General features: G+C 43.4%; 3 protein-coding genes across 11 annotated transcripts; 2 read left to right on the plus strand and 1 right to left on the minus strand.

The window, feature by feature from the left end:
* Positions 1–27,046: 27,046 nt before the first annotated feature.
* LOC117775248 (signal-induced proliferation-associated 1-like protein 2) lies at positions 27,047–110,160 on the minus strand. Of its 8 annotated transcripts, none has more exons than XM_034608215.1 (22): positions 109,852–110,160; positions 78,430–80,229; positions 74,645–74,778; positions 73,202–73,390; positions 68,311–68,485; positions 67,972–68,075; positions 66,352–66,509; positions 65,097–65,673; positions 59,156–59,430; positions 52,249–52,503; positions 47,940–48,086; positions 46,371–46,474; positions 45,825–45,913; positions 44,225–44,598; positions 42,064–42,324; positions 40,911–40,964; positions 39,232–39,370; positions 34,930–35,149; positions 33,372–33,503; positions 30,903–31,018; positions 29,371–29,451; positions 27,047–28,924 (listed from the first exon to the last, which is right to left on the minus strand). In XM_034608215.1, the coding sequence occupies exons 2-22, from the start codon at positions 79,961–79,963 to the stop codon at positions 28,778–28,780; spliced, it is 5,265 nt and encodes a 1,754-aa protein (XP_034464106.1). In that variant the 5' UTR covers positions 79,964–80,229; positions 109,852–110,160; the 3' UTR covers positions 27,047–28,777. The 8 variants fall into 8 exon arrangements, with proteins under 8 accessions (XP_034464106.1, XP_034464109.1, XP_034464107.1 ...); XM_034608218.1 differs by having other exon boundaries at positions 29,371–29,446; positions 30,901–31,018; XM_034608216.1 differs by lacking the exon at positions 109,852–110,160 and adding an exon at positions 91,694–92,043.
* Positions 110,161–111,796: 1,636 nt separating this feature from the next.
* On the plus strand, positions 111,797–114,476 carry map10 (microtubule associated protein 10). Its single transcript, XM_034609391.1, has one exon. The coding sequence runs from the start codon at positions 111,877–111,879 to the stop codon at positions 114,382–114,384; it is 2,508 nt and encodes an 835-aa protein (XP_034465282.1). The 5' UTR covers positions 111,797–111,876; the 3' UTR covers positions 114,385–114,476.
* A 977-nt stretch (positions 114,477–115,453) lies between these two features.
* Positions 115,454–120,235, plus strand: ntpcr (nucleoside-triphosphatase, cancer-related). Of its 2 annotated transcripts, none has more exons than XM_034608319.1 (5): positions 115,454–115,554; positions 116,516–116,678; positions 116,770–116,872; positions 117,442–117,651; positions 119,300–120,235. In XM_034608319.1, exons 1-5 carry the CDS (start codon positions 115,521–115,523, stop codon positions 119,324–119,326), a joined length of 537 nt encoding a protein of 178 aa, XP_034464210.1. In that variant the 5' UTR covers positions 115,454–115,520; the 3' UTR covers positions 119,327–120,235. The 2 variants fall into 2 exon arrangements, with proteins under 2 accessions (XP_034464210.1, XP_034464209.1); XM_034608318.1 differs by lacking the exon at positions 119,300–120,235 and adding an exon at positions 118,171–118,913.
* The last annotated feature ends 3,812 nt before the right edge of the window (positions 120,236–124,047 follow it).

Here is a 124,047-nt window from a genome sequence, read left to right on the forward strand (position 1 = left end):
GCAGCCAGCGCTATCTCCAGTGCAGCCACTGTCTGAATGTGACTGATGCGCCCGTCACTGACCTTCACCTTTTCTCTCTGAAATGCAAACTGCAGATTTGCTTGCCATGGCAGAATAATTCATTGCGATATCACAATTCAGCACAAGACCCAGAGTCAATATATTTAGTATCACCCCCGTGCAGTAAGGCCCTTCATGAAGTAGATTTAGACACAGAAGTTGCATTTTTCGATGAGCGAATATCTTCATCTTCCATCTTCTTCTTGCATTTATTTGTTGCCTGGTCTGCTGGGCTGAGGCATTCAGAGTGACAGCAGATCCCCTCTGCTGTCACTGTCACAACACATCAACACAACAACTCTGTTGCTGATAGCGTTCCTGTCTGAAACTGCACAGAGTCGTCCATGACACTGCATCTTCTTTCAAATCCTCTCCCTTTTGTTTTCTTCAGGGAAATAGTTCAATATTTTGTGAAATATACTGTTGGTAGAAGAAATATAATGCCACAGCCAGAAGTCTGAGTTTATCTTAGTGTACAAAGTGAAAACAGTGCACCAGCTCTATCCAACAAAATCTGCCAATATTAGCATCTCTGAAGCTCACAAATTAACACGTTATATTTCATTGTTTAATCTGCACAAAAAAGTGTAAAAACAAGTTTTTGGCTTGACAAGTGGCCATGTCCGACACTGCTTCTTGGCCATATGCTGTCACTCCCTCGAGTCTCTGCGGGTTGCCTGGCAACTTCATGGTTACAGCAAGACTTCAGGAGAGCGAATGTGTTTCCCAAAATGTTGAGCTATATCTTTATATAACTGATTGTGTTTCGCATTTTGTTAAACTGCAGTTTGCTATGCAACTCACCTGAAATTGATGAGGGTGTAAAGAAAGCTGTCCAGGTTGGGTTTTTATGCTATATTTTATATTATATGTCCAATGCAGGGGACTGAACATTTAGTGTAGCTGAAACAGCTCTGTGTGTGTGTGACAGTGACACTTACAGGACTTTCATCATTTAAGCCTGTCCAGTGAGCAGATCCAGGTGTGTGTGTGTGTGTGTGTGTGTGTGTGTGTGTGTGTGTGTGTGTGTGTGTGTGTGTGTGTGTGTGTGTGTGTGTGTGTGTGTGTTCATATCATGGAAAACTATTATCCCCCCCAAAAAACCTTTGAGAAACATATGGTGCTCCAATTTAGCTACAGATACCTCCTGCTCTCATTGTGTATGGTGATCTGCCTCAGGGTTTAACAGTGGCAACACTATTGTCCTGTGAAAGTGCTGAAGGCATCCGATTTAGAGGTGATTAGCGGTGCCTTGGGGAGGGGGGGTGCATGGTGTTCTACCCTGTGGACATACATGTTTCATGGGGGACAATAGCCTCGAGGGAGGATTTGGAGCCACAATTCATCAGGATTGAGATAAAGGCAAATATGACCAAGACGGGACAATTTTGTACCCCTAAAGCATCCCGAGGAACGAAATCTAAACATAAAGGCGATTTGAGATGATTTATTGTCTTGAATCAAAAAGCTGACATATTTGTCTTAACTGTACTGTTGCTCCAGTGTGGACAGATGATTTCCCCGGGGGGCACAGAGGGCTCGTGAGCTCATACACCGATGCACAATGGACCATTTCACTAAAGGCCAAACCATAAAGAAGCACTCGGGTGTGGATGATGACAGACAGGGCGTTTTAGAGGAGAGGAGGGCACAGGAGGAACAAGGGAGCTGAAAGCTTCCCTTTGCGACCCACTTGTGGCCCTGGAGTCCTGCTGCTGCTGCTTTTTCAAACAAGGCAGCACTTTGACAAAAGTGCAACAAGAACAACTAGACACAGACTGACCCACATGCAAGAAGCATTATTATCTGAGTAAAGTCTGTCTCCTAAAGCACAGGAGTTCTGGTCTATAACACGCGGATTGAATTTAAGGGCTGTGAATGAAAGAAGTGAATGAAAGAATATTCACTAAAATAATATAGCCAACATGACCAAGTGACCCCCTCATGTGATACTGAGAGCTTATTGAAAAAACTTCCAACAGTGTGTCTATCCCATCTCTTATAGGGCCAAGGTGGGCTCAACCTGCAGGCCCCATTCTGTGTCCACTTAGTACCTTCACAAAGGATTTGTTTGCAACAGCTATTCTTTAATTACTTGCTTCCTTCCCGACGGCTCATTTATGTATTAAGTGATATGTCTGTTTCAGTAAGAGTCGGAGGCAGAGTACGGACAGACAGGCTCCGTCAATTTCTGTCCACATTTCTAACGTTGAGCATAAATTAGCTTTTAGTCTTTATCAATAACTAGCAGGTTATAAAATAAGCTATTTACTAAATTAGATTGTACAATTAAACCCTACATCATGTTTAGTGGTCTACAGGTAGTTAAGTCATGAAAACACGGCTGCTAGACAACTATTAACATTTATGTCAGCATCTAAAAGCCAACGAATCTGCAGTCGTAAAGCAGGTAAGAGAATGCAGTGATTTATAAGTATAATAACAAAAGGGCAAAAATGAGGCCATTGGAAATATCAACATTTTCCTCAGATGTATTATAAAATCACAAAGATGGACGATCACAAATGGACTCCTCTCTTGAGCATGGTGAACACGATCATATTAAATGATAAATAACTCTTTTCAAAGTAGTCATGCAGTTAGAGTTAGAAGGAATGAGAAATGTCGTGTTATGCTAATCTAACTGATACAGTTTTCATTCCTGCTGACATCATGGTGTAAGGTTTCGTTGAGGTATGTTGTTATTTATGTGATATTTGATCTTCAGAGTTAGTCTAACGGCATTTTATGAAGCTGCAAGTCAGATGCGACGGCTATATTCTGCTGCTGTCTTTTTGTGCTGCAGAAATCTTCACTTAGAAATAAGTTATTATAACTACAAGAAGCTATAGCAGCAAACAGCTCTTACATTTACTGGACTGTGTGTGTGCTGATGATGGAGTCAAGGGGGAGCAGCCAGGTGTGGTCTTTTTGGACAAACATGGCTCCCAAGTGGGTTTTTTCTTAGTTATTAGATTAAACAGGAGTTGCCACAGGCTAATGTGTTCTTTTCCTCCCAATCCCACCTCTTAACATTTGAGTAAAATGTTGGGCCTCATCTGGGTCGCCCAAATGTCAGTGGGTGGTGTCTGTCCACTGTTCGCCCCTCACCAACCATGCTGGGCACTATTAGCCGGGACAGAAATGTTCTCAATATGCTGCTGTAGCCCTGCTGGTATTTTATTTTACAATGTTATAGGTGGATTCTGCAGTTACCTAATTCTTTAGAGGTCTTGTAGCTGTGGCTCATGTAGGCCACCACCTGACAGAAGGCATCATCACAGAGGGAAGCTACTGGACTGAGACAGGCAGCTGATCTCCATGTGTCGGCAGCATCGAGGCAGAGTGTCCGAGGTGACTCTCACAGAGCTGTACTTGACATGGGCTAAAGGCTGCGGCTTATCTGAGGTACGCTCTTCCACAATAACACACCGTGTTATGAAAGTGAGATGAAAAGTGTTTGTCAAACTGAAGTGTCACTATTGTCCCCGGAGGATTAGCGCCACGCAGGGTCTCTCACATTTAATAAAATGGATTATGTCACATTCCCCATAGACACACATACAACACCCACATGTTCCTGCTGTTCTCTAGTAAAACTAGACAGGTCAGTCTTAATGAAACAGTCAAATGTGGTGAATCTGAACTGCATCCTGGGATGGATAATTCAGACAAGCTGACGACATGAACTACATTCAAAGTGCTATTTATTCTTTACGGAAATGGAACGGAAATGTTTCCAGGGGACCCAATAACTCGACTGTATTTGCATGTGTTGGGACTTTTTGCAGCGTATGGCGTCATCAAATTGATGAAGTTGTTTTCTTAATTTGCACATTTTTCCTATTTGCATGTGTTTTCTGAATTTGCAGTGCGTTGAGCTCTCTCTGCCACCGGAGAATTGAAACCTAAAAATACACAATAAACTGCAGCACAGAAATGATTTTTAGAAGAGCTGCAGAAGTTGTGGACTAAACTGTTACACAAACGGCGTTGATGGGTCTTGGTGTGGTGATGACAGAGGCTGTGGGACTGTTCACACTGCAGAAGAAACCAGTGAGTCAGACGGAGGAGGGGGATCAGTGGGACCACACAAACTGGAGCAGACTGTGCCGGGCATCAGACCAGAAGGGGTCACTCTGCCACCATCACTTACTGCATGTCTTTGTGTGGCCTGATATGAAAACCATCATACAAACACTGAAAATGCTTTAATCCAGACTGAGTCACAGGGACACAGAAGGGATGTGTTTTTATGTCCAGGATATAACATTTAAATGGTTTGTCTCCGTGTCAACATGTGAATATATGAGAATCGGCTTTAGTGGCTGAGTATGTGTGCACAAGGATTTTGACTGTGGTTTTATATTGCTCTCAGTTTACTTACATAGAAATAGACAAACAACTATAGAAAATGAACAAATAAGCTAAGGTATGGTACAAACATACTTAAATTATAATGGTAGATGGTCCAGACTGTACTGGATGTGAAAAAAAAAAAGTAGGAAAATATGCAGTATACTGGAAATACTAATGACCAGCATATGTACACAAGTCTATTAGCTCTGTATGTTGTAGACGGTACAACAAATACAAAGAAACAATACAGAAGTGCAATCAATAAGTAATAGATACTGTTTATAAATATGCAGACAAGGGAGAGATACGTACATTTTATGCGAAACATTTCTACATATATATACAGCCTTCAGGATTTATATTTTGATCAAAATTCAAACATCTTTCCAGCTGCTTAACCAAGACATTTTATATATGCCTCAGTATGTGTGTTTTCAAGACTATATGGTGATAGTTTTCCATTTCTTCCCCTCTCTCTCTCTCTCGCACACGCACACACATGCCGTTTCTAAAGCACAAAAGGACTCACTCACTGATATTCCAATCATTTCTCTTCCGATTGCTCCGCACTCGGCTACACCTGCTCCATCGTCCTCTCTCCGTTTTTCCTACCTGGGGGCAAGGTGAGCGTCGAGGCTCGGGACAGAGAAGAGGGCTATGATTTGTATTAATTTGCAACTGATCTCTAGGGGAGCGAGAGAGAGAGAGAGACCCACTGTTGTACCTCCCTATGCCCCCTCCCTCTTTCCATCATCACAACCACTGCAGCTCAACAGAAACAGGAACCATCCAATCAATCCAACTATCCCCAAAGGCTTGTCCAATCAGCCCAAGACCTGACACAGAAATTAATCACTCCACCATCTCAACAATTGATGGCACCAAGCTGCGCATGGAGCCTTTCAAAGGAAGTGCACTTGGAGAGGAGCACACACACGAGTCCAGAGCCTCTCAACCTCGCCCACACACTTTAAACACATCTGCAGAGTTGTGGACATTTGTGGACTTTTTATAGCCAATTATTAAAACATGGCTCATATTTGTTGCTTTGGTCACCAATAGGTCGCTACACTTAACTTGTGGAGCACAATGAGTGGAGTGTTGCTGTAGCTAATATATCAGTCAGACACACTTGCATCAGTAAATGTATAATTAAAACAGAAATGTATGATAGAAAATGCTTGAGTTACATTTGGCGAACAAGGCTCTGCTCTCATAGAAAGAATTCAAACAGCAAAAGGGCTCAGTTTCGAGTTCTACATCAGAGATACAGGGCAACGCTTCCCAAAATCACGCCATTTGCAAGCTCACAAAAGTGCATGTAAATCTCCCAAAAAATATACAAGTTTTGGGGATGTGTAATAAGCTACTAAACTAAAACCTAAACTAAATTTTGATAAAATATAAAACATTTTAAAATGTTAAACTGGAATTCGTCTTTATTTGACTGAAATCCTCCTGAAATCCTGATATACAAAGTCTCAAAGTGGACAACGCTTTTAAGAACCTGGCTTAGTGTATCAGCCTAGTGTTTCTGTGTGGCTCCATCCTGAGGGCAACTTGAATCTTGTGTTTCAGATTCCATAGCAAACCATTCATGTAGTTGTTGAGATATTTCAGTCTGGACCAAAGTGATGAACCAACTGATCAACACTTCCATCCCTGGAGCCGTGGTGCTGGCATGAATAAAAAAAGCACATGGTTTGTTACAACCTGTCCCAGGGTTTTGTTTGTTTTTGGCAGATTACTGTTATGAGATAACACACTGAGATGTCCAACCCCCCCACCAACCAAATCCACCACCCCACTAAGGTGGAGTGGCCATTTTAACTCCATAAATACAGACCTTCAAAGAGACTTTGATCACAGTGTGGCCTTTCCAACTGGGAGAAAGAATAAAGGGTAGTGTTACTAACTCAACACTACCCCCTCCCCACACGAGCCACCAATGACCATGCCATACATTATTGCAATACCATGTGTTGCTCTGCTAAGGAGCGGAGGTAATTGTGCTCGGGAACAGCTTAAAGGGTAATTGTGTGTGGTGAGCAGGGTGCCACAGACGGCACCAGAGGGGGTTTATGGGGTTTGAGGTGGGGATGACTGCTCAGAGCTTTGAAGCTGCTTCAGATCTCCTCCTCATCACCAGCACGCCCCGTTGGCATTTGACAGTCGCCGTTGACCTGCTCCAAATATTCCTGATGCTCTTTGGTAGCCTCCCGCAACATCTTGACTCATTCCCCAGACTGCCGTCTACCTCGTGTAACGACAGTGTCGTTTTCGTGTTGATGCCAAGCAGGTGTGAAGCTGTTTGCTCTTAACTCTTAACTCGGTTAGCGAGGGCAGCGGGCTCTATGACATCAGCTCTTGACTCAGATGAAAGCTTGATAGGACAAGGCGGCTAAATCCTGGCCCGAGAGAGGGATTAGTGTTCTGACAGAAGGACTCAGTTACACCTTCTCGGCATCAATATGGAGCTCAGTCTGGGTGGATGTGTCCGTAACCCAGCGGCATGTTTTCACCAGGGTTTCTTTTTTTTAAACCTACATGCATAGATAAATCCACGACCTACGTTTACTTTGACTGTGATAGGAGTTTGCCCTTGCTCCTGCAGACTGACAATCTGATTACACCTGCAATGTTTGCGTGGGTGGACAGCAGTCATTTTGATGTAGACGCATGATGTATAAATGTCTTTCCCTCTGCTTTCTGGTCCCTTCTACCTCAAGAGAAAAATCTTTAGGCGTTAGGAAATGTACTTTTTCCAAACCTCTTTGAAGTTTTTAGGTTAGGAGAGGATCCTTTTGAAGGAAGCTTTTTTAAATCTGTTTTTGTCTTGGGTTAGAAGAAATGGAGGTGAATCTTAAAGCAAGGAGACAAGAAACCCTCCATTTGTGAAGTCATACTAACGTGAGGGACAGAATTACAATGAGACATTATCTAAAATGGGGTTGTTGATTGATGCTCAATTGCTGAAACAGATCATATATTGTTCATGCCACTAATGATTTTCATCCTCCATCTCCGTGAAGTATCAGTTAATCTGCAAGAAAACGACAATGGATGACTCAAACAAAATTTTACTTTTGGTGTTTCTACCACTTGGTGACCAGTGTCCAGCAGAGGAAAGTGGACATTACAGAAAACAATGATGACAGATGTACAGAGGAATTCTGGGAAACCGTAGAAAATTGACATGAAACACATGAACAGTGCAGTTGCTATAAATTTCTGATGTCGTCATTTAACACTTCTCAAATGCATCTAATCAAAGAAAGAGAAAATACATTCGCAGGCCAAACAACCCTGCAAATGCATGTGTAGCTCTTATAAAAGAAAAATGAAATAAATAATGTAGCGTGCTGGGGGTGGATGATGGATGGGACCTCCCAGCATGCCCTGGGGCAATGCTATGATTTGTAAGTTAAGTTGCGTTTTGTGTCATAGACGCTCTTTACATGTTCTTGTTCCATTTGTTCTGTATAAGAGTTATTTTCTTTATTTATAGTAGATGTTGCTGTTTGAAATTGTGTAATCTGGAACCATTAGTGAAAGGTTCTGTGTTAACAAAACTTCAAATGATAACTATTCATGTCTTATACTTGATTCTCAGAGTTCACAGGTTAACTCATAGGTTCATTCAACGGGAAATTTCCAGTGTGATGCCAGAACAACAGGGGTAAATATGTCATGTTATAGCCTGCCCCAAATTTCTATGTATGTGATATATCGGATATTAACTTATATATCCATCGTTACGTTTCTCACACAAAAAAAATAAAGGCTGGTACACAGGGGGCGCTGTTGGCGAAACAAACAAAACACTGCAACAGAACTAAATTATTGGGTCCTTAAAGGTAACGGTGGGAATATAGTTCCTAACCGTCACCCACTAAAAAGCTATCAGATAGAACAGGAAAATTGAACCTAAACCAAAAGATAGTGGGAGTCACAGAGAATAAAACTGGGCACATGACTAATTCATGGGATAAGCAAAACCAACAACACAAACTCAGAGAGACAACTGAAGGTGTCGACCCTCTGACAGCAAACAAGGAAACCAAACAAGGAAACCAAACAACTGAACAAGGAAACCAAACCTCCTTATATACCCTCCCTCCCTCAGCTGATTCCCACCAGCTGAGGGAGGTCGCAGGTGCACCCCATTGCTCCTGATGAGCTGGAGAACCTGTGACCTGGATTCTGATCTTCATATGATCCCTAATATGATCCTCATATGATCCCTAATATGATCTTCATATGATCCCTAATATGATCCCTAATATGATCTCCATGTGATCTTAACATTATCTTTATATGATCTTTATATGATCTCTATGTGATCTTTATATGATCCTCATATGATCTTCATACAATCTCCATGTGATCTCCATGTGATCTCCATGGCCATAACATCCATACATTTGCAAATGTCAAAAAAACATTTTCAAAAGCATTTTCTCAAAACATCACAACATTTAAAGTGTGCTTTGTTAAAAAGTACAACAGTTAAATATGAAGCCGTGTAAAATATGGACATCTAAAATGGCAACAATGTATCATCTTGATCATGGTATAAATTCACTGAATCAACTCAGGTCTTTTCCTCTTTCCTGCGTGTTGTTTGAGGGGAGGATTGTGGTTTGATGGATGAGTTGTAAGAATATAAAGATCTGAGGAAAAGTTTGGATCAACTCTTTTTGTATCAAAGACTTTTCCAAGAAAAGTGCTAGTTATTTCCAGCTGTTTTTTCCCTTTTAGTTCTGTGTTAAATCATGTAACCAGACAATTAAAGAAGTGAATCCAGACACTGCCTGAAATATTCAATGTCTCCACGCACAAAACATCCTAAATGCTTTTGAGAAAACAATGTCCAGTCAATTGAAAGTGGTTCAGTTGAGGAAATAAAATGATGGTGATGTCCAGAAAATGAAACCTCCTCCACCTCTTCTTCCACAACAAGCTCAGTTACAATGTTCTTTGTTTTTCTCACATTTAACTGTGTGTGACTGGATGTTTGTGATCGTCTCTGAAGCAGCACATCTGGATTTCATCATAACAGTGAACACAGTTTAGCGAATTGGAATTTTGAAACGGCCTCTTTCATTATCGCCCAAAACACTGCCACATGCAATTGTTCGAGTGTGTTGTGTGATCTATTGTGCCCCATGTAATGTGCAGGACTGTAACATATTGATCATGGGTTTGGGTGCTAATTGTGAAGTGCGACCTTTGAATAAAAGCCAGACCTCCAGCACGGAGCGACGGATTACAGCTGACCCATCAATCCATGATCATTACGCTCCCTCTATCCCTCCACGTCTCTCTGAAAGCAGCACAATCGTCCCTCTCACTCATTCAGCCAAAAGGACACATGGGTAAAACATTTAATGAGTGATGATATTTTGTCTGGACCAAAGTATGGACCAACCACCTGACATTAGCAAAGCTGAAATGACATAATTCGACTGGTTTCCCATTCCTGTCACTCCGAAGTGTGATTCTCGTATAATTCTGAATCCATTTCACTGGAAATTACCCCGGAGCAGTGAAAACCTGCACAGACACAACTTAGCCCTAGTCTTTTAGAAAACCACAGACTCATTGATTATTCCCATAGAATTCCTGCTTTATTGAGTCATCGCCCACAATCCACACACTGTTGGTGGCATCTCATCGTTCTGGTGGGAAAGAAAACCATAGTTTGACAAATACAGGGAGACAATAGTTAAGAACGTCAATCTGTAAGGGACCACATGCAGAGCTGAGAGTGACCTGGTGTGTTACAGTGCAGATGTAGTAAAAACACAGATATAGTTAACATAAGTACCACTGCAGCTGATACATTGTAAACATTACCTATTTTATCTAGAGACACATTTAAGACACTGATTATTAGAATTTAAGTTGAATATTCAATATGAATGGTCCAAAATGTTTTAAAAACCAATTTCATCAATCGACTTCAGATATTCTTGATACATTTGTGAAATGTGTGAAATAAATGATTAAAGGGAATCTGTATCATATTAGTAATTCAAAAATAAGGGTACAGAGATGACACTGTGCAATGGTTTGACTTGGCCTTTGTTTTGTTGATCCAATCATACCTTGGAATTACATCCATTTTGGATGATTCCTCACCTCTCGATTTCAGTTCAGTCCATTGCCAAGTTAGGCAGGAAGACATGTGTCCTTTATAAACTGAGGAGAGGTCCAGCGTGTGCCGCAATCCGACAAAGATCTGCCTTTTTAATAACTGTAACCCAGATCTTTAGCTTACCGTAAAACCGAACATTACGTTTTCTGGAAAGATTTATTCATCCTTAGCATAGAAAAGGTTCAGGGGCCTCTTGTCGAGAACAAACCGGTTCTGTTGATAGCCATGGATAATGTGCTTATCAGCCATCAGGGAGCTCTGTACAGAGCCTTTGTATGAAGTGACTTCATATTTCTTGGTTGAAAGTCGTACAGCTCAGTCAAAACAACTAGAAAGAGATGAAAAACAGACAAAAACACATACAAAACCACCAAAATGAGATGCAAAACAAACAAAAACAGATGCAAAACAACCAAAATAAAAGTTGCTCAACAATCAAAAAAATATAAAGAGAGGAATTTAGATGCAAAACAAACCAAAAAAAAACGATTTTAAAGAACAACCAAAATGCCAAACCAACACAAACACCAGAAAATGCACAATGCGACAACAAATGAAGAATTCTGTGTGGCAGAGGTTGGGGCTTTTTACCTGCTGTGCACATGGGCCTGTTCCTTCCTGACCTTTGAGTCATGTGCATGAATAAAACAATACTCCTTCAAGATCTTTGCTTCCCTCTCTGTAGGTATAAACTCATGCACACCCGCCGCCAGATGAACGGAGAGATGTCCATTGCTTCATGGTCAGTGACCTGTTGCTACGTCTGAACCTTCCTGACCTAAATAGGAAGTGACATTAAGGTGAGTGCACCATACCTTTGGGCCTCCTCTGCCATTTGTGTCGTCAAACCGAAACACAACTTGCAAAGCAGAAAAAAAAACAAGAGACAAAAGTTTGCAGAACATTTGTGGTTGAAACACTGAAAGGAAAGTGACAGATTATTTATCTGCCAGAGATGTGATACCTGGATCTCCTGACCTCATTTATACTGGGGTGAATAATAATGAGCAGCAGGAGTCAGACTTCTATTCACCAGGGGCCTTTGACAAAATGGCTGCCATCCAGGGAAGATTTTATCAGTGACAGGGCTGGAATGCTAAATCAAGTGCTTTTTACAATTCTCCAAACAACTCGTCCTCTCTCCGCTCTCTCCATTCTTCTTCTTTCTTTGCTGTTTTGTCTTTTCTTTGCCGGTTCAAGAGCACACAGGACCCGGGGTCATTGTGTTTGTGCAGGCATCAGCTGATTTCGAGCTTCGCCTCAGGCGGAGTGAGGAGCTACGAGAGCGAGAGAGAGAGAGAGAGAAACACGAGCGAAAGAAAACACAGGCAGACAGAGAGGGAGCAAAGTCATCCACCTAAAATGTGAAAGTGGTGCCGGGTATGAATGCTCCCCTCTATCCGCCGTATACTTGAGTGAGTGGCCGCTCCCTCCCTCCTCTGTTCTGCCATCTCTGTCAGGCTCTTTGTGGGTTTTTAGCTGTAGAGGAGAAGTGCCTGTGATGCCTGATCACAACATGACACTGCAGAACATTGACTGCTCTTTCCAACTGTCTCCACGAGTTACCCTCTCTCTTCTGGCCTCATTCAACCTGCCTGGTGCTGCGAGACTGAGTCTGCAGGCTCCCCACAGTGACTGTACATTCACAACAGTGAGCGATGTCTGCTATTTCTGATCTCATTAGATCACGTTTACTATACCTTAAATGTTATGTAAACTCGCTGTGTGTTCAGAATGAGTGAGAATTACAGAAGTGTCTCAATGGATCTTTAATTAAAGTTCTTGTAAGTAATAGTTTAACATTTTGGGAAATTCACAAATTTACTTTCTTAAGAGTTAAGCCTATATGACTAGATCAACATCTCGTCCCATTTCTAAAGCATCCAAGAGGGGGGGGGGGTGTCCTTCTCAGGCCAACCTTGCCCAGGATTCATTGCGGTTCGTTGACAAATAGTTTTTCAAAGAGAAAAATGCCGATGGCAAACAACCTCTGTGGACCAGACTCTGTCATTTTGGTCTGGCCTTCACGGTCTACATGGAACATGAAGGCCGCCTCCTTCACGGGCCATGTAGACCGAATCCTCCATAAAATGGCCCCTTAATTGGGACACAGCTCATAATTATGATGCATCTTATTCAAGGACACTCGATAGGGGTGTTGAGGAGTTTGAGAGTAGAATTGTAGCATTTTTATAGTGATAGTGATTTGTTTTTAGGATATTCTTTGTATTTTTGGCATAGAATCGGATGCATATAGAATTTGATGTTGATGACGTTAGAGGCTATCATATGATCAGAGCCAAAGGTGTCAGATACAGGATCAAAATCAAGGTCGTTAATACACAAAAATCAGTCCAAGAGACAGAAGAGGTGTCGACATCGTCAGGCTCAAGGCAAAGATCACTACAGGGAGAAACTCAGAGACTAATAGAGCAGGTGCAGGTCATCAGGAGAGCAGGAAACGCAGAAGGATCAGGAAGTGAAGTGACCTGATATCAGACAAAATGTGAGTTTCAAAATGAAACAGGAAGCAAGGCAACATGCAGGATAAAAAGGTAACTTAACAAAAACAGACAGGCGACTTCTGATGAAGATTAAACCTGCAATCCATGTGAGAACTGACCATCGCCGATTATGGTGCTCTGCTGCTTTGACATACAGTAAACTGGTGTTTAAGTTTGCTTTTTGTTGTTGTGTAAAATGTTGTTGGCCCCCCAAAAAAATACAAATATAGGGCTGCTGCTCTGCATTTAATGTCATCATATAGACTTTCTCTCAGCAAGCCCTACTCTGACTGACCATCAGCGTCTCGTTAAATTCCACACACAATGTTATTAAGGACTAGCGCTAACTAGTAAAGAAGATACAGCCGACCAGGCTCAGGGGCCCCAGAGGTCAGAGTTCGCCCCTGAGCCACAGCCTCTGTATCAAGTGACTGTTATTCAGTATCATAGTCTTGTTTGAAAGTCAAAGAGCTCAGTTAAAAGCAAACAAAAGAGTTGCAAAATGAAAACCACTCTCATGACTGTAGCGAGTGGGTTCAATCTTCTCATTTAACCCCTTGGCAAGAAAAGGAACAAGTGTATTTCCAAAAATGTAGAACTCCCCCTTTGACCAAATTCAGTTTACTGGAGCAGGAGATTACTCAGCATCCCCTTCAGGATCGTGCCCTTGTTTCTGAGATAAAATGACCTCAGAGCTCTTATGTCTTTCATCAAACCAACCTAAAAGAATTCATCCCTCCCTGTAACTTTAATCTGCTTTATCTCATCACGGTGAAGTGCAGCGACCAGTACAATAAAGCAATGACCACGGCGCTCTCAGATTCCACCCTTCGCCTTGATCTAAGAGAAAGGGAGATACTCCCAGTTGAAATCAGATCAGTTACAGAGTAATGCAGGCTAATTCTCTTACCTTCACCATCTTTTAAATGTAACAAAGCCCCCATGAGAAACCTCTAGCAAATAGATAGCAGGATATGATGTTAATCAGTCAACCGAAATTAAATCAGGATTATCCTGGCAGAGATGTATGACTTACACAGTAATATTTTACTTAAGTATTTGGACACATGCCCAAATATGAGCAATCCCGTCTACACCCACTGCTCAGAAGTGACGTTAAGCCCACAGAAGAATTTGCTAATAGGTCTGTGTGGCAGCGCTCAGCAGCTGGCAAAGACCAAGAAGTCAAGACAACTCATGTAACCATGACCACATCTAATCAGCAGCAGGCTCTTATACAAAGACAATAAGCAGTTCATTAGACTCACTGCTGAGCTGGCAGTTTGAAAAGGAAAACAGTCACACACCCGGGAAACAGCGTCAACGACATGAGACTTCTGTTTGTTGGCTTGGTTTTACTGTTGGTTCAGTGGTACAAACAGGTTACACACCACACTGAATTCATGTTTTGTTGTAATGTAATGTAATTCTTTAGATGGATGGATGGATGGATGGATGAGCCGGTGGATAGATGGATGGGTGGGTGGATGGATGGATGGATGGATGGATGACTTGGTAGTTAGTTAGATGGATGGATGGATTGATGGATCAGTGGTAGGTAGGTAGCAAGATGGCTGGGTAGGTAGTTAGATGGATGGATGGATGGGTGGATGATGGATGTATATATATACATTACATTACATTACATGTCATTTAGCTGATGCTTTTACCATATATACTGTATATATATATATACAGTATATATTTATATATATAGATAGATAGATAGATAGATAGATAGATAGATAGATAGATAGATAGATGAACCTTCACCCTTCCATCTCTACTCTGTAGAAACTCTAACAGGCCTGAGGAAAACTGGAGACGGAGCTGCAGCTAATAGGAACTTACAACGTGCATGTGTGCACGAGGCTGTATTGATTTCCGCTGCGAGCCACACACACAATCGTGAATGGTCAGGAGACAAAGAAACCAGACAGTATGGCCACTCATACTGTACAGTCTGGCTACCGGGCACATTTCATGCCTCCGTCACCGTGGAAACCCAGCAACGGCTCAGCCTGGAGGGTGACAACAAACCCTGCATTGGAGGGGAGAGTTCATTTGTGCCCTGGCAGCAGGGTAGGTAGTCGAAAACAGACTTTTTTCTTTCTGCCTCTCATACAATCAAAACCACCACAGCAGTGATTGTGTAGCTGACAGCTCTCTCACACGAGATCAGCGTGGAAGTCTGAATTAAAACAAGCAAGAATGGTCAGGATCAGAAGATTATTTACCTCTCTGCGTGTTTGCTTTTAATCAGAGATGCCACTCACGCCTTTCAATTGCTATTCATTCCTGTTATCGCTCACATCTCCCCTGCACAATGTGCCGCCTTTGTGTGCTGAATTAGACCTATTGTATGTGCAAACCCACGGCCGCCTGTATCGCTCTACCTTCATGCACACAGAGAAATTAATTTCAGCTTTTTTTTATTATAACAGCACAAGCACAAATTGTCATTACCTGCCCTCCTTTATACAGCCAAATGGAATAAATGAGGATTTAATGGCACCATGAATATATTAACATAACGCCGACACGTAGACAGACTTGAGCTCTTGATTAGAAGCACTTGTGTTTTGTTGATAATCAGTGTTGTTTGTTAACAACACTGATTATTCTGCGTCCAGACAAATGATGTTAATTCTTACATTATAACAATATTGAATATATATCTCTTTTAGCTTGACATCATTTGAAGCCTAACCCTGAATCTCTGATCTGTACTTTTGTGATGGAGCCACAGTGCAGGGCTGGCCTGGTGCTCGATGCTGGTTCATCAGATCCTGTGTGTTGTGCTTTTGGTGAGAAGTGTTGTAGGAGCAGGGCTGTTCCCATCAACACCACATAATGCTTCTCTTCCTCAGAGTAAGCCAAGTGACAGCAGAGTGAAGCATTATGGGAGGAAATGTGTTTTCATACTGTCCGACAGTCCTTATTTTCTGGTCTTGTATTCATACAATGAGGTAAACGTATGTAACTGTACACCAGGTTTTATACGATGTCAGCTGGTCACAGATTTATTTCTATGGTCATCTGCTCCACGTTCCCAAAGCACTTGTTGTATTATATGGATGTAATGTGCTGCAGCATATGAATTACTGACAGTGTAGGTTTACTACACAGTCGTGTGGCAACAGCAGAATCACATTTTACTGGCAACATCAGCTTTTCTATTTCCCAACAGCCCATTTCCCACAAAAATAACTACTAACAAGAGCTTTTATATAACATCAGATTGTAAGTGAAAGACTAAATCCACACTTGAGTCAAACATTGAGCAGGTAAAGAACAATAATTACTCAACAGTTCATGCTGCCTCATATTTAAGATCTGATTCAGGCTTGAACATGGTATGGATGACTCTGAGAATTATCCTTTTGCAATCATTTATGTTCTGTCACTAAGTTTTAGTTGCTACTTACTTAAGTTTAGTTACTTGATTTTAACGCTCAGAGGATGAGGTGGTGCTAACAAGTGGCCCTTCGAAGGGCTTTGGCCAATCAGAAGAAAGTGGGCTGTTAAGGAGAGTTAATGTTTCCTGTTTCAGTCGGAGGCTCAACTGAGGTGCTGTTTGACAAGCTGCTTGAGAAAAATAATAACTTTTTGAACTGTGAACCAGAATAGAAGTATGAACGCCGGAAATAACAATTCCCCTTTAAAGATGAATTAGCTTTGTGTTTAAATCTCTAAATAAAAGGGAGCAGGGTACACAAGTTAAATCTGTTCTGTACTATTTTGTGTAGGACATTCTTCAGTTTTTTTATGTAATTGACCTGAACCTCAACAAGTACAAAGCTTAGAGACAGATTATATTTCATTGGTGTAAACTGCATCAACACTCTGTCATGTGCACATCACGCTTTATTTTGCTTTCGTCGATGAACCCACTTGACCTCAGTGAATTCCTTCATTTCCCAGAGTGCCTCTCAACATCCCTGAAACGTGTGACTGTTAGTTCTTTCATCAGTGGATCCCTCGAAGTGTGTTTGGAGCGACGAGTGATAACAACAGACCGTGTTATCAGGAGCAACAGAAGAGCAGTTTGCTGGACAGTGAGGAAACAGTGACGAAGGAGTGAGTCATGGTTTTAATCAAGAACACAAGTACTGTTGCTCAATTAAAATCTGTTCTGTCGAGGTTACATACATACACTATATATCAAACTCCAGTCCTTCTTGAGAAGAGCATCTCCTGCCACTCCCCTGGTAAAATGTCAGGAAAATGTTTGAGTGAGCCCACGTGAGATTACTTCAATAAAGAACATACAAGTGTGTGATCAGACGTCGGTGGAAACAATGGCTAATCGCCCTAAGATGGACACCACCATGAAAAACGCAAACAATCTGAGCTGAAAGAGATGGGTCTGACTTGGGGGGGCAACATGTAGCCCAGCACAGGCAGATCGTTGATGACCCTCTAGGGACGGAGAGTATTAAGATGAATAAGATGTGAGGATTCCGCAGGAAACTGTCGGGAAAACACATGCTTTTGGTCATAAGGTGCTGACGCCACAGCTGACTTTGTCATGTCCTGTCTCCTGCATGTTTTTCTCAGGCACCATCCCTCGCCTGAATGTTCCAGACATTTTCCTGTTGTCATGAACACGTCTGACCGGAACAATCTCCTGCTGTGCTCTTCATGTGTGAAAACTACAGAAAATGTCTGTATTTCTAAACATTTTCTGGAGTTTATGTCTGAAAACGATTTAGTTGGAGCCAGAAATGCAAAGATATAAACGTCACTTGTTGCATGACCTCAAAGATATAGAGACATCACTTAATGAAAGATGTTTCAGTCGATTTACAGAGTAAAAAAAGACATTTGATGTCTTTACTTTAACTGAGGTTAAAACATTTTCGGGTTTTCTAAAGTTGTTTTTAAGTATTGAATGAGTGAATATGGAAGGCAGGACTGACAAAGTGAGAAAGTTCTCTGGGAAAAACATTTAGAAGACAGATTATTCCTTGAAGTTGAATCATGGCTCCACCATCATGATCTCTAAGGAGCCATGGGACACGTTGCATATATAGAAATAAAAGATGAAAGTAATTGAAGCGGTGGAAAAGTTTTTTCTCATTTACTCTGCAAACGGAGTAAAACTATATTAAAATGACCTGCAAGGTGCATATCTGGGCTGTTTGTTTACTGCCTGTGTTTGCTGCAGCTGCACAATACACCGGAGGAGAGTGACAGGAAGACGGCTGGTGGCAAACCGAGTGATGAATTGCTCACACACACACACACACACACACACACACACACACACACACACACACACACACACACACACACACACACACACACACACACACACACACACACACACACACACACACACACACACACACACATACACACACACACCTTGGCTGTCAGTCCTGGTGAATCCTCTCATATATTCAGCAACATTTCAGCATTTCTAGCACTGGGACAATAATACAATATTTTTTAAATGTGTGTACATGAATACAACATAGTTAAGTCTCTGTGAATATGAACATAAACAAGAGTTATATTAGTAATTTAATTTCAGCCCGTTGCCCACCTGCCCTGTTATAGCCTGCTGCGTAGTGGGTGGTGTGATAGAAACCTGAGCTCGCTCCTTGAAGATGTTGTTGTGGTTTGAGCCCGTCCAGCTGCTCGCAGACACACAAGCTGCCACGAGGCGCACACTTGCACTTAGTGTCACTCTCGCTGTCTCTCTGCCCAGTTTACATTGTCACACTGTCACAGATCGAGGCTGCTGATTAGAGACTGTATGAGAAAGGCCACAATCACAGTATCTACGAGCCGGAGAAAAGCAGTCTCTGTTGTTTCCGCGTGTGTGTGTTTACCTTGGCTGGAGGGTGCATAATGTTCAGCTGCAGAACATCCAGACTAGATGTCTTTTCACGGAGGAATGCAGTAGAAGGGAGTCAGATTGGTACCTGGCTTTGTTGATAAGCCTGGGCATTAGGAGGAGAGAGAGAGAGAGAGAGAAAAAGAGAGAGAGAGAGAGAGAGAGAGAGAGAGAGAGAGAGAGAGAGAGAAATGTGGTCTCCATCATCAACCCCTCGTTCTCCCATTGTTCTCTGATCCTTGCACCATGTTATCTCGCTGCTTCAAATCTATATACAAAAGCTCGGTCTTACTACCACACTACATCAAAAGCTTTGTGTTCTGAGACTTTTTGTTTGTTTCTGTAATTTGTGGGAGAACATGACGGAGGGCTCACAGCCACGCAAGCAGCTAGTGAGGAGGCACGGTGGGGTTAGCCCAACATGCTTAACACTGCTAACCCGTGACAACATGCTGATCGCGTTAAGCAACCTGGTTCAGCAAGGAACCAGGAAGTTGTTTATTGGAACAAGATTTACAGAGAGAAATGACAGATTTAAGCAAATAGATAAAATAAAGTTATATAATATAAAGTAAGTGGCCTCACAGCTCCACTATTTGGAGTTAGCATGTTTTCCACTTGGGTTATCTCCAGGTACTCCTACTTCCTCCCACAGTCCAAAGACATGCAGATTGAGGTTAGGTTAAGTGGATGTTGCTGGCACAGTATCAGTATCTTGCCCAAGGACACTTCAGCACGCGGAATGGGGGGGATGAGGATCAAATCGCTGACCCTCCCAATGGCGGACAACCCTTTTCACCTCCTGAGCCACACCCGCACGTCTCTGTATGTTTGCCCTGCAAAATATGCTGGCTACCGATCCAGGGAGTAAACGGGACCCTCCAAGGATAAGAGATATAGATAATGGATGGTTAGATGTATAAAACAGATCAAATGACTGCCAATAAACACAAAGTATGGCTGAGGCTTATGGGAATGTCTTATTTTTTTAAAAATTTAATGGCACTCAGTAGAGCACATACCTCCACCAAGGCCCAACACAGTCCTCGAAACGTACTGGATTTTTTTTCATCAAGATCCATGAAATATTCTCTATAACAAAAACTCCAGAATTGGTCCTTTGGTCCACATCCACACCAAACTTTAATGGGCTCTCGCCCTTCTCCAAGTTTCATGGTAATCTGTTGAATTGTTCTTGTACAACCCTTCTTACTAACAGACAGTGAAACAAAAAAAATCAAGATGAAAACACAACCTCCTTGTTGAAGGTAAAAATGCACAATAGTTGATATGAATAGGGCAGAAACATTGTAAACATAAAGTAAAATGATCTACATTGGGGAAGAAAACTGTATTAAAAGAAAGAAAAGACCTTACAACAGGAGGAGGTGGGTGTCATGTGGAATGGAGGTACAGTAAAAGCTGACAGAGAAGTGAGTCTCTTGTGCCTCTGGGATCTGGCAGAGAAAGCTCGCTCGTCTTTGACGTACAGATCACCAGGGCTTTGCACTTGTGTTATTGCACATATAAATTACACCGGCAGCGCGGTGAGCACTTGTCAAAGTGTTATGTCGCATCGGGGAACAAAACCGAATAAGTCGTGAGTAAGTAAGTGAGTAAATAACACAACAGCACGTCAGAGGATTGGAAAGGTGTCAGTTTGTTTTCCTGACATTAAAGGTTGAGATGGCTGTTTTATGCAAATGCGTCCACCTTATTATGTTGTCTATTATTGATTGGACAAGCAATCAATATAAAGTAATGACCGGGGTCAGAGGTCAACTTTAACAGGTCCTCCTCAGGCATGTGTGTGGAGCTGGAGAAATTATCCCTCATATCTTTATCATTACATCAAACATGAAATCTGCAATTTTGCCTCATTTCATTCATACAGTAATTTATATATAATGATGTCATGTGTACGTTAGATGTCATAATGCATCTATAGCAGTTTAGTATAAACTGAGCATTAAATAGGTAATTGTAGTTTTGAAAAATGTATACAAATATACAAGCATACTTTAAATATCCCAGTTAAAGTCTATAGATCACATGTCATTTTAATGGTGAATTCATCTGAGTGATCCAGGTCAATCTGATCGTTCAGTACACTGGGCCGTGGCCCCGCAGCTTTGTTCCACCACATCATAAACTGAGCTGTCACCAAGGAAGAAGCCAACATTCATTTGTACTTATTGAACCGGTTAATAAGCTGTTCAGGAAAATACCAATATTCCATGTTTGCTTCATTGCTCCCAGTGAACATAACGTCCTGCTATTAAGCCGACTGATTAAAATCACAAATCAAGATCTTCCGCTTTGTGTGTTTTTCATAGATATATACGTACATGACTTCTGTTAACGTGCTGAGTGAACACAATGTCACCATCTGGCATGTGAAAAATCACTGCAGGGGTGTGTTAGGATACACACTCCTCAGGTGGGGGGTGCAAGACGAGAGGTTACAAATTTACTTTCAAGAACATTTTGGATCACGTGAGCACTGACGATGACCTGGGACAGAGGTCGTTTTAGCCACGTTAGCAGCGTGACTCTATGCATGCTAATGTTGTTTGGACAATTGACTCACCACTTTGGTCCAGACCAAGACCGTGTCTGTACTGCGAATATTTTGTGAGAGGATTTTTTTCCACACGACACGATCGGTTCAGACGATAACACAAACAAATGACAACAAATGCTCTAACAAATATGCCGGGACATTTGTCTACAATTGAAAGAGTGCAATACTACAAATATCTTGGCATCTGCACTGACGAGAAACTGACCTTTAAAGTGCACATTGATATGTCGAGGCTAAGAATAAAACTGGGATTACATTTTATTAACAAATCTTGTTTTCCTCTGTTTACATGATAAATAATTGTTGAAGCAGTTTTTGTCTCTGTTCTGGAGTCTGGTGACGTTATTTATGGTCGATTAACAAGCTCCACCCCCTCAAACCCATACAGTAGATGCGGTTTAAGATTTATTCCTGGAGCTAGTTATGGGTTTGTTTGTCTGTGGCCATTTCACCCGATCACCCATCAGGTGCCAAAGATCCACACAGAGACAGGAGATTCTGCTTTTTCTTACAATATCCACACACTTGGAATAGACTCCAACAGAACTTCAAGTTGACTTCATTGATACCACAGAGGCAATTCTGAGCATTAATTGACAATATCATTGATTTTAGCTTTTCATTTTACTATACTGGTTTTATTTTTATTTTATTTTATAAATTCATCGTTACTTTTAATTTATTTAACTGGTATATCCATGTATTATTTTATTGCTGTTACAATTTAAATGTATCGTATCGTATCGAAAATGAGGGTTCTACCTCAATGTGTCTCCCAAGGTTTTAAATAAATAAATGATAATACATTATATAATGACATTCAAGCAATCCCTTGATTTGTTTTGTTCTTTTTTGTTTTGATCTGTTCCGATAAACTGTGCAGAACATTTTCAAGTAGAAGGGCACTCATGCCTACGCTAAGGCTCGACACTCTCCTCATGAAACCGCTTCTAAATTAAATAGATCCAGATCTTTATATGCCCGATTTTTTCTATCAAGATACGAAAAATCATTCTCTGGGAGATCGACGAAAATGTTGAAAAAAAAATACAAAAATAAAATCCTCGACCCGCCACCTGAGGCGAATCCTCTACAAAATGTAAAGGCTTCTAACCTGACCCATACTCCATCCTTCCACCAAGTGTCCTGATAATCCGTCTGGTAGTTTTGTGTAATATTGCTTACAAGACCATCAAACAGATGGACAGGGGTGAAAGCAGAACCTCCCTGGCGGATGTAACCTGCAGGTGATGACAGGTCAGCATGCGTTCTCTTTCACAGTGTGACGTGCGTGTGACCGGGTGAAGGTGGACGCACCCTGGTGTCCCTCATTCCTGAGCTCTTTGTGTTTGACCTTCCAGTGTCTCCGTGTCTCCCCCTCTCACACACGGCATCGATTTCTTCTCCAGTTAAGCTTTTATTGCTGATGATGGGTCAGTGGGGGTTGTTCGTTATTCGGTACTGTGCGCCCCCCACTCCCACACATACCCTTCGCCATCCGGACATCAATATTCCCATGACCCTTTAAAAAAAATCAACCTCGCTACTCAGCCACAGAGGCCCGGCCAGACTAATGCGACTTTGCATAATCAATTTCTTAGATTTTCCCTTTTTCTTCTTTTAGAGGAAAAAGTCAGTGTAGTGATCTGGGTCTGAGCTCCTCCTCACCACCACCCACCGCCCACTCGCCCACCTGCCCCACGCCTTGAATGCCTCCTCTCAGCTGGGGCCGTCTGCACCAGAGGAAGCCGATTGAGAATCAATAGCGGCGCTCGCTGCTGCTCGGCGGCTGAAAAGGACAACAGACAAGGACATCTCGACAAATGAAGATAATTCAGCAGCCCTGTCTTATCTGTTTGTTCCTGTCTCTTTATCTAATTTGGCGGTGGAAGAACACACACACAGAGAACACAATAGAGCACTTTCATCGGCACACGGCGACAGCACAAGAGGCCGGTCAAGCGGTTTTTTGTCTCTGCCGGCCGTGTGAGATTTCAAGCTTTTCTGCCAGCAATGACCTTTCTGGAAAATTATTTTCTTTTCTTTTTTTTTTAATACCCTTTTTGATTTCTATTGAGGCCAGGCAGGCAGGCAGGCGAGCGGCTTATGAGATGTCGCCCTTCACTAGGTTCAGCTGAGAGGTTTGGTCACCTGTGACTTGACTGACAGATAGTGACAGACCGTGGGGACCCAGGAGGCAGACGAGGGAGGGAGAGAGAGAGAGAGAGAGACAGAGAGAGAGAGAGAGAGAGAGAGAGAGAGAGAGAGAGAGAGAGATGCCTGTCTGCTGCTTTGGAGGATCTTTCTTCTCTTTTTTTCCCCTCTCCTATTTCTGTTCTTTTGTGCTTTGTGCGTGTGTGTGTGTGTGTGTGTGTGTGTGTGTGTGTGTGTGTGTGTGTGACGCACCGCCCCAATGAGTGGGAGGGAGTTTCAAAGCACCTGCAGAGGAGAGATGAGCTGCACAGATAAGCAGTGCAGGTGAGAGAGCTAATCCTGCCGTTACGCCTGGCAGGCACACAACACGATTGAGATTTCATAACTGTCTGGCAACACCGAAGGCATGCTTATTGAATTTTTCTTTCCTCGGTGCTTAATATCTGAGCCGTGGTCAATACTGTGCACAACCGACTTTCTGGTAAAAGCCGTATGAAGATATTGAACCGAGGAATACACACAACAGCTGCTCTGAATAATGCATCCACAGATTCTCCTGATATTTATGAATAATTCCCCGAAATCCAAGCGATGGATGTTGTCAGTAACTGCGACACAAAATCAAACCCATTGTCTCAGATGAAGCTGATACTGACACTTGATATTTTGCAGGCAATAACTACAGGCTGACCTCCACACACTGACCCCCCCCTCCCTCTGTGCTGTGCCAGCTGTGCTTTGGGCACACTGAACCCTATTCTGGGTAACGTGATCCCGACTGGGGTGGCAATCACAGCGGAGGAGCATCTGCTGTGGGACTGTGGACGCAGGACAACTGCGTCCCAGTCACATGTTATTATGTGTGATGAGCAACAAATCTGTGGAGCAGTGGACGGCCGTGTCTCCTGGACCGCCAGCCTTTACTCCTTCAACTGCTGACACAGTCGAATATTAGAAATCAATACGGTTTGCGTGGGTGTAAGCTCTTCCATCTGGTTAGTGCAGATTCTCAACCTAATGGATTGGGTCTAACTTTTACTGCTTGTCAGCATATTTTGCTGGGCTAATAAAACTCCAGTATGTCATTGTAGTCTTGGAATGGTCCCATGCATCTTTTTTTCACTGCAGCTTGTTTTTCATCTTCACCCTCTGCCTCCTTCCCCCGGATATTTCTCCAGATTCCTCTCGTGCCAGAGCCATTTGGCTCCTCTCCTCTCCTTGGTCGCTGGTCGAACTCCTGATCTTACCCCTCGCAACACTCCCTGGAATCCGCCTCCGTCTATAACAGACACACACACTTTCGTCCTGTGCCAGTGCGGGCTCCCATCTGCTGTCCTGGCATCGCACACACACACGTAGATTAACTATCTCGTCTCACTGCCCGTTGCTGTTGGCCAAACCCGGAGCTCGTCCATGAACACATGCGACCATGCAGGCGTTTTGTGGGCAGCTCTGGTTTGGGCAGGCCTGATGGAGAGAGGTCAGACAGAGATCAGGAGCCTCTCAGGAGGCCAGTCAAGCTGCCAGGTGATGTCATAACCTCCAGGTCCATCATGAAGTGATGAAGCTACTTCTTTTATACTCACACACTCTCACACACTGTTTGCTGACACAGAGGTGGTGCAGAAATAAAAACATGTGAAACATCTTTACATGTCCCTCACAGGTAAGACAAAAGATCCAAAAAGGACTTTGCCAGCACAACTCTACCCACAATCCATTGCAGCTGCTCACCCACCAGCCCCGGGAGGACGTGATAGATTGGACCACACTTCAGCAGCTGGGCTGGAGGTTTACGCAGGAAGTAGCAAACAAATTTAATTGTTTTCTTTTTTTTCTCCGCACCCAAAAAGGCTTATGATTAATTATTCAGCCTTTGCCGTCCCCGAGGTGAAAAGCAGCATCTGTCATTTATTTTAAAGCAGACCAACACGCGGGGAATCAAGTCACAAACACATTAGGATCTCGTGTTTCCATTCCATAGTCTTAGAACACCTGCTGTTGACAAAATAAGAGGATGAAAAAGTCTCGAGGAAAATCTTTCGTCGTCTCCAGCGGGAGCTCCGCAAATGCATGCCTCAAAATTAGCTCTTTGTTTCTCGTCGGCACCTGGAGAGCAGGTATCAGTTCACTGATGAGGACACACACACAGTCACTAACACTTGTCTCTCTGTAGTTGTGAGGACACTCATTGACATAATACGTCCACTAGCCCCTTACCCTAACTTAACCATCACAACTAAATGCCTAACATAAACCTAATTCTAACCCTAACCCTAAAACCAAGTCTTAACACTCAACCAGTCCTTTGAATTCTTGAGGACCAGTCAAAATGTCCTCACAATGATGGTACTGAACCAAAAATTGCCCTCATAACTATAGATAGACACACGCACACACACACCTCAAATCATTTGCTAGTAGTGCTTTGAATTTTCGTTTTTTTGTCAGATTCTGCAGCACAGTTTTCAAAGTTCACATAAAAGGCAGATGTAAGAATTTGTTGAAATGTGTGAGGATAGATTCACAAATCGTCTTTTTTTAGTTGCTTGGTTGTGGTGGTGGACGGATGCTAATAAATGGGGTTTCACACTCAACAGGCTGCAGCTTTGTAAGAACCCACACTTCGTTTGACTGATCAGAGGAATTCATTTTTACACAGATCAAAGATGGTGGATCTGTGTCATTACAAATGCATTAGGAAGGGATAACTTCACACAAGGAGAAGAGACTCTCAGTGTAGACACCGGCATATAAGAGAAATGTGTTCATTGATTGGCACAGTAAATATAAAGCTAGTGCAAACTATTAGCTTAGTGAAACATGGTTAGCTCAGCTGTGCAAACTACCTGTTTGAGACAGTTTAAAAATGTGAGCTCTTCCTTTAACAGCATTGGGTTCTACATTATTAAAATTTATTTTTTTTGAGTTTCCATAAATGACATCTTGTCCAAAACGCAGCAGCTTATAACTCAGATTTCAGCTTCTCTCCATTGGCTTTTGGTCAATTTTAGAATTGATTCCAAGATTATATTTTGGACTTTTTAATCCGTTCAGGACATGCACCTAAGTACATTTCACCTACGCCTGGTCATAATCTCAGGTCCTCGGTATAGGCCCTGTTCACCATTCCACATTTCCTGTTACCACGCTTTGGAACAATTGCACTGTTTTCTTACCTGTAACATTTCTATTCTTGTTTACAATTGATTCCTATTGTTTATCTTCAATTCTTCATTTCTATCGTGTGTGGCACCTTGTAACTGTTCTGAAAGTGTGCGATGTAAAGAAAGGTCTGCTTCTTTTTCAAATTATTATGGCTATGGCTATATAATGGGTGTCTGGAAAACTATAATTTGTAATAAAGACCAAAAAATTACTTATTTGTACAACTACATTTATTTAAAAAAACAAAAACAACAAAGCAAAAATTTGAACCAAAAAAAAAAAAAAAAAAAGCCACCAGTGTCCCACCAGGGATGAGACAGTTTATGGAGAGAGACATTTTTAAAAGCATACAAACCAGCAAACTGTAATCTAGCAGCATCCAAATGTTGGAACCTCCAAAAAAATTCATCATTTATATATTTAAATATATATATTTTTTTGCCCTGGCAAGCTACACACTTTACAACATACACAGAGCTTTATCTCTCCTTAGTGCAGAAAAAAAAAAACCTTAAAACAAATACCTTTAATAAAATAAACAACTTTAGGTTAAATAGGCTTAAATAATAGTGTTAAATACAAGACACTTCTGTGGCAGATATGTACAGAAATAAACACATTTGGCATTGTAAGTGTGGTTCACTGGCGCCTGCTCTAATGCTCTAGAAACCACTGCATAAGAACACATTTTGCTGTGAAACTACCCCCCCCCCCCCAACACACACACACACACACACGCAAACAAACACACACACACACCATCATCATCCACACACATGATTTTATATCAGTGAGCCACAGACAAGGCTTGTGATTAGAAAAGACGACTAAAAGCAAAGAGAAACAATCCATTTACAACCGAGAATTTTAGGCACAGTTTTATAAATACATGTCAAATACAACTGCTTCTCAACAGGAACTCTTCACGTTTGTGCTAACTTCTTCTTCTTTTATTTTATTTTTTTAAAAACACAGTTTTGAAACTACCACTTTTGTTATTGCTAGGACATTGTGACAGTGAATGGAAAAAAACTACTGACAGATGCGTGTGTGTATGTGTGTGTGTAGGGAAAAGCACCTTGAAACATCAAAATTACTGCCGTGTGACCCTACGATACGACACTGAGGACAAAGAAAAAGTGGTATTAATTCAACGAAAAACCAAAACATCAAACCTTGAAACTTTTTTGTGACTTCCAGAGAAAATAAAAGGGTCTCATTTGAGCTACATTCATGTTTCCCCCCCCCCACAACCACGGTACGTTTCAAGACCCGACTCATGTGGATTCCTCTTGGTGCAAGCAGACAGTAAGTACCACTTCATTATGTCCAGTACATTCCTCCCCCACCTCCCCCTCCCTACTTTTCCTGTGTCCATGAAGGCCGGCACAGAAACAGCTGTGTGACAGTGTGCGCAGTATGATACAGTACAGCTGAGTATACAGTACAGTAGACTGACGTGACATACGTAGGTAGATTATATGTTGACTACAGTAAATGAGCTTTACATTCCACTACTGTAAGAAGATCTCAGGGACACGGGTTGGGGGCCCCTTGGGGTTTGCCATTCTCTATTCCTCCTTCCAGCACCGGATATGAGGACGCTTCCCGAGAGTCCTATTTGCCAGCACAGAAAACCGTTAACGCAAGAAACAGCCCCGCACTGCAGACAAGAGGACAATCCCAAAGCTAAAAGGTCCAGATCAGGGTTTCAAGTCACTCCACACACGGCTGCACGACAGTCTCCTAAAGCCATAGGGCTTTTTTTTTTTTTAAAGAGTCTTAATTTCTCTAGGGGCCTGTAAAGGTTTGTTTTAAAGTTTGTTTGCCTGTGGATCATCTGGGAGTCTTAAGTAGGAGTTGAGTGGGTGCCCAGGAGGAGTGAAGGCCATCTCGCTCTCTCTTCCCCTCTTTCTGCAGGTCTCTCTCTCTCTCCGTCCCTCTCAGGGCTTCTTGTCGATGGAATGAAAGAACCACTCTGTGAACTTCCTGAGCTGAGCCGATGCCGACAAGCTCTCCTCCTGCAGCCGCATGTTATCCTGTCTCAGGTGTTGCACCTCCTCCTGCAACATCGCCTTGTCCTCTTTCTCCTGAACACAGCAACACAAACACACAATCAACACCGGGACATGAAGCAAAAATAAATACGTTACAGAAGGGAGTTGACAAAAGCCCCTGCTATTACGAGAACATCCATCTTTCGTCGGTGCCGTGTAAATGGGAGGCATTAACATGGCAAAGCGGCCTTTTCTCTGTCCTGATAAAAGTGCATTTCCTCTCTCCATTTCAAGCACATTAGTGTAGGTGGGGAAATGTTGGGCTGGGACACAATAAGGAAAGGAAGCAGGATATTGAATTAAGTGGATGAGTTTATATTACACAGACCTCAGGGCACCCATTACTCAGTGTCTTACGCTCCTGAGCTGTGCGACACAGTCATGCACAGAGTGCTGATGTGAAAAGGAGAGCAAAGGAAAGAGAAAAAAAACTGCTGGTGGACACATAATCAAGAAAGTAGTTTGATATACACACGTACCTTTCTGAGGTCATGCTGCAGCTGCCTGAGGATCACCTCCAACTGGTTGACTTTGCCGGTTAGCGTGGAGGGGGAGCCGCTGGAGAGGAGAAGAGCGCAGCTTGTAGTTAAGAGTCAAGACTCAAGACAGAAAAATCACAGAAATAAAACTGAAGAGTTTCTACCAGGATACAGGAGCTAATAATGGACACCTTGTTAAGTCCTACATTTAGCTGCTGTTGCCAGTCAACATTTCTCTTCTCACGCAGTAAGTGTGCAGTTTACAGTTAATATGGAGGCAGATTTACTGGTGAATTCTATCTAATCCATCTTCTGCCTAAGAATTCCAGAAATCTCTGCCTGTATCTCATCTCTATCTGTCTGTGGCTCGTGCATCTCCGGAACTGTTCATCTGATCGGCTTCACACTTGTCTATCGTTAAGGGAACGAGGAAGTGCAGTGTCAAATCTTTAGCAATGTGGACCCCAGGTATGTTAAATATGAATAATCTGTGAATAAACAGGTGACCAGAGCTCTGTGGCATTGGTGGTTGGACTCATTAACGTAAGTGATGCTGTCAATCATGACAACAGCGTGTTTCATGACAACGTGTGCATTCACGACAACTGATTCCTCTTTTACCTGCAAATCAGCAGGTATACGCATTTTTTTTAAAAATGCAGATAAACCTGCTAAAATAATGTGATTGACTCAACCGCTCGTGGCTATTTATGCACCCACACCCGGGAGTGAATGTTGATTGTATCCACTCCCATTGAAGACAAAAGCCAGATGTTAGCAGATGTTCTGCTTCGTTGAACTTTGAATAAGCAGGTGAACAGCTCTTTGTGCAGCAGCGGTGGCTTCAGCGTTCTGCAGGCCAGCAGTCGCTCTTTACTGGACACGGCTCAATTACTGCAGGTCACTTGCAACCAGCATCAACACAGACCATGAAAACAACCCATTCCAAACAGTCATGTTGCACTAGTTTGTATTGATGTTACAAGAGTAGGTTTAAACAAGCAAGCTTTTCATTTCTAGCAGACATACAACATTCACTTTCACCCATATTTGAAGATGAGACACAACAATGCATTTGCCAAAGGTTTCACAATCTAAAACCGGTTTGACTGACGTTTTTGGAGCTTTTCCAAACTGCATAAAGAGCAAGACAGAGCTGCTATTGTTTCACTAAACTCTAATACACCAACACTGTGGCTCCCACTGTGGATATTCTCCTCCTACAAAAGGTGTTTTTAAAAAAGCCAGACAGTTTGATTCACACTGTACACCTTTGTTCTTCAGTAGTTTTTAGGGTGACACCACCATCCTTACTATTGAAATACAGAGTGTTGCTCTTGTTAGAGTTTCATGCACACTGCTTCATCATGTGGAGAAATCTTCCTGACAGGCCTGCTGTGCTAAGGGTACGGCCGGCAAGCTACGATTGGATGATCACCATTTGGGTGCAGGGTTGAACAAAGAGTCAATTATTCACTTGCTCCTGAATCATTGGTGCTTGTGTGTTTGTGTCTGTCTGTAAGGCCGTACTCTGCATCCAGCGCCGCTCCCTCCGCCTCCACCACACGTCTGGTCAGCTCTCTCGAGATCTGCAAAGCCTCGGCGCGCTGCATGTCCGTCATGGTGCAGAAGGAAGCCACCCGTTGATCTGGAGAGAGAGCAGGTGACGTAACAGGTCATTATCTGCCCTTAACATCAAAAAACTGGAAATTGGTTCAGAAATTTCCCGGTGTCCACATGCAGCTAAAATAGAGCAGAATGACACACACGCAAGCACTTGACAGGATGGGGGCGATTCATTCATTCATGCTTTATATGAATGAACTCGTCAATAAGGAACAAGGTGGTAAACAGCCTTTTTTGACTATCCCAGATCAAGTACGTCCCTTGGGGGTCGCTCCGGGTGCCCTCACCCCTCTGAGGCTCCTCTGACAGCTGTTTGGCTCATAATGGGCTGAATCCCAGAGCTGTAACGCACCAGTCATGCTTGTTTTACCATATCAGGCCCTTAAGCTCCCTCAAAGCCCCATGGAAAGCCCAAACTTGGCATGTTACGCTCAGGGACTGCTCAGTTTGGAGGCATAATGCTCTTTTCTTTAGAATCCACTCTCACTCAAGCCCTTGGTCTGAGACTAAAGATAGTAGGATCTGCATATTCATAGAAAAGATTAAGGAAACCCTCCCATTAATTTAGCCCCCAAATGAAAGCTAATCCACTCCAAGACAAAAGCTGATGCAGCCCGGAGTCGGCTGCTCAGACGAGGCAGGAAAAGGGAGGCCATGCTTTCATTTACATATGAATGAACATTTTCATCATACTCAATGGCTGCATCAGAAAGATTAAAGACTTCGAGGAAAACGGCGTCAGGCGCGGGCAAGCAGCTTGTCTTTTTTTTTTTGCGTGACCCCGTGTTTCCACAGATTTAGCGAACAAGCGGCTAAAAATCAAACAAACACAGATTAGGCGAAAGAGAAATCATGACAATCTACGTGAGTGAACATGCTGTGCTTGATTTATTTCTGAGTTAATGTTAAAACATATCCCAGTTGTTTACAACGAGAGCTTTCGGTTATTCCACAAAAAGCCTTTTGTTGCTGGGATGGACACCCATTTTTAATTCCATCAGCCTCTACTCTCCAAAGTGAGGACAGCCCAGTGCTTTTTTTCTCTGGTTGCTGGAAGCCAATCCAAAGTGTCTGTGTGCATCATGAATATGAATCGTCTCTCAGGAAACACAGGACCATCGTAGTGAAAACTACAAATGCTTTACATCTCTGCCAACCTCTTTCTCTCCGTGCTGTAAACAGAGTTGGTTAAACATACATGATGGCACAATGGCAGCCTGGAGCCACTTTCTGCTCGGCAACAAGCCTCAGGTTAACACAGCGCTTTTTTTCTGGGCCAGCCGGGTCTGACGTGACAACTGCCTTCTTGCTGCCAGTCAGACTCTGCATCATCTCCACTGATTCCACTCTTGTTACATTATATGCTGCAGGCGATGCAGCAGGAAGTGTATCAAAGGAGAAACTCCCTAGAGGATTCATTAATTATGACAAATGAACGGTCACATGCTACATTGCTCGCTGGTCGCGGGGTCGAGGCGAGTTCAAGCGCGAGGAAACTCGTGGCATGTTATAAGATTTCGTGACAGATGGAGGAGAGACTGGCATGAGAGTGGTCGAAAACTAGAAAAAATAAAAGTAATAAAAGGTAATGATGTCGATCATGAGGTGATAAGATGTGTTAAAGTTAGAGACTGAGTGAAAAGGCAGCTTTCATTTTCGATAAACCCTCGTACATTTATGTGAGTGCTTGATTCCTAAATCCCTCATCCCAGAATCAGGTGCCACCACGAAACACAAATACTCTAAAGCAGCTGTTCAGACATTTAATAAGAAACAACGGTCCATCTTTAAAAAGTGAAGATTTCTATTCGTAAGGGGAGAATCTGCCACTTTGGGCTGTCTACGTGTGTCTGTCTTCATTTTCAAGAATAAAATAAAACCCCCACCATCCTCCAGTGGACCGTATTCAAATTTAATGGACAAAAGGCCAAGAGAGGACCTGAAATTACCCCCAAACTATCAACCCAAGAGCTTAATAGTACAAGTCACCGCTTTGAGAGCCCTCCCTGAGTGGTGACTTGCTGACTTTATGGTGTGAAAATTGTCTCTGTGTCCGTGCAGAGAAATGATGGCTCATTCTTCCAAGTTACACTGCTCGATGGGAATTGCAATGGGGCTTAGAGTGGAGGCGCAAAAAGCAGAGGGATTCCCAAAAGTCACCTCCTACAGCACTTAGGAAACACAAACACGCAGCGCACACAAACCTACACATGCAAGCCAGCGAGCACTTGCAGTTTGCCGACACACACATACACACACACACACACACACACACTCGTGCTAAGCAACTAGGACGTCTAGGGGGGGGGGAGAAGGTGATGGTGTAGGGGGGAGGAGTTGCACAATGTGCCCGCAGCTTCAGCCAGGCTGGTTACCTTCGAAGGCTCGTGCTGCATCAACCAGGTGGGACCAGTCCAGGCCCGAGGCGGTGTCTGGGAGGGGCATGAGGCCCGGGTCGCTGAACTTGGACCTGTCCGCCAAGGAGCCGTCAGAGAACCAAAACTCATCTGCAGAGACAGGCAGGCACTCCGATCAGTGTCTTAGCCTGGCCTGGGTTTTAAGGACTAATCTGAGTCACCCATCAGTTTGCATCAGACAGGAGGGGTGAGGACAATGGAGAGGCTTAGAGGGGGGGAGGCAGGGTTTTTTATTTGAACTAGTCATCACTGCTAAAAGAGATTATCTTTGCCTAACTCCAGCCCTGCACATCAGGACACCTCGCTCGCCTGTGCTCACTAGTCGCTCGGATCCAATCATACCATCAACTCAGTCCACCTCTGATCTAAATGCACTTAAACGAGAAATCCTCCTTACGCTTGTAAACAATTTAACTTTGGAAGGAATACTTTTCTATCAGTGTGACAGAATGACAGACTAGCGACTGCTATCTCTGCATAGCGCACGCAAAGGCACTGTCTGAGAGGCAATAAATGACTTGTCTAAGTGAATGTCTTCATGTTTCAATCAATATCTCCTTTCCATCCCTTCCGTCTCCCTCTACCCTCCCTCACTCTCAGCCCTGAAAGACAGGGAACCAAATAAACAAGCGCCCATTCTGCAGAGAGGGGTGTTCAGGGAAAAAAAATCGTGAGTGGAGAAGCAGAGAACAGACAGAGAGAGCTTGAGGTGATGCTGACACTCTCCTTTCAATTTATCCAGCATCTCGGAGCTGGAGTGATTCTCTGTTTACCAAACTGGGCTGTTTCAGCGAGCCTGTGTGCTCAGCTACCCTTCAAAACAATCAGGAATCCATCAGGTTGACAGCCAGAAGAGGCTAAAGAGAGAGAAGCATCTTTCCAAAAGCCATTTTCTATCTCGGGACGTTAGCCGGAGACGGGCGAGGAGCGGTATGGTAATGAGACAGGAGGGACGGAGAGGGGAGGCAGGCAGGGACTGATGAGTGAATGAAACATTATGTATGACAGACATTGTGACACTCCTGATGGAAAAATAGGCATGTTCATGTCAGAGATCTTAACGACCTGCAGCGGCGCAGGAAGGACACATCACACCTCTCATTGCTGATACATATTCAGTGAACAGTGGAGAGGGGACCGCTCGCCAGCAGTGACAGGTGTCTGCTTAATGCAGACGGCGCGGCGGGCCCCTCGCAAGTTGCACACTACTTCACCCGGTTCGAATTAGTTGGCTATATTGAGGAGTGTTGCTGGAGTGTTCACCAGTTGTGCTAATGAGATTTATGACACAAGTGGCTCTTCAAACAAGTATCTTCATCCTGACACTCGCCTGGTGCCACAGAAGAAGGTTCATCATCCAAGAACCACATGCAGAGAAAGACGACATTAGTCCTCCTCTCTCTCCGACATATTAGCAACTTTGCTATATTCTTGGATAAATCAAATACTTTGCATGTTTTTAGATGTTTCTTTAGCACCACGTGGCCCCATGTGAATTTCATCACTGTGCACTTACTTCTGAGGTTGGATGCTCCCTGGTTGTGGATAATGCGAGGGGGCAGTGTACTGTGGTAAGGTGGGGTGGTGCTGAAGAGGATGTCATTGGGCATGGCTTGGTCCAGCATGGAGCTGTGCGAGCTGGCATATGACGAACCCTTGCGGTTGCTGCACACACTTTCGTCCGACAGCGTCCGGTACAGGGAGCGTCTTGGTGATAAACTGCCGATCGCCGACCCCTGCGAGATGGAGAAGCAGAACAGTTTGTTAAGAGATGGTCGCAGCAATGCAAAGAACAGATTGATCTGCAAACCCCCAGCGATGGCCTCCTGTCTGCACCTTCCCTGCACAGCGCGTTTACACGAGCAGGCAGCTGGGATCAGTAAGGAGGGAAGGGAACATCAGGGAGCAGTCTCAGGAATCAATTACAGACTGTGCGCTCAGGAAAATGCAGATGGATTGAGCACAGCTGGCGAGTGTCTGTCAGAGTGGGAAACATAACGGACGGGGCTTGTGGAGGTGGTGACAAGAGGTCACTGCACTGAGGCAACCGATAGTCCCGAGCTTATAATAAGGATAATAAGCACCTTTCATATAAGAAATGCATCTCAAAGTGCTTTATGTTTATAAAAATAAAAACAATTTAAAATGTAATTCATGTGAGAAATTCAAGTTAAATGAATACAAGAAAGCCACTGTCTGTATTTCCAGGAGAATACTGTAATAATTAACAATAATTCACAACTTTTTCAGTTTGCTAAACGATTGTCTACGAGTATGACTGAAACACAGGAAGTAGCCCTGTGCTTTGGGATCTACATCCAGGTCAATTTACTTATAAATCCACGCTCATTTGTTTACGTGTGAGTATAACTTATATTAACACTGTCTTCTAAGCAAACATATTACGAGGATGATCGCGACTGTATCAAACTGGAGGAATCAGATATAAAAATATCTTGATATAAATTAATGTAATGTTGGATCAAAACTACTATCAAAATATGTCCTGTGGAGTACTTGTAATTCTCCTTTTATAAATTCCTAGAGCTGCCAATAAAACAAGAAACTAGAATGGCACTCAGAAAACCACATACCTCCGTCAAGGCCCAACAGTCCCCTTATGAAAACACATTTAAATTCACCAGATCTGGGGTTTAATTTGGATCAGCAGCAAATTACACTAAGATTCATGAATTATTCCCTGAGAAACCCATGAAAATGTTAAAAACTCCCAATCGCACGATGTAAAAGAAAGAAAACAATTTAATGGCCTCTTATTTATATCCCACCTCTCAACAAAATTTCCTGGAAATCGGTTGTGTAGTTTTTGCATAATCCTGCAACTTTCAAACAAATGCATTCCTTCCTAACAACAAAACATAGCTTTGAAGGTTGTTTCAGGCCGCTACTTTCTGTGTTTGCTGTCAGATGGACTCAGAGACAAGCATTTGAAATGACTCTGTGTAAAAGTTTATTTAGAAAGCTGACGGAGCCACGAGGAGCTTTTCACACGATACCCCCCCCCCCCAAAAAAAGCACACAAGTTAGCGCAATCCGTTGAATCACAATGGCGACATTTAAAACGACATGTTGAAAAATACCGGAATTGTCCTTTAACTAAATGCTGAGCTGTCGTGTCAAGGGAGGCTCAAAACGCCTGGATTTGCTGATTTAACGCAGTGATCATCGTATTTGTTCATAAAGTCGGTACACATTTTCTTTTGGTTCCTTATTTACAAACCAGAAAACCGATGAGCACAGTTAAGTGAAGCCTAGGGGCGTTATGTAAAGTGAATACATTTTATTTGCAAATTGTGCACGCTCTCTAAAATAAGAGGGAACAAATCTCAACGACGTATGGAAGCCTATGGCAGACAACATTGTGGTCAAAGGAAACTGCAAGAGTACAGTTAAACAAGATGAGAGGGCTTGAACAGCCGACTCCTGAGGGATGTCTTCTGTGAACAGAGGAGCGTTACGCAGCATACCACTGCAGAGATACTAGAGTTACATGACCGTGGCTGCAGTTTTGACAGAGGATCTCTTGTTTAAACACACAAAACCACAAACACCCATCCCATCTATCATTGTCCCGTTTAGCTTACATAAATATTGCTGGAGTGACATCAAAAGTAGCCACAAATGATATGCGGGGCAGTCGGCCAGATGGGTAAATGTCTGCCTTTGGCTTCCCAGCTGTAACCAACATTAGACTGGTATCCCCACAAGCCAACACCCAGCCATCTCCATTTCAAAGAGGCACAAATCTCATGGTGAGAATTTAACAAACATCTCGTACGTCTTTAAAGCGGAGATATATATACTGGAATGCAAAGCTCCGCACACAAACACACGCACAACCTCTGAAAGAACATCTCAGAGGCTTTAACTCAACATGGGTGTCTCTTATTGCACAGATTCCCACCCAACTTTACAAGATTAGACCTCATAAGGTTCTCGCTCATCAAAACAACTGTAAACAGGGTTTGCTGCTCTCCTATATAAAAACAAATACCACAGACGCAGGAACTCCAGTAAATGGAGTCACGGCAAATGAAACCATTTGCAATCGGGCTTAATGGTTTTTCAGAGGCAACAATTTATTTCATGGACAGTTTAAAATAAGGCTCCGTGAACACAACTTGGCACTGGTTGGCTCAACCTGCTGTGCACATTACACAGAATATTGTATTTATCAAATCTGCAATTATACACGATTTGAGTGTAAATGCACCTCGGCCTGATTTGATACTTTTGTACAACAACCACACTCTTATCAGTCGAGGCAGCGGTGACACATCCACCGGAGTTTTGTTTTTGTCCTCGCTGCCCACACCGAACAAAGACGACAACAAGCAGCTCTGGAAGCCTTTGACGTGCCACTTGGGAGGATGTGTTGGACAACCACCTTTTCAAATCCTTTTTTTTCTCCTTCTCTTTCCCACAGGAGGTTCAAAAGTGGAATGCTGTGGGAGAATAAGCGGTGAGCGGCCTTTCCTTTACGTCAGCCACACAATAGTCTGCCTGTCTGTGGAAGGGGCGTCCCAGCGGACACGGCGGCTGGCGAGGAAAAGCTCTCTGCACCTGCTCACCCAGACAAAGAATGGCGTCGGGTGACTACCTCAGTGACACACGCATTATCCTTTACCATAGACTCTCTTTAATTACTTAGGAGATTAAGCAAGTCAGATTGTAAGAAATCAACAATAAATCAGCGATGTTTCCAACGCTGTCATTGCTGTAATTTGATTCCTTTAACGTGCCAGCTGATGATTGAAAACATGCGGCCCCAGAGAAGCTGCTCCCAGAAAAGAACAGTATGTGTTCATTGGGATCAGATGTGTATATGGTCAGAGTGTCTGGCATCGTGCCCTCCCTCATGCATCTCTTTCCCAGATCGCTTTTCCACACACTGCTTTATTGCACAGGATCCGACTGGAGAGTGAGATTACAACGAAGACCATACTCCTCTTTGAATCCAATAGGCAGCAGTGTGCACCTTTTTACTGGTTACTGTGCTTTTCTTCTCTGTGCGAAACAAAACAGATCCAACTGAAGGAAAATCACAGCAAAGGCCTGATACACCTGCTTTCATTTTAGCCTGTTCTCTCACAGGGGCCACGTTTTATATACAGTGAGCACGATGCATGACAGCGAGACAAACTAATCAGTGCACTGAGCTTCTTCATGTGAGAGACAAGGCCTGCCTGTGCCAGAGGACATGTTTGTCTTCTCAGGGGATGAAATGCATTTGTATTCGAATTGAGCGGCATCCAAGAATAGCTTATTTGTACGTATCCTGGGTCCCTTCCTTGGAGATAATGGATGGGGGATGGGGGACGGCGGGCGGCACCGGGAACTCAAGATGCAATTAATAGAGTCGGCAGGACCCAGGATCATCAAACATCGATGCACTCTCTGCAGCTTCCTGCCTTTAATCCATGACATCCCGACTGATCAAACTCAGGTCCATTATAAATTAAATTAGCCAAACACTGTGTGCCAGTCAGTGGGGGCTGAAAGGGTCTTGTGTTGGGAGAGTTGAGGTGCTCGGCAGCAGGGGCTAGCTGAGAGGCAGCAGATGTTTTTCCTGCTTTTTCTTGCTTCCCAGCACGAGGTTATCTGCTCTGGTTCTGGCCTCATATGTACCACGTCTGTTAGTCAGCGTGAGAAAGTAGCCTTAAGGGTTGCAGTACACTGTCATGTAGTTATGCAATCAATCATAGCATCATAGTTTCAACAGGTTTAATTTGTCCATGTGTTAAAACGTCTGAATTATCATGTCATTCACAGATTCAGTCGGCCACAAAGATCTCACCTTCCGACTCCTGTCGTCTCCCGGGGGGCTGTCGGGCAGCATCATTTTAAGGTATTCTTCTTTTGAGAGTCTCTGCAGCGATTTCCCATCCCGCTCTGCGTCCTGGAGCCGGCAGGCAGCCTCCTGTGCGTACAGCTGCCTGTGGACAATACAGAGGGCATAGAAGAGCAGGGCTCATCAGAAAGGGTCACACGATCCACAAACCTGCCAGGGAGAAACTCAAGCCATCGCAGCTTGGGTTGACAGGTGTCCCCAGCTATTTAGAGGGTAGTGTCAGTATCAGACAAAGGGGTTTCGGGTGAAGTCCGTGTTAGCATGCCAACATCAGGTGCCTCCCTGCTCAGTGCTAGTCAGGTGATCGTGGGGAAACAGGGTTAGAGAGGGAGCTAGGGAGGAAACACTCATTTTCCACCCACACCCAGTCTCATCTCTGTCTGCCAAACAAATGATTCAAGAGACTGTAAAGAACGAAGCCAAGCACTGTGAAAGGTAGAAAGGAAGGGAAAATAGAGGGACAGAAAATAGAGACAAGGTAGTGCGAGGACGATGCGAGCGACACGGCTGCTGAAGTTGTGTGGCTGTGAGACCTCTGCTTTTAGTGAGCAGCCTGTGAGCATGACACACTGAGTGCTGTTGGCAGGGTGCTAGATGGCCACAGGGGGATACACTAGACGGCGAGACGATGGGACAGCCTGGCCGTGATGGTTACCTAGAGACATTATTGCTGAGAGTTGCCCTGTTTTAAGCTTTTGGCACCATGGCAACCAAGCCCTGAATACATAGACGAGTATTGCCAGATGCATTCTAACTGATCCACCAGATCTCTTGTTCAAAAACAATTACTCTGTTGTGAAGGCTGCAGCTATGATGAAGAAGTGCAATTTACTGAGCTCTGTTTATTCGTGACTTGGTGTTAGGAAAAACAACTTTAATTTCCCCCTGAAACTTGAGCTCCTGCCCAATTTGTTCCTCCGTGATCAATCTGTGGTTATGGGAAATCTGCAACATCGCTAAGGCCCTGACCTCAGCAGTGAAAGATTATTCCACCACATGGGAACCTCTGTTAAATGCTTACAATGCGAAAACAGTGCTTTTTTTGCACAGCGGGTCGTGAGATGGGTGTGAGAAAAAAAAAAAAAGTTATGTTTTCATCCACCGGCTACTTTCAATGTCTCAATTTCGAAAATAATGACTTGTTTTGAGGCTTGGCTGAGGTGCAAAGAGTTGGTTCATAAAATGAGGAAAAAAGTGAAATTTTTTTGATTGCACCTTGATGTGGCAGAACCTATTTCTGCCTCATCTACTGTATACGAGGTATTACTGTCCTGCTGCCGAACACTGTCACAGGCTTCAAATAATAAAAATACAGCCCACATTTTATTATGAAAATTCCTAACTTTGCTTCTGTCCTTAAACAGGAGTGTGTGCAGTGTGTGGGATGAGGGTCTGACAGGAAGAAGTGTTGGTGGACAGTACACAGCAGTGGGATTCTGTGGGAGATACAGCAGAAATGTCACAGCCACTGAGCCACAGCTGGTCGCCTTCCACTGTCAGCATGTGCCACATGGCAGGGCCAGCACATGATGAGAGGAATGGGGTGGTGGTCTAGGACATGGGAGGTGCGGAGGGTGGGCTGGGTCAGATCGGGGCCACGGGGTTGACTTTAACTGACTGTGTACCTTGAGCGATCAGCCAGCATTTTGAGAAGGAAGGCTAACAAGCTCTCCGCTCCTCTGGAACAGGAAGCAGCAGCAGCAAGAGAGAAACAGCCGGGGGTTAGGAGCATTTTTACACATCCTGCGTTAACATACAGTGTTAGAGCACAGGAGGAAAGTTTTTAGAATGAGGGAAGAGAAACTTCATTACGTTAGAACAATATCTGTGAGTAACATTAGGCCATTCATCACGAGGCACGGTTATGCAAGATGAAATAAAACTGTAGGAATATATAAACAAACAACGGGGAGGGTAACTGAATTACAGAGCTTTTTCATAAGTTGGCAGAAGATGACTTCAGTGCATGCGATCAATCACACAGGCCTTAAGTGGCAAATTTCAAAGCCTCAATGAAATTACTTGGGAGCAGGAGCAGGGGGTTTTCTTTCAGGGCGAATCTCACATTCTTTCCTTCAAAATATGCCCCGAGCCCAGCACACACACACCTTCAAACAAGCACACACACACACACACACACACACAGCTGTGTTTCAGCTTCACCATCAATGGCCCTCCTCTCCACAGCAAAGGATTTAATCATCAGACCGATGTAGTTGTTCATATAAAGTCTGAAGGGAGTATATACATTTTGAGCATGCCTGAATAACTGCATACATCCCTTTCCCTACAGGCTATTCTGTGGCTGGTGTCGTCGGGCTGATGTCTGGATCGTTGCTTGGCTCCCCAGCAGAGATGCTGATCTGGTGGAGGCTCAACAGGGCAGTCCACAGGGACGCGGCTTCACGGGAACAATCAATAACCACAAGTGACATGTGCCAAGTGTATTATGTCCGCGGCTTCATTGAGCTTATTTATTTTGTGGCTGTCGGCTTCAATCAAAGCCAGTTAAGGCACGCTGGGCGGGCTGATGGATGGGGACACTTGTATTGGACCGGGTTTGGCACGCGTGGAATAGCAAGTCTTGGAGGAAACAGCTCAGCGGTGAGAGAAAGGCGATGGGGTCAATGAGTGTGACTGAAAAGTATGACATGTACCTTTGCATGATAGCCAGTGTTGAACTTTATATCAACCACGTGAACTGACACCAAACTCTTTTGTTTTTGTGGCATCAGAGCATATTTGGTGATGTTCTCACACACACATGCACACACTCACCCACACTCTGAAATGTTGGGAGGTCCCTCAGTGCTGCCGTCTTGATCATCACCCTCATCATCATCGCCAGTAGTCTTCACCCCCAGCAGCAGTGTACAGCCAGGCTCGGGCCGTGTCTGTCCACAGGCCTCTGAGCTGGGCCCCGGCTCTGGCTCTGGCCCTGAGCTGCTGGCCTGGGGGATGGTGTACACCTTGGAGGAGTCAGCGGATATACAGTATCTGGCCCCACGGGCGAGGGGACTGCCAGAGTGGTGTGAGCCACTGATCGGACAGCAAAAAAAGCATAATGTAACTCAAAAATGGCAAGAAAGTGAATGCATTTAAAATGAGGTAAAAAAAAAACAACTAAACATAATATGGCGAGTGAAAGTATATAAAAGCATTAACAATGAAAAATGAGAGAGTCTTCCAGCAATGCAGTGACGTCCCATGCTGAGAAACGATGATGATTTTTGAAGCTGATTGCTGCTGTTGGCTTTGACGGGGGTGACATTATTTTCTCCACACACGCGTATTCCAGCTAGTTCACCTCTAACCTACATTGGAATATGACTCACATCCAGTCTCTCATGTGACTGTTCCCGTTGAACTTTGTCCTTTCACTATTTAGTCAAATATCAACTGACAAACTGGATTAAAGGGTCAGTGCATTCAAATCCCAGACACATGTTTCCACTTCCTCCCAGTGGTTTCTATCCAATTCTTAACATTTAAGTGACATTTCAGTCCCTGAAAACTTTTTTTGTTTTTCTTTCAGGTTATATTTATGAACGATATAACACACTTTCTATTTGATGCCTTTGGACTCATTCACTCACACTGTCAATTGCTATTTTAAGGCTTTTATTTTAAATCTCCTTGCTAATACTAGCGAGGGTATTTCAACCTTCAAGTCCCCTGCACAGATTGAGTTTGTATCTGTTAGCTACAGGAGAGAGATTCAAATAATCTGTACAGCTTTACATTTTAGTTTGAACATCTTATCATTTACAAACTTTGATCAAACACTACTCATTCTGCTTAAATACCCTGAGACAATCACAGTTGGCTTCAGGTGGTGCTTTTATACACTCATGTTTCCATATTCATGACCATCTGGGCCACACCCTCCAAAGTGTGCTCCTACTGCTTCACTGTTTGTGCAGATGACACTCGGGTGACAAAGTCCATCACATTAAAGGTGGGAAGCATCGGGGTGGTCAAGGTGATGGCATGAGCTCTTTCCTAATTTCTGAATGATATGCTGGAGTGGACAGTTCTGACACGTCCCGAACAGCTCAGTGATCTGAACAGATTGCTCCCACATAATGCTGCACGGCATAAACAAAGATATACCCGTGCTATTTCCTAAAGACAGACTGTGAGTGGCTTCAGGGCCAACCCCTCTCTGACACCCCTCCTCTCTCCCAGCTGGGCCCCAGTCTGGTGAGGAGGACTTGGACCACGGTGTGATGAACCCTACCCACGACCCCCATGTTGCTCCAGCCTGACAGCAGCCCCACCCAGCGGCTTCAGCACAGCTGGATGAGTCAGGCTGCGGGTCAGGAGTGAGGGAGCACGGAAAAGGGGAAAAGGTCAACTAACAGCCTGAAACCATCCTTTTGTGCGTGTGTATGTTTAACAGATCGGATAATGGGCTGAATAGTGTGGCGGAGGTGGTGTATATATGAATGTACATTAACATGTTTGAACACAGTGGATTGTGCTCTGAGCCATATACCATGAAAAGGGTGTGGGTTTTACTCGGTGGGAAATTCAATGACCCAACACACAGATGAATTAAGTCAAGACAGAATGAAGTAATTGCCCATAGACAAGAAAAAACATCAGAGTGGCTGCGGATAATGCAACAACCACATCAAGTCTTTGTGGGTGTCTTCACCGTCGATGCTTCCTGGCACAGAGAGAGCGCTTTCTAACATGTCAATCAAAAACCTCCCAGGGGTATTGAATTTGACTGGATCTGGTGACTGCTGAGGCAAAAGCATATGACTTCATACCCTCTGACCATGTGTGTAAGCCTCTACAATCTCCTTTTTTTTAATGCATTTTTTTCTTTTAATTTTACCCTAAAACACAGAGCAACAAAACATCAGATGTTTGACACTAAAAGAATCTGAAATTACACATTTAACAGATAAAAGTTACATCTGTGCTGTACCTTGAATGGGAAGAGATCTCGCTCAGGTCTCCGATGCTGCCCTCCGTCGCGTGACTTGACATAATAGCAGAAGCGTATCCCTGCTGTAAGTACATTTTCCCGTGATCCTCCTCTGACGCCCCGTCCTCGTGGTGCTCCGACACCCAGGGGTGTCCCTGCTCCCCCATCCTGCCCTGCAGCAACACCCGGGCCCCGGGGGCCACGCAGGGATTAGTGTCAATGCCACTGTCTGTGGACGCCCCTTTGATGTAGGTGAGGCCGAGCATCTCCGGGTCCATCAAGTCTCCGGAGCCAAAGTGCTTATCATCGCTGTTGCTGGAGGCGTTGCTTGACAGAGTGTTGCTACTTGAGTGGCTGGAGTTTTTATCGCCCGTCTGGTGCAAACACAGAGAGCGAGAAATGCAGTAAATCAGATGAGGCCAAACAGCAGCTGCAAATAATTGTTTCCGCGTGTTTTAACATGCCTGGCACACCAGAAGGGAGGGGTCCACCCATCAGTCTACATGTTCATGTGTGTCTGACTGAAGTGACAGCCCCTGATACTGTCACTAGCTGAGATTAATAAGAAGAAATAGAAACACAATACGCTGAATGTCACATACTTTGCCCGTGACCTTTTTTTATTTCTGGTATTTCAGTGAGTAATCCAAGGGATCTGGTCCCTAAAACCGTTTCAAAGGGGGTTTGTAATATTTGATCAACTACTTTCTGATCAGGAAACCAGATTATTATTATTATTCATCACCAAGCACCACTCATCAGGCAAACTTTACTTCATCTGTTCCAAAATGTAGATCAGCAGCATCGCATTCAATTTGTTGACCCACAAAAAACCCATGTGGACGGGGTTAACAGCAATGTTTAATTACATCAACTCTGACCTCAGGGTTGCGACCTGTCATGTTTTCTTCATTATGCCATGCTTAATGCTGCTGAATTATGGAAGCAACTAAAATCACAGAGCAGAAAATGGCAAAAAAACAAGCAATGTGCATGAGGGGATGGTTTAAATTTTCATCCACTGGCCTGAGTTAATGCTGAAAGCATTGAAAGAAGTTTTAGCTGCATGTGTCTGCCTCCAGCATCAAGGAGAAAGGAAAGAGAGTGAGAGAGTGCATGGGCAAAAAAAAAGAAGATAAATGAGATAGCGGGGACAGAGAGAAAAGGGGAGGATGAGAGAATGAAGCACTTAATATATTCAACCTTCTAGGAAAATGTGTCCTAGAAAAGTGTGAGACAACCACAAATGGTGATGAGATGAGACGCCTGTTAGCAAGCTGATGAAGGCAAAGTGATAAGTGCAAAGAGCGGCAAGAGGGGACGACACGAGGCTGAACACCCCAATTGAAATGCTGATTGCTGCAAATCCCATAAACAAGGACAATCACCCTGATTCACACAGCAGTGTGGGGTAAACCAGGTCTGACAGTGCAGAGTGAAGCACTGCAAAACACTCCACTGCAAACACAGCACACACACTGTCAATGCTGCATTAAACTTTCAAACGCTGTGCCCTCCAGAGCAAGTTGACAATGATTTCCAGTACATGCTATGTGGGCAGCGTCTGTCATTCTGAAATGAAAGTAGGTCAGTCATTTACCCTGGACAGCTTGTTGGGTGAGTCCTTTCCTCCTTCTCTTTGCTTCAGAGGGTTCAGGATCTTGGTGGAGGGGATGTGCCATTTGGCCTCTGTGCACCAAGAAGAAAAGGGAAAAAAAGATTTTAAAACATGCATTGTGTATTTCTAGACATTATATGCACTTGAATCAGGACTGGTTAACAACTGGATAATCTCCTGAATTTATCAAGAAGGGCTGTATGTGAGAACGCTAATGTACAAGTGAGTTGCTGCAGACATTCTCTGGAGTTTCTCCTCTCAGCCCCCTGTAAAAACTCTCTCTGGGAGGATTGATGTCTCTAACACACGACAAACAATAAAACAATACAAATATCTCAGGATGAAAAAGAGGTGCCACAGAAGTAGAAGACAACGCGATTCACAAGCTTCCTGTGATATATGATCTCTGCAGATGATTTTATATGTTATGTTTATAGGTTAGGTTAACTCCGGAGAATGTCTTAACCCCACTGTCCAGGCATTCTCTGCAGTTCATGCCTGAAATTGGCTAAAGAAAAACAGATTTACCTGCAGATCTGGTCCTCTCCAGAGTAGGCTCTCTCTCCCTGTGGATCTCCCCATCTCCCCCCTGGATGTCCCCTGCACGCTCATGAAGAATAGGGGAAGGACACCTGCAGAAACAAAGAGAGTTGTAAATTATTATTCTTTCCTACACGACAGAGCGAGCTCTGTATTGTATTCAGAGAGTGGCTTCCACACATTCACCACAGACACACAGCAATTAACTTGATCGCTTAAGGTCGAATCACTTGAGCCTATAATAAAATAAAAAAGCAGCCAGACAACGCTGACGAGTGACTTCCTTTCATTCGAAACTCCTGCCCTCGACAAAAGGCACATTTTTCAAAGTGGGTCTTAATTAAATCTTAAGGAGCTAATAAATGTTACAGATGAACAGAGGCAACAGTGTCTCATGATGTCTTCAGTCTTTAACAAAGACTCTAGCTGGAGCTCAATGGGCAAGTCAGCGTGGGTGTTGTTCTGCATGGCGGCAGTTCTGATGGGGCACGGTGATCCCAGAGAGTCGGGTGCACTTTTGAGGCCTCTGACAGGGAGGCAGCAGCATTGAGCTAAGCCTCTTGTCATGGTCTGTAACCGCTTACACACAGACAGTGGTCTCTAATGGATTCTGCTCATGTTTGAGTCTCAGACTGACAGATGTTACACCTGAGCAGTGCGCTGCCCTGCCAACCATTATATGAATGAAAGTGGGGGAAAAGAGCAGCATGTTGCAAAGAGATCCATGTTGATAAATGCTGTAAAGGGGACAACACATGAAGTGTTGGCGACAAAAAGAAACTGTGGTGGCTAAAGTCATGTTGGCAGAAGCTTCTCGAGCTCTGTCTGCTTTCTCCACAATTGACATTTCTGTGATATTTTTAACAAAAAATTCTTTTCAGCGGCCAACTCCTAAATTACAGAGTAGTTTGCTCAAATGGCATTTTAGTCACAGTAGGAGACACTGGAGGACGAGAGAAATCTTTATAAACACTTGTTATTATACTTAAGTGCTCATCCTGTCAAAATCTCCTGAACAGACAAAGAAAGATGTTCTCAAAGTAACTCCAATGAAAAATACTGCACCAGGCCTGGATTTAAATTAAGACTATAATCTAATGGCTATAAAACTATATGGTTTGATTTGTGTTCATTTATGGTTGAGGTGACCTTCATGTTCTGCTCAGAGAAATCATGAACCCAAGGCTTTGGAATGACTGAAAGGAAACTTTACTAATACGTGTTAAATTAAAAAAAAAATCAGATACATTTAACTCATCATCCTCCATCATTTTCTTTCTTTTAATGTCTGAGTGTGGCTTTAAACCACAGCAGGAATCCTTTTATTATTTTGTTGGAATACTTCCTGCAAAATAGTATAACAACTGGTCAAATGTGCCTCGATGATTTGTTCATTTCATGTGGAAAAATTGCTGTCATTTTGCAAAATTGCAAGTTCTCAGAAATAGCACCGGGGCTGATTGTAGCTGCATTCATCACGGCAAAAAACGCATAATCCTGGAGGGACTACTTATGAGGCTGTTTCAAATAAAAAGTAACACTGCTGGGATGCCATACCCGTCGTATCCAGGCTGCTGGGACCAGGTGCCGCTGCCGCAGGGTCCTGGATCACTGGAGGAGGACTGGTTACTGGGGGAGCTGCGGTAGTGCTGGTCCCCCTTGTTGCATGAGGTGACCTGTGGATTTTCAATATCCTGCATTGTCCTGCAGAAACAGGAAAAAAATGCTTGGGTTAAACACATTGCCACATATGATCAAAACTTGGGCTGTATATGAAACCATATACCGTTTATTCTAGGGGGCGTCTAATTGCTCACAATTTCCCAGAGTCAAGAAGACATTATGAAATTGCTTGTTTTATTCAACCAACAGTCCAAAACTAGAAGATATACACCGATATAAAACAAATACAATCAGTGATTCCTCCCTTAAGATATGAAAGAACTGCAAATGTGGGTATTTTGATTGATAAATCAATTAATAAATAGGTTTTAAAAAATAATTTGCAGTGTACTAAATAGGTAGAGTGGGTCGTCCAATAACTGAAAATTCAGTAGCTCCTCCGGTCTACATGTTGGCAGGACTTTGGGCAAGAAACTGAGCCTTAAAATTGCCTCTGATGGTGTTGTACGTGAATATGCGTTTATCTGAATGGGATTTATGAATGTATGCAAACAGATTAATTCGGCATGAAGGGTATTGCCCAACTAGAAAAGCTTTAAATGCCAACATTACCATTTCATTTTGGGGTAATTTAAATATTTACTATAATTATTATAACGTAACCACTTTTACATTTTTAGTATAATCATTATGCATATATTTTGATTCCAGTGGCTCTTCTCAAACAGACTTCAAAAACCTTCTTTTCCTCGCTGTCCGATTTTAATGTCTATATCATTGGGTGTCAGTTCTGAGAATAGTCACTTCCTGTAAGTACCGTGGAAAATCTCTCGCAAATGTGAGAACTGTCAGTGAGGGAGAAGGTGTCTTGTTCTCCAAAGACAAACAGAAGAAGAGATTAGTTATGGTAATAAGCCTCAGCGACTAATCCAGATGGTAGAGCCCTCTCTGTGTGTGTGTGTGTGTGTGTGTGTGTGTGTGTGTGTGTGTGTGTGTGTGTGTGTGTGTGTGTGTGTGTGTGTGTGTGTGTGTGTGTGTGTGTGTGTGTGTGTGTGTGTGTGTGTGTGTGCAAAGCAAAGGCAGAAGTAGCTTCTGAATGTAAGAGGATGTTTGAGATTTCTGCTTTGCATAAAGTTGACTCTGTTTCTGAGCTGTCGCCTCGCACATGATCTGTTAAGACCTTTATCTCCATTGACTTTGACCATGATCTCAGCTCGACTCGTCCAATGTGTGTGTGTTTCACTGTCCTTCAGTAAGTCCTGAACCGGCTCAATACGCTAAGACGCGAGGCTTCTTTGCTTCTTCACGTGGCCGAGGCGACGGTGTTGAGTGAAAAATAAACACCGGATTTGAGTTATGTCTGCTGCCAGGAGGCCAAACACCAAATACACCGAAGAGGGTTCGGATGACCAGATGGAAATATGACTGAAATAACATAGACGGTATAGCTTTCACATTCTGTCTCTAGCTACACATTCTATACTGTTCATTTTTGCTTTGTATTTTCCTTATATATTTAAGTTTAATAACTTGATTCCACACTTGCATAAACACGTGAAGATTAGGAATGTGCAGATATATCTAACAAAAACAATCCAGTCGAACTTTATTATTCCAAAATCATATTATTAACATGTCCTCAAAAGCTGACAGATTCCTAAGGGGGGCGCACCAGTAGCTCTCCTGGTAAAGTGCGTCACATGTATCAAGGTTGATTCCTCACCACAGCAGCCTGGGTTTGAATCCAGGCCAGGCCTTTTGCTACATGTCATCCCCTCTCGCTTTGCTTCCTTTCCTGTTGCTGTCAAAAAAAGGCAGCAATGCCAAAACAATTTCTTAAAATAAAAGGAGCTGACGAATCCTTCACATCAGCCCTTTCTGCTTTGTCATCAAGTTTCCTTTGTTTCTTCCATGAGAAACTCGCCCAACTGTCAGTAACTCAATCGCAGCACACATCATCAAACACCTCAACCAGATCGCTACATTTCCGCCTTGGCTGAAGTGTTAGTCTTCTCTGCTGGGGCCATGCAGGCACTTTAATGTGAAACAGCAGCAGCTGCTTCTTATTCTCGGTCTCTTCCTCCTTTACACATATAATGTTATGTTCTCTCTGCATTGAAATAACACTTGAGGCTGCAGAGATTAGCAGTGGGTCTCTGTTGGCTGAATGCTAGGTGTCATATTTTACTGTACCAAATCTGGATTCTGCTCTATGAGGATGGGATGATTTTTTATCTAAGCAGTAAAAACTCATGTGCCCCATAGACGAGTGGTTTGCCAACCATTTTTTTTGTCAGACACCCCCCTAGAAGAACCACCTGTTATGTTACATTTCTATTTAAGCTGGATGTAATTTTACAATTATTACATTTAATAATTATCTAAAAGTGGATATATTTAAGACTACCATTTAAATGTACCCAATGTTTAGGTTGATTTGGTCAAAATTATTATTGTACTACTTCCACTTTGAGGTTACATCCAAACAAATACTTTTTCGTTTTAAAAAAGCATTTAAAAAGTTTAAAAAGTCTTCCTCAACACAAGTGTTTTTGTTCCACATCAGTAATAATCTCAGTCCATACCAACACTCCAATACACTTATATAATGTGACTACTAGTAGCTACTTGGAGCTGTTTCATCTGTTACTCCATTAATTTGAACTGTCTTTTGTAATCTAGTTTTCATGCCTTTTATTGACAACACATACCTGTGTTCAAATGTTACAACTAAATCAATATATGGATTTGTTTTCAAACTAAATTACCATTCATTGTTTTTGTTGAGCCACAATCTTTGCATTTACTGTTTGTCACTACTAAAGATGATCTCCTTTCTTCTGCATGTCCACACAGCATGGAAAAATGAATAAGCAAAAGCTAGACATACAAGCACTGACCACATTTTTCTTCCTCAATTAAGCTTCATGTTAATATATTTTTCTAGAATATGTGACTGTAAAATATTCTACTTCTCCCTCCCGGCCTCTTCAGTCTACAATTCCTCCAGCCCCCTCCTCTGCTCCCTCTCCCTCTGGGGTGCTGCATATCGTGGTCCAGGAAGAGCGCTCTCTTTGTTTCTGTAGTAATTGGATGAGATGAGCTGAGCCGTGTCAGTGTCCCCATCACCTCCTCCTCAGCAGGGTGCAGGAAGAGGGAGGGAGCGAGGAGCGGGGTGAATAAGGAGAGAGAGAGAGAGATGGGAAAAAAAGGAGGGAAGGAGAATGGAGTGCTCCCACTGCCAGGAACTCTGATTAGGCAGAGAAGGCGGCCATTATCCCAGCATAGTCAGTACAGGCAACACCAGGGGGGGTCGGTGTGACTCACTGGAGAGGTTATCATGACTGTAGGGGGTTTCATTAGAACGAACAAATCACTGCTTTACATGGCTGGATGGAGATGTCCAAAAGCCGAGGACAGAACAAAGTCGGAGTGTGGCCTTATCATCTAAAAGGGAGATGAAAGCCATGAATTCATTTTACTAAAACGCTCCATTTAAACAGTATGTATGCAAATTACTGAGCAAAATAACAGACCCTCAAAGCGTTATTTTGAAGGGCTACTTAAGTGTGAGAAAGGGCGGAGAGTTCAAAGATTTCACCTCAAAAGGATTGGACCTTTTAAACATCGTGATGTTCACGCACAAGCTTTGCTCAGTCGAGCTTTTATGAAAACCCTTGAATAGAGAGCGCGACTTCCAAATATGTCTTCAAAGCATAAATGTGCTCATTTGTTTTGTTAAAATTGTTTGCATTGATTCTTCACTTGCATCTATTCAGACCAAATTATTAGCCCTGCGAGGACGACAGACACCGTGTTCTTTTCTTTTCTTTTTTTATTGATGCCATCGGGATGTGAAGAGAATTTCAATAAATAAGATGAGAATAAGTGTTTCAGACACAAATCACCAACCCCACCTTTGAGAAAGATCTAATACTCCTTGACTCAGTATTGCTTTATCGTGTGTTAAGCAATATGAAGCAGTGGATACAATTTCTTTAATAATGTAAAATCATAGGATTTCATAGCCTAGCGATATCTTTTCTGATGCAACCTTCCTGTAATCAGATTACTCTAAATGAAGCATCCCCTTTACCAACTAAATCACAGGTTAAACCAAGCAACAAGAGTTTTAACCTGTCTATGAAGGAGCGGGAGGTTATGATTGCAGTCTTCAAAAAATATATATATGTACAACTCTGATCAGAAGAAAACCAGATGGGAGGGACAGAAAATAATTTACCTGGACCCATCTGGCAGCTTCCTATCGAAGGAGGTGCTTCGCGGGATCCCTGCCTGGTGCTGCTGAAGGATCTGCTGGCACTGCAGGCGGTCAGGGCCCTGCGTTGGCGAGCTTCGGGATAGCGCCGGACCGGCAGTCGGGGGCACGCGATGCCAGGTGGTGTTTCTCCTGAAGGGGGTCTTGTACTCGCAGGGTGTGCCCTCGCTGTCGACCTTGTACTCCACCATGGGTATGCGGTAGAGCTCGGAGCAGCCCCTGAGAGGGAAAGAGGGAGGATGGGTGAGGAAACGCGGGTTAAAGGTCAGCAGTGAGGGAGGAAACTGTGATAGTAACATCTTACTTTAATGGTAAGTGTCTCTTACGATAACAGCATCTAAAATCTCAGATCACCTCTTATTTTTAAAGTACCCGTGAGTTGTACATTAATCTTGGATCAAAGCATTCCAATGTAATAGAATCCATCAGTTTACAATAACACATTATTCCACTATTAGAACTTCAGTCGTATGTATATATCTACAGTTAATTCATTATTAATCATGTAAACAAATCTTGAGAATAAGAAGAACTGAATAGCTCATTAATAGCCATTGTAACTGTTGCATAAATCCACAGTAAAATATTAAAATAATTTGTATTATAAATATATAATGCTTTTACATTACATATTATTATGGATTCATATATAATATTCATATTAGACTAAATGGACAATCCAATAACATTTGGCGGTTGCACTCATAGCCAGCTTCTTTCCACTGTACACAACCGTTGACCCTGATCTCAGTAAAAATTGGTGAGGAGGGGTCCCTTCTGTTACCATGACTACACCACAACACACTAATGCTGTCAGAAATATTTAGCCCGAGGCTGACATATAGAGATAGTGTCACGCACATGCCTGCACACAGATAAAAACAGGCACACACGTATAAACACATGAATGTGCACATCGAGGGCTTACGAACACATCAGAGATACCTGGAAAACTGTGGAAAACACTTTGCCCTTTTTAATAGAACTGAAAATCTCAGCTTGCCGTTAAATGAGTCAGGGGTCTCCCATGAGTGTCTCCACACAGGAGGCTTTAGCCCCCTTCCATCTCCATCCCATTACTGCTAACAACACTGAAGATCTCTGGGATGGACAAGGCCTGTGATGCCATTTCATGCAACATTAATCTTCGGGGCTGGGCAGAGGCTTGATGTGTATGTTTGGAATGACGGGGGGGTGGTTACAGGGTGGTGGGTCAGGTTTAAACAGCCTGGGCACTCTGCTAGCTCTCCAAAAGAATCTCAAGCATGACCCTAATGATAACACTACCCTCCCCCTCCAAAGTCGATTTTCCAGGATCCATTGGTTGTGGTGGTGGGGCACTGGAAAATGTGTATATTTTGCTGTGGTCCTAGGTGTACACACAGCGGAACACGAGGAGGGTGCACTGGCTGATTGCAAAGGCTGCGGTGGAGGGGGCGAGTAATCCCTCTCAGAGACCCTTTCATCAAACTGGGCCATGGGTGGCTGGGGCTGTTTGCAGCCCGCTTCCCACCAGAGCAGTGGGTGTTATAAGATCTAACTATAAGATCATTCTTCACATGTCACATGTCTCTCACATCTGGTCAATGTCAACGCCAAGCTGGCCTCATCTATGATGAACGGCTGTCAATGGCATGTTCTACGTCCACTACATCTCACGCTTTACATAATTCATTGGCCTTATGTAGGTAGCATGCATCGCTGGCTTGATATATGGGACAGCGAGAATAATGAGTGGCATTACAGCCACTTCCGTGAATAGAAGAGGAGTTCATCTTGTTAGCTGAAGCTACTGCAAAGCCCCTTTTCCACTGGTCAAAAAACTCACTCACACCCTCTAACGTCTTGATTTTTATATATAATGGGAGAGGAGTCAATCCTCTTTTTAAGCGGGTTTACCCACGTTTACAAAAACAGCGTATACCCGCTAATTTTGGTGTAAAATAGGTATCTATGTATTATGACCTCAGATATAACAGATTTAACAGATACAATTATTATCTTGTTATTCTAATTGTCTTTCAATAACTTTATGTTCATGTCAGAGGAAAATGATGCTAACAAGAGTGTTAAATCCTTGAATATTGGTCAATTAGTTTTAAACAAGACTGCTAACCCACTCATTACCTTGATTACCTTGATTAACTGTGTGTGTGTGTGTGTGTGTGTGTGTGTGTGTGTGTGTGTGTGTGTGTGTGTGTGTGTGTGTGTGTGTGTGTGTGTGGTCATGCCAGGTTGCCACACATCATTAATCTCTGAATAGGCTAAACCTTGCTAACAGCTTGTCAACAGGAAAGGTCTCAGCCGTTGCCTCTCGCTGTGCTTTTTGCATGAGAAGGACTAAGAACTGACAAAATTAATTTCTCTTATGATCCTAATGTTCTCCTCCCAGTTCCACACAAGCTTAGCTGGAGGTGGAAACGACACCATCCTTTTGACCTGACATATATGTGGAACGTGCTTCTTGTTGGTAACGTATATGGTGGGGACTGAGCCTCAGTGTATAAATCATGGCGAAACCTGTGTTTGGTCAACAGTTAAACCTGAGCTGGAGGCTGGTGGCGGACGAGACGCTGTTAGACCCAGTCAGCCAGCCATGAGGGGAGTCTGTTTCCTCTTGATTCCACCAAGAGCTGCTGTTGCACTCTTCAAACTCAGTGGGAGGCGATATAAATGATACTACACTGGCCTACATAAGTTTGTAGAGAAAAGAACGTCTACAGCTTCAAACTAACTTCAAGTCAACTAAAAATACAGAATTAGCCACTGGGGGCAGTGTTCAATATTTTGGGGCTACTGCTGTATCTGGTATCCGGGCTGAGACTCCGACCTCTGTTAGTCGTACACTGTTAGGAGTCCGAGGAGTTTCTTTTATCATACAAGTCGAACGTTTCGCTACACAAAACACAAACAGTGACACTTTATGAAGATGCTTTAGGTCCAGATGACATTTTGGTTAATCTCTATCACTCTGGACTGTCTACCTGCAGACCACCAAAGCCTGCTCATTTTTTGGTCAAACTACGGAAACAAGAGGGCTTCCAGCACCAACATCTTTTCCTTTGCCTACAGAGTCTGTATATTTACATGCAAAATCTGTTTGTAGAGATAAGTAACATGACTAAAAGAGAACCAAGAGTTCAGCTCGGTTAGTGGCCTGTTATAGGTGAACAATCAGCTCCTTCAGCCATTGTCTCTTAACGAATTACAATAGATCAGTGTGACGACAGGACCTTAGACCTCAGTCAGAGAGCTGTCACTCTAATGACATGGCCAGCGACTGAGGGACGTGCTAATCCATTCCCACAGTCAGAGTCCATGTCACAGTGAAGAGCCGCAGAGGTTGTGACCTCTGCCAGCCCTTTGCAGACTAATGTCAAGAGGTTCATGAAATAATGTGTGCTCAAATGTGCATAGGTTTGCAAAAAAAAAAGAGAAAGAAAACCTTTTCCAGTGATTTCTTTGCAAACATCTAAAGGAAATAGGCTCCTGTGCATAATGTGATGGGATTAGGGTGAGCAATTTGGGATGCAGACTCTCTGAGTTTTGGTTTAGTGGCGCTCTCTTTCACAGGGTGTTGGCATGGGAAGTGAGAAATCCAGCTTAACTTCGGTCCAGATGAGAATCCATGATGACATGTCGGATGACACTTCAAAGCAAAGGTCACAAGTGGCCTTCTGAGTGTCACAGGCAATACCCATTATCAGCAGGGGTCTGGCGCAAGTTGAACCCATTTAGAGTCAGGTTACCCACCATCTCAAACATAAATCTTAGTGATCAAAACCCAACAAAGTACAATATGTTATAATAAAAAGCATAAAAGAATGGTTCTCTAAAACACACATGCTTCTTGTTTGTGTTGATGTTTCTGTGTCTTGTAGTAATCATTCATTTTAGTCCATATTGTACAGATCCCTTTGTTTACGCTAACATCTCTGATGACCATATACCAAAACATACAATCAGTGCCATGTTCTGTGCATTGCATTCCTGTTTCAAAGAGCTAATCTTTTTCATCCTTTTCTCATTAGTTTGATCCAAGGCTAACATGTTGAACTTGTTTAAAAGCCTCTCAGAGTGATGATGGAAAAGCCTCTGGTATTGCACTGGGCTAAAAACCACATCCTGCCTCCAGTGTAAATAAATTCAATACTAGGTAAAGCTAATATTAGAGCCATATCGTCTCTGGCTGTAGACGGAGAGAGCTGGGGAAAACAGTGTTTAAGATATAAACAGCTTCAGGAGGTTTGCCACAAAACAGTGCTACACATTCATTCAGCATAATCTTAGCAGCCGGATGAGCCCATCAGTCCTCAATGAATCACAAACTTTATAGGATTAAATAATTTTTGCCGATGTATCAACAGTGAAGAGGAAACACTCTCCCTCCAGCCCCTGCATGTGTTTATGAAAACATTTTTGCTTGTCAAAGTAGCAGTGTGGAGCCAGGGTGCATTGTCTGGAGGTCATGAGACTCTTGTCCATTGTTGTTAGACTAACCCCCATCTCTCTGGCCACGGGGGACTGACTGGGGCCTTCTGGCCCCTGCAGAATTCCTTTCCTTTGAGATAATACTGGAGAAACTGAAGCACTTATTGTTGACTGCAGCACTTTAGCGACTCAAAGACGGAGGGGCGAAAAGAGTTGAGGGTCCTCGAGATTCTTCACCCAACCTCCCACCTCTTGGTTTATTGGAGCCATGGTTGAAAAATTTGCAGGGCCCTTGGAGCGTTTGGTTCCCATGGGTCGACGATGAGAAATTGTGTCTCAGTAAGAAATCTCCCAGTAGGGCTCAATGTCAGACACCAGTATGGTCCTCTACTATAATACCTACTAATCTGCCACATGCATCTGTTAGCAAACGCCATAAATGGGTCAAGCTCAGTCCATCATGCATCTCACCGCCCATTATGGACAAACAGCATGACATAGAGCATAGTTTTGGGCACAGTGCTATGTAGAATGTATATATTTTTAAACTCTATCATTGGCAGTCTCAAGTACCTTAACAGGCTTCAGTTGTGCCACTCAAACCAAGCCAGATGTCTTCCACTGGCACAGAGACTCTTTTACCAAATACTGTCACCACATCTCCAGGGAGCAGGACACGTTTGTCGACACAGAACCAGTTTTGGAAGATGCTTGTTTTGTTCTGCTTTCTCCTTCCCTGCACTGCGAATATGAATGTATCATCATGTATCATCACAGATCGTGGTAAGAGGATTAGAAGTCGGTTCAGCCAGAGAGGCCTCTGTGTTGGATTCACAGACGAGGCATGTTAGCCCGCCATCTGGGAGAGCAAATATGTTACTCCTCTTGTTGCCAAACCAGAGCGCAAAGTTGAAACACAGTTAAACATGTGACGACTATTCAGTCTTTGACACATATACATATATACACATACAGCTGTTTAAGATTGTATCATCCAGAATATTTAGCAAGGATTACATTTACATTATTATACACAAATATGCATTAGAACTAATCTTATAGACACAGATTTCAGCTAATTTACCCACCAGTGAAATATCAAAATGCACAAATTGTGATTCATTAATTGTTATCATCTATAGGCTTTTCATATTAGCGATAACCCAACAGAGAATGGGATTAAGTGAATGTTTGGTCTCTGCACACTGATGTCTGTGAGAAAGTGGGAACAGCATTTGCTGCTACACAAATCTGTGGGCCAAGAGCACAAGCAAAACAAAGCTGCTGAAAGTGTGAGTGTGAACAAGTGATGGATCTGATTTCACACACCAAACAAGCAGATGTGCTTTCAGAACGAGCATTTTACACAGACCTTCATCTCTTCCCACAAAAGATTGTTTAAAATATTCCCTTTTTCTTTATTACAGGGCGACGGAAACACGCCCACCATAGTTGATGAATGGAAGATTGGGTGAGGTTACAAAGAAGCAATCTGCAAATTTGAGCTGTCAGACAATGGCAGCGAGAGTTGAGCCATTAATCAAAATGCTCCTCTCATTATCATTAGGGAGAAATGCTGACTGTCCATGCCTGCGTGACTCCACAGCCGCTGCTGGAGTTTTCTCCCCGCGACAAAGCCACATCAATACAAAGAGCGGCTCTTCTCCAGAGAAATCAGCGAGAACAACATCAGCCCTGCTGCAGCAAAAACAGTATGTAAGCATTTCTTTATGCTAATCAGCTCAAATATGAGAGCAAATGTCAAACTAATTTACCCCAGCTGCATGGAAAAATGAGACAAGCACCACTTCATACATTTTTGAGGAGCACCTGCTTCTGTCTCACAAACCGCAGCAGAACAGCCTCAACTCAATGACAATAGTAAGTCTGCAAGTATGTTTAGACTATATCCATTCTACCATGCTTGAGTTAGAAAATGAAAAATCAATTCTGATACGCCAGCTGTCCCCACTACTCCAGAGTTTAAGAGCAGATGAAATGGAAACGTTTAGAAACACTGCTGGCCCCATTTTAGTTTGAAAACTATGGGGCAGCGTTTTAGTTTGGACGGGCAGAAACAGATGTTTGGAAACAATGACGTAGACACTCTCAGAGTCTTTTCGAACAGGACATAACCTTCCCTGATTTGTCAGGCTCCCATCACAGGAAAAAAACAACCAACATTAGCCTCGGCAACCAGTGTAGAACACAATTAATTGCAAGCGTTGCTTTCTTAGCAAACAGCTGTTGTGCAGTTCAATTCTGCAATTTTCAACAATATACTTGCTTACATGTGAAGGAGACAAGGTAACTATTCGAGTTATCTGTGTGCACAGGCACATGCATGGGCAGAGTACACACTTTAATGAAAACGCATGGGTAAAGCTTTAGTCTATAGTCTAAGTATTTAGGTAAAAATAAGAGAAGGGAGAGGATTTACCTTCGTGGGGTTCCGTCTTCATGAGGCTGGATAATGACCACTTTGACAGTGATGGAGGTGCGCAGCAGGTCAATCATTTGCTCATGAGTGAGAGTAGCGACGGCCACCTTGCAGATCTCCACCAGTCGGCTGCCCTGCCTCAGCCCTGCCTTCCAGGCGAAGCCAAAGGGCTCCACGTCGGCCACGATGCCCTCGAAGTTTACGTGGAAACCAAGCTGGCCGAGGCTGTTCCGACGCAAAGTTATATCTGATGTTTCACAGCCTCTGGTAGTGATCTGGAAGAAAAAATAATATACATTTGTACAAAAAGGGACTTTTTCTTCTCTTGATTGCACTGATTCTGACATAAAGACAACAAGACTTCACAGACTTTGGTAGAAAACAAAGTGTAAACATTAAATAGGAAGTAACCATACACACTCGCACTGAGAAAACAGTGAGTGATCCTAATATCCCTTAATAGGATCCTTCTAAGCATTGGGCTTCCACAGTATACAGTTTGGATCTTTTTTAATGGATGTGTGGGATGTACTACTCAAGTGTCAACACACCCAGGAATAATATTATTAGAGCATTTAGAGCAGAGTGAAAATCCTCTCCTTAGACTCAAATATGTTTGTCTGGCTCATTCAAAGAACCCTTCAAAATAGAAGTTAATGAGAGGGTACATCACAGAGCTAACGCTTCAGCCCAAAAAAATCCACAGAGAGAGCTATAAAACACACACACACACACACACACACACACACACACACACACACACACACACACACACACACACACACACACACACACACACACACACACACACACACACACACACACACACACACACACACACACACACACACACCAAAATAGACACCTGTTTCTTTTGACACCAGCTACAGTAGCTCTGTGGGTGCTGCATGGGGGAATTAGGATCTAACTGGCCCCTGATACATGGACCTGTCCACAGATCTGAGTGTATTAGTCAGAATTAATGACTTGGAAAGACCTTGAGAGCAACGTTTGTACAGAAACATATCAACTGGCAGCTTGTGATGATCTCCTTCACCCCTTGTTCTCTGAATTCTGCCAGAGACTTCACCCATGGCTTCTTGGTGGACAGGCTCTGCTTGGTTTGTTGTGTTCTTGGATGAAAAGCCCCAAAGTAGTTTTTTTTTTTTGTCCAATCGTGGACTCACATGCAAATTGAGCTGCTCGCTTTGCTCAGGGGAGGCCTGGCCTAATCTTCTGCTTTAATGTAATTCAGGTTCAGCTGAAGTTCAGGCATCGCTCTAGCTTCAGTTAAACACATAACCACAGAAGTGAGCAGAGATACAAACACATGCAGCTGTAGCCTATGTTCACCACAGTGATATGAAGAGACTGAGCCTATAAATAGACCGTGCTGCAGTGTAGGTACACAGCAGAGCTGGACCTCTACGTTTTTTTGTGAAAAACCACTGAAAAAAAAAATTCACATTACATCCAATGAGCTTTAATCACCCTTCAGATTAGTCTTGGTTCAGTTGTGGGTGACTGCCTCCATTTGCCTCAGAGTGGCAGCTGGCTTCAGGGACACATTAACTCAGTCCACGGCCTGTCAACACTCAAACAGATTCTCACACTGGCAGAAATCCTATCCCACTGTGTGACGAGGGACCCGAGACAACCATGATGGACTGTCACGCATTGACTACCAATAAGAGATAACCCCAAAACTCATCCTGTAATTAGTTCAATCACAGCCTCAACCTCAGTTTTGTAATAAATACTGACCTGGAAATCCAGTTTTCAAACCAGAGGAGTTAGGACGACAGACTAAACTATCACTCTGCTTGAAGCATCAAGGTCAAGAGAACCCAGAGATGTGACGTCTGAATGCTCTCCAGGGGCAAAGTCTGGGTGTAAATGGCCTGTGTGTGAGGACGACATCGTCCTGGGTATTAGGGTCCATGAATCAAACTGCCCTTTGTTAGAAATCCATTATGCTAAATAATGGCTTTCTAAATGCCTTCATCAGGAACCTTTATCCAGTCCAAGCACAAAATTAATGTGCCCAGGTTCTGCTCCGAGTGGCCCGAATCCATAACGGCTGAATCTACCGGGACACTCGTTATCTAACAGGAGGGACTTGTGGCCTGTACAGTTATCGTGATGGGGAAGGTGACACGTGCGGGTGTCCACACGGAGCCTAATCATGGGCTCTAACAAATGGTGACATAAAACTACAACACTGCCCTTAAGAAACAAACAGTGTCAGCCTCAGTCGTCTGGTGTCACTTAGAGTTTCTGGCATTGATCCTCAGCGAGAGATCTGGGTCAGAAGTAGCTTTGACAGTAAATTGTCAATATCTAAATCTGAGACAGTGCCAGCTAATGTGTTATGACAGTTTTTAGTGAGCAGGGGAAGAAGTAGAGCAAGTCATTTGGGTCAGCAATTATTGTAAAACCATAAAAATAGAAATATTTTTATGATCTTTTAATCATTCAATTCATTTGAGTAGCAAAATGCTAAAAGATCATGCCACCCTTGCCACCTATGTCATTGTATATTGAATACAATGGCATGTTAGTTGGACAAAACAAGCAAATATGAGGTGTCACTAGGTATTGTTTTGTTTTCTGGCTGTCCGTCTATATGTCCGTCTGATTCGTGTGAATGTGCACCTCAGGTACAACTTAAGGGAATCTTTTTAATGTTGGAAAAAACTTTCACTTGGACTAGATTTTAGTGGTCAAACGACTAAGGTCAAAGTTATAGTGACCTCCATTATTCAGGAACCACCAGTCAGGAGCAGAAGAGGGGATTTTATCCGTATTCTATGCAACACGATTTGTTGGCAGTGTATAACCAAAGGCAGTTTTAATTAAAGTTCTCATTATTAATTTGCTGATTATAAATTGTTTTATCGAGAAAATGTCAGAAAACATTGCAAAGTGTTCAAAGTCCTTGTTCGGTTCAGTTTATCATCATATATAATAAAAACTAATTGAACCATTGGGGCATTTTTGCTTTGCAAAAGAACTGAAACTTTGCACTAATTATCATTGTTTGCCAATTAATTTTCTGATATTGTATTGTTTTATCAGGATTCAACTGTAATACCTTTGTGAGCTGTTAAGTAGTAGGCTACATACTCCATATGCACACATGCTCACACACACAAATTCACACAAAATGGAGGAGAGTGGCTTCACTTTGACTTTGTTCTGGAAACAAAACAAAAGAAAAAAAACTGCATATGAGGCAGCACCCGAGCCAAGATGACTTGTCTCATAAAAGCCGAACACGCGGCCACCCAGCTCAGCAACACCCTGGAGAGCTTTATCACAAAGCTTTTAGCTGTGCTCCCACACTCGGCTCCTCTGTGTGTTACAGTGGACAATCTGTTCATTCTGCTTCACATTACATCACAAGTCCGGCTGCCTGTAAATCCCGGGAATGAAACATGATTCGAGTCAACGTTTGGGTCGTTTAGAAAAACACACACACACCTTTGGGAAAAAGAATGCGCAATCGCTGAGGACTAGCAACAGCCACCAACTTGTTAATACTTATTCTGAGCTTCTCCTGTTAAATATCCCTCACAAATCCCGTGGGTAAGTGGACAGTAAATGTGAGAGGAGATTTGCATAAAGAATGAGGAAGTGATGTCCTTTGGCTAATCACAAATGATAATATATCCTGCTCTGTCCTTTCTTATGATGAGCGGTGAAGACACTGAATGACATCCGTGTCCTTCATAGATTAATTATGGTAAATAATTCCACGGGATTTTGTTGTTTTTGAGGTGGTTGGGATATTCAGGACTTTAGTGCTCACCTGAACGCTTATTTTTTTAAGCCTGCCTAAAAATAGTTTGTTTCAAAATGGGGTAATGAAAAACGCGCAATTATCTCCATCTGTCCTTTTCCTAAGAAGAATGACATTCTTGCTCGGGTGTTTAGCAGGAAATTGATTGTTATTACCATGTCATTGGCTGCAGTAGTGTTTTTCTGGCTGGGGTTTGCTGGAAATTTGAGGCTGCCAAAGAGGGACTGTAAGGGATAAGTGGATGAGAGTGTGCAGGCGGGCAGGCAGAAATAAGGTCATGCACAGCTCAGGTTCGGATTTTGGGATTCAACCTCAATATTATTTATAAGGGAAAAAGGGTTGGCTGATGAGAAGTTCGGTAAACAAACGATGGAAACACCAAACAGGAAAAACAAGCCTCGATGATTGGAACAAGGCATCGGTTGAGCATCCGGACAGAGGAACAACATTTTTTTTTTTTTCTGAAGGTCAAAATACCTACACCACAAGGCAGACTTACAAAATGGGGAAAAGAGGGCTTGGACTAAATGGGTAGATCTCAATTGGACTGAAGAAGTCTCGAGGTCAAGTGTCCTCTATTCTTAGTCTGCCAGACCCAAATAATGTGTCTGCATTTTCTCTCCTCCACATCGAAACTGGGTTAGTGTCCTGTTTAAGCTGCCTCCTCCTGTACCTGCATCCAAACAACACATGCATAGCCTAAAATCACATCATTGCTAATCTTTAATTCCATTACATGTGCCGCCTGCTGCAGGGGACAGCTCCGGCTTTGATTTTTTGATGACAGTGTTGTGATGTTTCATAATGGTTTGTCCTGATGAAGAGAGGGACAACATTTATAACTGTGTGACCTAAACGGTTGAATGACCGCCGAGCAAAAGAAAGCCAAAGGAAACAACAGGAGGTCTATAATCCTCTCTGGACTCTGTCGATCTCACTGCACAGTTTCACATTCAAATGACACTCCTGTCCCCGTGTAACCCAGAGAGGACCAGGTGAACGGGAGGGAAACAAGGGAATTTTGGAATATTTCTGAAAAGCCAGAGTCTTGCAGTGTTGTGGAAAAAAGGCAGTGAAACAAACCGAAGGGAAGAAAATAATAAAACAGCAAAAGCTCAGCGCACATGAGAGTTGACAGGATGCATATAGGTTAAGTAAGCAGCAGTTCTGCAGACTTAATGATGAAAATAAAATAACAAGGTTTGTAGAAAGTTGTAAAGCTACAATGGCAGGAGAAGCATTTGCAGAATGTGTTGTTTCACCACAGAGGGACCACAACTATCCTAAAGTTACCAGACTCACTGCCCCATTTAAAGCAAAAGAGGTCCTTTTCCTTAATGCACCATGCAGCTAATGTGTTTTAGACTTCGAGGGCAATTGTGATGACAGACTACTATTTCCTGTCTCATGAAATCACTTTTTGGGTAAAATACACTGGGGAATGCCTTTTTAAAACAAAACAAGGGTGTATCTTTCTCATTCTTAGATATTAGTACTGAAACTACTACCAAGAGGTTCTTATATATATATATAAAAAAAAAAGCTGTATAATCAGTGTTCAACAAAGCTGCAACAGCAAAACTAGAATGGCCCTTAAACTGTACATCTGCCAAGGGGCCATATATCGCAATGTTAAAGAAAGTGATATAAAAATTCTTGAATCAGCCCTTTTGCTGGGATCATGCCAAAAGTTAATAAGTTCTTTATTGGCCCATGTCCCATCCTTCCACCAAGTTTTGCATAATCCTGCAACCAACCAACGAACAAACCAACAGACAGGGGGGAAAACATAACCTCCTTGGTGGAGGACAATTGTGTTGTCTTGTCATTTACAAAACCATTGACCAGACTGAGAAACAGGAGACACAAACAAACAAACTTAACAGCATTTAAATAAACTGATGTCAAACTAATAAGCAACCCTCAATTAACCAAACACAGTGCAAACAGCGAGTGAACAGAGGGAGGCCATGTTTGAAAACTGATCAGTCTTTTGTTCTGTGAAATCTCTTTGTGTGATATTATTTGATACAAGCACGGAAGACACTGCTACAAAAGGCTCTGCTAGTCTTTAATCCAGCAGACATTAAGACTTAAAGATGAGAGAGATTATAATAATTGAGCCTTCAAGGGTCTTACCTCTAGTCTTTGCACCATCTCCCTGATGTCTTCTCCGCAGTTGTCGTGGGCAGACAGCATGACACACTCCCCGCGCTCATAGAAGATCTTAATGCTCATAATCCCTGAGGTCCATCCAATGACGTCGCGACAAGAGCAGTTGAAGACCACGTTTCTCGATTCCTCCTCAATGAGGACGATGAACTCGTTGGATATGCCGAGCAAGCAGTCCACATCCATCGATTGGCCGAAGTCCCGGGTGCGGACACTCCAGGTGATGGCCCCCACGCTGAACAGATGTGCGTCCTTCCTTGGTTTCACCTTCTCCTTCTTCTTGGCTCCGAGGGTGATGAAGCTGAATTTGACAGCAGAGTCAATAGTGGCGGTGCTAACAAAGTTCTCCGCCAGGTCCTTCAGGTACTCCTGCCGTGTACGAGTCGCCATGGCTCGGAACTTCTCTGACTTGTGTGCGGCATTTTCTCCATTGATGACCTTGGCGAGCAGGAAGTCCCTGAAAACTGCTGACTTTGGGAACGTTACAGACTTGGGAATAGGGGGGCCAAAAGGAGGCACGTCTTTTGACCTGGAGACAGAGACACTGGAAAACAGGGCAGAACCAATAAATCAAATGAATTGGTAACATTAAAGAGAAACTGTAAAGAAGTGAGAGCGTATTGAATTATGTGTATAATGAGCAGCCATTTGATGTGTTGAAATTACAGTATATGGCTTGAGAGAAATTATTTCTGGTGGAAAGAGCGAGAGCCGCACAGACTAATCTCGCTCTGTTCAGCAAATGCTATGTTATTAAGAAGCGTCGTCATGACTTCAGAAACACTCGAGTTGAGTCGTAAGTCATCATTTCAAGGTGTCTCTGAAGATAATAACTGTATCATCACTGAACAGATCAAACAGCGCCTCGAGACTCCTTACTATGAAGTCGTGACAGAAACCACAGAAAGCACTCAGCAGGCTATTATTATTATTCTTTCAAATTAAGTGCTGCTAAAAGTTCATGAAGAGCCATTTGGCATGAAGACATTTATGCAAAGCTCATCAAAAGATAAACACATTTCCCTAAATTGTCTTGAGGATATTAGTGCGACTCTTATACTGTGGTGAAGTTCACTTATACTTGGCGGTTTGACTTGATCACACCAAATTCAAATATTGCATTTCGACCCTCTCCTCCTCTCCTGGATCTTTGTCAGCTTAAATAGCTGAAATAGCTTAGAGAGAGCCTTGCAGGCGTGTGGTGCATGCTTGTCCTATTTACCTGTAGCAGACGTTATCAGTGCAGGGGTTGTGGACTTTGACGATGACAAACACATGTTGGAAATGAGAGCGGATGCTTTTTGGAGTGAAAGGAAGGGCCCCGGGCTCCTGAAACACTATGGTGACGATATCATTGCCAATGTGCCTCTTCCTTAATAACTGTAAAAAAAAAAAAAAAAGAGGAAGAAAAGGAGTCAAATAAAAGATGTCAGAAAAAAACATAAAGGGTGGATACTGTTACATAGATCAAGAGTGGAAGGTTTCAAAATCACATTTATTGAAATGAGAATAAAAAACATGTCTTAGGCCCTGATCACACCTGGTATTAAGATCTGACCTGAGAGATCCACTCACAAGTGAGTTGTGTCCAATGACAAAGTTTGTGCGTGAGAGAGAGAGATTTTACCCGTAGTGTCAGTCATTATGTGTTGGTCAGTGTTGATCAACAAGTCAACGTATGAACACTGAGAAGTTCACACCTCTACTTAGCGCTGACCACATCTGAATGGAGTCATTTAAGCAAAAGTGGGAACAAACAAGAGCTCAGGTAAAGTCAGTAGTCTTTGTGACTGATCTGCATGTTACTGTATAGTCTATGTCATCTGTATAAGCATCACAAGCAGCAAAACAATTCTTTGCAAAGCTATCGTGCAGGTTTTATTTCATTGACCACAACATAGCTCTATGTTTTGAACCTGAAATATTACATCCAAAATCAGGATAAGAGGCTTTTGGGGCAGAGGAGATTCTACTCAATCGAATTTAGGCTTTTTGGATGAAGGAGACGTATTCTTCCAAACTCAATTTAGCCTGCTTGTATTGTTGGATTGTGCAGATAGTTAACCTCATTCTCTGGCTGGAATAAAGTTGTCAATGAGGGTCAGCGAGAGCCAAAAAACGGGCGGGATTAGAGGGTACAGAGGTGAATTGGGAAGGATGAAGAGATGAGTGGGGCCGGCTCTGCTTAGGTCTGCTGGAAGATTACCACCGTGGATTAAATTAAACTATCCCACTTCAGGGAACAGTATTGAAGTAGAAAAGAAAGGAGAAAGAACCCCCCCCCCCAAATCCTGCCAACCAGACGCACAGGGCAGATTAGGTCTTTGCAGTGGTTCAATGAGGATACTGCCTGATTCCACACAGGCACTTTCCAATTCTTCTGTATATACGTCTGAAGGGTTGTGCCCACATATGTCATTATTGGGTCAAAAAGTACTTCTATACAAGCGGAGCAGAGATTGAGATAAACCCCAGTATTCGCAGCTTTATCAGGCCAGCGCTCGCCAGTCCACTGCTACGTCCACTTAATTCTACTTGTTAGTGCAGACAGAAACAGTGGCCCATCTAATACCTCATCAGATCCAGCCCCTGGGGATGCATTGATTAAAATCCTACTATGGGGTACCGTTACCATAGCAATTCTCGTGCTTTCTACTGATAGGTCATTACCGTGGCAAAATGAGCCGCTGGGGAAGATTGGCAGGAGACAGGGTAGAAGATATCCTAAAAGGAAGCTGCTCAGGGACTTATTACCTCCATTAGTGACCGGCTCACTAATCAGAAAAGCAAACGTAGTGGCCTGTTGGAGAGGATATGGTGCAAAAGTGTAGAGTTTACTGACCTGCTGTCTGTTGTTGGGCGTGTAGGGGAGCATGGTGGACACGTGAAACATCAGCTCGTAGTCCTTATAGGTGGTGTAGAGAGAGTGTATGCCCGTGGAGTCGGCTGCAACACAGGAAAGAGGGTAGTTATGGTCTCAGGCCTAATACAAAAGGCCGTTGTATTCAACATGCAGATGATGCAATCGAATAGAAATCAAGATTTAGATATATAATATACAGCTGCCAAAAAGCGATTTCAAACAAAGCAGAGCATCTGCACACAGCAGGATTAAAAGTGCGTGGGCTGGCTCTTTGTGAATGTTTAGTTTGGTGTCTGTGTGATGTGTGCTTTATCTTACTCTTGTTATCCAGCTGAGCCCTGTACTTGGTGAAGCCCTTGAGCCGCACCCTCTGGCCGAGCAGATCCAAGAACTCCTCGAGCGCCGGGCCCGCGCTCTCGTTGTTGTACATCTCCTCCTCTGTGCTCTGGCCCGCCTTGCAGTAGAGCACCCCCACCTTGTGCTGGAAGCTTAGCTGGAACGAGAAGCACACGCAGACACTCGGCGAGTGAGTATCATTTCCTGTTGCCGGAGATATATTACATGCCACACTCATACATACTGTACATTATGCACTCAAAGCATGCGAGTGCCCACTTTCCATCAAGTCACAGCTAATGTCAAGGCATTCATAAGCCTTCTAGGAGAGAGAGAGGTGAAATTCGCCTTTGTGCAACCAGGCTGTGAACTCTAAGGAGCTTGAAGCAGGGCATAAATCAGGCCAAGCTAATAGCAGCTACTTAAGAGCAGCTGTAGAGCAATGAGGGAGTGAATTACAGAGATATAACAGGATCGCTTTGGTTTATGGTAGAAAACTCATAAACTGCAGGCAACAGAACTTTAATCCTCACAAAAAAAAAACGTCCTTGAGCAATGCCTTTGTTTGGCTAAGTCCTCACAGAATGGCAATAACGCTGCTCTCCCAACCACCCCACTAATACAAGTAACTCAATAAAACCACAATAGAGACAAATGTCTTCTCACAAAGAGGAGTATTCATAGACAAATATCAGAAAACCAAATATCACAGCTTTCCACTGCAAGAATTAATATTATGCAGCACTGACAGGTCTGATGTGAACTCAACTCGTGAAGAAGACAGGAAGAAATAAAACATCCCAAGTGATTCTTCTTGCACGGTGAAAGCAAAATCCCTCTCCACCGGCATCAATCTTTTATTTATGGCATTTATGGCTTATAGCTCACTGATGCTGGCCAAGAAAGAAAAAGGGTCAAGGAGAAAAAACAGATGAAAAAATAGCCCCCTGTGTTGAGCACCTGTTGCCCAATATTCACAGCTGAGGACAGCCCCTTGATCTTAACCCAGGGTCAATGTGTCAAAGCGGCAAGATGAAACGGGTCCCTCACCATGTGAAAGTCAATGAATGGCCTGTATACTGAAACAAATTGGAATTGTCTTTTCCCTCCGTTACAGGTTATCAGTTCCCGGTGCGCTCCTGACACTGTTGTCATGGTGACTTCCCCCTCTCAGGCAGTGTGCTCGGCACTAAAGCTCCCACGGTGCAGCAAAGCTATTATACCATCAAGCCCAGTGGAAATGGCATGATGTGCAATGATGTGGTCTTCTATTTTTTATCCCGCATTATATGGGCTCACTTAACCTGCTGCTCCTCTTAACAGACTGGCCGACGGCAAGGACAATCGCATTGCCCTTTGGTTGCGAATTTGTCGCTGCCTCAGAAAGTGCAAGCACATCAGGTCACACAACACATACACCGATGAGTAATGCTCCTGAGGTGAGGGGCTGGTTCTGGAACCGGCTTTGATGTCTTTTCTGGTGGCATCAGCTTCTAAAAAAGGTAGAGCAGCCATAAAAAAGCCCTTTTAACAGATGTGCCATTAACTAAAATATTCCACTTAGAACAAATCTAAGCAGAATTTGCTAGAAAGCAGTAATTTTCTCTCTCTTAATATATTTTCCTCCTATTTGACCTCTCTCTTTATCCATTTATGCACTGCTGTAGGGTGTTGAAAACTATTTGCATCTCCCCTCTTTATAAAACATTAAAAAAATAAATTCAAAGATGGAAAAACACTAAATTAGTTGGGAGAGAGAAATGAGGACAGCGTTCCCCCAGGAGAAAGCTGAGACGCACCTGAGGGATACAGCAGTGTCCTGGCACAACACACAACATCACAATGACATCTGTCCGCACTGCAGTGTCTCAATGCAGCAAAAAAATCCAAAACGTGGCTCCCAAATCCGCCTGGCTACAATCACACCGCACGACCACACACACAAAAAGTCTATCCCTGCTTTTGGGTCAGGAATGAAAACAATGGACGCAACACATATAAAACAAAAAGGTCACCACATAATTTCACTGAGGTAATCCTCAAGTTTAAGTATGACAGGGGACTGATTTCCTGAAGGAACTGATTTCTGCAATAACAGCCTTGTTGGATTGTAGATTACTCTCTTCAACATGAGGATCAAATCTCACTTTAAGGTCAGAGATCCTACGGAGGATTCAGTGTGAGCGAGAGAGCTAGTTGAGGACGTTTCTAATACAGAAGTAAAACTGGGGGGGGGGGGGACAAAAAGATTACAAATATCCCAGTATAAATAGGTGTTTTTAGGCGTAGAAGACACAGAAGAAGATGTCAACTTGGAAAGACAACACAATTTGAGGGCTTGTGGTAGTACGGGCTGATTCTAGTGTTGAGGTGCTGTAAACAAAAACACATGATCTCCACAGCAGACTTTAAAGTCCAGACCCCATTATCCGGACATTTTCCAGAGTTCATGTCTGAAAACGGCTTAAGAAAGAAATGAGCTGTTGCTATGGGAATCAGGACGGATAAAGGTTTTACCTGTTGACCATTGTAAGGCCACAGCAAAACATGAAAAGCAGGGCTGGTAATGGAAAATGTTCTTTGTTTGTGTTATTACACAGAGCGCTGCAGTGAAAACAGCTTTTCTGGGTTAGAAAGGTCACTAGTTTAGCCTTTTTGAGAAGTAAACATTAGCAGCCTCTGTCTGCCCTGCTTTCACTGCACATTATTATTTGTGTTAGATTTTCTAGAGGCCATGGGGACATCATCAGGCTCAACTTTATCTTGTTCACATCGCCTGCTATTAGCAATAATTATATTAAAGCTGAAACAACATTTTAAATTTTGGAACTGATGCAGCTGATGAACTTATGTTTATATTAATCACGAATTCTGTTATTTTACTTTAGATGGAAACAACAGATACACTTTTTTTTATTATCAATGGCTTCCTTAGAAAAATGTACAGTTTGTGATTTTTATCACCTTACATCATATCTCAGAATCTAATTAACTGCCTAATGCTTTTTCCAGTCCGTGTGCACACAGTCCGTTCACTGTGATCTACAATGTGATCTAAAATACATTCACATATGCTCCGTTCTCCGCTTACGTTCCGGGGTCATTACAGCAGAGTAGACTACACTGCTCTCAGGGATATTTCTTTCTGCAGAACTGATCATGAGGATATTGTGAAGGCTGTCTTGCTCCAGGATACCTTCTCTCACCAGACGTGGTTCCTGTGCCTTTGCACACGCACACTGAAATACGATGATGGAGAACAGATGAAGCTTTTTCGATGTGGTAGAAGAAAATGATGCAATCAAACAAAACAGCTCTGGCACACGACTCAGCTCTAGTTCTTCCCCGACAACCTTAGCTTCCTCACACAAACACATTAAGGCTGCAGAAGTCCAGCTTGGTTAAAAAAGTAGATTAGTGGGTGCTTGACTTATTAAACATTTGCATGGGAAGCATCAAATTAATGATTAAAACAGGGGTGTTTAAAAATACTGATGTCCAAATATAAAACCGGCCTCCACTGGGCGTTTGGTTTGAGGTCTGCGAGGGGGAGTGCCAGTTGGAGGAACTTTAAGTCCCACTTAGCCTGAGCTCTCCACCTCTGAAAGTAGCTCCTTACGTGACTTTATCGCCTTTTTTCTACTCTGTGCGTCAGTTTCTGTCTATCTGCAGACAGTCTCTCATAGCAAAGGCATGGGGAGTTGTAGTGCAGGTGAACAAACTCCTGCACAGGCTCCTTGAGATCTGCCAGCGAGAAAGGTCTGAGAGCACTGGATCCACAATGTGTGTCGTCGTCTTGAGAGCTTCTAACATGCTTTAGAGCGGACACTTCACTGCTCTTGTTTATATGTGTAACAAAATCTAATATACAAGAGGGACATGGCTGACACTTTATATTATAAGAGCCTTTCCCCTGTCAGTTGGAAGGATGGGCTCGTGCAATCGAAAGTAATTACACTAATAAGCAACCAATGCTCTGATTGTAAGACATGCAGTGCAGCACAAGCTAATCCCCCCACACTCATTTCCATCATGCAGTTTCATTGGAAGAGAAAATAAAGGCCTTAAGATCACACAGTGAATCCATCTCTGACACCTGTGAATATAGACAGCCCACATCACTAATGGCCACTTTCTTCAAACAAAGATAATGCAAGGTGACATCCTCGCCATCCAGGCAGAATACCAAATCACTCGCTCTCAGAGGAAGTAAGTTGTCAAAAGTGAGTTCGCTTGCGCCTGGGTGTCCTTTTACTACTCAAAGCAGTCAATGCTGGCCACAGACAGTGGGTTATTGATTCTATGTAAGTGTGATATTGGCTGTCTAATGCCACCACCTGGGAGCCATCTATAATAAGCAGCCCACATATGGAACAAAGGTTCCCACAATCTGAAGTTAATCTCTACTCAGGTTCCTTCTATAGCTGTCAAAACGTCAGAAACAGACAGATAAGCTTTAAATACAAAATCTATTCTGTAGTATAAGTACAGTCAGTCATCCTATCACCCAAAACATTATTCATAACACTGATCTGCAGCAGAGTGTCTTTACAGGAAAGATGTGGAAAAGGTGTGTAGGGGAAGGGGGAATAGGTAACACTTTCCCCTTCCTTTGAGGAATTAACTCTTGGCTTATTTGGAGCCACCAGCAGTTAGCTTGGCAAAATAAAATCACAAACAGAGAACACTACAGGACACTCTGAGGTCAGACATGTTGAGATTGTCCGCAGCAACTGACTCAGACATTTGTGTTCTCGCGTACATCCCCTCTGGATATTTTTCAGGTGATTATCCAGACTTCCGTGCAAGGCTGAAAGCAGTTTTTGAGGGTCACAAAGGGTGGTAGACATGAGGGAGATCTAGAGGTACTCACCCCCTGCTCATCCAGCTTCAGGAGCTGCTCCGGGACCTTCGGGGAGTTGAGGGCCAGCCTCAGACACTGGATGTTGAGCTCAGGAATTACGTATTCGAGCACCTCTTTCAGCGGCAGGCCTCGGGCTGTCCCGTGTCTCGCCGTGGATGGAATGGCATCCTCCAAGATGGCGCCACGAAGTGTGGTCAGCTGTCAGGAAAGAAGACGATCCTCAAGTTAATTAGGTCAACAGTCTGTTGAGTGGAGCAGATTGGTTACATTTCATTAACCAAACTGTTGGAAATGGGAACCGTGCTGACAAGCTGGCTGCTGTGTGAGTCGGACTTAATATCCTCTAATGTTGTGGCTTATTATTTAGAGCAATGGCTCCATTACAGCTCCATTGGAAAGCATTATGATCTCACAGTCTAAATAATTAAGACAGGCTAACTGAACAGAAGATGTTAAGTGGTATTTTGCTGTTAGGACCATTAATGTTCCTGTAAACGTTGACCCAAACAGCTTCCAAACACCCACTCTGAAACCCTGTGTTGTTGTTTGCAGCATCGCAGACAGATTTACGCCCATAAATCCCATTTCCATCTGCACGGCCTGTGGACATGAACGTCAGCAGTCAATGGTGGTCCGACAGAGGCTTTCTGAAAAGCAGATTACTTAACAGACTCAGAGAGGGAGGTAAAGTGAGAGTGGGGCAGAGAGGCTGAGAGCTCTGAGGCTAAATGATGGGAGCACATGCAAATAGATGCTCCAGTGGTTGGGGAGTTAAAACATTGTCTGCGTGCTAGTTGCAGGGCTACCATGACCCAGATACATTGTTTTACCATGGGAGTGGTGCTTTAGACCAAGAATGGCACAGGATATCAGTGACATTTCCCTGCCTGACACATCTGTTGCACCTGAATTATTCAGTGGATGAGACCACCCAGCATCAATCAAGGGGAGAACTTTCTGTAGCCACCAGGGACTGTGAATCTCAGTTTGTGGATTAATCATGTTGTGTGTGTGTGTGTGTGTGTGTGTGTGTGTGTGTGTGTGTGTGTGTGTGTGTGTGTGTACTGTACGTGGATGTGAGCAAGACAGAGGCGATCACGCTGCCTCTGATAGAATTACAACTGGCACAGAATCCCTGGACACATTAGGGAGCAGATTTGGGAAAGAGGAGCTGCGAGAAGTCTCCTCTTGTTTTCAGGAGTACCGAAGCATTCCTGTATTCTTGTGCTGCTTGACTAAGCCCTGAGCTCAGTGACCTTAACATGTCTCGCTGAATACAGTATATGAGAAGTAAGACAAATATCCTTTAAAAGCGTGCTCTAGCTAGAAAACAGTTCTTTGATAGAGGGATAGAACTCACGCAGGGCTCTCCCGCCATGCATCCATAATAGCTCTACACTGATTTAAGACATTAGGCAGCAGACAAAGTACTCGTCCGTGTGTTAGAGTTACCTGACTGGTTCTGAAGGTGACCCGATGGTTAAACTGCATTCCCTCTTTCTCCCTTCCATCATCCAACCTCTCGCGGCGGATGCTGACTGCCACAGGTCCCAGATTGTCGTCTACACCGAAATAGTTTTGATGCTCTGGGGGTGGAACAAGAAAAAGATCCAAATTAAACACACATTTAGCATCACATTAATTTTTCACATCACACTCTCAGAATTGAAAACCCTTAATTCATAGAAATATTTCACATCACTTCTATATCAATTTACATTACTAAGTCCATTTGTCTAAAAAACACTTTGTGGTGTGACCGCGGGCGAGCTGCGCCACTGATTACAGACAGCAGCAGGGGTCCAGTGGAGATTTGAAATTGATTCACGTTGGATTATAAACTGGCTTGTAGTGGTGGCACTGGGTTTAAAAGTAAATAAATTAATCAAAATACAGCCCAGGAAAGTTTGACCCACTCTGACCCATCACTGACCCAGATACTTCTCACGATACAATCACATATTAAAACAAAGGACTTTTGAGCACATAGATATGTATTTGATCAGCTTTACTCAGTGTTAAAGTTGAAAAACACAAATCTTTCATATTATTTATTCCAATGTGATTAATTTACAATAAGACAACATGCACGCTTCAGAAATGCAGGAGAACATATATGTTTTGGGGCTTTTTGTATCTGTATTCCTGGACCGCCTGACTCACAACATTACAAACAGACAGCTAGTGAAAACCCAGGCTTTACCAGCCATGCTAAAATTAAATGGTACAGGAATAAAGCTTGTGCTTTAATGGCAGATTGTTTTTATTGGATAATTGACTGTGGTGGGTGGAATGAAATATGGGCGAGACAGACAAGACGAAGTTTCCTGGCTAGATATAAACCCACAATGCTGTTACATGGTATGTGCCTCAGACCACGAGGCCACCAGGATGTTCGAGTATATTCAGTCAAGAATAAGTGATGTCAGTGTTTACAGGCAGGATTGGTGTATAGCTAGCTGGTTCAATGATAGTTACACACCACATAAGCAGTGACGATGATAACAATGATTCGTAATATTCCCTTATCCTATACTTTGATCTATGACACTTTATCTCACATGATGATTGGCAGATCTTCAATAAATGTCCTGGTCATATTCATGATGCTCAGGGAGAATCATCTAATGTTTTGATAACCCCTTCACCTGTTCCACACAAAAAAGGAAAAACTCTAATAGGCAGATTTTCATCAAATTTCCTGGCGACCTGTATGCCCCTGGGAGGATGAGCAATTTTTCATTTGTAAAAACTCAATGACATTTTCTCTTTTCGTCACCCTCAAGTCAAGATGTTAATTTGTGCAGAAAATGAATCATAACCTCATGGGCAGATTGTCATGAAATGTACTGATTCCGATAATGCTCCTGAGAGGTTTAATAATTTAGACTGATTTCTATGGAGACGTTATGAAGGGGTGGGGGGATCTCACTTGCTTGCCTTTTGACTTTTACTCTAATAATAAAAATTTGTACCTATTTCTGTGTTGATATAAAAAGTATTTGAAATGCATTCTAACTGCTTAAATCACTGTAAATGCTGGTCTCCAATGATTCTCTTGAGTTTTAATAAAGACAATGATGATAAAATAGGACACTACTTCAGAGTATCTCAAAATGCGTAGTATTATTGTACAAAATATTATTTATATTAGTCTAATAAGGCAAGTGTGTGTGTGTGTGTGGTTGGTTAGGGCATGGCCAGGAGCAGAGCTTTGCACACGCATAGCAGTGCCTTGAGCAAACACTCCCTAATCCAGGCTAAAGCCAGGGAGAAAGACCTGGATTCAACAGACAACAAAAGAAAAACCTCTATAGGGACACAGCAATGACATTCGCCAAGAGATTTCTGCACAGGTTGCATCCATGCTCATAGAGCATGCCATGTAAAAACACTGGTTCTTTTCACTGTGGCATCAACATTGGGGCAAAGCGCATATCAGCATGAATAATAAATTAACTATGTGGAGGCAACCCGGGGTTAACCGTCTGAGGAATGCATGGCTTGTCAGGGACAGTGGACTGAGGGGAAATGCTCTGTGAGGCATAAGGTCAAATGGTGGTAGGAGGGCTGTCTATGCATATGAGGCCACTGGCCATCCGAATACCGAGAGCATAGCGAGAGAGAGTCAACTGTGGAGGGAAGCTTTTGGTTGACGCATTTCTTTAACATGTCACTGTTGCTCTTCACTTGCTGTTGACAGTTTGCCAAAGGTTGCATTATGGATGACTTTGATTGTCATGTCAAATAATGCTACTTTTCCTTCTTGCTGTCACTCCACTTTGCAGAAATGCCTTCAAAATCTTAATAAATCCTACATTGACTGCATTTCCTTACTTTTAAGTCATGAAGTTCCAAAACTTTATTTGAGGTCACATATTTTCATTCCATATGATACCCAGTATATCTCAATGTCTAATCGGATGCAGTACGTGACCATGACCTGTGTAACAAGGCTTGGCCTGGGGGTGTGAATGAAACATTGTGTCCATTAGGATTGTCTGGGGAGAAACACTCCCGTTGCTAAGGGAGGGAGGGCTTTAGGCAATCAATGGGATCAATGTTCAGACCAGGTTGATAAAAGCTTGCCCGAAAGTGCTGACATGCTGTCATGTTTGTGTGAGAGTGTGCGTGGGTATGTGCCTGTTTTCATGTGTGTGTTTGCGGTGAAGCAGAGGTGACGACAGACTTGTCACTCCAATAAAACACCTAGTGAAAAAGGGCAAGGGTCTAGATCCACACACTGAAAAAGCCATCTACCGTAAAAAACAATATCATCATCAAAACTAATCTGACAGCAACAAGGGGCATTTCAATTATGCATTGACCTGTGTTGCTACAGGAAGAGATTAAATACATAATACAGCTACAGCAGTTATGGGATGAGTAGTGAGTGAGGCAACATTTCACAATAAATGATTATCATAGTAACCTTAATGGTACATTCAAATGTAGTGTAAGTGGAGCAGATCCGTAATGGTCTCATTAACCTTGAATGAACCCCGGGTGCGGTTACACACTGTCATAAAGAGGAATATTTAAATTCAAAGTATATCTTTTGAAGACGTTCAGGCATGTGTGGGAGTGAAAGGTGAAGCAGCTGTTTTCTAGGGGGCTTAAGAACGGGTAATTCAATCTGATGAGAGCAGCAAACACAGTCGCACAGACAGTGGGAAAGACAGATATATGTATAATGCGGTGAAGGGTTACGGGTTGGCATGGTATTTCTAGCATCAGTCGCATAGGTGTTTTAATGAGGGGAGCTGGGACCTTGGCGTAGTTTCGCTGACCCTAAAGTTTCATATGAGGGGTCCTCACACCCCCACAACCCCCAAGGGGAACAGCTGCAATGCACCCTCTCGCTCACCTCTCTTCTCACATGACTAATCACAGCTTCTCTGCAGGGTTCAGGGTAATATCACAGGGAGGACATAACCGCTCCTCTCCCAAGGAAGTGAAACACACACCCCTGCACCAAACACAAGCCTGCTATTGTTCTGAACCTTGTTTCATCTAGTCCTACAAAAATATCTGGGCCGTCAAGATATCTGACCCTATAAGTGAAGGCTGTTCCATTTGGGACCTAGTTCTCATAGAGCATTGTCCAAAATAAATTTGAAGTGAAATGGACTTGGCCTGCAAAGTTTATTAATTCTCAATAGTGAGTCATTCTAATACTCCTGTATCATCACTATACAATCTCTATGAACACATAACAAAGTAGAAGTATTCCTTACCTTTTCCATAAAAGTACTTGTGGTAGTAGTATGCTCCAAGGTCAATGTGTTCAATGATGTACCGTTTCACCTTCTCCCTGTGGATTGGCTGGTTTTCTCGTGGGACCTCCAGGACAGAGACTCCTGCGTTGGTGCAGTGGGAACTTAATGATGATTCAAAAGAGCAGCTCTCTGTCACAGTACTGTAGTTGGCACTGTTGGCTCTGGAGAGGGAGATCTTCCTCTCGCCCTCACCACCGATCTCATTGCGAAAGTGTGGGCAGCTCAGCACTAGATTGCTACTCTTCCCGTCCCCCTCATCAATATCCAGGTTCTCTTTGGGGTTCAAGTCCTCTCTGCTGCCTAATGGAGATTCAAACATGGGGGTATTTCCACTGCTACATCCTGCTGCTCCACAATCTGCCCCTGATCCTGGTCCAGGCCCAAGTATGGCTCCACCTCCAACACCTCCAACAGCTCCAGGGAGTGCTCCAGGGAGAACTCCAGCGGAGGCAGCTGAAGCCCCGGTGGTTGTGTTCTTCCTCTGATTGAGGGTTGCTCTGCTGGCCACCGCTTCACTGATGTTAAAAAGAACACTCTGGACATCATAGTGGGCAAAGCATTTTTGGAAGCTGAGCGGTCGCCGGTCATCCTCTAATGACAGCCGCAAAGCATCACTCTCACTCTTTATGGTCCGCAGTTTCCTGAACAGAGACGTTTCAGATGATTCTGATTTGAGACGCCTCATGAAGGACTTCTCCCGCTCCCGGGTGTAGAGGAGAGAATTGTCTATGTAGTCATAGCCTGGAATGTGGACTATCTCTCCCCTGGCAATTTGGGCTGCTGTCTGCAGGCTGGGGGAGAGGGCGGCATCACAGCGCAACAACTCGGGGAAACCCAGAGGTGGTATGCTACGGTGGTCTAAGGTGTCCACTCGGTAGCCCCTAAGCATGGTGAAAAAGCCATCCGCACTCAGACCCTGACGGTCAATGGAGGATGTACTGCCATACTCGCGGTGCAGAGAGGCCCCTGTGTTTGGATTGACAGCATGCTGGTCCATTATGTCCTCGGAGTCAATGTCACTTATGGTGACATCGCTGTTGCTGCGTTGGCGGATTGGGTGAAGACCCCTCTGTGGTGAGTGGCAGAGGAGGTCACTTATTGTGTATTTGTCTGTATAGTCTATTTCCACACAAACTTCTTCACCTTCCTCAAGTAATTCCACAGCATGCTCATGCTGGCCATTCTGAAACACTGGTATCACACTCTGATAGTTGGGTGAAGGCCGTCCATCCCATCCATCTTTCCTTGGTGGCCATTCTGTCACCCTGGCCCTGACCCCCATTTTAGGCATGGCTGGATTACCATTTGTTTTGCCTGAACCATCAGGTTTCCCCTGCATGTTGGTGGTTGGTGGTCCCATGCTACCATTCAGAGCTTTGAGCTTCCGGCTAAATAACTCTTCCGACTGCATGGCTCTGGAGTATTCTTCTGGGCCTCCCACAATTCCCACAAGGTTTGATTTGTTATCTGTCACAGGGCTCAAAATACTCATATCCTGCTGGCAGACTCCTTGAAGAGCAGACTTTTAGGACCCTTGTACTTTACATCATGTGATTTGCACAGTGGTGAGTGGAGGAGGAGCCTCTTTCCTGAGTCGATGAAGCAACCGTCGTCATAACTCACAGAGACTGGCTGGCACGATGTTCGATGCACAGCATTTGGATGTCGAGGAAAAGTGTCTGAGGAGAGCTGAGGCACAGCCTGAGTCTTTTCTCACAGCGCACTGTCAATGCAGAACGACAGCTGGAAGAGTTGGACCTATGGTACAAAAACAAACGAGAAAAATGTTAAAACACAGCTAGTGGGTTATAATAAGTGAGACAATTTCATTTACAAATACATGAATTCCAAAGCAGCAACAATTCAACAATGAAAATGATCATAATGCTAACTTGAATAGTCTATTGACCTGGTTATCTTGTTATAAACTCCCACCATGGGGTATGCAGGGCTGTACTAGTTCGGAAACTATATAGCGCATCACTAAATGCAGTTAATTAGTGTACTGGAGAAGAGTTGATGACATTATGGGTTTATAACAAGATAGATGTATATCTTTGTTGGTGCTTCCAGCCAATGCCAAACAGATGGTGGTGAAGCAAATTACAGCAACAAGAGGCAGATGTTCAGCTAAGTGTTCACATGTACCGAGATCTCATCCAACCGCTTGCAGCAGCGTCATCAAGCCTGCAAATTATACAGTAGGGATAGTGTTGCATATTCAACGCCAATTCCATCTCTCCTTTTCTATCTGCAGAAGTTTGTTAGCTGGAAAATTAACACTGACCTGATGAGGTTAATCGGATGTGATGAATAAAAAACTGAAATGTGGGAATTTCACTGAAATACATTGTGTGGCACTCTACCACAGTGACTTTAGAAAGTTTGCACGTTTATCCTTTTCCCCTTGTTCAGTTTTGTTCAACTGGGAAAATATAAAGGCTTACGTGAGCAGTTTTATTCATTAACCTTAACATCTGAGGACAGAGAGGAGAGTGAAAACAACTTCTCCTTGAAAAATGACTTTGTTACTTCTATTATAGACGTCACATACCCACATACACACACATTGTCACCTTTGGGGGCTTCACATAGACTTTCTGATTTACTGGAGACTTAGTCTAACCCTAACCTTAACCACTGCTGAGCTGACCTAACCCTGCCTCTTAATGTAGCTTAAACCTCATCCTAACCTTAACTACTTACGCAAAGGTCCCAATCCCACTTGGTAAACAGGTATTGTCAACAACGCTTGGACAAGCCTGAAATCCATCCATACATCCAGTACCTGGAGAAAACCCACACAAACCTGTGTAAAAAAACTCCACACAGAAAGAACCGGAATTTAAAACGGAAACCTTCTTTCAGTGAGGTAAAAGTGCGTATATCTAATAACAAAAAGCAGAAGTACATTGTACTGTGAACTTATATGGTTTTGTTTTTTATCAATCCATAAGTGATGTCCCTGAACACCATCCACGTACACTTGTTGGTCAAATAGCCTCACTCGGCTGCAGAGGCTGATTTTACAAGAACAATGTAATAAAGACACTAACAAGGACTGTGCTGTGCAAACACTGGACACAAGACTCCAAGAGGAAGAGAGCAATTCAGCACAACATTCTTCTCCAATCGATTCTATCCCATTAGGTATACTGTAGTTCCACTGGGGCTAAGTGTGTGAGGTGTTACACTGGATTCATCTCCTCAATGTCTGACTTCTGCATGAAAGCTTACACCACACCATGTCATGCCAATAAAAGAGAATGTGAGCCCTTCTATGTTGACCTAAATGCCTTTTCCTTGTTCCTTGCAGCTGGTGGTGTGCCAGCATATCTCCTAGTCTTGCAACCATGTGAAAACCTCTTAAGTTACCAAGCCAGCCCCAACTCTCAGGGTACTGTTTTTTTGTGCTCCAGTGAGGATGATGAGGTCGGTTTAAGTGATTCTCTTTGTACGGTTTCAATGAGAATATGATGCATTAAGTCGGCCCCAGTCTTAACTTCAGCTCAGTGGGCTGTCCTTTAACATGATAGCTCTTGTTTCCAGACAACTGTTTACATTTCTCTGTCATTTACTTTTAAGGAGGAGGATGGACTATTTTGGGAAGAAAATGTGGGCCACATCAAGATTAGCTTCAAGCCAGACTAGACAAAATACTCTCGGGACAAGTCAGAAACATTGCAATAATAAAGTATGCGTCTCTGCCTGGGCCAAATACAGGTTAATGCATGCATGACCTAAATGTGTAGGAATAAACTGATAAGGATACCTTCTCAGTTCAGTCTACTGTCAAACTATCCATAATCCTGTCTCTCTCATTACAGACGGGTTTGGTTATGAACACAGTTTAATTCACAAGCAGGGAACTGTCTGTTGTGTCGCTGTTTTTAACACAAGGCTTTGAGAGGAGAGCAAGATATTGTGTTGTCATGTGAATGCATAATGTAGCAACCAGCACTGTTCTGGGGGAATATGTTTGTCTGTTGCAGTTGGCAAATTATGAATAATGGATTAAAATACTGGCTGCAGTGTAGTGGAGGCCAAAGCCACTCATTTTTAACAGAGACCATGTCTGCATCTAAAAAAAAGAGCCAAAGTGGTTCACCTTTTTTAAATCTCTGAGTAAAACAATTAATCTGATTTGCACAAATGAATTCTCAAATTCAAATACTGGTTTATCTACAACTCGTGAAGACTAATCCGGTGCATGAATCATCTGTAATAATGGAGCACAACAATCAGTTTATGCAGAACTGGTGCAGTGTAAATACTGTAATGGTTTTAAAAAGACAGTATTGTTTCTGACGTATTGGTGTCAACCATCATCCATCTCCACTCGCTTTCTCACACGACAGGGAGCAGAGGTGAGCATGGCCCTCATGTTGACCATAACCCAGATGTCAAGCGTTGACTGAACACTGTCTTTTCACACTCACAAGTAGAGCAAGTGACAGCAAAATGGGCCACCTGTGCAAGCAGCTTCATCTGTGGTGACACTCTAGCTAAGACATTCGCGGATGACTGAGATCCAGATGAACAGAGAAAGTGACACACTGTAATGTCAATGCATGACAACAAAACAGCATGATGGACTCCAGCTCAAAAAGTTAGAGGGGTGCAGTGTGGTGAGAAGAGATGTTAACAGGGCTCCTTTTTTAAAAAAGGAGCACATTCCTTTCGTTCCTGGCTGTGTATTATAGCCTAGTTTTGCATCCAATCTTTCCCACTGGTAGTGAATTCACAGTAACAACAGACGAAGGAGACTTGTGTGTTTATGTTCATAATGCCAGGCCTCTCCCAGTCTGTGATTCTACATGGGGTCAGGAAAGGGTGAGCTGGCCTTTATTTCATGTCGAGGACAGGACAGCATAAACCACTGAACGTGTTGGTCTGCCTTTCCCTTCCTGCCGTCTATGAGCTACTTTCCCAAAGACAGTGATTAATGAACACAGTTGTACTATGCCTCTTTCCACGTTCAACCCACAACCCCCTCTACCAAAGGAGTGTGCCATGAGCTATTGGTCAGCAGCATCCATCCTCTGTGTGACCTGAAGGAGGCTGTTTTCTGTCCTTTGCTTTGAGGCTGTGTATAGAAGGGAGGCAGCAGATGGAGGGTGGGCGGTCTGCTTTGCTAACAGCCCTTTATTACAGGAGTAATGCATCACCATTATGGGTGTTTAAGACACAAGGCCTGCTGAACAGAGGGAAGGGATGGAGAAGCAGAGAGAAGTAGAGGCCCTAATTACAGTAATGAACTCATATTCTGTCTCTGATGTTAGATAGTCTGTCTTTCGTCTTGGTTCATCGAGAGAGGAGTGGCCCAGCACTTCTGCCAGGTCTGAAAATAATCCTTTGACACTGTGGCCTGATTAAAGACCCGGCAGATATTAATAGGATGTCAGAAAAGCGAGTAGGTTCTGCACACCATCCTGAGATTAATGCTCTGCTATCACTGATAGGCCATGTCACCGAAGCAGGACACGAGGCATGATGTCAGTCAGCTCTGGAAGACTCGCCAGACTGACTGACATCTCATTAGTCACTTCTAGGACTCCGCACAACTGTCACTGTGCAAGGACATCCCTCTGAACAAAGCAACAGGCTGCCCATTTGTTGGGTTTGGATGCAGCACTCTTGTAGTTCTGCAAAATGAGCCAAATGTCCCATAGATACTTGAACTAATAGTGGAAAAAAAGGAAAAAATACAATGAAGATTTATGGAAATTAAGTGAAACAGTACTGCATAAATTAAATTGAAGCTTTATCCAATGCCTGTCCCAAACACATTTTGTGAACATTATTAGGACTAATCCGCTCAGAGCTGATGGCACGTCAGGAAATTATTCAGATATTGCATGCTCAGAAAGCAGGGAGATGTCATGAGCCCTTGAAAAAATATTTGTGTGAGGAATGCCAAATCCTTTACACGCCTGATTTGTTGGCAACAAGGCTGGTTTCAGGTAGCAGTGATTCTCTGAAAAGCCAAACATGTCACATAATGACACGTCTTCGACCTTTCAAAATCGTATTCTGCACAAAGTAGGGGAACTGATGTTGCACAGGTTTTTTTTTAAATAGCAGAATGTCACAAAGGAGTCACAATTATTTGAGCAAAAATATCAAGATTTGCATATGTATGGCCATCACAGGCCCAATTTAGCTGCTTGTTTCTGCCAGTACGCTAACAGTACATGAATACAGAATAATGTAATAACAAAGTATCATGTTGTTATATTATTCAGTACACTGGCAAAGCTAAAGCCAGACCATGTTGTTGGTAAAAGAAGGCACCTGGCCAACATGTGAGACAAATGCATTCGAGCCATGATTCTGTCTTGAAATTTCACATTCTTCCAAAACGTGGTGTCCTCCACAATGTCCACCTAATTGCACCTCGGGTCAAAGTCAAACATGTTTATTTAGCCCCAACCAAGCTGCTGGGCCACTCTGAGCCCTGGGGACAACCCAGACCTGTGATTACGGCCAATTATCTTTAATAAAGCCTCGTGTAATTGAGTCATATTAATACTCCTCTGTTCTCTGCAAACAGGAAGTAGTAGCCAGACTCGTTCCCAAGACGCCTCGACCTCCAGAGGTGAGGCCAAGCCATGATGCAGTCATTCTCCCCTCCCGCAGCCAAATTAGGCTGCAGTGTAGGTTAGAGGCCAAGATGATTACGCCAATTTTCCAGCTCATGGACTTCATCATATAGTGAGTCAGGCAGCGTTTCTATGTGAAATAAATCCACAATTACTTCATAGTGCATTCACAGCCCCGTTTATTTCAGTTTCTTGTTACCTGCCTTCTGCTGCTTTATGTTGAGAGGCTGCAGCCAGTCAGACATCTGAATCTGTCACACCGTGTTTATGATTAACATAGAGGAAGGGAAAAAAACTCAAGCGGAAAGAAAATAAACCTGGAGGCCTGTTGATTATGCATCAATGCCCGCCATTTGATTCCTCAATAAACTTAGTATAAAAACAACGAATCACATTCCATGTCACTCCACACTCAAATCCGATCAAATTTGCGCTGCACAGAGTGTTAGTGTTTCGCCCTCTGAGGAGTTAATTTAAAACAACGTGGGAGCTCTGTTTTCAATACTGTACTGTGGGCAGCTGCTCCAAACTTGCGGTGGGAATGGGAGGGGTATGTGCAGTGGTTTTGGGCAGGACAGATATTAAATTCATCACACTTGCAGCAAGAGCAGGAAGAGTATGTCTGCAACCAGATATGTGGTATCGGAAATCTGATGAAAACACTTGTTTCTGCTTCACTGGAGCATTTCTTTACCTTAACTGGGTTATTGCAAAGGAGAATGTGGGGTTAAGAAGACGATTAAAAGTCGAGGGGTGGGCAGAAAAAAAAAAAGAAGAATGGGAGTTTTGCCAAACCTTGCTCAAAGAGATTCAAGCAATTAAACCACAGAACCAATTAATTGGGTGATGTTATCCTGGCGAGTTCATTACTGGGGCCTGGGAAACCGGGCATACCATCTCTCCTAAGTCCCACCATAACCAGAAAAGACTTGTAAAGGGATATTGGGACTGTGTGTGTGTGTGTGTGTGTGTGTGTGTGTGTGTGTGTGTGTGTGTGTGTGTGTGTGTGTGTGTGTGTGTGTGCCCGCACTACAACCGACAGAGGCTATGGAAGTATGGACCAAAGAAAACCAAATGCACCATTCAGCTTCTTCCTCTTTCATCTACTGGTCCCACAATTCAACCTCTCAACAGGGAGGAATCTCCCACCAGCTGACACTCAAATTAGCACTGATGCTAAAGCCCCGCCATTATTGCCCAAACCTCCCCCTTCCATTAAGCACTGATAACTATTTCTGAGCCGGTAAGAACACAATCATCTAACTCCTCCCTCCTTTATTGTTGTCAGACCACCAACTAAACAGCCCAATGTGCCAATATTGCCTGCAGGGTGTAATGCTGAGATTTTAATGGCTAGTGTGAATGGAGGGTCACACCCTCAGTGGGAGGTAAGGAAACCAATGAAATGAGTTCCAGCCAGCTGCATTATCCAGCCTGATATGTGGAAAGAAACAGCGAACCACATCCAAACCTAGTTCTCAGTTCAAAATACTGCTGTGGACGAGAATTTAACAACCACAGATGCTTCATGTTTATTTTGGTTAATTGGGATTGCGACAGAATTAAAAATAATACTTTTGTGGTGATGGGTGTTAATTTACCAGCATCATCCATTAGAGAGGATATTCAGATGTGACTGTCCCAAACCAAACCGACCACATCGCATCAACACTGTCAACAGCAGCTTCAACTTCATCCACCAATGGCCCACTAGTCCCCCCCCTGTATCAGACCCTCTCCTTCTAAAGAATCACTTCCTGTCAATTTGAGCTCTGGGATATCCAATTTGAAATCAAATTTGCCTGTTGAAATGAAACGCTGTTGGGTGCGAATTGAGGTCTGTCCTTGCAGAGTCGTGCAGACGTAAGGTCAGAAATCCTGATGATGAAATTTGTTATAAATAGATGCACCAGCTCCGGAAGCATAAATAGTTCGCCCATATGATGGGGAGGAAGAAGATTATCTCGACCTGTTCCTGGTGCCGCTTTGTGTGTGTTCCCTTAACTAAACAAGTAATACAGAAGTGAAGATTGGTGCAGATGAGTGTTGGGAATGTGTGCCAGCTATCTTGAAGCGGTGCCAAAAACAAGTGACCCTTTTCATTAAAAAGCATCTGCTATTTATCACATTCAAAAATCAATTCATTATGTTTAACAAGCAATAAGCAGTCCAAGTATGTAAGCTTGATGTCATTTATTAAATGTATTAATTCCATTAAAAGGATATTTCAAACACTGACTATTTGGCGAACACTATGTTTTGTATTCTGGCAAAGATTCAGGCCCAGGATAGATAATATCAGGTTTCTGTAAATGCTAAAATATAACACATAACCAGAGTGTCTTATCTAATCTAGGCAATATGAAATGTGTGATGTACAGACAAGTACCATCTGCTTTTTACTAGTTTTCAATGTAAAATAACTTGGATCTTTGTAGATCCTTGTGTATTTTTGGAACATATAAATTAAACTAGAAAGTGCTTTCAGAGCTCATACCTCTGCCAAGGCTAATGTTCTATCTCGCATATCAAAGCCGAGTTTCCCACTAATTATCCAGACTGTGGTGGCCCGAATATATATTCTATATTGTCCGGCCACAGTTAAATGATGAACAATTTTTTCTTTAAACCTTTCATAATAAAGTAAAAGATTTTTAACTTGGTGTTTTGCTCCACTGCTGCATGGTATAGCTGTGTGCAGCACTATTTGCCGTGTGCTTGCTCTTAATACCATAAGGTTGTTACCATCCACTTGTCTTGGCATACGACTGAATGAATTTTATTGGAAACGCTGCAGAGAAAGTGAAACAAAATTCGTGGATCCACCCATTTATTTGGATCCACACCAACAATTAATGGATTCTTCCCTGACCCACACCGCATCCTTCACAAAGTTTCATGGTAGTTTTTGCGTACTCCTGCTAACTAACAGACAGGCAAACAACAAAAATATAACCTCCTAGGCAGAAGTAACAATTTTTTAATCAAAGTTGCTTTGAATGTATTGATCTTGTTTTCATATTTGCACCCAAAAGCAACTTCTAAATAACTACATGACATTTTCAAACAGCTTTCTGTTTTTGAAAGTCTCTAGGACTACTACTACTTCTTATCTGCAATCTCATCTCAGCCTGTGCATGTTTACTGTGTTTCTAAGCAATAATCTTCCACTGAAAGTAGACGAGTGTCATGTCTTCATCCCTGACATGATCCAATTTACCTGGGGATGTCCACAATCACATAAACCCACACACTGTGTATTTGTGCAAGTGTGTGTGTGTGTGTGTGTGTGTGTGTGTGTGTGTGTGTGTGTGTGTTTGCATAAACAGAGAGGGGCTGAGCAGAGGCAGTTTCTGTGGGAGCGATTAGAGGCTCTTTGTTTACATCTCAGCGCACACAGACCTGAGTTGACCCAACAGCAGTAGAACAATCAGAAGTAGAGATAAAAAGGAGGTCAGACAGTGCAGAGTAAACATACGCTCACTGTCTCATCATGTCTCAAGCGCTCGGCCTCACAATGCACTGTGGGAAATGCCCACATTCACTAATGCCCAGTCAGTGCCCCCAGGTACACAGATTTAAGGAGAACACAGCCTTGATAAAACATGCACGGCAGAGTCTGCCGGAGTCTAACTTCTGCCATGAGCGCTACTTCAGAAGAAACTGTGTATGCTCGGTCTGCATTTTGATCTATATAAAACTCCTTTCAACTGCTTCTCCTCTGGGTTGAGTGGACCAGACAGGAATCTCTGCTAAAAGGAAGCTGCTTCATACCAGGATAAGACTTAGATGCTTCGCAAACAACCGAGGAAAACTGCACAGCTTTCCACAAATATAAGACAGACAACAGCTGTAATACAAGAGGCTGAAGAGATATGTTATGAGCCACAATGTCTGATATTTGCTCCAATGGCTGCAGCGCTAACCTGACTCGATCACTGCCCTCCAACAGCCATCCCGCCACACCTCATCTGTCAACAGTTATGCCCTCATGCGTAAAATTAAACAAAGGATAGCAGTTTGCTTTGCCGTGGACTTTGTGGTTTGGGCTGGTGGTTATTTCTAGCTGTTGTCTTATCTTGGAGGCAGCTTACATGAACACGAGTCTGTTTTCCTACACCAGTGCACCCCCGAGTGTGCTCCGCTTTGTGCGAGTGGTAGCTCCATCTGGAATGTGCGAGCTACAGCTGAGTCTTAAGCACGGAGGTCACCTGTGATCAAACTCCGGTTCACTTGGTTCAGGGAGTAGCGAGTATTTACCCAGCAGAAACTGCAAAGTGGTGAATTTTTTGTTTTCATTTCCTGCACACAATTCAAATCTCATAATATCGACCACATGCTTTGTTACAGACAAAGAAAAATGAGTCTGCCAGAAAAGAAAGTGGATTGAAACACAATGATTGTGTATGGACGCCAGTGAGCTACAAGGAGAGGGAGTCAAGGAAAATCCAATTATGTGTATACTGATCCATGCAACATGACTGCACATATTTCTCATGGCACTGGAAACATCAATCGAGGCTTTCAAAGTAATTGATTGTATTGTGGAGCATCACAGCATGGCACAAGGCTGTGTATGTAAAGAGATGAAATGCAGCATTTATGCGACTAAAACAATCACCTAGTTGTGTTTTCTATGTGCACATTAAATAAACATGATAACTTCCTTAAGTGCTTTAGGAGACCTGGAAATTATCACTTTGTTACAGCTGAGTGGATGCATCACTCGTCACTCATTTTCTTGTGAAAACATAAAATACATCTAATGCATCAGCTGTAGCACGGGAACGACCACCTTAACACGCCAAGATTAACACAATCACTTACAGCAATCCATCAAGTGGGACCTTCACCAGTCACGACGCTGATGTAAGCCTCACATAACCACACTGACAAGGTGTGGAGCGGAGCAAAGAGGTTCAGTCGTGTTGTGAATAGAAAAGAGCCCCTGTTCTTAAGTTGGACTGAACCTCATATAAAACAGCTCAACAGAGGTGGTGCTGTCTGTATCTAGTGTAGGAGAGAGAGGCAGACCTCCTCCTGGCTCCAGTGAAAATGGGAGTATCCTGCCCTGTTGCACTGCCAGCTGGCTACCTGCCCAGCGCCTGCCAGGCAGCACACTGCTATTGTCCTTTCGTTGTTTCAGGGTGATCTGAGAATTAAAATAGACAGGACAACAGATTTTTCCCTGTTTGTTCACACGAGAACAAAGAACAAGTTGCCGATAGAGGCCCGTGATGCACCGAGTTAAAAGATATAAGTAATGTTGTAAACTTGGCTACGAATTAAGTGCCGAGTCCCCATTCATATACAAAATTAATGAATACTGACTAATTTGACTAATGGAATACCGTGTTAATAGAAATGTGACTTGCAGTGCTATCATGGAGCACTTAGCTGAATGTCAGTTACCATTATGTTAGAACCAGCATTGGTATCACTCCCCAGATACACGTGCTTAGTTTTAGATGTCGCTCCCAGAGTCTATTCAGGTTTCTCACTCAGACTGAGGCTCCTGCATGTTCCCAACAGAAGGAGACCATGTTTGTTCTTGGCTGCTCCAGCGGAGCCCCGTGAACACAGAGCACTGTGCTGTGGCACTTCTCCAAAAGGGACCATCTGTCCCCCCCCGTCCCAAAACTGGGCCTAGCCTAACTGGTCCTCGGTGCTATCGGGGAGACAGAAAGTGACGAGCAACGTTGAAGTGGCCCAGCAGGCGTCCAGAATAAAACCACCACCTATTTCCATCAGCACACACACCCCCCTTTGCTGCTTCTCAGCCGCCTGCTGCTTACCTCTGTACCAGTGGCAGCCTTTCAGCAGAGTGCACGCTCTCGGGGAAAAAGTAAAGAACGAAAACAAGGAGGAGAGAAATGGTAAGAAGTGCGCTCTCATCTTGCAAAGTGTGAAAGGAGCTGTGAGGGTTTCAGATCCAGAGCTCTGAGAACGGCCATGCTTCTGCTCCTCTGCTGAGGGCAGAGTCCACACTGTCAGATTATCCCTGAGAAACACTGCAGCAGAGCAGGGAAGTAGGTAAGCTGTGAGTCACTGAGAACCAACATTCACACACGTCATTCAGGGAGAACAATTTATACTCGCCATCCGTCGAGGCCAGGGACCGTCTCTACCTCCTCTTGCTCTCTTCCTAGGTGCTCTTTTTCTTTTCAAATTTAAATTTTCACACTTGGCCTGGTTTTACTGACAGAAATCTGGCGTACCAGAGACAATTTGGACTTCTAGACAACAGCTGGAGCTCGGCAGCTGACACAGAATAAGGTTTAGTCAAGCGGAGGATGTAAGGGGAAGATAACAGTGAGGAGGACAGAAGTGAGCGCAGCTACCCATGAGTCACACATTTATTCACCTTGGAAGAACTTTTTGTTCTGTGTCTGCCAGAAAAAAACATGCAAGAATGCCTCCTCTGAAACACACCACAGGCTAGACGACTCATACATACCATTGTCAGCAAAACAAGCCTTTCCTCACATTATAAATGGCTAATTCTGCTCACAAATACAAATAAACCTGAGGTCTATATGTATTATTAAGCATTTTAGCTTTTTCCTCACAAATCATTCCATGGAAGACCAACACTAGACACTGAAAGTTGCCATGCTTACCTGTTTAAGAAACTCCTTTCATCAGAGCCATAAATCCTACGAGCAGAGGACACAAAGCCCTCTGAGCCACTGTGGAAATGAGCCCAATGTGGGGACGCTATCCGAGTGCATTAAATCCATCAGCCACTTGTTGAGTACAAGCCACCCATAAACACACAAGGGAGAGAGAAATCCACCACACGTCTCAGCAGAAAGGCAGGAAAATAAACAACAACGCCGCAGCTCTTCCTTTTGGCACCGTTATCCAGCAACTAGTTTGGAAAGAAACTGGAGAAAAGAGTAAAATAAGGACGAGCCTGCCAGCCACCGGGGAGTCAATTTAGTAAAATGCATACAGCTGCCCCTTAATGCACACAAGCCTCTCCCTCCCCCTGTGACAAAGCCACCAACAGCTGAATGAGACTGCAGCATTAGCATATGTAAGGGAAAGTAGGTGGCTGTGCTGGGTGGTGGGGGGAGAGAGACTGCTGGGAGTTGGTGGCTGGGGGGAGGGGGTGGACCATGACATTCAGAGCTTCTCTGGCTGACAGGAAGAACAAGAAAAGAGGGGGGAGAAGCTATTGTTGCAGGGAAAAGATGCCCAGGTCAAGCCTGTGACCTTCTAAGTTCCTTGCGATGGCTGACATTTGGAGCAGCGGGAGATAAAGAATCCACTTATCTGTTTGCGGTTCGAGGAACCACAGCCTGGTACAAAGGTCTGTCTGACAAACACAGCAAGCATGACCACCTCATGGATGTTCCAAATTGTAGAAATGAGGATGTCCGTGTTGACTTATAAAGCAGGTTTATGTGCTATAGAAATACTGTGAAATACCGAAATGCCCAATGCACACAGCCTATATTCAGAAACTGTGCGCGGAAAACATTGAAAAAATTTACTTTGAGATGCCATGAATATACTGTCACCAACTTCAGCCACAGTTCCAATGCAGTCGACCAACACTCAACACCCAAGAATTTTGTTTCTCTGTGTTTACTTGAAATCTGGCACTGTATCGGGTCTGGCAGCTGAGGAAAGTGAGCTGAAGGCAGGGGTGGTGGGCTCCACCATTCCTGCATGGGACCTGGACATTGTAACAATCGTTCGAGCCAATGTTGCCAGATGATGATCTAGGTGTTTGCAGCAGAACCAGACGTGGCCGTGCGTCACTCCAATGCGAAGAGAGACTCAGAGACAGACGCAAAACACCCTGTTCTTCCTAGAGCTCCAGAGGGAAGCGTGAGAACCGAGGTGTTAAACTACATTGAGGAGGTTTTTGGTGCCTAAAATATATTTTCTTATGGATATCAAAACTAGATGTTCCTAGACTGGTAATCCCCCTAATCCACATGCCATGTGCTAAGTCTGCGTCTGTTTTACCTTCAGCAGAGGCAGGAACAACAGACAGGAGGAAGGGAGGCAGGGGAGAGGCTGTGATAGTCCTCAGAGGGAGGACTTCATCTCTGCAGGGTGCTACTCTCCAGTGCTTCACGGCAAACAGCTGTGAGTTTAAGAGCCCACATTCACACAAGCCAAAGAAGTAGCACCAACACAGACTGAATCATGTCCTCTAATGAAACACACAGCAAAGACTGCAGCTGACAGCAAGATGCCCGCTTCATGTGCATTCTGCGCAAATAATAAGTTTGAGGGCTATTAAAAAGTTGCAGAAGATACTTTTACATTTGCTTTACTTAGCTGAAATGATTGGAAATTTACAAAAACAATCCAAAGCCCGACCAAAACCGATGCTGATAGAGATATTAGGAAGTAAAACATTTCTGATTCAACACATCAGCTGATGTGCATATGTCAGAAAAATAAAGTATTTGAGGCTTGATATTTTACAGGTTAACCATAAACATTATTATAGATAATTGTAAAAAGAAAACACAAGTACTACAAAATAAACATCTTTTCAGCATGGTTTATTCTGTAAAATATTTTTTTTATTTCTGTGCATATCAGCAAACACACACAGATAGCGGTATCTCTGTAAAAGGCAGGTTTCTGTTTTAATTCTCAAATATTTAGCTAGCTTTAGTGTTTTTTTGGATAACATCTACAGAGTAGTCCTTTCCTCTAATGCTAGCACAGTTCAGCTGCCCGTAAGCTGTCGTCTTTGTGATGTTAAAATGTCATGTTGTTACAGAAGGCATCAGCCAAACTTCAGCTGCCATTGTGAGTGTGTTTGATTAGCTGCTGTTCGTTGATACTAGTTGTTTAGGGGTCAGCATAGTGTGTCATGGCTCAAACTGCAGTCAGTGAAGCAGAATGGGACTTTGTAGGTTTATGGTTGAAATCTGTTAACTTTGGGGAGACTGACAAAAAGCTCATCCGTAAACCATTGAGAAGCATTTGAGCAAGATGCTTTTAACCCTAAAAAATAAACATCACTGTTTAATTACCAGGTATGTGTTAAGTATGGTACTTCTGAGGAAGCTAGTCTTTGCCGGACACATAAAAGCTAAATAAAGAACAACTCTGTGGGGTAATTGAGTTCTGATGATATATTTCTCCTCTTGCACAGTGCAACATAATTGAGTTTCAGGGACCTTAATTGGGAAAAACACAACAGTGTCATTTTAACCACTTCCTGATGACTGCTTTGCTCTGTTTCTGGTTGGAGGTAGGAGCATGTTAATAGCAGGAAATGACAGACTTTAATCAAGCTCAATGAATGGCAGCAAGTGCAGGTCTTTGTGGCGCGGTCGGCTTTGATCCAGCCTGCGCTCGCAGGTTCTCAGCTTTGATTTGAGCTGAGGGGAAGGAAAGGAGTTTTATTTGAAGAGTGGGAAGCCCCAGGAGGTAACACTTAGCAGTTCTTGTCACTGCATCCCAGCAAACAGACAAACTATTCATCAGCCTACACACATGTGCAGCAGGGCCTGCAGAGAAACACGCTGTCCCACAAACACTGCTCATTTGCACATGGACGACCGGGCCTGATGGGTAATTTACATACCAAGGCTAGTCATTACACAAACGGTTAGATGTAAAGACGACCTACATTCACTAAAAAAGAAAAACATCTTTCACAGCTCATGGAGTTTTGGCTCATTTAAGGAAATATACTGAACTTTTTGGGCTCAGCCAAAGTTCATATAACTCTATATGATAAAAGAGGCGGAAATCTAACAAAAACAGTGCACTTTTAGTGGCAGGCTGTTTATCTTGAGACACTTGAGATGTAGTTTGTTTTATTCACAGAGGAATTCATATAGAAGATGGAAATGTTTGGCAGGACACAAAGTTCCTGTTGGGTAAGAGTTTCCAAGTTTCCATTGGTTTCCCTTTCACGACAAGGCATTTTAAACTTATATAATACATATTAAAAATGTCTACTTTTGGTTTTGAGAGAGGTTAGGCTTTGTACTTGAGGTTGTTAGTGCAATTAGCAGTGCAAGTTTAGTAAGACAGTTTGGAGATATGCTTAGAAATAGAGAGATTGTCAACCTGCTCCATGCTGAGACAGGAGTCTCCAGCCTGTAGCTTCAACTTCAGCAGACTTGTAAGAGTAGTATCGTCACATCCAAAAACTAATGATACATGATGTTGAACAATTCCTTGATGCATTACCACAGTGCAGAATTTTCTACTAGAGACACCTGATGATTTATAAAATTGACCAATTGCACTAAAGCCCCTTTTCCACTGGTCAAAAAACACAGCAACACCCACTAACACATGGCTCGTGGATTCACTGAGCATTTACTCCCGGGTTTCAAATGACTGCAGTTGACACTGGTTTTAAAATCGACTTGGGATCGAATCGTCAGGGATGGAAACAAGACACCTTGGTGAACGTGCTAATGTGGCAAGACAGCGAGGTGAGAGAGCGCCTCAGCTATCAGAGCGTTTGTGACGCACCAGGGAAATTAAACAGAAAAGCAAACTCCTCTACTGGCAATGGGAAAGGAATCAATGGCCTTATATTAAAAACTGCGTACACCCGCTAATTTTGGTGTAAAAGAGGATTCAATGTCAATAACCCAGAGTAACTAGTCCGATTAAACCAAACTATTTACAAACGAGATCTCTATCTTGAGGTGTTTTGACGAATCCTTACTTTACCTCTGTAGTGAAGTCTATTATCTCGAAACAAAACCACCTCTTGTCATTCTGCGGTCAACCTGACAACCACACTCAGTATGGTAGTGTGGAAGTCATTCAGCCTTGCTGCGTAATTACCGCACCGAACAAGTTAAAACAACATAATGTGGTGAGGAACAAAGGCTTTTTGTCTGATTGCTTCCACCAGGGGACATTTAATAATCCGGAGAGAACGAAATGCACCTGTATCCGCTTAGTTTGAGCCCCTCTCTCAGGAGGGTGTGACGAGAGCCATACAGGCATGTGATACATTTGCAGTCCAGTATTTTTAGTCCTGCTGATAACGGCATGCTGTGGCAAGACAAGTTTCTCCTTAGTTATGCAGAGTGGGAGAGGAGTTGTTTAGGGAAATGGCCTGTTCCTCCTGCAGAGAAGAAGGGAGGAACAGCAGCTGGTAGGCAACAGGCAGACACAGCATCTCTGAATGTCAGCCTCCCCTCCCCGCCCCCCTCCTCTTCTCCCTCCACACCTTCTTTCCTCCTCTCAGTATCTGTTGTCTGGATTCATCAGCGGGCAGGAGGCTGCCCTGCCTCCACTGTCCTCCCATGCCACTCCATCTCTACCTCAGAGGCAGAGAGTGCGAGAGAAGGGGGTAGTGGGCACATGAGGTGAGGGGGTGGAGAGTAAACAGGGGCTTCGCATCCCTCATGTTGTTGCTAGGCAACATCTTCTGCCTATGACAGCCTTGAGTGACAGCAGACCTCCCTTCAGAACAAAGACAGAAAGTTGAGGGAGGGAAAGGCGAGAGAAGCCGGGATCAGTACAGAGATGAGCGGTGATCGGGTGAACAGAGAGGGCAGGCGCATTGTTGGTTCGTTTTCAGCTACACAAACTAACAAACTTTATAAAATCTATCAAATTAAGCAAGGCATTCCAAAGGCGACATTTTCAATCTCCTCACCTATATGGGTCTCAAGATAAATCTGAGGGGTCATGAGATAAATAACCTTAGCATAAAACACCATTACTATCTTCTCTACTCTTTGGTGGACAGTGGATATTGCACAACTTTAAGGGATTGCAGTTCTAAAATGATGAGAGCTACAGTTTAAAAACAGGGCTTTTGAAAATAGTCTGTCCTTGTTGTAAGTAACTTTATCAGAAATCCTCAATTTCTGTTGCTGGAATCACACTAAAAATCAAACAAATGTTTTAATTTTTGAACACTAAAACATTGAGCATCTCTACAGCAGTTCTCTGCAGATCCTAGCCTTGTTTTGCACATGCTCTTTCATTACCTATGAACATATGATTAGGATCTGTACCAAACTCCTGAGGCAGACTACCAGAATTATCACCACAACCTCCAAACTATACTTTGGCAAAAGTTGGCAGACACCAGCCAAATCCGGCTCAGCACATTTAAGTGCAGCAGAGATCACATGTTTCATCCATAGGGCACATAATGAGGGTTTGTGACGATTACACAAGCTAAAATTAGCATGGGAATAATAATCACTGGCCGGAGCACTGCTTTTCATTTTAAGTTTGGCAGGGGAGAGAGTTCTACATGCCAGATCAGGGGTGCTGCTCTATGGATGTGAGCCGGCAGTCAGGAAGCAAAATAAAGTTAACGCTGGAAACCATGTTGCTGACACCAGCATCGGCAAAGTTGCCAGTGCTTTTGGGAGTGAGGATGCCAGAAGCTTGCATCATGGCTGGCTAGTAAACAGGAGAACAACATTATGAGCATACAAGAAATGTAACAAATGCTACATCCAGATACGTATCAACCTGTTGACATGCAGTAAGTGTCCGAAATAACCAATGTTGAAGAACCTACATACAAAAATAACAATAACAAGAAAAACAGACTTTAAAAAGAAAAATGAAATCTATGGACATCCAGAGATGTTCCATTGAAGCAACTTCCTCCTGTAATTAATGAAATTCTCCAAAGGGAACAGTCCGATTAAGTGAAAATTCTTCTTATTCTCCACAGGCCGTGACGGAGCTCAGACAGAAAAGGCTCTGGAAGAATTCCTGAGAACTGGGCGGCCCTGGTTTGTCATGCAGCTGGCATCTCTTTTATGGAGTCACTTTCAAAGCTACAAGTGGCATCAAAAACATCTGTTCCCAGCGCAGCCACCCACATGAGAGATTGCCTGGTCCTGGCAGGATGGCCTACAGATGTACGCTACAACCGACATGCAAATGAACATGTAAAACCCCAGACAGCCACAACGTGACAGCTAAGACAACAATATGCCAAAGAGTCACAGAGGGGAAAGGAGGGGAGAAAAGAAAAGGCAAACAGAGTGGAAAGTTAGGGAAAGATCAAGAAATATCGGAGGAAGAGAAACTGAATAACTAGATAACATCTTGTCATTCTGGGCCAGTTTCTCCTCAGCCTGGCATAGCATGATCAATTTGCATTTGCAAATAATCCTGCAAGTTTTGATTTCCAATGGCTGTTATCATCAGTCACAAAAACATGTGACAAAGTGCAGAGAAACAGAAACATGTAAACAAACTACAACTTGTAGGGTTGTTTTGTCCTTTTAGAGAGAATATATCATCTAGTTTGGTCGATACCATCTCGATTACAAATTCAACAAACCTCTCCACATCAGCGAGAGCCATCTTGGCGCTCTTCTGTCAGTCAGTCCGGCCCATTCCAGTTATATGATTGTGACCTGACCAGTTTTAGGATGTATGGAAAACAATGGCAGAGAACCATCTGCAAAAGTGAATAAACACGAGGTTTCCAGGCTTTAGTGTCTCCATATTAAAAGGACATACAGTGGTACATTACATCTGACACGAAACATCGATTTTGCTCCTACATGTTGTTAAAGCAGTAGTGAAAGAGCCTGGTAAAGCCTGATTAAGAAGTGGCACCATCGCAGCGATATTAACACTACTGTGTCCACTGTGTTTGAGATGCTTAAATGTGCACTTTGCTAGTGCTCAGAGCTGTGCAAAACACTGTGCATCATTAAGTGGAAGTGTGCTTGAGTACTGTCCATGGCCTTGTAAAGAGACTGCAAGTGGGGGGAGAGTGGATAGAGGGAGGCGATGGGAAATGGTCTTCTGAGTTATTTCCATTCCCTCAGCCCGTTTATGGAAACATTATGGGAGCAAGGTTCAGTTCTCACGGAGCAGGAGAAGGTTCGGGAAGCAAGTAAAGAGTGAGAGACAGGAGAGAGTGAAGGAGGGAGTGAGAGAAAAGGGAGGAGGGACTGTAAGAAATGCTGCTTTTAGCTGTTTTCACTGGAAAAGACCTCGCTCTGTGTGTGTCCTTCATTGTGTGGTTGTGCCTCTGGCAAAGGCCACAAAAGCCTCCATTTATCTATCCTGAGCATCTAGCCTTATTGAGAAAATGCCCTGAAAGGCTGGGCAGTCATCACATGTGCCAGAGCGACACAGCTTTTCCCTTGTTAACACTTTAGTCCCGCACCCAGAGCGCACCCAGCACAATCTCCACGGGAGTGAGGGATTACTCCTGCCGACAAATGGGGAAAAGGAGGTAGTACATCTGTTCTATATATTTGCATTTCTTTGGTTGAGATCACAATACACCACTTGACTCGATGGAAAGCGAACATTCTCAGTCAGGCGTGAGAAACCCACCCCATCAATGAGGCCTTTTTTTCCACCCTTTGGTTTCTTTAACCAGGGTAACAGCACATCACAAGGAGCAGCTTGCACCAAACACAATCTGTCAACTCCGAGGCAGACGGGGCTGGTTTATTCATGATTCGCTCTCATCAGTTTCTATTTACTCAGTGTTCTTGGTGGTGGAAAGGCGACCAAGTGCAATTTTTAGGACATCGCAATGTGCGCTATTCAGCAATCTGCAGCTCTAATTGCAGAGTGAGAGGAATTTCCTCCATCTCTAGCACCGAGGCACAACAGCTGCAGCTGGCATGGCATGCAGTGGGTGTGTTTAAGGGAGGTGTGGTGGCTAAAAGGGTGTCAAAGACTAACCACCCACTGAGAGCCATCCGCACACGTTCAGCTACGTATAAACACACGTAAATGCACGCGGTGTCGCATGCACAGACGCCCTCGCATTAACAAGTACAAAGTATGCTTTTGTCTCCATGTGCAGATTAATAACGTTAATGATATACAGAAGCACCAGGGGAACACTCTAAATGTGCTTCCCCTTCTACTGCCACTCAACAGATCCTCGATCTTACTGATTTAGAGAGGAGTCAGCTGCCATCAACAAAAAAGACCTCACATCCCATTCCTCCAGTCAACATCATCATCTGATACATTTCTGTTCATACTGTACATGATAAATAAAAGTGTTGTGAGGAAGAAGAGACATGAGAGAAGAATGATCTTTTCTGCCTTCACATCTTCTCTCCATTCTTGGACCCACCTCACTACACCCCCCCTATCTTACCATCCCCCCTTCCTGAATGCTAAATGGGAAAAAGCGTCCATGGAGATAAGTGCGGATGAATTCATTCCTTCCACCAGGAGCCAAGTGCACTAATCTGACCTGACGTGAGGGCCCCCAGTGATCAAGTGACCTTTGACCTTCAGAACTGATCGAGGCCAACGATCTGATGAGATGCTCTTATGACGGGGGGGAAGGGAGCGTACAACGGCTGGGACGAAGGGTTGGACGAAAGATAAACATCCCGTACAGTTGTGTTACATACTGCAGCACTTCCTCCACAGAGACACATGGAAGTCCTCTGGCATTAATATTTATGCAATTCAGAATGGCATGAAAAGACCTGGAGTTAGATTCTTTAATGTACTGCCACCGCACTCAAGCTGAGTGCGCAGGAAGGTGTCTGTCCTTAATCAGAGAGCTGGCCAGACTTTACCACCGCATCCCAAATAAGCTCAGATTTCCTTATTCCTCACTTCCTTATCTCGTAACTGCAGCAGGCTCGGAAGAATGTCACCAAGACGGCAGCGTTCGGAGAGAACACCAGGCGCTGGCAGCTGAACAACATGCATAAGGGTCAGCAAACTGGCAGAATCAAACGGAAAGTCTTGCTTTCATTTCGGTAGACAGAAAAAACGCAGTATTATAACCAGCAGGGTTTGATGAGACGGACGACTCCCACGGGCTGCTGCTATAAATAAGACAACCTGCCTGGTTAATAAGAGACACAGGGGCCTTTGGCACTGTGCATACGACCTTGAAATAGCACCTCAGAAACACAAAATGTTTCAATTCTCAATATGACTCCTCAGAAAGACATTAATAACATTCAATAGTAAATCCATAACAGCCCCAGTCTTCAAGTATGATTTCCCTGGAGCAAAATCCTATCAAGCAGAGGCTCCAGGTTTGCAGTGTGTCTCAACTTTTTTATTTATTTTTTTACATTGTCCATCGCCCGTGGAAAGAAAATGTTAAAAACCCGTTAACATTACACGCTGTAATCCTATACCATGGTCACAATGATGATTCTGCAGCGTAGCGACAAAAACAATAAGGGGGACAGAGCAATTGTGTAGCAGCAGTCCATGAAGACAACAAACAGTGCGGAGCAAGCAGGGTTTGTTTGAGCAGAGTCTGGTCTCCTCTGGGACCCCCGAGACTTAAACCGCCTTTCAGTGAAAATTAAACTAAATGACAGGAAACAATTAACTGACACTCGTTTCTCCCTCTGCCCTCCCCGAGAAAAAATGTCAAATGTCACCACCTGAGAGAGCGGATCTTCGTGTGTGACCTGATGAGAGCGAGAGTGATTACATGCATCTAACTAACCTGATTATTGTTGGCTTTGTGCGCTAACCTTGTTTAGAGGCGTTTAATGAGAAACGGTGTCCTTGATCAGGGTTGGGGGGGGGGGGGAAAACTGGTAAGGAAGGTTTTTGCTGGAAAAAAAACAAACATGAATTCTTGGCATCTGCACACTCTGCTGTTGGGGAGTTTTGCATGCACGACAAAGGACTTGGCCAGGAACATATTACTGGAGGAAAAAGGACAAACTTTCAGCTTTTTGTAAGTATATTAAAATAATCTTATTAACTAGTTGGTCAATCAACACATTAGAAGCTTAGTTCTGACCTCTGACCTTTGGTGTTTGTGTAAACACAGATTATCTCGAGACAGTTGAGAACAGTATAATTATACAGCTGCTCCTGTGGTCAGATATACAGCACCTGGCCGTGTTTGCAGCAGTTGTGTGTTTTCATTGTGTTTTGGCCAGTGTCGATGCAGCTCAGCGCTGAACTGTATGTGGCCCTACAGTCCTGTTTACATTTCAGAGAGGTTCCACGGGCTTCCAGTAAACATAGCCTGGGGAAGGTATAAGCACTCAATGAACACACAGTGCAACTGTTAGGCATTGTATGAATTACTCAAACAGAGGCCTCTTGTTAATATCCCCACATAGTGTCTGGGACAGTGTTTGCTTGATGTGTTATGCAATCTCCTTTTCCCTTTGCTCCCTCTTCTTTTTAAGGAAATAAACCCATATAAAGGCGAGCATTCAGTGTCAAATGTTTTGCCCCTCAGGCTCTGGATCCCACAGCGTCCCACCCCCTGTGGCTAAACTGCAAACGTCCACAGCAGTAGAGAGGAGGAGGAGGGGAGCTTTTGACCAACCCCCCCCCCCCACAACACATACACATACACATTGACAGACAGTGTGATTAGAGAAGCAGGAGAAAAGAAAAGAAAAAAATCAGGCCACTGTCACTCCAGATCATTATCCTCCGTCAACAGCCTTTACAAATCGCATAAAATGAAGGCCGGTCAAAATGATGTCGCAAAGAGGGAAGATAAAAAGGAAAAACAAGTGAGATGGAATATACTACTCTAGCATGGAATTAGCTCTGCTTGGCTGAACCGGTGCTCCTCAAACACATCATACCGCTGCTGCATGCTGCAGCCCCGTGTACTAGAAAAGGCCAGGCTGAGTGCGAGGCCTGCACAGTTCAGCTCCTGTCCGCTTTAGCCTTCACCGCCACTCTGCGTAAAAGTGATTCCCACACACACCAGTAACTCCAGTATCTCCGGCTCGTTGAAAATAGCCACGGACTGCCATGTCTTTGCTAACAGCAAGTTACAAGAATAGGCCAAAGGCATCGTCGTATGCAGGCATTTTTGTGCTTCAGTAAGTGGATACAAAGGCTACATGGTGATGCCCTGGTTTAATGGTGTGCATAATTCAAAAGCACAGAATTAACTGAACTACAAGAGTAAAAAATATTTCTGTTTCAAGGATACTGACAGAGGGATAGACATTATTTTGACCACGAAGAGCTAGAGAACAGTAACTGATCTATTTTTCTATATCAGGGACCATAAATGGGCCACAATTTACACAGAGGGTCCAATTATATGTCCAACATCCATGAACAATTTGTGATTCAGTAAGGTGCACATTGAAGTCATCCTTTCTTTACTGTTAGCGCTGTAGCTTTTAGCAAAGCTTCACATCATTGAATATATTTTAAAAATTGTTCCTTGTCGGAGCACATTGTGTGCTAAAAAAGTTAAATAAAAATTAACATATTTATTGTTAGTATCTTAAGAGTACTGACAGGACAGGGGCCAATCAGATTTCACCAGTGCCCCCCTGCCCATAACCTGGTGCCGCCCCTGCAAGAGAAAATGACTACAGGAAGAATGTTTATATACATTAGATTTCTTTCAGCCAATGAGACAAAAAGACTTTGACTGCAATAGCTGTCAAACTAAAATTAGAACAATACAATGCATCACACTGAAAATTGAACTGCAAATGGCCAAGGTTTTGCTGTAATTTATGGATTCCTGTGGATAAACCACAAATATCCAGTAACCCAACCCCATTATCATCTGATTTATGGACCAGTGGAAACACAAACAACAGTAACATCCTCTTCCCAATACGTTTCGTCAGTGATTTAAAAAAGAAACACAATGACAGACCACAGACCATGACAGGACTTTCTAATTTGTCACGTGTCAGCGAGCTGGCAAACATGAAAGGAAGCAACAACAAAACAGCCAGTTCTCACAATTGATAAAAGGTCTGTTTAGGAGAAATTTCCTTCCTGTCAAAAAGGCTGATACCAGGACAAACGTGTAGGTTCCCGACTGAACTGCGCACAAAGCCGGACAGGACAACGCGACAACAATACCAAGCTGCCACTAAATAACAGAATAAACAAACATCCCTTCCACTTCTATTCTTCACACCTTGAGGACTGTAACAACACATAATGCTTACAAAACCTGCCTTACATTTTCCAGTGTAAAATCTACAGATGCAACCCTGCTGCTCATGTGGGTTAAATTGAATTTCCACAGAGCCTCCTGCTCAACAACAGTGTGGAAGCACTGCAGTGCACTGGTGAGGTTAAGTGAAGGATACTGGCTCCAGCAGCAATGCCTCAATGACACACACACACACACACACACACACACACACACACACACACACACACACACACACACACACACACACACACACACACACACACACACACACACACACACACACACACACACACACACACACACACACACACACACACACACACACAAAAGCTAGCTGAGCACTTTATGGCACATCTGTCACAGCTCTGCTCCATTTGACTTGTTAATTACAATCAACCTCTATCAGAAACCAGTCAGCACACTTTTAACGCTTTAAAACAACTCATCCGATGGCTATTTGCTCCTTGCCTTAGCCTAGGTCGATTTGGCAGTCAAGGGCACAGATGCTTGCAGGAGGCGTCTCACGCTGTATTGGCCTAGATTTTATGGCTACAGGTCCAATGTGCCGCACCTAAGAGGACTTTGACATGGCTATTATTACATGCGTAGGTGTTATGAAATAAATAATCCTTTGAATTAATACAAGAAAATGTATCAACAAATTGTGAAATTTTAATAGTGATTGGTTAAATGGGAAGATTTATTGTAAATTTATGGGTTTATATATTTTTCTGAACTTATACACAGGCCTATTTATTCTACATTTTACGCCCCTTGCCTGCCGTATATAGTTAAGTGGAATTCCATGAATGAATCAACAGACACAGAGTCGGCAGAGGCCATGATGGAATGAAGTATGGACTCTGGCAGTATTGCTCACACCCAGTCTAGTCCAGTCCGCCTATTCAGACAGGCCCTTTCTTTTTCGCTACAGTAGGGAGGAGGTATGCACGCCAGCACTAAACCAAATCCTTCTTATCTCCCGTCGGAGGTTGGCTTACACCACAGAGGTCAGTAGTCCCGATTGTCTGGGCCTGCCGAGGGGAACGCAGACAGAGTTAACCCCACGGGTCAAGCCTGGTCCTGGTCGGGTTAATGACTGGCCAGCGCTCATTCTCTCCATTGTAACCCGGTGACAGACATGTAGACAAAACATGCAGGAAGAGTCAGCAACTTTCAACGGCCTTCTCCCCAACATTCCTGATATGGACACTAATGAATCCCAAAGGGAATAGGAGGTGCAGACATAATTCATCTTGGCAAGACACATTTTCCTACATGCTCCACTAGTGGCAATCCATAATGCATGAAAATGATGTTTTTCGGAGTGACATTAAATTATTGGCTTGGTGAAACAAATAGTGATTCTCCCTTTCTCAAGGCTCTGACACTGGGTATTTGTACTGCAGTCCACGGGATTTGTTTTGAAAGGATTAGAAAGGCCTTCATAATATAGATTGTGCGTTCACTGAATTGGGACATGGCTGTGGTTGGCCTCTTTTTTGACTTATCTTATGCTGATCACAAACTCAGATGACCAACATTTGACAATCACGTCTGCAGATCAGATCAGGAGGATTAATGGTTTTCTCTCAGATGGAAACAGATCTTATATCTACATCTGTGTTGTCTTTCAGGGCTACATCTGTGAGCCGCCGCCATACAGAAAAGATCATATGTAGCTCCATCTGTCAGTCATGTGTGTAGAATGGAGCTTTCAGTCCAGAAAAACGCGTGGGGCTTAAAAAGGTCATCTTTAAACTGTAATGTCCGAGCTAAACTGGTCGTATGATGATGTTTTCACAACCAGTGACACAATAGTACTATCTAATGCATGGATGTATTACAATATGTCATCTGTGGTGCAAACAGGCACTTCAAACCCGCTTTAAAGTGGATAACGTGGAAAGCATTTATCATCCATTGCTCTGGCTGAAGTTATCAGACGCCTAATCTTTTCCCATTAGAAGTCAAGCAATGCATGAACAGGCGGTGACGGCAAAGTCTGTCATCAGAGGACTCAAACCTTTAACCCCTCTGCCCCCACGCCTCCCCTCTGAGGCTCGGCTGTGTTTCGGCAGAGGTTGACAGTGTCGTCACCAGTAACTGCACAATTGGCATTTGACTTCTGTCATTATACCATCAGCTCAGTCCCGCAGCTTCCCCTCCAGCCACGCCACCGCCTTTTCACTCAAATGTGGCCAGTTCGACAGCAGGCGGCCAGATGAGTGGCACGAGGGTGGGAAATTAAAGAAGAAGGACTGTTAGGAGATGTACGAGGCACAAGGGATTGGTTAATGTGGCTGCTATTTTGGCTGATTTTACTGAGATAATTGCATCCAGTAACAGCGTCTTCTAAAAAGGATAATCCTGAAAATGTTGAAAATTTTCCTCATTAAAAACCATGTAAGGTATAATGACCAAATATATTGTCCATCTGTGTCTAATCTAAACAGCTTATCTACATTAAAAAGGTCATATTAACCAATGATGCATCTACCAGACACAAACAAACAAGCAAAGTGGCACATGAGGACACCAACTCCCTCATGTCCTTAAGAAACACACCACAAACCACAACATCTCATTTGTGCGCATCACACGAAGAGAAACACGGAGCCGTGAAGGGCTGCAGGCCTCTTCCTGTGGTTCCCGGAGATGCACACTGACCAGGAGATGCACGCTACCATACGCCTGCGCCGGAGCAGTTAAACACGCCATTTCGAAAGCCATTACACTGATTACACACAAGAAGCTGTGCAATGTGAACTTCAGACAGAAATGATGAACGACCGAAGGAGGGCCCAACACGGTGACCCCTTGAAGCAGTGAGAGTGGCCAGATCCTTTGGAAACCATGATTCAACATTCCTCGGATAATCATATGAAAGGTTTACGGCTTCTTTTTTATTCCAGACTAATGAGAGGCATTGTTGGAACTGATGTAGCGAGATAGTTCAGGAGCTTTAACGCCACTGTGCATATTATACATCAATCTGATGCTACTAATCAAAAGAGAAACTTCATTTTTATGCCCAGTTCTCAGTAAATCACACACATCACCACTAATAGAAACTGGGACTTGATTCGTACAAAAAAAAAATAATACATTGACCCAATGACGGCATCTGTACTTTCCCTGACAGCGATGAGTGGGCTTAAATCCCTCCACAAATCCAGACTGCAATCAAAACAAAGGCTGACAAAAAAGACGTAGAGAGAGTCTGGCTCTCACAACAGGAGCGGGCAGCATGTGATCCCCTGTCTGCTGGTTGGTTGGTTTTGAAGCAACAGGATTTGGATGGAGAGGCCTATTGTGACTCCTGGCCAGCCAGCCAGTCAGCCAGCCAGTCAGCCAGCCGGCACAGACCAGACCAGGTTTCCTGATCCTCGTCACATGCATGGGGTGTGGAATCAGCTGGAAAATGGTGCTTTGGCGTGCTTCCACGGCACAGTAAGGAGAAATGCATCACTTCTAACAAACGCCTTTTAACAGCGTTTTTCCTTCCGCTGTTCTCCAAAGCATGACTAGGAACAGAGACATAAAGAGTGTCTGGTGCACTGGCTGGTCGGTGCACAGGAAGACTGTAATGATCCACTACTGTTAGGTAATCTCCCCAACCTAAACAAAGCCCCCAAACAGCTGTGTGTTATGGTAATATCTTGACAGGCAATTTCTGTGTCACAAACGTGACACAACGGCTGTAACTGGAGTGGGGCGTCTCCGAGCCCACAAGGCCAGGAGACATCCTTAACAGCTCTGCAATGGTAACAACTGGATATGGCCTGTGGGCATGTCACAGGAAGTCATCTCTCTGCCAAACCTGACAGGTGCCTCATTGTTCAGCTGAGCACACATTGTGCACATAACTTTATTTTGAAAGACATATCTATCCGGCTCAATTACCCATTGTCTGGTTATTCATGCAGAAGGTGCTTTTTAGAAATAGACGAGAACACATTTCTTCTTCATGGGCCCTGTGTGCACGCTATTGATGGCAGAATGCAACAGATCTCTATTCAAAGTAAGATTGAAAGATTTTCCCTGGCATTGTCATTATTATGGCGGCTGAATAGGTCTCTCTCTTGGAGTGCACTGCTGGCAGCGGGTGAGATGGGGTACCTCGGCAGCCTCATTTACATCCACATTAGGGAAGATCTTGTCTTTAATCTAACTTTCATCTGTCTGGAAACGGCCTGCCCTCCCGAACACAGAGTTCGCAACAAAAAATTAAACAAGCAAGGAATCACGTGACTCCCTCTAAATTAACGACAATACAGGTTAAGTATTGTGTGCAAAAGATGATGAGGAAAACCATGAATCCAATTGAAAAATAGGTTTGCTAATAGAATTATTTGCAGGGTGACAGAGAAAAATGAGCAGATTAATTGGGTTGTTTTTCGCTCTTGTGCACAATAACAGCAGATTCTTCACACATCACTACAGATGTCTTTATTCCCAGTCGGGAGAGTGGTCAGTTGAGAAATCGCCTCCCTGATGTGTAGTCCTATGAACGCTGGAGGTAAGCCAAACATTTTTGGCATTAAAAGGAAAATATGTCGGGGCCATGAACATATTGGAGCCATCTTAAAACACTCCCATCTACTCAGCCCCACAGAAGAAAAAACAACTAATCTTTCCCAGACATAAAACGCTTGTGAAAAATAATGGAGTCTTATTGATTTTAACGCTCCAGGAGCAGGGAACTCTTTATGCTTGATCAGTTCAGATGGGATCTGTGAAGCCAAAAGGACATAAATCCAGGGCACTGAAAGTTAAGCAATGGAAACTTTACATTTACACAGCACACTACACCTACTGGAGTTGTTGTGTCTGCAGCTGCAGCCACCACCAGAGGACTGGGGCCGACTTGTTTCCCTTTATTGGTGTTTTTAGTTATTGTCGAGGACAAACTTCCTGCAGGAAGACGGCGAAGACAAACACTTCACTTGTTTACTCTTTCAGAGGAGTATGCGCTGCGATGTATGTCGTGTGCGAGAGCAAAACTGTACATGCCGTGCAAAACACACACGGATGGATATTATTTCTGGAGAGATCCAAACAACTGAGATGTCAGGGGAACTCAAGTCTTTTGGCTGGGCACTGTGAAAAACTCCCACTGCTCCGAGAAATATAAAGTTCACCCAAATAAACACACAATGCACGGTGGAGCGTGTGATTTGCTCTGACCATTGCTTTTTTGGGGGGGGATAAGTAATAAAATGTCACACGCACACACACACACACACACACACACAGACACTGGGGCTTGGCAGTGCAATTAAATATGGCCCCGTAAGACTAGCTCACCTACAGTGGGCATGAGAAGGCTTTACCACCCCATGACCAGCTGGACAATGATGCCTTTAGCGCCCCCTGACGTCTGCATGGCAGCACTTTCAAAAATTCATTCAAAAAATATTAAGAGTGCAAATCCAGACCACTTACAGACATCCCCCCCCCCCCAAAAAAAAACCCCCACACACACACTCACTCACACCAGCACTATCACTGTAAATATGACGTCACCATGCAGCATCACTGACAGTAAAAACATTATATGCTAGGAGAAAAAAAATAGGTGTGATGTAGCAAATCCTAATTTGAGGAACGCTGAGATGTAATTGGATGTTTTTTTTGCACTGACTTCGGTCTCCGCGCTCCCTCGTGAGCAGGCGAGCAGCGGCACAGCTCACTTTGTGAAAAGGACGCACACACCGGCTATAGATAGGCTGAAACACTAGATATCCTCCACCTCTTTCGTTTTCCATCCTCTCGTGTGTCCGTGGAGTAACTTCACCCGCCGCGCTCACTGTTTACCAGCCGCGTCTCTCACTCTCACTGTGCGTGTCGCTCCTCACTTTCGGCTGCAGCCCTACTTTTCACTTTGTGGTGGGGCTCGGAGGACGGAGAGAAGGCGGACGGGGGGCTTACCGTGCAGTGCGGGGGGGTGTCCGGGGATCCGGCGGTTAGTTATCCGTGCGGTGGGGGAGTCGGCAGCGGTGCGTGTGTCCGGTACAGCCGCTGATCTGCGTCTCATCCCGCTGCTCCGCGCTCAGCCTCCAGACTGAAGTGGCCCACGGAGCGGACAGAGCACCTATCCGCTGCCGACGTGATGACGACAGCGCGTACAGACACGTGGCCCCGCCCACTCCCCGCGGTGTCTGCGGCTCCTGGGATAATTCTCCGTCACATGTGAGTGTTGATGCTGGAAGATCAACAGACCGCTGTCCACTGAAGGTTAAAGGTCTGTGATGAGCCTGTGACCACAGTCCAGGGCTTCACCCTCACCATTCACCACAGACCTATTTCAGTCTGTAGAGGCCCAGTCAGCCCCGCAGCGCCTCCATCCGGTCCACCGCAGAAGTGTTTCTCTCTAGCGGCCCCTAATGCTCCTGTGCATTCACACTCACGTGCTGTAATTATATTCCTAATAACCATAATAATCTTAATAATCATAATAATCATAATAATCGTAATGGTTACATGTCAAATTCATATATGCCTCATGTAGGAAAACAGAAATCAGTCAATCAATCAATCAATCAATGAATCATCTATCTATGTATCTATGTATCTATGTATCTATCTATCTATGTATCTATGTATCTATCTATCTATCTATCTATCTATATAGATATATATATACATCCATCCATCCATCCATTTATCTATCTCTAACTCTTAGTTGAGTCTGAATGTGTCTTCAGATGTGTTGGACTGTATTTAAATATGAACAATGCTTTATCTATTTTAATACTATGTCCAATTAGAAAAAAAACTACATAAAGAACAACAAAGTAAGATAACAAACAGGGAGAAATAAACAGATAAACAATGTCAGGGGTTCTATACAAGACTTCACAAGATCAAATACGAAGTGATAGTGGTACATATATATTTAGAGAGAGATATGATTAAGAAAAGAAAAAGATCATAATGTATATTAATAATATACATCATTACGATATAAAATAATGTCATTGTGTTAAATTCAGAGCACCACTTTCAGGTTTTCACTGCTTTTCTAGTGCAGGAGGTGGATGTGTTTTAAGACAGGAATCTGTTTCCATTTTAAAAGCACTAAAAGAAGGTTTTAGTTAGTTTATTTAGTTTAGTTTATTTCACATAACATAAATACAAAAGGCATAAATTAAATGATAAAAAAAACCAGTGGGGTGTGGTAGAAAGCAGCTATGGCTTGTATGAAAACCAGACCCAAAATATAACAAAATAATCTCGAAAGGGTCTACTGGCCCGCTTGAAAAAGGTGAAATATATCAACTTTGCAACTGTCTAAGACATCAAAGATTCCTCTGTTCTATGACCACTGAGACTGTCACTCGATCCTCTGATGAAGGCTCCCATAGACTCCCATTCAATTTTCCTGCTGTTTTTCGCAATTTACCTAAGTCTTAGAATAGACAGATCACAACATTCCTGCACGTTTTTATGTATTTTTTGTGCATGTGGGACAAAAACTGCGGGAGGAGTAGCGGGACGAAATTTATGGCAGAAGAACTAAGTATAAGAAGAAGAAGAAGAAGAAGAAGAAGAAGAAGAAGAAGTATGGGGAATAACAATATATGTGCATTCATTGCATTACTGCACACATAATAAATACAATACAAAACATTAAAGAATAATATAAAATAAAATATATAAAATCTCCAATTACAGATTATATATTGGGTTTAGCCAGTAGCACCTTATATTTATGGGTAGGGAACATGGACAGTGATATGAGGTTGCACAGACAAAAAATATTTCAAATCCCCTTTGAAGCCAAACAATCAAGCAAAGTATTACACCTAAAACTGCATTTCCCAGGTGTCTCCGGGCGCAGTGTGACGTATTAAAGTGGCGACGGTTTGTTTCCATGGAGCCGACGCCAAGCTAACCGCTCGGATTAGTTTAAGCTGTTTAGTTAGCTTTGAGTTAGCCTCCCCAGCTTCCAGGATGTCAGGAGGACAAACTAATGACACTGTCCAGACTCTGTTTTCGTTTGAACTTTATGTGGAAAACATCCGAGTCGATAAAGATGCTCAGGTTTCGGACGAGCTGGCTCTCGGGGTGAGGCTGCTGGATTTCCCGACGCTGCTCATTTATCAACCCCAGCATCACCATGGCGACGATGAGCATCCGGGTGAACGCGCGGAAGATAAGAGGGGAGATCACCCATTTAACAGAGGGAAGTCTTGTTTCTTTCTGATGAATCTGAACTCGCTGCACAGCCATCTGTCTAACACCCCTCTGTATGCCATGGTGCTGGACGTGAAGGAGGAGATTCCCAGGCTAGTTGGCTCCTCCCTGATATCACTGGACAAAGTGATGGACAGAGTCATGCAGGATGTTGCCCAGCACGGAGTGTCTGCTCCCTCCTCACACGGAGAAAGGGGGCTCTTTGGTATGTGCAGCCTCACGGGGGAGAAAACTGGGTCGATTTCCTTGAGTTATAAACTGCTAAGTCTGGGGACTAGTTTACTGCCACATGTTGCAGACAGGAGGGGGCTTAAAAGCATGAGCGTACACGGAGGACAGCGTGTACAAGGAAGCATTGAGGAGAAAAACATATCTACAGAATCGCAGCGTCTTGCCCATTCACCCACACTGAACAAGTCGGATGGAAACATCCCAAACACGACACCAGCGAGTGCAAAAAATTGTAAGGACAAGCAGGATGTTGCTGTGTGTGTTGCCACTGAAGACACACCAAGATCCCAAAGTCCTCACACACTCCAAGAAACTGGAAACTGTTATGAGAAGGATTTAAGCCTTTTCTGCCCCCCACATCTTTACTACAGTAATCCTGCAAAAAGTAAAAATGAAGGCTGGGTTTACAAACATCTCACTCCAGACTCAAATGCTTTTACATTTGAGGATTCATGCTCTGAGACATCTGACAATAAGATTGAAGCTCTAAGTTCTGTGATGTTGGACCAGAGAGTGAGATCTAAGGGAAAAGCATCAAGAAACCAAGAAACAAGCATCGTGAGTCCTAATGTCCTTGGGGAGACTTTGCAACAGTTGCCTCTGCTTAACGCTCTTCTAGTTGAGCTGTCACAGTTAAATAACCAGAACCCACAGCAACCCATGTCCATTCATCCCAATCTGGCGTGGATTTACAGGCCTGGATCCACAGAGCTGTCAGCTGAGCACAGAGACACACCACGAAAAACATTGGAGAAAAGCAGACAGGGGACGAGTCCCTGTTTTAAACATTTACATCCCCCGAGAAACTGCTCTACTCCAATAGTTTCACCTTCATCTGTACAAAAGAAAGACAATCGAGAAGAGGCTTTGATTGAGAGGAAAAGCTCCAGTAAATCTACCAGGAAGAAGCTTGTGTATGGAACCACCAGAACATTTAATCTGAGGTTGAAGCAAGTGTCACATCATAAAGTAAAACATCGGGAATGCGTGGAATTAATGCAGAATGAAAAACAGACGAGTATGAGCAAAGGAAAGCCGAAAGCATTGAAGTCCAGTCAAAGGAAATCAGTATTAAGTCAGAGCTTCAGTTTCAATGAAAATATTGAGACGATGATGCAAACCATCTCGGTGGACTCAACCATACATCAACAGAAAAAACAGCCCGGGAAAGTTCATGATAAGGAAGATAGAGACCCTCGGAGGGTTTCAGAGGAACCCTCTTTTTCTGAGAGGAGAGACTTGAAGTGTATTCACATCCCCAGTGTGGACAGTGACAGTGCCGCCGCCCAAAGCAAAGACAACAGCGAGCGTCACAGTGTTTCAAATCGATCAGAGTCTGAACGAGACGAAGAGAAAATTAAATCCTCAAAAAGTAGCAGACACAGCAGCACTAAGTCGTCATTTTCAGACTCCAGCCGGGAAGGAAACAAGGAAGGAGACTACACCGATAAGGGAAATGAAGAAGCAGACTACGCTGATGACTTTAACAGTCTTGAACCCAGTGATGCCTACTCTCCTGACCCTGTGAGTAGCCCCGAGCCCTCTAGAGCCAAAACCCCTAAGTCTCCTGTCCGCCTCGACTGCTACAACCCTGACTCGGGCTCTGAATCCGTGCAGAGGAGAGCAGTACTCCCTGTGGCCCTCAAAGCTCCCAGCTCACCACAGAGGTCTCTGAGGGCCACGCACATCATTCGACCGCGAAACCACGCCTCTGCCCTCAGCTTCTCCTCCGATGATGGAGACAGAGACGGGTCGGCTTCCCTGCGAACCGTATGCTCCAGAAAGCAGATGACGGAGAGCAGCAGAGCGGAAAGGAGCTCCCGTGCGGAGAGTTTCGTATCATCAAGATGTGAAAGGAGCGAGTCGACCAAGAACAGCAGTACACTCCGAGGAATCTCTGTAGAATCAACATCAACCTTTGAACCACAGGAGGCAGAGGAAGTGGAGGATGAGCTTGGATCTCTAGATTTTAGAAAAGAATATCGACATATCTCTGAGCTGGTGGCTAACAAACTCCCTGGTTACACAATGTAAAGAAACACAAATTTAAAAACACAGTATTTCTCTTGACAAAGTGAAACAGATGGTATTGTCCTGTACTCATCTTATAAATATGTAAATGTGTACGTTTTCCTTTAGTTAATATTGATGATTAAATAAAAAAAAGACAAAAATCTTTATGTGGAAATAATGTGATCATTTCATATTAATTCAAGAGACTACTGGACATCTGTACAAAGCATTGGAACATGAGTCTTTTAGAAACATATGAAACTCTCACTATACACACAGCTTATAGAAATCTTTTATATAAAAGATTTAGTTTTTAATAAAATCAAAAAATGAAACTCTACTACTTCGCTAAGAGCAGCTCCTGATCTCAGGGTACTGGCCACTTTAGTTTCCACCAATATAACTTGATTGGCAAAGCATAGAGGTATTTCATTGGTTTTAAACCGGATTTGTTGTGTTTTGCATGATACAGTCGTGTGGAGAGTTTCTTTTTACAGTGTTGAGTTGCAGTGGAACAACTTAACATGACAATGATTTACACTGTGTGAAAATGTAATAATTATATTCCACTTCAATTTCCTTTTAACTCTGCTTCAAATATCTAGTGGTTATAATTACTGGTTACTTTTAAGATTAAGAGTAAAAGAAAATACTAATACTACAAAATACTATGCATTATTAATTAACATCTTAAAGGACACAAAAATAAAAACATAACCTGTCACCCAGCTAAAGCTTAAAAGTACTACTGATACATGAATGCATTGGTAGTAATTCACAAACTTTTAATTGTTAAGTGTTTAAGAACAGGGATTTTACTTTGAATGAAATATGCATAATAATATACAACGTTTCAACCACCATAATCCTTTTTGTTTTACCTTTTGTTTTCATTTATAAAGAATAAAAAAACATTTTAACAGTTTTTAGACACTAGTTTAACAGTGTTTAACAGTTTTTTTTGTTTTGTTACTAATGTTGAATTTATGAAGTCTATGGTTAAATCAAACAAATCACCGAGAAATCAGCTAAACCATGTCACGCTTTTCAAAATAAAAGTGCTGGAGTCTGGTGCGAACTGCGCATGCGTCAGACATCCATGTATACGGAAGTTGTGCAGCAGCAGCAGCAGCAACGTGTTGACGGTGTAAACAGAAATGATCAAACACGTGTTCTTGACAGGAGCTCCAGGTAACTCACCACATCCACTGTGTTCACCGATAATAAAGTTCGAGTCCCTGTTCGCTTGTTTTGTGCTGATGCTGTCGACATGTACAGTAGAGTTATTCACACAGCTTGTTACCTTTAAACAGCATTTCACAGTTTTTCAATCAATCATACTCACGTAGATAAATCCATGTTTGTACAACACGGATGTTTTAATGTGCAGGTGTTGATCTGACTGTAGTTTGTGTTGCTGACGAACTCTATTTTATTCCATCATTATTATTATTATGTGTTTCAGAGGTGTCTCAGTTATTCACTCTGCCCTCACTGATATAAATGACAGACTAAACATTATAAAGCGTCACGATGGTAAAATCTATTTTACTGCCCGGCTGTTACAGTAGACTGCAGCAGTCTGCTTTTGAACCTAATAAACTGTTCATAGAGCGATTATGGGAAAATGGGCCCCTGGGCACAGAGAGGTGGAAGGCGCCGCACTCTGCCTACACAGGATCTTGTGTCTCTGGTTTGCATCCTTTTGTGGTTATACCTCGTCTACTTTTGGCCCTTTTTGTCTCACTGTGGCCATTTAGTGTCTTTTTAGTCACTTGTGGTTGTTTTGTTTTTGATTCCTTTGTGTATATTTGTGATCATTTCTTGCACCTTTGTGTTTTTGTGTCTGTTTTTGGTAGTTTTGCCTCTTTTTGGTAATTTGAACTCTCGTTTAACAGAACTCTGGATTTTAAAGAAGAAATATTAACAGTTGCTTTATAACCTGGTGCTCACAAGCCTCTCTGACCCATGTGGTAATCAATACATAGATTTATGTATATAGTTGACGGAGAGAATTGATTAAGGCGTAAGAAAGCGTAAACATTACTAGTGCATAATTTAAACAGCTCCCACTGTTTAGCACTAAGTGTATGCCAGCTTAAAATGGTGATTTCACAGTTGTTTTCCTGTGTCTCTTTGTTCTTGATTGAAGGTGTGGGGAAAACCACTCTGGTCCAGAAAGCCTGTGAAGCTCTGGTGTCATCAGGCGTGGGAGTTGAGGGGTTTTACACAGAGGAGGTCAGGGAGGGAGGCCGCAGAGTCGGCTTTGATGTCGTCACCGTGACAGGAGAGAGGGGCCACCTGTCCAGAATCAGGTAGCCGGGGTTGTCTTCCTGTCTGAAGCTCACTATCTGCTCTCCTTCATCACTTTGTTTTGACTAACCCTCACTTCATCTCGACTTACAGAGACGGTGCTGCTGCGTCTCATGGAAGACGGGAGTACACAGTTGGGCAGTATGTGGTCGACTTACCTTCATTTGAAAATCTGGCTCTCCCCCTCTTCAGAAATGTAAGATGGCCATATGTGCTTTTTTTTTTTTTACTCACCCTCATCAATAGATCAGAGTAAGCTAAACACTCCCGTGTCCCCCCCCCCCCCTTAAAGAATCATCAAACCTTTGACTTTCTCAGAATTGATGGAATAATTGGAAGCTTGCAAACACATGAATTCCAGAGTGACACTTTTAGTGTTAGTGGTGCCGTCTGGCTGTCACTGACCGTGATTAATCTGGCATGTAAATGAGCCCCGAGTGACGCCTACATATGCCCTGTGAAGGAAGGTGTCTGTGTCGTGGCGGCACTTCCACTTTCATCTCACTTAAAGCCCTGCTCAACCATTACATGTAAAATGCAACCACTGTCACAGTCATACTGTCAGTCAGTGAGATTCACTTAAATATGATGACATTAGATTAGACACACAGCCACCAAGGGGAACACATCTTATCTTTTTTATTAAAAGATGTCCAAACTGACCTTCCTTTTATTTCCAGAATGTGATTAACACGAAGCATAAATCTCTGCGCGAACTGTCAGCGCTCCTTGCATAATGCTAACATTAACATCTCTCGTGTGCAGGTCGGGGCGGCAGATGGGGGCAGCAGGAAGGTGTTCATCATTGACGAAATTGGCAAAATGGAGCTTTTCAGCCAGTCGTTCATCAGAGCAGTGAGACAAACTTTAGAAAGCTCTTCCTGCACCATCCTGGGCACCATCCCCATCCCCAAGGGTAAACCGCTGGCTCTCGTGGAAGAGGTGCGGAGCAGGGGAGATGTCAAGGTCTTTGCCGTGAGTACAAATAACAGCGCCCTCACTGTAAAGAAAATATATTTAGGTCAGTTTAGGAGCTTATAAGTCCCACACTAGCTATTGCACACTGTTCTCGCTGCACCCACTTGGTCTTAGGAGGCCAGTCAGTCTGCTCTCCAGCGCAGAAGGGGCATGCCCTGCATTATCCCTCACTCCGATAGCAGGATTAACTCTAAATCATGCGTGACTGATTCAACAACAAAGGGTGGTCTCAAATGTCAAAATGATTAATCACGGAAGACTCAGTTATGGATATTGTCATGCAAAAGTCCTCACTATGCAGGGGCAGTTATCATATTATACAAGGTAACCAGACAGTGTAAATATTGTTTCATTTCAGCCAACATGGTCAGTTATTTCATCTGGTTTGATCATCTTAAAGAGGACATTGTATTCTATCAGGCTTTGATCCCACAGTACAAAACGTGATTTTACATGATCTGCAGACTTCATACATCAGTCATGACTTCTGCTCATCTCTGTCCTCTCCCCACTCAGGTGTCTAAGGAGAACAGAAACGCTATTCTGCCGGACATTCTAGCAGCACTACAAGAATGTTTAAAACATGCAGCCTAATGTGAAGAATCCAAACCCTGCACTTTGCGTGTGCTTTATTTTGTGCTGACAACAAGTTTTTATTTGTGTCAGTGCGTATACAGCACACACAGCGAGACTATTCAGTGGCTCTACTACACGCACCCCCTAACAGGGTTGTGACCTAACCCGAAGAGCTGCTAAAAGAGTTAGTGTGTCACATGCATGCATTTATGTACACAATTCATTTTTTTCCTCCATCCTCATACAGCCTCAAAATGGATTGCATGCTGAATAATTGATTGTGAGCTGGAGCACAGTGCGGGCAATTGTTCTGTGTATAAGAGTGTAGACCACGAGCAGAGTCAAAGACGGCTTAGTCCTCAAAACAACTGGGTTTTATTTCATTTTTATTTCTAATTTATGGAGACTACTGCAGGCATTTCTGGTTCTGAGTGTGTGATATTAATTTGTTCATTAGGACGAGCTGTGCTAGTTTTCTCTCTGAGCAAACAAAGCAGCGCCGCAGTTCATTCATTATTTCTTCATGTGAGCCTCCCTCGTGTGTCTAGTCAACCTGAGGATGCGCTTTTTGAAAGTCAATCAGTATTTAATGGTACGACTGTGTCCTGTACCTTTCATGGTTTATTCATCCACTAGCATGGACAAGAAAATGGATAAATAAACAGTTACTGTCTTCTAACAAGGACGTGGTTTCATTTCTTATAGTCAAATAACACTGTCATTTGTCGAGCAGATGTAAATGTGTTCATACTGTTGATAATCTTCACGGTTTTCATTAGCTGCAGAAATAAATATGTTTTGTCTTTTGTCTTGAGGATTTTCGGCTTCGTCCCGGGAGATAATGGAATCTCTGTCCACGCGCAGGCAGCTTACAGTAAAGGATAAACAGTAGAACAGAATACAGGGTTTTAGAGCTGTCAGAGAGCCTCTGTGAAGGGTTTACACTGGCGGTACAACACAAAAGAGCTCTCTGAAGGGTTTTTACAGTGATACGGCGAGACGTGTTGTCAAACTCTGTGACTGTCAACAAACAGCTGTGAAATTAAAGCTACGCTCTTTTTTGTTTCAGACACGGACTATTTGTGTCTATTCATAATATAGGGGACGTAGCTGGAGGTAGCTCAAGAAGATTCATGGCTCAGGAGTTTATTGATCACACACACGCTCAGTAGACATGGAATTCCGCCGACTCTGCGTGAGCTCCAGCGTCTGGCAGTGGTACGGAGGTTTTTAATCGAGACCCTCTGGCGGAGAGAGATTTGTCTCCGCATCAAAGAATCTTTAGGTCATTTAAAAGAGAAAATACGCGGAAGGCTGCTCTGGCTCGGCTTTTCAGCAGCACCGCTCGTGTAACTGATGTAACCTGTCAGGCCGGCTGCAGACAGAGCTGCCAGCTGTGATCTGCGTCAGATGTGCTGCTGCGCCAGCATCTGCTCTGTGGCCACTGCTGACATACCTCTGGATCAGCTGGCACAGACAGGCGCTGCACTGGCCTCAAAGTCAACATCGGTCGCAACGGTCGTAATTTTGAACCAAAGTGGAAAATGATGCTGCATCATTATTCTTGGGACAGGCTTTACAGGTGATTAGAGCTGGTGGGTTCATGGTTGGCAAGTCAAGCAGTAGTGCTGAGGTAGCTGGCTCTCCTGAAGGTGATCCTCAGCTTCCTGCAGCAGGGCAGCACATGGGTTATGTAACAGTGACAGAGTCCCTGCCTGTTTCATGACTATATGGTGTGCATGTGGATGCATTTGATGGGTTATGATGTAATTAGGAAACCATGTTTATCAATAGAGGGGCATTATATCTTGGTTGAACCTTTTAACTTTTCTTGTGTTTGTGTTGCCTAATTTGGAATGTAACTCTTGGTTTTACTTTAATTATTCCAATGTTTATTTATGATATATTGTAAGGTGTCCTTGGCTGTCTAGAAAGTCACAGTGAAAAAAACAACTCTGAAATAATAATGATAATTATATAAATAATAATAATAATTATTGGTGATTTATAGCAGTGATTCACAGCCAGCAGCGCCTTAGTGTACGAGTGAAGTTTGTGGAGGAACTCATCTAATTTGGAATAAATAGAAAAGACAAACATTTGGTTTGTTTTCTTTGAATAAGTATCCCCCTATTGAGTCAGCAGTGTTGACAGCAGATCAACGCAATTGCAAGGAAGCAGAGAAGTTGGGCTATTACCATAAACTGATGGCTGCAGGGGTCAAAGCAGGGAGCTGGTTAAATAGGCTACATCGTGAAATGGCTAAAGGTCAGTGACACAGATAGAGAGAATAATGGATTCCGCTAAACATCAGCAAAGTCTGCATACAGATGTCCTCCTGTCACTCAGAAAACTGACATGAACATTTTTAAAGAAAACCTCAAAATCCAACGTGAACGACTTCATGAAGCACAAGCTGGAGCTTTTGAACGACCCTCACAGTCCTCTGACTTGATCAATGAGAACTAGAGGAGTGGGTGAAATCAGAATCAAGAATAGATGAACTCTGACTCCAACAAATAAGCTGTGATATCTGCCTGGTTACTAACTACTGACTCAGCTGGGCTTCATATCAAAGGATAAGGGGTTATTTTTTTCTTAAAGTAATGCAGCAAACTAATAAATGGATGAAATTAATGTTTTTTAAATATTTGTTATTATATTTAAAGAAATGTGAAAATATTCATTATTAATCTCAAGCACATTAAGAATATTCTGGAGAATAATAAATGTTGTTGATGATGAAGAGGTACTTAATCTAAGTTCATCTTTCAGGGCTGTGTGTGTGTGTGTGTGTGTGTGTGTGTGTGTGTGTGTGTGTGTGTGTGTGTGTGTGTGTGTGTGTGTGTGTGTGTGTGTGTGTGTGTGTGTGTGTGTGTGTGTGTGAGAGAGAGTGTGTGGAGCGGGTGTTGGGGATTTACAGGATGATGATGATAATGACATTTTATGGTAACATCTGGACTTTTTTTTTAAACCATATTCTATATTGTAAACAATATGGCTTTGTCCACATATAACTGTAACAATAGGCTGCACTGTCAGGGGACTTGAATGCATTGATGTGTCCTCAGCGGGAGAAGTGTTGCATTAAAGACCATATAGAGCAGCTTGAATGAATCCACAGAGTGCATTAATATCCATATCAGCAAGACGCATTCGCACCATATCTGCGGGACAGATGTCTATGTGGCACCCTGCACCCTTTATCCCTCCGCACACGGAGGACAGAGAAATGCAAGGAGCTTACCAACGATCCAGGACAAAAGGGAGCTGGCTGGTTGGGAGGGAGGAGAGTGGGGGTTGGGGTCAGGGTGGGCTGGTGTTTAGATGAGGAAACATCTCTCCAGTTATTACATTTTGTGGTGGCAGCCCAGGAGGCCCAGTGACAGCTGTAGAGAAGGGGACATATTATGTTATATTTGTCCGAGAAGCCGTCGGCCAAAAGGCCAAACACGTCTGATGAAAATCTGTTATTGTTTACAAACCATGTGGGAGATGCACATAAGCCTGATCCAGCCTCTATCAAAGCCTGACTTCAAATTCACTGTTTATTTCCCAAGACGTCTGTATGATTTATTGTAATATGTGGCGTTAATGCTTCTTAGCATCTGCAATGGCAGATTTCTCAGTACCACAGCTTGCACATTATAAGTCATTTCTCAGCATGTACTGGGTATGTGGCTTCTAACAGTTTCTGCCACAAGGATTTCCAGTATGACAGGGAGCCAGGCGTTGTGATTTCACATACATTCCCAGAAACTGAGCTTTACATGAGCTCATTGTGCTCATGAGCCTAACTAATGTGCGCTGGTCTCGACAGGTGGGCTGTTAATGTCAAACGGGACACGAAGGTTTCGGAAATTAAGGCCATTTGATCTGGGCTCCTAACCACTGTTCAGCCCCGCTGCCCACCACCGAGGAGTCTTCCCATTACATCACTTTCACGGGCTCCCCGGGGCCACAGGAGGCAGTCAGTGTTTGGTTTCAAAGCCTGCGTCCGGGCCACTAGCACACCGCACGGCAGGCCTACCTTTTAGAGCTCGGGATCAAAGCTGCGAGATGCAAGTGAAAGAAAATTAAAGGCAAAGATTTTTGCATGATCCCAACAAACGTCTTCCTTTGTTTATAAGATGAGCAGAGTTTGTTATTTTCCAAAACTTCTGACGTGTGTCTCACTTGGTTTGATCTAACGGCTTAAAAAGCAGCCAATGGCTTATTTTCCTGCAGAAAGCTGTGATGTGTAAAGATGCATCCACCATTTTCCATCAACAGCAGGGGAGGGGTTGAGCCCTGAGGACTTCCTTCTCCTCTTACACCACCTTGATGGTAACTTGTGATCTCCGGATCTCATCGAATGACTGCGGTAACCGCCGTGAGTCACCGTTTAGTCGGCCGCGGGCCAAAGCCTGGACTTTGCGTCACCTATGGGAGGATATGCGTGTTATTAGTGGTTGGAGATGGGAAATGCAGCAACCGAGGTGTGGACATGTGTGTGGGAGTTGGGTTTTTGTGGTGCAGGAATCCATTGCCTCACCCACACTTTAGTGACAAAAGCCTCCGGAGTGCAGTGACACACACACACAGAGAGTGAGAATGAGTGTAAGATTGTCTCTGGAAAGCCCCCAGAGCTGTGGAGGAAGCAGTGGGAGCTGTCAGTGGATGATGATATGGAGGTCAAAGGGCACGGAGGGGACACAAAGATCGAGAGCATGGTGATCAATCGATTGACCAGCGCTGCGTGCCTCTGGGCCGCAAAGGATGTGGCTGTCAGTCCAAACTTCACAGAGGCGAAAACACGCGAGAAATGCCTTTACTGTGGAGACGGAAACCCGAATGTTTGCAGTCCATGCATGTCAACAAAATAGATGCCACATGTGCATGCCTAACCCTAACCCTAGCAACTATGAGAATTAGTCTTATACTGTATGTCAGTGTGGATCATTAAGTTGTCCTGCATGGAGGGCAGTAAGCATATAAACATGACACACAGAGATTTTATATATAAAGTGAATAGATGAAGGCTGTTTATTTCACAGAGCTGTGAGAGGCTGAGTCATACAGATTTCAGCTCTATAGAGTCTTGATAATGATTCACAGATTGCTGTGTTGCCATGATTAATGCCTCCGCTGGATGCTTTTGACAAATTTGCACCACAAACACACAACTCCTCAAACTGTTTCCATCCCATACACAACTGTAGCCGCTCGGTGCATGTGCGTATGCATATATACACGCCAAGACCACACTGTGACTTTTGGCAGCGCCGCGTGAATGGAAAGGTGGTGTCATGGTTGTGCCAAAACCCCAATGCTTTTTTTACATCAGACGCTGCTCTGCAAATGTGTGTGTGTGGCGTTTCATGGTGGAAGAAGGGATAACGTGGTGTGATGATTTAAACCGTTTTTTTATCTTTCACTGCGACTGGACTGTTGGAATACTTTCAGCACTTGCATACAAACTGACATTTCAGCTCCCTCCAGGGCTGGAAATCCAAATTTCAACTGATCGCTGTGCACCGCTTATGGCTCTTACTCTTTGAGAGACATTTCCAAATCTGTCATTGCTCGTACTTCCGCTGCTCCAAGTGCCACAACTTCAGCTGCACCTCCAACGCACCTTTGCACATGAAAACAATTCATATTTGGACCTTTTTGCTGTGTTTGCAGCTACAATATCCAGAGAAAATACATTTTCATTCCAAGTTGTTTGTGAACCAAATCTTGCAATAATTAAAATTTGCACAAAGGTCCCTTTCTTTGCAACCTCCCTCTGTTTCGTAATCTGTCTCTGAGACATCCTGTAGGGAATGGCTGAAC

Source organism: Hippoglossus hippoglossus, chromosome 15 (genome assembly GCF_009819705.1).
Source record: "Hippoglossus hippoglossus isolate fHipHip1 chromosome 15, fHipHip1.pri, whole genome shotgun sequence".
NCBI classification, from domain to species: domain Eukaryota; kingdom Metazoa; phylum Chordata; class Actinopteri; order Pleuronectiformes; family Pleuronectidae; genus Hippoglossus; species Hippoglossus hippoglossus.

What these genes read in the sequence shown, in the direction of transcription:
- LOC117775248 (XM_034608215.1), bottom strand. Translation starts at nt 79,963, where the DNA reads ATGAGTATTTTGAGCCCTGTGACAGATAACAAATCAAACCTTGTGGGA. An exon ending in GGCTCAGCTGGATAACAAGA is followed by an intron (nt 68,076 to 68,310) that starts GTAAGATAAAGC and finishes CCTGTGTTGCAG; the next exon opens with CCGACTCCACGGGCATACAC. An exon ending in GAGATCTCTTCCCATTCAAG is followed by an intron (nt 42,325 to 44,224) that starts GTACAGCACAGA and finishes CTGTCCGATCAG; the next exon opens with TGGCTCACACCACTCTGGCA.
- ntpcr (XM_034608318.1), top strand. Translation starts at nt 115,521, where the DNA reads ATGATCAAACACGTGTTCTTGACAGGAGCTCCAG. An exon ending in CTCTCCCCCTCTTCAGAAAT is followed by an intron (nt 116,873 to 117,441) that starts GTAAGATGGCCA and finishes TCTCGTGTGCAG; the next exon opens with GTCGGGGCGGCAGATGGGGG. An exon ending in GAGATGTCAAGGTCTTTGCC is followed by an intron (nt 117,652 to 118,170) that starts GTGAGTACAAAT and finishes CTCCCCACTCAG; the next exon opens with GTGTCTAAGGAGAACAGAAA.
- map10 (XM_034609391.1), top strand. Translation starts at nt 111,877, where the DNA reads ATGTCAGGAGGACAAACTAATGACACTGTCCAGACTCTGTTTTCGTTT.